This window comes from Pteronotus mesoamericanus, unplaced genomic scaffold, assembly GCF_021234165.1.
Source record: "Pteronotus mesoamericanus isolate MK-2021 breed Mesoamerican mustached bat unplaced genomic scaffold, CSHL_Meso_final contig_246, whole genome shotgun sequence".
Taxonomy (NCBI): Eukaryota; Metazoa; Chordata; class Mammalia; order Chiroptera; family Mormoopidae; genus Pteronotus; species Pteronotus mesoamericanus.
Window position 1 is genome coordinate 3,549,005 of NW_026555104.1, and position 144,179 is coordinate 3,693,183.

The following is a 144,179-nucleotide window of genomic DNA, read 5'->3' on the forward strand; positions in this document are numbered from 1 at the left end:
TCTGGGTGCCAAGGTGCAGTTCTTGAATCACCCTGTAAAATGAAAACCAGCAATGAATTAAATGTGGAATTAGGACTATTACAAAGGAGTTCCAAATTTAAGTGTAACTTGAACTTCACATACAGAACACAGACTTTTATTTGGCTTTCTGTAGAGTTCTGACTTCTTCAGACTTTCAATAGCCAAAGAGGGCAGGACCAGAGCAGAAAATGAGTGGGTGTTATATGAGAGAAAGAAATATCTGCACCATTTCCACATGCGTGTGTGTGTGTGTGCGCGCGCGCGCATGCAATAAAGAGATGGCTTGATTTGGTTAGGGTGGAAGGAAGAGGAAAAGTATATGCATGTTGATTCAGAGTAGTTTACTACTTGCCAGTGGCTTAACATACTACACAGATGATAAACTAGCATCCTTACGGGGGTAACACAAGGCTGGAATAATTTTCATTCTTATTTTCCTAGAACCTACATCTTTTGTCAGTCAGCACATGCTAATATATCTGGCCGAGATTCAATTTGGTTTTGGGGTAAACTTGAAACAGTTTCACATTTGAGCTCTACATGGCTCCATGATTAATTCTTATTTCTGAACATTCATATTACACTTTTCTTTTTTTAATTCAATGAAAATGTAACTTAATGAGGGCTCTGGATGGTTGGTTGGCACCTCCATAAGACAGAGCAGACACTGTTAATTTGAAAAGTCAATCGGAATGTAATTTGAAAATCTAGAATCTTAATAGGAGTCTTAACAAAATATTAGCCGAATTTTTTTAGATAATTAGGTATCATAATTAAATTATTCTTCCTAGCAAATATATATGCTGCTATATCTTTAACTTTTAGCAAAGAACGCTAAGGTATGCTATCAACCTGTTTTAGATGAATTTATTGAGCATGTAATAAATCCATCAGATCAAGAAGTATTGACTGAGCATATATTATGTGTATGACATATGTTAGGCCTTGGCTACATGATAAAGATGAAACTGTCTCTGTCCAAGTTTAGACTCAAGGGACAAATCCAGACAAGCAAGCAGGTCTGCCCAAGACAACAGGTTAGGAATAGGCCAGAAATTAAGCCATTAAATTTGTCCTCAAATAATATTACTGCAAGGTAATATTAGGTATATGGGCCATAATGGCTAACAAATGCCATCACAATTTAAAGCAAAGGATGCTCTTTTATAAAAGAGAGGGATATGATCAAAGATAACTTCATGGGAGAGATTAGAAAAACGAAGACTTAGGTGGGGGCCAGAGAAGATGAAGACATAGAATAGCATCAGTTAACACACAGCAGTGGTGGCTTGCAAATTCGTGTTTCAGGGAAGATAAGTAATCCTGTTTTGACCAGATTGCTTAAATAAAGGAAACTCAGAGTAGGTGATGAGAGGTAAGGCTGAAGAGGTACAGTTGTCGCATATCAGGGAGGGTCCTGAAAGCTAAGCTGAATCTAATATTTTGGGATTTAAAAAGTTCCTGCCAACAATTATGCTTCATTGTGATGTGTTTTAATGCAGTAAAAAGAAAATCTGTACTTAAAGATATTGTACAACTGCAACTCATCCTTTGGTCCCTTAAACCAATCTCCCACATGCCCCTCCCGAATACACTTTGCTATTATAACATGCCTATTCATACCATAATTTTCTAGAATCAAAAAAGTAGATATTCAGACTTGAACTTTAGCTTTAACTTTGGCACCTTCTTTTCCCATGTTCCTGACATCTAGTAGACACTGTTGTAAAACATAAATGTCATGTGCAGGTGAGTATTGCTACGTGGGAGGCAATATTGCAAACTGTAATATAAATATTCCTTGCTTCATCTCTTAAGTGATATTGTCATGAAGGTCATTGTTTTCTTTTTAACCAGAACCTGGGATCAGGAACCCTTCTAATTCCTAAACAGAAAAATATTCAGGCAATGTAGAAAATAGAATGTGTGATCAACTTTCTCCCTCTCTTTAAATCATTGGTGGTTTTAAGCAGATAGTGAGCTGTGCTTAGAGCTGCGGAATGTTAGAACTGGAAGAGACCTTGGTCTGACCCTCCTTATTTTATCAAATAAGTGGATCAAAAACAGTTCCAGAAAGGTGAAGTGACTTGTCTAAGGAGACACAGCCAACTTTTTTACAGCTGGGACTAGAAGACCCATCTCCTAGATTCTAGTGTTTTTCTCACATCAAAAGTTACATCTTACCAAATCTCATGTGCCTTAAATTAACATAAAAATTGAGCATTTGTAACTTCTCAGGGTATCACTATTACCCTGATACCTTGTAACAAGCAGGGTTTCTCAAGGTGAGCACTATTGACTTTGAACCAGGTATTTCTTTGTTGTGGCAGCTTCACATACGTTGTAACATAATTGCCGCATAGCTGATCTCTACCCACTAGATGTCAGCATCACCACCCCACCCCCTTGGTTGTGACAACCAAAATGTCTCCAGACATTGCCAAATGAACTCTGGGAGGAGGGGAGTACAAAATCATACCTGGTTGTGATGCCACACCCTCAACAGCTTCCCCATTCCACATATACCTCTAGAATAATTCCTTCATAGCCAGTCTGACCTAACCTAAGGGCCTCATTCCAGGAATCTCATACCTCTCATCTGACAGCACAGGGCCTTCCCCAGGTGTTCTAGTTTCTCCTGCAGTTGGAATCTAGTTTTTCTAGGTTAGTCATGGTCATAGGTCCTGTCCTCCTCTGTTCTATTCATTATTTCAGCATGCATTTGAGTGCATATTATAAGCTAGCTCCTGGGCACTGGGCACACAAGTCTCTGATCTTTATTAGTTCAGTCTTCTGCGGGAGACAAATATGTAAATGAACACCTATTAACCTTATGATAAGTGTTAGGAGAAAGGGTACTACACAATTAGGAAATATATTTCATTCACACTGAAGGTGGTCATAGGGTAATGTATCAAAGAAGGTGGCCAAAAGAAAGTGCCAACTAAGTCATATCTTCAAGGACAAGTCAGGATGAGCTAGGGAGAGAAAGGAAGAGGTTTGCCAGGCAGAGGGAGTAGCGTATCACAAAGCAAGAAGGGAGAAAACCCAGCTTCTGGCTGTCGCATCAACATAGGGTAAGAAATGAAGCAGAAGAGTAAGCAGGGGCCAGGGCTTGAGGAGCCAATTATACCAGGCCAAGGAGTTTGGAACTGATCTGCAATGTAACTAGAAGCCAGGGCAGAGTGCATAAAACTTGCATTTGAGAAAGATCTGAAATAGAGTAAATTACAAATGCGGAGGATTTGAAGTAGCAGTACAGGCCACCTCAAGATAAACATCTGATGTATTGTCCAGCAAAAGAACAGTCACGCCAGATTTCACTCTTGCAAATCCCAGCATGGGAGGGATTCTTGTCCTAGGAGCATTGCCACAAACTGGCAAAAAGCGGAAAGACCCACAAATCCACAACTGTACAGAGGGACAGCCTCTTCCTCTAGCCAGGAATGTGGGCAGGAGAAAACTTTTACCACCAAGGCAAGAAGAAAAACCTTTTCCTCTGGAATCTAAGACTTCACAGAGAGGTTGATTTCCAGATGGAAATTCAAAATACAGGGGTGGGCCAAAGTAGGTTTACAGTTGTGATATCAACCAGAGTTTATTATATTATTTCTTAATTATTGTATTATTTTCCATATGAACGACTTGTAAACCTACTTTGGCCCACCCTTGTATATTTCCCAGAAAGAAAAGTAATAAATCTTGTTATTTTAAATATATGGTTCAGCTAATTTATGGGTCAAAGGTGCTTGGCATGCATGTGTATACTTGTGTATTGGCTATTGAACATACTGCTTCTATGGGAATACAAATTTCTGATTGACTTTCAGAACACAATCCATTTGCCAGCTATGAACTGTGCATGCCTATGCAGAGAATGTACAAGCACAAATGGCAGTAGTAAAATACACCAGACAAGTTGTGATTAGAACTCTTCCACAAAGAAGGGAATCTGGAGCAATTTAAGAGCAATGCTGCTAACCGCGTAAAAATGCAAATTAAAGTGCGCTCTAGGCGGCTCTTTGGGCCCTGCCTGGTCTAAACAATTCTACTTGCTCTCCTAGGGCCCTGCCACATAGCAGGTGCTCCACCAGTGTTTGGAAAAGTGAAGTAGATGCAGTGTAATGGATTTCCATACACACATGCCTCCTGGTTAAATGAAACAGAAAAAAAAAAAAGCTGGTTCCATGTGGAGCGGAGATAGAGCTTGCAAGAAAGCAAGGAAGAGACAGGCAGCATGCATTTATCCAGGGCAGTGAGGGGAGCTAGTAAGTCCTTGCATCTGTGTTCAGGGGACAGAAACCCCTCCCTCTTAGGAGCAGGAGGGGTAATGAGGAACATGAGGTGCCTTTGATTAATTCACAATCATGTCAACTAATTCACAATCATGTCAATAGAGGGGATCAACTTAAGTTAATGTTAGTTCCATGACCTGCCTCATATTTTTTTTAAGAGCTGATTTGTGGCTGAACCATGGTGGCCTTCCTCCCTCTAACTCATCCATCACTCAGGAGGCCCTAGCTTCCTAAAATTCTTCATAAAATTCCAATAGTTTTCATTGGCCATCATCAAATCTAGGTAAACCTTCTTTCAAAGGGCCTCATTTTGCATTTCACTACTCCCTGACCTCTCTCTTACCTCTCTGGATTTCAACCCACCACAGTCGCAGAGGGCAAATTTACCTTGTTAAAACAATGCTTTGATTAAGCTACACCTCTTTTCAAAAACCCTCTCGCCACCTCTCAGATAAACGCAAAATAAAGTCTAAACCTCTAGCCAGCCTTTAAGGTCCTGTAGAGTCCTCACCTGTAAATTCGACCCACCCTGATCACGTCTTTATACCAGGCAATAAGATATCTTTAATGTTCCCTGAATAGGCTGTCCCCATGCCTCTGCTGTGCTTGGCTCATACAGCACAAGAGTGAAATCCTCAATTCTTCCCTCTCTGCCTTACAAGCAATTTCTGAGTCTGGTCCTGCTCAGTGAAGTAGAAGTCTGAGCTCATTTCAGCCTGGGTCCTCATGCGTCTCCATTCCAGTTCCACGCACCGCTGTCCTCCACCATGTTGCTACCTATACCCCAGCCATGACCAATAGTGACAAATGGATGAATGATTCAAGGCTCTAGGAAGGTTCCTGGCACATCTTAGGAGCACAACAGTCTGTTAATTTTGTTGAAGAAATTCAATGTATCAAATATTTGCCATTGTTAATTTAAGATTACTACCCACTGTTCTCCTTAGGCCAGGGACTTTTCTCCCCTCAGGTAAGAAAAATCATCTAAATATCTTAACTTTGATAAAGTTAGCTTTGATATATAAAAAGCAGAACTTCCTCTTTAGTCCTTCAAGAAATGAGAACTCTCTAACCCACTCCCTAACCCGCCCACTATTGAATTTCAGGTTACTTTAAAACAACCGGCTTGGATCATCTCTTACTAATTAAAACGTTGCATCTTCTCTGCAGTTGCAAAAGTAACCTTACCTCTAGCCGGCCAAGTCATCAACACATTCTCCGCGCGAGAAAAATGAGTTTTTAAAATGGAGGTGTGAGCGTAAAACACCTACAGGCAGGAAGAGAACAACAGGTGCTCCCTGCAAACACTAAATACCCAAACGGACCTTCTGAGCGAGCCAAAAGCGTTTAGCCTACATTGTGTTCTTCAGCTGTCGTTTCAGGGATTTTTTGATAACAAAAATGCCCCCTCCCCTTGGCCTTGCCGTTTTCCGTCCACCACTTACTACCGAGCGCATGTCAGACTTATCTGGGCGCAATCTTTGTCGCACCCAGTCATCTCACTCAGCGACCCGCGCAACCACGTTTCCTTAAATCAGAGCTCCGTGGACTCTGCTTGTGAACTACACTACCCAGCGGCCCCCGCGCCCTTCGCAGGAAGGACGTCTGCGCACAAGATACTCAGTTCCAAGTTTGGAGCTTTTAGCTGCCAGCCCTGGCCCATCATGTAGCTGCAGCACAGCCTTCCCTAACGTTGCAACTGGGGGAAAAATCACTTTCCAGTCTGTTTTGCAAGGTGTGCATTTCCATCTGGATTCCCTGAAAGTCCATCTGCTGCATCGGTCAAGAGAAACTCCACTTGCATGAAGATTGCACGCCTGCAGCTTGCATCTTTGTTGCAAAACTAGCTACAGAAGAGAAGCAAGGCAAAGTCTTTTGTGCTCCCCTCCCCCATCAAAGGAAAGGGGAAAATGTCTCAGTCGAAAGGTAAGAGCCTATTTGCATTAATTGCAAAAATGCAAAGGGTTGTGCATGCATTTATGAATGCATGGATGCAATTTTCGCCTAGCGATTGCATGTTTAAGTTTGAGGTTTTCCACAGCTCAGTTGCATTTCCTGTTTAGTGTGTGTCTTTTTTTTTGCAGACACAGAGAGTTCCTGTAAGGCAGGGCTTGCAGTTCAGCTGTGCATTGACGTTATTTGCATTCTTCTGCTAGGATTACTGAGCTCTTTTTGCCTTTTGCACAGTCAGGAGAGATAGAGCAGGTTGGTAGCGTCTAAATGTGCAATGCTTTATATAATTGTAAAATTCTTTAGTATGCACGCATATTGTAAGTAATTTTCTGTGCAACAGAAATACAAACTTCTAAAAAGTCCGTGGGTGAAGATGAAAGGTAAAACTTGAGTTAAACTAGTAGGAAATTAATGTAATCTTATATTCCTTTTGGGAATAAGCCGTTGCTGTGCCAGTATTTAGCTAAATTTCCATTGATACGCTTTGAACATTAAGCAACTTTTGATTTTTAAAGGAAGTAAAGGTGAAGTATGCATAATAGCATATTACAAAAAAAGCATACAAGAAGTCGTTCTCTTCCGAAATTTTGCACTTTACACCAATTGCTTATTGGCTCACAGTATTAGAAGCAGCAGCGAGGATATTGATGTTTTATGTCTTCCCATTTGCGAGATGCGTTGCATCTTGGGGGGCGCGCAGGAATATTGGGAGAAAAACTGTCCTTTGAAGCATTACACCAACATCGAGGGACTGTCCTGTTTCATTAACAACCATAATGAAATCTTTTACGTGTAATCATATATATTTAGTCAGCTATAATAGGTCGGAAGTTCAGGATTATGGTTTTCTTTATGTTTTTTCTTTTTCTAATTTTTTTTTTTACACAGTTGTATTTTGGAAGCTTAATGCCATGCTGGGGAGGGGGCTAAAAAAATAAAATTCAGGACATGGCATCAGAGAGCTGAGGGGGCGCTTGCTGTCAGGTGTTGTAAGACCGACCCTAAGTCACTTGTTTCAGAACAAGTCCTTTATAGAGAAAGCATATGCCATATGAGATTGTATACATTGAAGAGGTGAGTTAGGCTACCTGGGGCACTAAGTAAGTATGCAGTGTAACTATGTAGGTTAAGACCTGGTGAATTAAAGTGTCTTATAAGCATTCTGCCACTCTTTTTGAGTTGTTGCACCACTTTTTAAATTCTACTGGATGAAAATAATACAACTCAGCCCCAAAAGAAAGTGATATATATTCTAAAGAAAGTGACATATATTCTAAAGAAAGTGATATACATAGTTTGAGGTGGGCCTCTGCTTTTCTCTGAGTGTTAGGGGAGCATGAAAATCTAAAAAGCTGAGCGTTGAAGAACCTACAAATTGGGATTATGAGGTGCAGAGGTTCCTTAATATGGGGGAAGCCTGCAGTCTCCTAACTGAGCAGAGAAGTAACAATTTAGAATGGAATACAGCTTTGATGTATTAAAGAGATGGCATCCCCCCATCTGCATGGTTGTTGCAAATACAAATTAATTTGTAGTTGGTATATATTCATTCAGTTCAGTTTAATATATTGTATATATATATAATGACATATATGGATGTGTGTGTGTATGTATACGTGTGTACATATACACACACACACATCCCCAGGATTTGGGTGCATACAAAAATATTTAAAATGTATTCATATGCGTCAGGGAACTTACCGTGTGGTTGGTAAAAGAAAGCAAGTCATTATAATACAGGATAATTGCATAGGTTGAGAAGAGAAATGGCAAAGTTGGAGTTTAAAGATAAAAGTGATTTTCTCTCTGATAGGAAAGTTCCACGAGGAAGGTAGTGTTATAGCGATCTTATCTTTGTACTGTAGGGTCTAAACTAAATCGGATTCCTATTTGCATTTTTTTTGGATATACTCCTGAGGTGGCTCCCTCCTAGCAGAGCAAGTTTTTGAGTTGGAAAGCTAACAGAAATATTAGCATGGTATGCTTGCATTATGGACATTCCCATAATAAATCAGTAAGTTTTCTTAATTGGGTCCCCTTTGGAAGGTGCATCTGGTGTGAACATGGGGTTCCTGGCCAAAAGGAAAATTATTGATAGAAATTGTTGATCATTTCAGAAATGGCAAAGGAGACTTGGCCTGGACTTTAAATGTGGAACTGGCCTAATTCAGCTATGGTATTCTCAAATGGCCAAGACATTTTTTTGCAGTACCAAAACTTCTTTGTAATGCTAGAACCAAATGAAATGGGAGGAAAAGTGAAAGGTGGATACAACCTCTTAGCACTGAAGAATTTAACAACATGTTCAATTCAAGGACCTTTACGAACTTTCTAGATCACTATAATTCGGTTTTACAGACCTCTAATTTAAGGCACAGCACAGGCAAAGGAATTACAGACTCCCTGGGAGCTGGAAGGACCGGCTTACTTCTTTCCAGCCTTACCAACGAGAGATTCCGAGAAAGAATTTCTTAAAAAGAAATTTTGTTTTCCACTGTTGTAACTTTAGGTGGTATGCTTTTCAGCTTGTTTATATTAGCTGTCTGGGGTTGAGCTGACATTTTTCAAATATTAAAGCAGTAGAATGCCTTTTGAGGAAATCTGAAATGTAAGTTAACAGGAAGGGCACCCAGAAAGTGCAGGAATTCCTGCACTTTACAGGAAGACAGGCTACAGGAAAAATGTGTCATCTACATTACCAGGCAGAGAAAAACTATTGTTATCAGCCATAATGATCAGAGGGAGGGAGGGAGAGGGGAGGGTAGGGAGGTGGAGTGGTCTGGCATCTCCCAGTTCACCTGAAAATATACAAAAAAGTTTGACTCTGTTAAAAAGCACTCTTCCTCACCTCACTCTCCATTTACCTTTTTAAAATAATAGTTTATCTTAGTTTAAGATAGTACACTTTAGATACTGACCTTTTAAAATGATTTTAAAACAAAAAAAATCACCTTTAAAAATGTATAGTAATATAATAGGTCAAACATGACGTGAGCAATGCGTGTGGGGCGTAACTCAGAAGCCTGTGGGACAGTGATAGGCAAGGGCTTAACCCTGTGATGGGCCTTTGCTTTTGTAGTTGATTCCACCCTGGGAAAAGAGATGTGTTAATTTCTCATTCTGTGTAAATTCCTTTGTTAGGTTGTACCAGACGGACTTGTCATGCTTAGCCGGTAACCTGAGCCAGTATGTTTTATAACCTCGTCCATCTCAGGACACAAAATCAGAATAGGTGCCTTGAGTTCCCTGGCCTGCTTTGTCCTGGTACGGCACCCAGCGCCTCCCACGGTGGGCTGTGCCTGCACTGCAGGAGCTTGCAGGGGTCTCTGGGGGTAAATTTAATGCTGGAAGAAATGGTTGAGATTCTCACCTCTTTGTTTTTCTCAGATTAGAATTCTTGTAAGCATTTTAAGCATTTTAAAATCTGAAAGATCTAATAGGAATATTTTTAAAACTTCAAAAATATATAAATGATACTTGTTCATTATAGAAATATTCAAAAATATAGGAAAGGAAAATAAGAATCACCAGTTATTGCAATGTACATTTGGTCATATATCCTTCTGGACTTTCTTCCATATATATCTCTCCAAAATATGTATAAAACTAATGCATATTTAGTTAGCTTTTGTTTTACTTACCAATACACTGTGAAATATTTTCAAGTTAATCTGTTTTGACATACTATCCAATTATATTGTATTTATTTAAATAGAACCTTAGTGTTTATTAACTTTTTAAAAACTGAGGTTTAATTAGCATACAAAATTCTATTAGATTCAGGGTGTACAACATGATTCAATAGTTGTATCATTCTGAGATGATCATAAGTCTAGTTAATAGCCATCACTGTGTATTAAGAGATTGTGTGTGTGTATGTGTGATGAGGACCTCTAAGATCAACTGTTTAAGCAACTTTCAGATATGTAATACAGTATTATTAACTATAATCACCTTGGTGTACATTACATCCCCATGACTTATTCATGTTATAATTGGAAGTTTGTATCTTTTGACTACTTTCACCCATTTTGCCCACCCCTGTCTATGGCAACCACCAACTGTTCTGCATATGTATGAGCTTGTTTTTTTGATTTTTGTTCTTTTAGATTTCACATATGAAATCATATGGTATTTGCCTTTCTCTGACTTATTCCACCTAACATAATACCCTCAAGTTCTATCCATTGTTGTTGCAAATGGTAAGATTTCATTTGTTTTTTTATGGCTGAATAATATTCCATACATATATATGGAATATATATGTATACACACGTGCATGCATGCACACACACACACACACACACAATTTATTATCCATTCATTTGTCAGGGGATACTTGGGTTGTTTCTCTGTCTTGACTATTGTAAATAATGCCACAGTAAACATGCAGGTGCTGTTAACCTTCAGTATTATGAGTAGTACCATGAAGATCCTCCCAGTTTATGTGTTATTGTGCATACTAGGGCTTTAGACTAAATTGCTATGGTTATCCAATTCTTCCCCAAATCTCCATTTTCTTTTTCATTGTTTAAAAATAGTTTTTCAAGTTCTTGTAAAATGAAATATACTTGCTGACAAAAAGTTCAAACCAAAAAGAAATTCATAATAAGAAAATGAGAAGCACTGTCACCCTACCCAGAGCTAATTACTATCAACATTTTGGTCACTATCTCTGCATTTGCACATATATGCATATATAAATATGTATGCATGCTATTTTACAATACAAACACATCCATATCTACATTAGATATGACACTTTGCGACTTGCTTTCTACTCTAGTGTATACCTTGTATACTTTTACATATTTGTACATATATAGTTACCTCATTTTTTTAAACAGTTGCTTATTTTAATTTGTAAAAATGTAGCCATTTAATCAATCTTTAATTGGCCTTTCACATAGTTTCTTTTTTTTTTTACAGCTGTAAACAAAGTTGCAAAGCATACCTTGAACATACATCTTTGCACATTGCCCTATTATCTTTTTAGGATGAATTCCTAGAAGTGGAAGTGCTCAGTTGAAGGGCATGCATGGCTCTCTAGGGAGCTAATAATACTAATTCTTATTCTCTCCATAATATTTGGAAGTGCCCATTCTGTCATTTTAAATATCATAGTAGATATTGCCAAATAAATTGCTCTCCACAAATGTTATGTCTATTTTTCTTCACCCTGGGTAGAATAATGAAAAAAACACCTCTACCACCCTGGCCGGTGTGACCTGAATCGGAATGTTGTGCTGTAAACCGAAAGGTTGTGGGTTCAATTCTTAGTCAGGGCACATCATGTGTAGGTTGTAGGTTTAGTTTGCTGGTGCAGTCCGAGGTCGGGGCTTGTATGAAGTCCCTGGTCATGGTGCATATGAGAGGCAACCGACTAATGTTTCTCTCACATTGATGTTTCTCTCCCTCTCTCTCCTCCTCCTGTCCCCTTACTCCAAAATCAGTAAACATGTCTTCAGGTGAGGTTTAAAAAACAGAACAAAACAAAAACTTGTGCCAATTCAATAACAGGTATTAACACTTAATTTCATTTGCATTTTTTAGTAAAAAAGAAATTGAATTTCCCCCCTTTTTGACATTTGTGTTTCATATGTTTGAATTTTTTTTCCTCATAAAATGTATCTCTAAAATTTTAAATTGGGGATCAAATCATTTTCAGAGTTAGGCCAGAACATTCCAAAATAACAAAGCTTAAGTAATGGATTGAAAGATGGGTTCTATGCACTTAAACTATTTAAATCCCTTGTGAGTTCTAATTTTAATTTTAACTAAAATGTCTTATATAAACATCACATTTTATAAACTCATTTTGTTATCAGGACCTGTATGACAATAATAAGAAAAGTGTAATGATCTGATTAAAATTCCAGTATGGGAAATAACTTACTTCTGGACATTTCTGCATTTTTCCGTTATCTTTACAGGCAAAAGTAGTTTTTCCTTAATTTTGTAAATAATTGTTACATAGCACATGGTTGTGTTACATGCATTGTTGCAGAATAATTCTTTTTTTTTTTTTTAGCTTCATGTGCATTGTCTAATCATAAAGGGTGATTTACTTGAGTTTACTAGATTTGTTCGAAGAATTAAGGCTCTATCAGCTTTGATGACCTCACAAGTTAAACAAGTCTGTCACACTTAACATATTAGTATAGCCATCCTTAGTAAATGTGCCTACTTAAGCATCCTGATATAAGTGATAAAATTTAGAGCTATGAAAGAAGTGTTACCATCCAACCATATCTTTTAACAAGTGACTGAACTGATGCCTTGGAAGTAAGTGCTTTGCTGGAGGTAGAACTCGGGTCTCTTGATTCTCTGTCCCAAAATTCATTTCACTAAGCCACACACAAACACTAGTAATCCACATTTGCAAAAACATTATTTTCCCATAATCTTTAGTATATTTCACATTTTTTGTCTTGTTTGCTTTTGTGGGGAGCAGATTGGCAAGGGGGCTGATGATACAATCAGTAGGGGTTCTTTTACTGTGCCCAAGAAATGGTGATATATGAATCATGGGGGTGGAGTTTCTTACTAGTTCTCTGTCAGAGGATATTTTGCAAATGCTCTCATTGTAATTCCCATTACCTACATTATACAGCTGCAAGTTTTAACCACTGTAATTGTTTGCCTTTTTGGGACAATCTCTGAAAGCCCTTGCTGCATAGCTAACACTTATTCTTACACATCTTTGCCTTTCCACCTCCTTTAGCACCGTGCTTATAAATAATAGGTGCTCAATAAATGTCTGACAAAGTATTTTCCATTAATAGAAATCTCGTTTTCCTTCACCTTTCATAAAGGGTTTAGGGTAACTAAATTATAATGTAGTTTTCTTCCTGTGCTCCTTGTATACATTAGTATTCCTATTATATCTTTGCTTCATTACTTGCAAGTTGCATAAAAACCAACTTCTGATGGCCGAAGAGATGACATTTCTCCTTTAACCAGATTTAAAGATCGCAGGATCCTTGGCTAACTAACCTTCCTTTTTAAAAATTTGTGGAACTAAGATGAGTTGCCCAAAGAATCTAATGGGGTGGGATTGAAGTGAACCCCTTCCTCCTCTGCTGGTCTCTGGAGCTGGTTTGCACGTTACCTCAGAACCTGAGCCTCTGAAGGGTTATCAGAAATAATCTGAAAGCTTTTCACAGCCGGCTTGCCCTATGGCAAAAGGGGGAACTTTGCGCGGATAACCCCCAAGTGAAATGATTCCCCACCTTTTCCTTGACCACTGCCACTGTCACTTGCGCCCCCTCCCACTCTGTTTTGTTTCCCACTCTGTCTCCTTAGAGGGTCTTCTTTCCCTGCACTGCTCCATGCCGTTCGCTATGCCGTCCTCGAAACCCCCTCTTTCTGCAGAGAGAGGGTGTTCAGGTTGTAACCCGCGCGCGGGGAGTCTGCCACAAATCATCGGACCGCAGTCAGCGCGGCGCTGAGGGGGAGCATTCAGGGGGCGCTGGCTGGAACTCTCCAGATCTCTTTTATTTTCTCTTCTGTGCATCTCTCCCGAATTTGGGTTAAGATCAGCCTGTTTAGAAAGACGATTGTCTGCTGATTTCGATGCTGACCGCAACCCATGCCCCCATGCCCAATGCTACCATTATCACCATCATCGTCACCATCGTCATCAGAACTTCTTTTACCTGTCACTTTTCATGTATTATGCTTTTGAACTTCACACCGATCCTATGGGGACAGATACTGTTATCATTCGTTTGGAGATGAAGAAACTGAGGCTCAGGTGGAGGAACCACCCTGCTCACGGCGGGGCAGCCCGTAAGCAGCAGGCGCACGGTGCGGAGCCAGGCCTGCCTGACCCCTGGCTCCGGGCTCAGAACCAGGGGTCGGCCACCTGCAGCCTGTGGGCCAAATGCAGCCCCGCTTATTTTTAATTTCAGCTTTTGAGCTAAGATGGGGGGGGGGGGGAATCTACAGAATAACATTTTATGACACATGACAATTATATAAAATTCAAAGTCAGTGTCTACAAATAAAGTTTTATTGGAACACAGCTCTGCTCATGCATTTCTATGTTGTTCATGGCTGCTTTTCACCACCCAATGGTTGAGTTGAATAGTTGTGTCGGAGAGTATGCCACAAAGCCAAAATATTTATTGTCTGGCCCTTTTCAAACAAAGTTTGATGACCTTGTCCTTTATAACTAGACTTTGTCACCCCCTGGAGTCTTTTCATGATGGGGCCCCCATACTGCATTCCTCTTTGGCTTTAATTGGAAGCTGTTAACCTGGATAACTACTCACTTGCTACTCAGCCAGCGACCTCTGGGACCACCCACAGGAAATGTCTGAGAGATGTTTCTCCTGGTTATGAGATTTGTAGGCTGTTGCTCATTTCCGCTGAACAGAGCTACTGGTCTCCTTTAGCCCATCCTGGGGTCCTTTCCCCTCAGCTGCACCCTTCCTGTTTGCTTTATATTTCTTTTCTCCCCCTGCCCCCGCCTCCTTCTCATTGAGAAGCTGCTCATTTGTTCTTTCCTTTGTCCCTTCGTTCTCCCCTTCTTGATCTCATATTTTGTTTAAATAGCAAATAAACTAAAAGCGACTCTCATGCTACCACCATTGCCTGGCTTTGTTGATTATTATCATGACCCAGGTCGGAGGTTCCATGCTTTCTTTTGTGCTGTGTAAAGATGGAAACCTCTCTCCGTGGCAAGACAGCCTCCCCTTTTCCCAGAGTGGTTTCCAGCTGTCATCTCTCCTGTGCAGGTTAGAGCCATTTTCTCCCGTTAACAAACCCCCTCCTCCCAATCCTGGGTGGACATATTTTTGAGGAAGTATAAGAATCCTTTTGCCTTCAGAACCACTTCATTTGTGGGAATTGTGTGTACTTAGGAGGGAAGGTCATGGCAAAGTTTCTGAAAATGAAGAGAGAGAGAGAGAGGTGAGGTGGGCGCTACATAAAGACAGTAGCTTTGGTGGGATTAGCCTAGATTTGTTCTCTGTATCCGGAATGAGGTAAGTTTAAGTCATATACAAGAAAGTGCTAATTGATATCATCTCAGATGGTAGTGCCACCATGGATTCTTTCTATATTCCAGATGCTGTGCTTAGTGATGCACAGGAAAGATCTCATTCTCTCCTCACTAAGGCCTGGCCAGGTGATGCTGCATTTTGTACATGAGCAACCTGAGGCCAGAGAGGTCAAGGAACTTGCCTTTGATGGCAGGGCTGATAGTTGCCAAGCAGAGGCTTAATCAATGTCAGTCTGACCCCAGAACCTGAGCTTCTGGCTACTCTGCTGGTTTTGTCACTACATAATAAATTGATGAACCTATTACCCAAAAGACATGGTTGGAGATAGATCACATGAATGAATTCCATGGGAATTTGGGCATAGCGGGGGCAGGGATGGTAATTAGAGGGGCTGACCTCTGTCTGTGTTCCCTTTGACGTGTTCTTTTAAGTCTCCATTGATTGCAGAATAATGATTCTGACTCCTTCTGACTATTAAGATTGAATTCCAAGTATAAATTGCCCACTGGATGAAGGAAGCCAGTTACAGTTGGTTTACTCATAGATAGTAGTCTATACAGACTGGAAGTTTATGTTAAATATCAGCAATGAATATTGATTTCTATTAGCTGTCTTGCAGGCTGTAACTAAGGAGATCTAAACTTTGTGTTTTCCCGAACATCTAAGTTAAATTGTTTGTAAGCAGTAAAAAGAAATGGCCAGTTTGCTACCATACCTAACTAGAGGAATTCTGTGGCCCCTTTTTGGCTTTGAGATTTTTTTTCTTCCTGGTTATTTCTATGTAAATGTAGCAAGTGCAGTTTCCTTGAAATTGTGAATGAACCTATGTCTCCACTGTTTTTTTCTTGTACTGGATGGTATAGAAGGAACTAGAATTACCTCTTGGTGTGGTAGGGGGGTTTGGGAATGAATTTTCCTTTAAACTAATGGATTCTCTCGTAGCTTTCTCTCCAGCCAAAGCAGAACAGTCATACCTATGCTTCAGTTGTTTCCTATGATCCATGCTGAAGCCATGGAAATAGCTGGTGTGGATGTTGAGTGACAAGTTATTTACTCCCTTTCTTGCTTCTCCTTTCTCCAGTCCCACATGAGAAGGATGAATTAGAGGAAAGGGTAAGGCTGCAACCTGAAGAACAAGGGGGTACAGAATAGCAAGGAGTATGGGAATCACTTCGCAGTGAATGTTTGGAGACAGCCTTTCTGTGAGTTTGAAAACTTTAGAATCATATTCTCCCCACCTTATTTACTCCTTTCTGTAGGCCAAACTCCTTTGCCATTTGAAAAAAAAAAAAATCCCAAAGGCTCTGAATATACCTAAAGTGAGAACTTGGGTAAGGGATTTGTTTGTTCAGAGTTATTTAACAAATAATTTCTGGCCTATTGTTAAAACATTTAAGACACAGCGGTAGGTAGAATGAGACAGAAATGCATTCTACTTTACTCTTCCCCTTAACTAGCTATGAGCCTAAAAAATCTACTTAACCTCAGCTTCGGCTTCCTCACCTGCTATATTGAGAGGCTGACCCTCATTTACCGGATTGTTATGAAACTTAAGCAAGGTCATGCATGTAATGTGCTTTGGCCAGTCCTTGGTATTCATTTACTCAATAATTATTTATTGGGTGCACTTTTGTGTTTGAGACATTGTGCTGTAGTAAATTCACCATAATCGTAGATTTGCTTCATTCTTCTGTTTCTTAAGCCTTTGAAGAGCTTATAAGTCTAGTAGGAGGTAATAAAAAGCACAGAAATGTGCAGAATACAAGCTAGAATCCTAGATATGCTTAGAAGAGGTACTATGAGTTGGGAGGTCCTGTGGATCAGGAGGAGATCAGGAAAGTTTTCACGATGGGCATGGAAGTATTAATGTTACCTTCAGAGTTTATGAAGAAATTGTGTTGTAGATCCAAAGTAGATATGGAGAAGGAATCTTGACCTCAAGTATCTAAGGGTACCAATAAAATGTTAATACAGGCAGAGTAATCCTTTAGAACATAAAAAAAAAAAAAAAGAAGATGCCCTAGCAAATATCTGGAGCTTAAAAGACCCGACTTGTGTTTCCCAACAACTTCCTTTACTTAGGAAGTAGTTATTGCTTATAATCAAAACAGGTCAATAAATGGAATATATCATGTTGCGTACTTTTAGGTGTTTTTAGATTGTGGAAACTCCAGGAAATCTAGCAGTTAATAGTTAAACAAGTATATCATCATATCAACTGGGTTTATAGGCACACTGTAATTATAAAAGCAAGCTGTTGGTTCAATAATCAATGTCTAGCTAGGTCAGGGAATATTTTCCAGAGCATGACCATAGCTGTAATTTTCATTTTTCATAACTTGCCAACCTGCCTTTTCCATTTCTTAGTGCTTTTCCCTTTTCTAGAATCATCTGAAGTCAGTTAAGGAGAAAGAAAACTGTTTAATGCACTTCTGAATTCTCATTTTACTAGTGGAGCTCCAGATGGCTCTTTGTTTTACCAAACCTACTTTCTCAAGCAGGATATTGGATACTGGCAAGGGAGTTTATACATTTTTTTGTGTGTGTATTTTTAATTTCAGAAAACTTTCATTGTAAAGATAAATATATTTAATACAATTGATAGATTGAATTAATTTTCTTACATTATCTTCATTTCAAAGACAGAGCGACCTAAGCTCTGGACCTTATAATACATTGTTTCTCAGTCTGACCATGGCTTAGGAACCTTGTTTCTCCTCAGCGACTTTATTCAGCTCAGGGTCAGCAGAGTGGATGAGGTGGGTGGGCTGAATCACCTGGTCAGAGTCCAGCACATCACAGGGCAGTTTTTGCCTCACCTTTGCTGTACAGTTAAATAGGCCATATGACCCAGCCAGGTAGGTAGGACCTGCCAGCTATATCATCATATTCAAGAGGCTTGCCAAGTCCTCTCGCTCGGGACTTTGTTCCTGAATGAGCTTCTATTTTTATAGGGAAATTAGGGGAAAAATGCAGACTTAATACTGGAATTGACTTAAAAATGAGATAGAGAAATTTTGATACATTATGGTTAGAATGACTTTTTCCAAATTTAATTTTTTTTTCTATGTGACCGATGTAAGAACAAGAGAGTCAGGACTAGCCAGGTAGGGGATGGATGGAGGGGTGGGTGGGGGGTGGGGGCAGAGGGCCAGGGATTAGTATTTCTTAGTTGAAATTAACAAACATTCTTAACAAAATTAAATAAATAATCTGTACCTAACACTGTGCTAGGCGAATACAAAGATGAACAGAATTCTATCTCTGCCCTCAAGAAGGTCCCATTCTAGTAGGATGTATTCGTTTGCTAGAGCCAACATAACAAAGTGGGTGGCTTCCACAACAGAAATGTGCTGTCTCACAGCTCTGGAGGCTTGAAGTCTGAGATCCATATGGCAGTGGGATTGGTTGCTTTTGAGGGCTGTGAGGGAAAAGTCTGTCCCATGATTTTAATGGTTTGCTGAAAAATCTGCTCCATGATTTTAATGGTTTGCTGACAATCTTTGGCATTGCTTACCATGTAGATGAATCTTCAAGATCTCTGCCTTCATGTTTCACGCGACATTCTCCCTGTGCGTGTTCCTGTGTCAAATTTCCTCTTTTTATGAGGACACCAGTCGTATTGCATTAAGGGCTGACCCTCATCCAGTATGATCTCATCTTAATTAATAATATATTCAACAATCCTATTTCCAAATACGGTCATATTCTAAAGTACTAAGAGTTAAGACTTTAACATAAGATTGGGGGGAACACTTTGTAAAGTATATGATTGCCTAACTACTATGATATATATATTTAAAACTAATGCAAAATAATACTGAATATAAACTGTAATTGAAAAATTTTAAATTAAAAAAAAGACTTTAATATGGGAATTTGGGGGGGGGGTGGTTCACAGTTGAGCCCATACCATGTGAAGATAAACATGTCAGCACACTAATGCTACTCTGTGTGATGTGCATATAAAAATTTGGTACAAGATGCAGTGGGATACTAAGGAAGGTGAAGAATATAACAACTTGAGAAGATTGTGAAAGCCTGCTGGTAGATGGAGGATATTAACTTGGTACAATGGAACTTAAGTAAAATAAGATACTTGCCATCAGTCCTTGAATGGACTACCTACCCTTTTTTCTGATTTTCTATCTTAATGACGGCTTGGATGCTTCTTAATGGGGGGGTGGTGTTAAATTAGAAAGTACATGCACACATGTGCTGTTGCTTAGTTGATTCCTGAAACTTATTAGTGTTTGGTGGTAATGAGACACGCAAACCACTCAGTTGTCACAAGCAGCTTTCATGTATGCAGAGGTGGCACTTGAAGTGGGGAAAGGGCACATCCTTCCCCTTTGTAACAAATGGTTCTAATCCTAATGGAACAAAGCTTAAGAGGGAATGAGAGCAAGAACCAAGGACTTGTAGCCAGGGAAAGCTTATTTTTAGAAAAGGCCGGTAAGCCTTTAAAAAAAAACAAAAACAAAAAACTACAAGCCTTACCAAGCTCTTACAATATTGATTATTAACAGAAAGTCTTTTCAACTGTATGCATACTTAATACAGTTAATAGGCAGCTTTATTTTCTTAACGTGGTCTGAGTATGTTTAGCATGAAATAATGTACACCACCAGGATCAGCTTCAGTAAGAGGGGCCAGTAAGGGATGAAAGTGTCAGGACATGTTGTGTGAGGTAGTGGGGCGGGGAGGGAAGGTCAGAGGGAAGCAACTTTCCCAGCTTAAAACAGACTCCCATCACCTGTCAGGTTGTCCTGCCAGGGTGCTGATGGTGGCCTGCCTCAAGTGCAGGGACCAGGCGGGCACCCCAGAAAGAGCCACGGGAAGGTTAAGAATCCTTCAGAGCTCAGCAATAGGTAGTTCTGGGAGTGGTGATCCAGCAGACATGAGGCAGAAAGTCAAGTATGAGATGAGTCAACATGGAGGGAAGAGAAAGAAATTATAATCGGGTAGGTCAGTGGGAAAACAGGGATCAGAGCGTGAAGGGGTCCAAGATACCAGTGTGCAGGATACCAGCGTGCAGAATACTGGCGTGAATATATGCTTTTTATTCCCCACGAGCCCTGCGTGTAAAAAAAATGAGTATCTGCCTCACCTGTTTCTTTCAGCTTCAGAAGCAATCTTTGTTCCTCTGGCTATTGTGTGATGATGCATCATAAGAAGCCTGGGGAGGTTGGGTGTAGAAGGATACACAGAAAAGAAGCAACAGAAACTAGTTCGGGGCTTGTTTATAACAAGCCCAGGCCTATCTGTACACTGAGAACCTGCACACAGCTCTCTGAGTGGGACCAGCAGAGTCAGAGGAAAGCAGGAAATGGCGATCGCTTGGTTTAAGACTGAAACCAGCTCCAGGTTTTGCTCTCTCAGGTTAGGAGGCGAAGAAGCAGCCCTGGCTCCTAGACATCCAAATTCCAAGTCAAAGCGGGGAAGAAAAAATTGTTCTTCAAGTGTATCAGGGGATGTAGACTCAGTCTTTGCCAAAGCAGCTGGGAAGTATCAGGACTCTACAATTTTCAGTCCCTTTGATCCAACATTTTTATTGAGGAGAATCTATCCTGTGATAGCTAGTGATTTTTTTTTTGAGGGCCTACTGTGTGTAAGGCTTTGTGATAATCACTTTACTTAGTAGCTCTAACTTTCATAAAAACCTCAAGGTAGGTAAAATTATCCCCATTTTAAAAGGAAGAGATTAGAGCTCAGATCAGTAACTTGCCCCAGATCATACAGGTAGTGGTTGCAGAGCTGAGATTTGAATCTAGTTCATGTAAATTCCAAAGTTCATGTTTTTCACTATGTAACTGCCATGTCAAAATAGTGAAAAATAAAAACACCCTATTGCATAATAATAAGGAAATTGCTTAAGTTACACATACCTACCTGATGCAATAGGTTATGAAGAGGGAGCCATAACATTGATGGAATGATGCTTATGGCCCAGGAAGAATGGAGAAATACATACCTATATAAAAATTTTTGTGTATGGTTTGTATTTTCTTTTACCTCAATTCAGAGCCTTTACTGGGGAGAATTTCATTGAATCCAATTGCAGCTGAGCCTGTATTTTCTGACTCCCTCTTTTTCCCTCTCTCCTTCCCAGAGAGGGTCCTCTTTCTGCTTTTCAGAGTCTTTTCTGCTTTCCCCTGCAGATCAGGCTTTTGCTAGCTCATCAATGTGCACATGGTTTGAAAGAGCTCTAAGCTCTGCATCTATATGACTTTGTAGTTTTAGTACACGCCGTACTTTGACTAGGTATACGGTCTGAGATGAAATTCTCTCTCTCTGATTATGAGTGGCCGCTGGACTGGCCAGACCTGTGTCAGGAGTTCATCCCTGTGCGCACGAGGGGTAAGTAAGCCCATGGCCCACGGCCCACTTAGAGGTGCTGTAGAAACAGGTTATCCGAGTAAGGGGCACAATTGCAACAGATGAATAGATTGATGTAATAAGGCAGGCGGGAAGGAAATACATTTAAGAAATGAAAACAAAGATGGCTGCTTAAATTTGAATGAACCTTTGACAGTATTGTGACCTGTGGTGTTTTGTATCATATTTAAATTTGCATACTGTTAATAATAAAGAACTTGGTTATTAAAGAAGGCAATGCATCTCCTCAGATTCTCTCATTTTCTCTGTGAGTGAAAGAGGCCCAGACCATACATGTTATCATTTGTTTTGTTGCTCATTGCCTTTATAAGGAGGCCACTTGAGCAGTAGAAAAAGCAATAAGAGAAGAACATAGAAAAGGCACACTGGTGCTCTCTAATGGTTGATAAATGCAAGATTAGTTTTTTGATGCTGTGACAGTTGCCCAAGTGCATGTGATACCAAGAGTCTGGGCAACAGATACCTGGCAAGATGTAAAGAGTTTAGAACCATGAAATGTTCCGGCTAGCAGGGACCTTGGAAATCATCTTGGCTGATTAACTCATTTTATAGATGAAGCAATTGTGATCAAGAGAGATTGAGTAACAAAACCAAGGTGATGGTGAACTAGATCTGAGAGGCAGATCTCCTGACACTCACTTCTGGGCTGTTGTTAGCATCCCAGGGGCATCTAGATGCTAAGTCAACCTTTGACTCTCTGGGGAGCCCTTATATTCTTTTTATCAGACAGAAACTAACTCCTGAGGCTTAAAGATAAAAAATAAAGCAGGTACAGTGGAAACCAGGACCCCTTTTTACTCCATCTGCCATCAGATGATTGAATGGTTCTGTTCAATCACGCAGGCAGCCTTTCATCCATTTATTCATTCCCTGTACACTGATCAGAGTCTTCTCAGCATGATTCGCAGTGAGGTACCAGGGAGTATGCAGAGAGACGATTCCTACTTGCAAGAAGCTCACGTCTAATGGGGACAGATGGGTGTATCAACATTTATGATGTAGGGATAGCCCAAAGGAAGAATGATGAATTGCTTGGATCTTGGGAAATGAATGGGAGAGTCAGAGATTGGAGGCAGGGTGTCAAAGGAGACCCAGCGCTGGTCTAGGGAGCACAGTGAAATAGCACGAGTATCCAGAAAATCCTAAAACTGGTTGGAATGTAGAGGTCATCTAGTAGGGCAGTGAGAGATAAGGTAAGAAAAACAGGCCAAGGTATGGAATGCTTTGCCTTTCCCGAGGCGTTTGTTGCCTGACTCTAGTATACAGTATGAAGTACTACTGAGAGAGGCTTACTTCCAGCAGCTATATTTAAAATAATTTTGCATTTTAGACTCAACCATGCATCTATGTCCCTTAGCAACAGGTTTTGTTAATATTCTGAGCTCAGTATGAAATGGAGAGCCAAATTGGCATTGAAGAGCTTTCCACTGGCAAGTCTACAACTAGCTCTCTTTATCAGTTGAGGGGGAAAAAGCTATCAACCTTTATAGGGAAGAGTTTGTACAAGTTGATTAGTATCGAATGCAGTTTTCTTTAACTTACCATTTGATGACTCAACACATAATGACATTTTATTGGTGTTTCACCAACTTGCACTCGTCACTGCTTTACAGGGCATGCTGTGAGTTCTGATTATACAGTTTTCATTCATATGGGCCTGTCTCCCACCCTGCTTTGTTGTTGTTGTTGTTTTTTAGCTAACTAACTTGACATTCCGGCCTGCCAAGAGATTGTCTGCTCACCCCACTTGCTTTCTTGGTGAGGTCACAGCCGAGTGCCTGCCATTCTGGAGGTTTCACAGTATGGAAACCCCAGCCTCTGTGTTCTAGAGCCAGAGATCCTGCCGGTCTGGACCTTTGGAAGTCAGTCCTGTTCTCTGCAAGAGGAGACTGCTCCATGGTTCTAGAGCCTTCCAGAAATGCAGGAGGGAGTGCCTCGGTGTTGATGAAATGCAAAACCAAACTTAAGTGGTTTCTTCCCAATTATAAAGCTGCTAAAATTATTTTTCAGCTTTTTTCTTTTTAACTAATAATTTCCAAAATCTATATCCAAAGTCTTGCATAGGCATAGTTCCTACTTAGTGAACTTAGGGACAAGTCAGAGAAAAAAGATTAATGTCTTATCGGTATTTTAAATTAGACTTTTGATCTGATCTCCCTCATCTAACCTTCTTGAGCCTCAGTTTCCACTTCTTGTAACAGGATGGGCACTACATGGTTTTAAAGAAATGCCTAACATGATTGGGAAGATATATAAGGCTACAACATGTGGTGAATACAGAGATATATGTGGCACAAATAAAGAAGCATAAAATTAAGAAGGGTGAATGCCAGCAGGTGAAGTATTTCAAGCATTTCACCTTTCCCCAGCTCCATTTGGGCTCAAGAAAATCATCCATGCTTTTATTATTTTGGGTAGATGTTTGGAAGAAATTAACTACTTAAACCATACTCTCATAGTAACCTGAATTTATGTTTAACTGGACTCTTGTTTGTTTTCCAAAACACATTTATCCATGTTCATTCTGCTAAGAATAGAAGGTAAACAATGGAGCTTGAGGAAGATCTTAGTTCTTTGCAGACGTGTTGCAAATGCTAGGATATATGACTAAGAAGGGTAATAAAGTCTACAAGAAAAGGACAGAAATCAGCTTTTTGGCTTAGTTGAGAGCTGATGATCCTAAAATATTAAAAAAAAAAATCTAAAATATATTCCAATCATTTGGAATTGATTTAAAAGAAAAAAATGAACTGTCCTGCCAGCCATGTTAGATTGTTAGGCTGCAGACAAGGCTTTCAAAGAAGTGAACAGCTGTCACACTTCTGTGTCCTCTGGAGAGATTTAGCTTTGGGAAGATAACAGGTTTGCTAATTAACAGATCTCATCTAAATTCCATCCTTCTCCCCTGGAGCTCTGGCCATCCCAACTCCCCTTCCCAGAGCGCAGTCATTCGGCTGGACTGCTCCAGACAGCATTTGCTTCCTTTTCCTCATTGTTGGGTGTGCTGGTTATCAGGCAGTCTCAAAATGAGGGTCAATGAAGAAATGCTGTCTTTTCTTTATTTTTTTAGTTTTATAATAATAATAATAATAATAATCCTACAATAAATATTCTACCTGTACTTTTATGAAAATGGCTAGATGGGGGCCTTTGCTATGCTTAATTATGAGTTGGAAAGACTTTTAAGAAATACCCTGTTTACTCTTTTATCCTCAGAGCCAGGCTCAGTGCCTGGCACATAGTAGGTACTCAACAAGCACTGTCTGCATAAATGATTTATTAATGGTATACAGGATTAGCCTTATGCAGACTTGCAAAGTAGGCTATGATGACTTTTCTTTCCTCCCGCTTCCCAAATGAGAACTTCTTACCACACCTGCAGAAGCCTCATGCGTCTTCTATATTTTTTATTGGGGTGAAATACACACCACGTAAAATTCACAATTTAAATAATTTTAAAACATACTAATCTGTGGTTTTTAGTGTATTCACAAGGTTGTACAGCTATCACCACTCTAGTTCCAGAACATTTTTATCACCCCAGATGGAAAGCAGCCGTTCCCCATTGCACCACCTCCCAGCCCCTGGCAACTGCTAATCTACTTTCTGTCTATGGATTTGCCTGTTCTAGATATTTCCTATGAATGGAAGCAGGCAGTGTGTGGCCATTTGCGTATGGCTTCCGTCACTGAGCATACTGTTTTCAAGGCGCATCCCTGTTATATAGCAGGTGTCAGTGCATCGTTCCTATTTTATGGCCGAAGAGCATTCCATTGTATGGATATATCACGTTTTTTCCTCTTTATAGTTTCTATCAAAATCTCACATTTAAAGAACTGATTAAAAAGTAGCTAATAAATTACATGTAAGTGTAGTGAATAGAACTTAAATTAAAAATTCATCCAGGGCAATTTGCACCATGAAGTAGAAAACAGCTTAAAAATAAAGTCATGCATTTTGAATGGTGAGATCTCAGGGATGGGGAAACATTTACAAGGGGATAGGGGACTTTTTTAGTGCCAATGAATTAACTATTCATTAATATCTGACTTCTTGTAAATCCAAGTCTAACGGCTTTGGGACTGGAAGAGGTATGGAATTGAGTGAGTGGGCACAAACTTTAGTTTTTAGTTAACTGTGTCATCTGCGTTTTCCTGAGCCTACTGTTTTGTTTGTTGTTTTGGTTTGATTTTGAACCGCGGCCTCTGCTAAGCTCCCTTACATGCATTATTTCATGTAATTCCCATAAAATTTTATGGGATATTTTCATTTTTATCCACGTTTTATAAATGAGGAGTCCATAAATGAGATGTTGGAAGACTTAATACCTGACTGAAAATTCATTACTGAAATTTAACACCTAGTAAATTGTTGGGGCAAAACTCAAACTCCTGTCTGCCTGTCGTTAGCCTGAGCTTATAACCATTACACGGCCGGGGTTGGCAATTCAATGGCCACCGTGTGTTTTTGTACAGCCTGTGAGCTAAAGTGGTTTATACATTTTTAAGTGGTTAAAAAAAATCAAAAGAAGAATATTTCATGCCATGTGAAAATTATATGGAGTTCAAGTTTCTGTGTCTGAGTAAATTTTATTGGAACATAGCCACATGTTTGTTTACATATTATCTCTGCTTTCATGCTACAATGACAGAATTGAGTTATTGAGACCGAAACCGCGGGCTACCAACCAACCCTATCTGGTCCTTTGTGGAACAAATTCACTTGTTTCCTCACCTGTAAAATGGAAGCAGGACAAGGATTCAATTACAGTGGAATCTCTGTTCTTGAACTTCATTCATTCTGGAGGGCTGTTCGAGGAGCGACTTGTTCAAAAACCAAATTATTTTTCCCATCAGAAACAGGTATCAGTATGAAAGGGTTGTCAGGTCAACAACCAATGTTTTGTTCAACAACCAAGACATTCTTTTCTCCTGTGAACACCTTGGTCAAGAACCAAATTCTTCGAGATGGGAGATATTTGAGAACCAGGGTTTGACGGTCAATTATTCTTCAGGCCCCTTTCAGCTTTAGTGTTCTGAGAATTGTAGAGAAAGTCATCTAATCTTCTGCTTTGTGATGTCTCCACTTTCTCTGCCTTTCTTCAGATGAGTGTGCCTCTTGGAGGGAAAAGATAGAGCCTGTCTAAAATAGAAATACACCCATGCCCCCCCGCCCCCCCGCCATACATCTATGGCCTGACCTCCCATCTCTCTTTGCATGTGTCCTCTTATTGATTCATCTAGTCTGAGTCATAAGAAGGCTACCATTTCTTAGAGGCCTGTGATTCTCAGGCACTCACTGGGATTGTGAAGAAGGTTCAGAGATGATATATATAAAGTCAGGTTAATTATTTCTATTTTAGGGATATGAGAATTGAAGCTCGTGGAGGTCAGTTTGCTTCCCTAGGACACGTCAGTTAAGAAGCCATGGTGCCAGATTTTGAAACCCCGTCTCTCTGACCCCAAGGCCATTACTTCTCTTGAGTAATGTTACCTCTGCTTTCTGAGTACCTAAAGCCACTTCCCTACCCCACTCCTCACCTCATTCCTCTAATATGTCCCCCCTGCCCCTGCTCCCCCTGCTGCTTAATGGTCTTCTCTTTGGTGTATTAAGCTTGCACCCTGGGAACAACATTCCCTTGGATACCTTCTTCTGACCATGCTGCCAACCCTATCCCAGGCACCACCCTGGATGAGATCCCTCTCCTCCTGGATCTGTTTAGGGCAAAAAACCATGAATTAAATCTGGTTCTTGTACTTGGAGCGGTCAAAAGCACTAAATCTGAGTGTCCACATCCATAAAATGGGATGATTACAGCAATCACAGAGGCTTGATTTGGCAACTAAATGAGATCACTTCCATGGTACACCTAAGTATGCCTGGCATGTAATAGATACTAAGAATTGCAGCTCTTGGTCTCCTGTTGTTATGAAACAGTATTTTCTATCCTATTGCTTAGTCCCAAGCCCCAGAATTACTCTGCTTGGTTTTGTAGGGTGTTGCATTGCCTGTTTCCACGCAAACTTTCTAATTTACATTCAGCTTATTTTTACCCCCTAACATGCACTCTCTCCTCTGGTCAGCCTCTTATCTTTCTTTCCCTTTCACATAGCTTACCCCCTCCATACTTGGTACCTGTTCTTAGGTTGACTATTCTCCCCTCCTTCCCTTCAAGTCCTGCACACATGTCAGGCCTCAGCTCAAGTGTTAGCATCTCCTGTGACCAATCCCTCCTGTCCTGATCCCTTCCTTTATGAACTTCCTTTGAACTTGGAGTTGCAGAGCCACAGACTATGGCAATGAAAGTCATCCTGTTGTTCTTCCACGTGGCCAGGTTAAGTGTTCAGTAAGGTTATTCAATCTGTTTGTCTAACAGTGCCTTCTCTATATCATGTACATATTCTTCTCTGAATCATATACACTTTCCTTGTAGTATTCACCATTCAGCGGGCAAGAGTCTGAATGCTTATTCTATGATAGGCTCTGAATTAAGAAACAAAGATAGTAAGGACCAGTTTTACGCACTTGTACTTGAGAGTGAATGCCTTTTTAAGTACTTCCCTTGCTTTAAACTGATCCCAGCCCTGGTAAGGACCTTCACTTGCCCTAGATGCTCACTGGTGGGGGTGGGGCTTAGGGGGAATGATAGACACTCTAAAAAAAAGGCAGTATAATGTCTACGGTAGAGGTTCTAACAACACAGGTGGTAATGATTAACTTAGGGGTCATTAGGTAAGCTTCACAATGGAAATGACATTTGAGCTGGGTTTTGCAGGATGACTAAGAGTTTACCAGCGAGGAGAAAACATTTTAATCAGTAAAGGGTATAGGAACCGCAAAGGAGGCATGAACATGCATGTCCTGTGTGGTGTGTAAGCTTTTGGTACAACTGGGGTGTGTCTGGGGTGCATTGTCCGTAGGGCATTGAAGGAGAGGAGGTGATGGAGTAACCAAAATTCAGATTTTCTTTTTGACTAATAAGTTCTTGCTCCTCTTTAGTATCTTACTCTATTGCATATGAAAGATCTGAATAGACTTGGCCCTAAAACATTTTTAAGTAATCTAACCTTGAATTAGATTATTTAAGTCTAATTTGTCTCTCTGTACTATTGAACTACAATTTGGTTACTTTCAAGCTTTTTTTCCTTTTCTATCCCTGTGCTTGCTATGTGATGCACACTGTGAATGGATTGGTTGATTAGGGTCACGAGGTTTAGTGGCTCCTCATTTGGAAGTTTCTGGATGGACCAGAGTGCCCTGCTATTCTTGGTTGGTTTCCTAGCCTTGAGGGTGATTTCTACATCGATGAGAATTTGTTGTCAAATTGATTCATGTTGATCTTGGCAGGGAGGGAATCCAACTGAAAGAATTTGGGGTAGCTCATGAAAGCTGCCAGAGGGCCAGAGAACTGGAATCAGAGACAACAGAGCTGCAACAAAGACCCCAAAGACTCCAAAAAAGTGGGCTCGGGCAGACACGACTGCTCCAGCCAACACTGTTGGAAGTGCTGCCAGTAAAGCTCCCCAAACTGGATGGAGGTGCCACTGCCATTGTCAAGTACTGAAATGGCTCCTATGCTATCCCTGCCTGTTTACATCGCTAGGGACTACTCCCAAGTCTACACTGGTTGCCTTGGGCCCATTACTCTAGTGCAGAGGATGCTGGCAAAGTGAGTATTCAGCACTTTCAGCTTCTAATAATGGCTGGCTGACGCTGCCTCATGAGGTGGAGGACTGTCCAAACATAGGAAAGCGACTCAGAGGCCAAATGCATGACAGATGTCCACTGCCACCTCTAAGCTGCCCATTGTATGCATGCCACCAACTTTCTTTAGCTGGAGACATAGGAAATCCGAAGTGCATTTACATCAAGAAAAGATTTTACCAACTCTATGAGATAGAGGAAGGAAACTCGACTCGGGGAAGTTAAGCAGTGGAGAGAAAACTCTTGAGTCTTAGATTACTTACTGACCTCAAAAGCAAAAGGGCTGTCTCAGCCTTAGCTAGGTTTGTCAGAAGCTAATTCTAGTTCACTTAACAAAAGTAAAATTTTACATGGGGATGCATTGCCCTGATTTGTGAACAGTTTTCAGAAATCATAGGTAAAATCATAGGTAAAAGTTTATTTTATCCTTGTAAAGAACTTGATGTAGTAAAACAGTTATTTTTCCTTTTCCACAGAAGGGAAAGTTGCTGCATGTTTAAACGAAGTAGATTGGCCCTGGCAGGGTTGCTCAGCTGATTGGAGTGTTGTCCCAACACTCCAAGGTTGCAGGTTCCATCCTGGGGGGGGCACATGTAAGAATCGACCAATGAGTGCGTAAGTGAGTGGAACCAACAAATTGATGTCTTCTCTCTCTCTTTCCCCTCTTTTCCCTCTCTCTAAAAAACAATAAAGTGAAAAAAAAAAAGATGAAGTAGCCTATTTGAGGTTTCTCTAAGTACCAGGTGGCAGACCCCAGCCTAAGACCTGGGTTTTCAATTTCTCTTTCACTATTCTCACTCATACCATGGGTATTTCCCTATAGAATTCCCTGATCTTTGCGTAACAAATGAATTGCCTATAAATAGCTGAGTACCATAAGGAGTATTAAAAGAACTTTTGATTTGATGCATAACGATTGGTTTGGTAGGACATAAACAATAGCTTTATTACTTATGGGTGGTTATTTGGACGAGGGATTATGTTGCATTTCTATATTCTGGCTTGAACAAGTAAACCCCGTGAAGGTCTCTCTTCCTTATTTTGAGATATTTATACTGTCAAGTTTAGTTTCAAATGTATCAATCTCAAATGTATTTCAATTCATTAAAATACATATGGTGCATTGCACAGGAAATCAAATGGGTACACACACACCTAAGGAGTTAAGAGTTTAAGCAAGAAAAAAAACATTTATTTCTTACCCTGCAACAAAGGTATTTTGGGTATATAGCATGTTGTCTTACCAGCTGCTGCTTCCTTTAGTGTTAGATTAGCTTTCTTTGCCTTAGTCTCTTCTGATGATTAATGGAAACTGGGGTGTTTCCATTAATATCAAGTTTATATAATCAAGCCAGTAATTGACAGTTTAGTGTTAGGCAACAGAACCTTGCATTCTCCCAGGGAATGAGAACAGAGTACAAGGGTACAGACAACTTAGATTTACGTTAGTCAACAAGTGTTTTGAGTGACGCACAGGAAGCCTAAACTACACTAAGTGCTTAGAGATTGAATTGCTGGATCAAGAATCATGTTACATGGGCTAAATCAGTAGTAGCAGGATGAGCTGAGCCAAGTTACGTTCTGTACCTCAGTTTCTCCACCAGTGTTTAATCTGCTACGTGCCAGACCTCCACCTGTATGTTAGTTCATTGCTTCACTAATAACCTGCTAGGTAGGTGCTGTTTTTCTGCCTTTTGTAGGTGAGGAAACCAAAGCTCAGGGAGGTTGAGTAATTTTCTTTGAGGTCATGGAGCTTGTTAATAGCAGGGTGGGGAATACAAACTTAGATCAGGGGCTCTCCAGAGCCACTAAGCCTCCTTGCCTCTTCTCATCCTCTGCCTGGAGGGCACTTTCACTTCTGCCCACAGACACTGAAACACAAGTGTCTCTGCCACCATTTTTTATTGTCCAACGGCTGTGTTTTGAGTTTATTGGGGAATGGGTACTTGAAACCACAATGGCTGGACTTCATAATGATTTTTTTTTTAAAGATACTGAATTGTGCAATTCTGTAAAGTAGCTGAATTTGATCCTTTTGGCAGGTTTGAGGATGTGCATGATTTCTGTAAGTTCACATTTTATTGTAATTTTTGTTTCCTACCTACAGGGAGTTGTAGGTAAAGGTAAGTGTGGGAAGTGGAATTTGATGATTGCCAGGAGGCAGTGTAAGAAACAGGGGTTGGGACGGGGGGAAATGGAGAGAGGAAGGATTAGAGCAATGATTTCACGTGGGCTCTCTGGGGTGAGCATTGGCGGACCAGAGAAGGGTCAGTTAAGACAGGCATAACAGCAGCGAGCAGCAAGTAAGGCACAGGGATCGCCAGCAGGGAGGCAGGCTGAAGAAGAAACAGGGCTGCGTCCAGGGAAATGCAGACCTGCCAGACGATTGAGGTCAGTTGGCAGACAGGGCCCTTTCAACCCGAAACTGAGAGACTGCCTCTGGAACGCGGCAGAACCGGGACCCTGTGACTCAGGCGGAGGGTGAAGGAAATCAGCCCGTCAGCCTAGGACTGAAACAGGGACACAGCTCTCCTCAAGACTCCTGCAGCGCACCCCCAGTCTGTCTTGCTGTTGCTAATTCACATGCCCAGGGGTGCCTACCCCACTATAAAATCAAGCAATTGGCTCAGTTACCTGGCTCTGTAGGGAAATATTCTCAGGGCATTTTTTTTTTTCCAAACTCAAAATTTAGTCCTCTAAGCACTGAGGCCTCATTCAACCTTGTTTTTCTGGAGACTCGAAAAGGCACTCTCTTTTTTTCTTGTCACTTAAATGTAATCTAGCTTTTTATTGAAGAAACATGACCATCTTCATGGTCTGCAGTGCACAGAGAGCTCATGAGAGGTGGCTAAGGTGCGTGCCTTCCTGTGCCGGCCATGCTGGGTGCTTCTGGGGCCCCCTGTTGCAGCGGTCAGTGCTGCTGCCCTGGGCCCACTTGCAGTGGCAGCCACCGCCAGGCAAAGCCCTTTCTGGTCGCCGTTGCGCTTTTCCCCGGCTCTCTTCCCCAGCCACATCTCTGACTCTCTTGGGCCCAGCGGCTTCCTTCTCCAGCCATCCCCATGGAACCAGAGGCTCCTTCCTTCCAGCCAGTGAACGGACAGTGTGCAGGGCTGCACGCTGGTGTTCTGCCCCATCTTGGCTCTTCGCAGCCTTGCCCAGAGTATTTGTTTTCATTGCCGGCAGTGGGGTGCTTCCCCCCTCATTTTCATTTTTTGCTTCTCATTTCTTCTGTCCTGGGGATTTGCAGCTTTTTCACGTGGTGAGTGTGCTACAAGAAAGGCTCCCTTGACAATGGAGGTGCCAGTAGGTGCTGCAGGGCTGCCTGTGTATAGCTGTTGCAGGCGATGGGCTGCGTGTGCTGTGCCAAGGCCCAGGGCAAAGGTCGGCACTCCCAGCTTACTGGCTTTGAAAGGGACTTCACCTACCCTTTGATGACAGTGGTGAGTTATAAAGGAGCTGGTTTTTCTCCTTTTAGTTTAATTAAGAGCATGGGTTTCGGAGCCAGGCTGCCTGAGTTCAAATTCTGACTCTTCCCTAAATTAGCATTAGGTAAAGTCCTTAACATCTTTGCTTCTTAATCTGTAAAATAGGGATAATACTAGTACCTAGGACATAAGGCCAATATGAAGATTCTGGTACATATTTTATTTATATATAAAGACATCAAATATGAAATCATACTAAATGTATATACATATGTATATATGTATATTATATTTTTATATTAAATCACATTATATTTATAATATAGTCTATATATTTTATTATATATTATTATAATACATGATATTATATGTTATTATATAATGACATACATAGGACACAGTATATAAACTGTGCATATATATTTAATATATGTATGTCTTTTAGGACAGAGCTAGTATACAGCAAGCAGGTGATATATAAGAGTTTACTCATTATTTTTTTGGTTTTGTGGAGGTTTTTATTTTTATTTTTGGAGGGGGGAGTACATTTTTTGTTTTTGACTTATAAGCAAGGCTGATTATTGTTCCTCAGACTCGCCTGAGTGGTCGGTTGTCATTTCTGTCCTTATGTTAAAGATACAGTAGTTTGCAAGTAGCAGGCACTGAGTGAGTATGTGTAGCTTGATTTAAATGTGAAGCACGATAAACACACCTGGCTGACCCTGAGCCAGAGGCAGTGGTAGCATTTGGAAAGGTTGGTCTCCAGGTTGCCTGGCCAGGAGGTAACCAGTTGGTCCACCTGCCCAAACCCTTGGACCTGAAGATAGCACGCTTGTTCCCACCGTTTTTCTGCTCTGTCTCAACTGTTGGGTTTGGGATGAACGTTTAGAGGCCAGGCTCCGGCCCAGCCTTCATCCGTGCTTTGCCTCTCTGCAACGTGCCGGGGTTGGGGTGCCGGGGACCAAATCTGGTGTTCCCATTTGGGGTAACGGGAGTAATTTTCCCCTTGAGACATTTTTCTTTTTAAGAGTTGCTTTTCATGATAAAGTTGAGCTAGGAAGTAAGCCCAAGTTTTTAATTAAAAAATACATTCTTGTGATCATCTTCTATGCCAGAAAAATTTAAATAAGACCCAAAATCCTCAGAGTAGTTACAGTCTAGAAGGACATTTTTTGTAAACACACACATAGAGGCTAAAATATACTAGGAACACTAGGATAGGAAAGTATGTTTGGTACTTGGAGACACAAAAGCAGGAGGGTTCTATTTAACCTTTACGTGAAATGGGATGAGCAGGGGTGAATCTTGAAAATGTTTATGGAAGAGATTTTATTTGAGCTGAATCCAGAATGTTGAGTAGGTTTGCATGAGTCAGACGGGAAAGGAAGCATATTCGAGACAGAAAACAACATGAGTAAGGTCACAGAACCTCAAAGCATCCTGGTGGTATGAGAATTACAAGAATCCGGCATGGCTGAAATGAAGTAAGCATTAAGGAGAGCAATGAGAATTCACAATAGCAAATGGTCAGGGGTTATCAGCAGCACGCTGGAGCTGGCTCGTGTCTGGCTCATGAGAGAGAGCCATTTATTAAATAGCCAGTAGTTCTGCAAGCTCCTTGTTAAACTGTTGATTACTTGAAATTGACAGTGGTGAGGATATTTACACCCAGCAAACGCTAAATGTCAGGGCTTTTTTTCCTTCCTCAGCGTGGCCTTACCAGTGCTCTACCGGCTGTGATGCCCTTGTATGCCTGACAATTATTCTTTAGGGTCCCTCTGTGGAGGCCTGACAGAGCCAATGCAGGCTGATTGGCAGGGGAGCAATATGATCAGGTTTGTAACTTAGAAAGATAACACTTTGTGTTGGTCCTGGCCCGGAGGAAACAGACCCAGAAAAGGAGATATTGGGGAGGGTTCTTGGCTCTAGCATTTGAGGGGGAGCAAAGGAAACGGTATTGGACAGAAGGAAGAGCTGAATGATGAAACCACTGTAAGACTGGTTCTCCAGGGACGCTTTGGAATGGGAATGGTGCATTGGAGCGGTCCCACCCGGAGGCATAGGGGCCAGGCCTTCGCACACCTGCAGTCACTGGGGGAAGGCTGCCCCCGTAGAGGGGTACGTGACCATGGTGAAGTGGCTCTCTTCAACTGAGGGCACCCCCCAGAGAAGGCCTAGCAAGCAGGGGAAGGAGTGCCTCAGGCCTGGAGGCCATTCTGGGTGTTGCACCCCATTATCCACGTCACTCAGGTGGCAGTTTGGGGGGGGTATAGGAACCTAGGAGGGAGGCAAGGAGAATGGTTGGGAGGGCGTTGCAGAAGTCCAGATTAAAGATGATGAAGGCGTTCAGTGAAGCAGCATCCACGGGGATGGAGGAGGCAGGGATGGGCAAGTGAGAAAGTGGGGTCTATGGCACTGGTTCTTCTAACACAGTGGTTCTTAATGCAGGGCAGGGGCTGCCCCCCCAAAGTCGGGAAACATTTTTGATTGTCATAAGTGGGTGGGGGTCGTGTGTCTGTGTGTATGCTACCGGCATCTCATGGTATGAGACGCTGCCAAACATCTTGTAATGCCCGGGACCCTGCCCTATCCCTCACAAATAAAGAACTTTTCAGCCCCCAATGCCAGTAGTGTCAAAGTCAACCTGGTATTCTGAGTAAAGGAAATGTGCCAAGCCGCCTTTCTCTGTGCTTGCCCTGGGAATCTGGGAATTGAGTCCACGATTCAGTACCAGATGGTTAAAGTGGAGCCAGTACTTGACCGATGGGCAGAGGTGAGAAGAACTTTTATAAGCAAATATATGTTGCATTGTCTCCAATGCCCTGCCTGGCTCCTGTGAAAATTTTAATTCTATGGAGCAATAGAGTCTCTTGTCTTTCCCTTCTGTCTCCCTTCCAATAGATTAAAGTAAATTAGACCTTCATCCTGTATTTAAAACCACAGAGGTGAAAGCAAAAAATAATAAGGAGGGCTCTTACAATAGACTTTGTTTTTCTTGCTACCATAGTAAAAGTTTTACAGAGAAATGAACTTCAGGGATACTTGTAAAATGCACGGCCTAGGTTTTAGCCAAGTAGTAAAGCAAAGAAGATTAAATGAACAAAATTAAATTTAATTCTGCAAAACCAGAAGTTGATCAGAGAAGTTCTAACTTAGGCAGTGGACAAGCCCTATATAAAATACCTTAGTTTGCTTCTTAACATGAGCGTATTCAATTATAGCAGTTGGTAAGGTCTGGGTTTTTTTTTTTTTTTTTTTTTTTTTAATTTTTTGGCTGAAGGCTGTTTATTGCAGAGTGATAGCCTCAGCCCGGGGCTCTGAGGTGTCCTGGTCAGAGGTGAGGAATGACACCCAGCAGGTTGGAGCAGAGCGAGTCCTGCAGACGCCACAGGTTTGCCAGGAGCACAAGTTTAGAGTGATTGCTAGGATGGCGCTAGTGGGAGAGGAGTACAAGGGCGGTATATTAATTCCGGGGACTAGAGTGCTAGATTACAGACCAGAGCAGGGGTCTGAACACGTTCTGTACAGGGCCAGATAGTAAAAATGTGAGCTTTTGTGGACCATATGGCCTCTTTCGCACGTCTGCTGCCACAGTGTGAAAACAGGCAGATACCCCACAGATGAGTGAGGGTGCTGCATGCCAATGAAATGTGCCTTACCAAAACAGGGGGCGGGCCCAACCTGGCCCAAAGGCAGGCGTTTGCTGACCCCTGGGCTAGGGTCTTGAGAAGCTGGGTGCACTTAAAATTTCTTTTGTGCTGTTTAAGGAAATGTTGGTTATGGAGGCATAGGTATGACTAAGATTTATGCCTAAGGGAGCCAAACACATTCATTTTCTTTCCTTTATTTTGGTCTCTTTCTTCTGGTCATCTCTCCCCTAAATATTACATCTCCTTAAGTATATAAATATAAATATATAAATGTATAAACATATAAATATAAATATATAAACATATAAACATAAATATATAAATATATAAACACATAAACATATAAACACATAAACATATAAACACATAAACATATAAACACATAAACATATAAATATATAAATATCTGTGTTTATATATGATTGATAACTGATTTCCTGTTATTTTTAGAAGTGTTAAATATATAGGGGGAGGAACCTTTTCTATTCCTTTTTCATAAACATCTGTAAATGCAAATTGGTGATTTTTCTCTTGAGTGTAGCCTTTCTTTTCTTCTATTTGTCATTGACCTTGGGTCAGTGGTTCTCAACCCTGAGTATCTATTAGGACTACCTGGGGAACTTTTAGACACCCCAGTGCCCAGGCTGCATTTGGAGCAATTAATCAGAACTTCAGGGATAGGACCAGGCATCGTTCTGTTTCAAAGCTCCCTGGGGACTCCAATATGCAGCTGACGTTAAGAACCATTACCTTGAATTTAAAGGACAAAAAAAAAATGTTCTGGAATAAAGAGGGAAATTTAACCTGTGTAGGTAACTGCTTATGGCTCACAGGTTATAACTAAGAAAAGAAGATTTCTTCAGATTTTATGGGCTGTATTCAGACGAACTTACTTTCCAGTGACATATTTGCAACTCTTTGTTGTGGTTTGGTAGAGGCAATAAAAAAACTATCAGGAAGCTATTGTGACTTGGCTGATGTCTGTATTTCTAGCCAGAAGGGCTTTTTCCATCAGCAAGTTCGGTGACAGCCTTTGAGCATGGTGAAAGCTTCCAGGTTCCAGCGATTAAGTCATTATCCACAGAAGCCAGTCTTACCAGAGTAAGTGATCAGGACAGATGTTCTGACTGTGTCCAGAGGGAATAACCTTCAAACATCGTCATGGGCGTATACATATTTGATGATATTTCTTAAAGAGAACCTAATTGAGCTCAGGATGATTTTCTTGTTTGTTTAGTGTAGGAAGACATGAGGCAGTTCAAAGGGAAAAATTCAAGGAACTTTTATAAAGATATGTTGAAATATTTTGAAACTGTAGATATGGGGATAGTGATGTTTCATGGGTAGGGACATTTTTAAGGGATCCAACAGCATTTTGTTCGCAAACAATGTTTTCCTCGTTTTACAAATGAAAGATTCTAACCTTGTGACACTGGGATTGCTCAAGCATTTAATGTTCAAGGCTAAGTCTGGAAGATTTAGTGCTTTCTTTCCTAAGCAAGAGGTAGGAGAATCCGGATTTTTGGGAGAAGAGTTTTCTGGCCAGGAGGAAAGGGTCTAATGACTACGGCAGCTTCTCAGGTTCCCTTCTCCTAGAGATGTGAGTTGTTTTGTTTACTGAGGGGTCATGGAAAGTCAACAGGATTTTGTCCACTGTTAGTAACCAAAGACCCAACAAAGGTAGTTGCAACAACAGTGGTTTGTTACCCACTCTGTGAAGATACCTGGAGATGCCTCACTGCTCCAGGGCTGGCTTATTCAATAACTGAGCCGTGCCCTGGCTTTGGATGGTACCTGATTGGATTTCTGACTCCCTTGACTTTTTCTCCCTGACCATATGACAACATCAAAAGGCAGAAAGAGAAGGGGGCATTTCCCCCCTGGGTCTTATTTTAATCAGGAAGGGAAAGCTTCCAGGAGCTCCTAGCGGACTTCCTCTCAGGTTTCAGCCCTGGAGCCAAATGCTGCGTAACTTGTTCATCCTTAAACCCAAAAAGGGGTTTCTGTAGTTGGCATAAACTAAGGGTTAACAAACTTCTGTAAAAATCTGAGTGTGAATATTTTGGGTTTTTTGGGCCACATGTGTTCTCTTGTCCATATTCTTCCTTTTCTTTTCTTAACTCTGTGAAAAAGTGAAAACCACTGTTAGGGCCAGGGGTGTGTGCCAGGCATTAGCTAATCAATTATGTTTCGTTTCCTGAGGTTCGTGGAGGGGTCCACCATTGCCACCTACTTTCTGAACAAATACTGTGATTTTGTTGGCACATGGAGTGGGCAGCCAGCTGTGTTTGCCTCGATATCTAATTTGTAAAATTGTTGTAATGATTATTAAATGAGATAACTAAATAAAGCAAATAATTTAGTTCTGGGCACATCAAAGGCCCTCCACAAATAGTAGTTACTTATGTTATTATTGTTGTTTTGTTCTTTCTTGGTATTCCTGTGTCATCGCTGGGGAATTCTGTCATCTGACCTCCCCTTTCGGGTATGCATGGAATTCTGATTAGATCACAATACAACATTATTTCATGATTTTTAGTTGGTTCAGTTTTCCTCTGTTGTGGAGGAGTAGGGCTTCTAAATTCCAAATCTTGTCCATTTATACAAATTTTAAAGTAACTTGGTAATGGACAATTGGATGAAGAAAAATTGGGTTATGCATTCTGCAGACTTTAGTAGTCCTTTCATTGGAGTGGGGTTAATAGTCTCACTGCATTAGACTAGGTAACACCCCTGCCCTCCAAATCTCAGCATCATAACATAGGAAAATGGTATTCCTTGCTTATGATACATGTCCCAAATGACTCAGCAGGGAACCCTACCCCACTGAATGACTCAGTGACCTGGCCTAATAAAGGCTCCGCCGTCACGGAGTTGCAACTTTGGGATCGCGTGACCTAGGAAAGAGGGAGATTGGAGAACAGCTCTTGAGCTTCTGGCTGCCTCAGCCTGCAAGTGACATATTTCACTGACCAGCGCTGATCATGTGGATTAGTCCAACTGCAAGGAGGGTTAGGAAATATGGGGGAACAAAGGGAACATTGAGTATTACTATCACTTCCACAATCCCACTGTTTTATTCATACTTTTCAGGAGAGAATTGATGAAGTTACACCATTATAAAACCAATAGCTTCTAGTCCTTTACCTTCTATCTTCTTACACTCTTTTTTCCCCATCTTCTTTATTTTTACATTTTTTTAGATTATACTCTTCTCCCTTCCCATGCTTTTTCCTTTTCTTATACACTTTAGAATCTTATCAATAGTTTCTAGAAGTCTGAATGAATGAATGAATTAGGAAATGATAGAAGTGAAAGGTATGTCATCATTGGGTTACAACAATATGAAAATTCAATAGGGCTGATCATTGCAATGTCAAAAGCCCTTTTTTTGTCCTTTTAATTCTCCTCTAACTTAGTGAGTTTCAACTGGGAGAGTCAATACTCCTTGGAGTATATCAAGCAATGTCTAAGGACGTATTTTGTTTGTCACAAAAGGGTGGGGGTTGCTACCAGCATGTAGTGTGGGGAGAGGTCAGATATGCTACCAAACATTATGCAATGCATATGACAGCCACTGACCACAGAAAATTATTAAGCCCCAGAAGAATTGTATGCAAATTAAAGTTTGAAAAGTACTGCTCAAGACTGGTCTCAAATTATGGTCACATTACTACAGATAACACGCTTACCCAGGAACACCAGGGCTCCTTCTAAAAAAAATTCCTTCCTTCCTTCCTTCCTTCCTTCCTTCCTTCCTTCCTTCCTTCCTTCCTTCCTTCCTTCCTTCCGTCCTTCCTTCCTCTCTTACTGCCCCCCCCCACCGTTTTTTCCTTCTTCTAAAAAGTTCATATGTACAGGACCTGCCCTAATCCCAGGGGTTAGCGCTACAGCCTTTTATACAAATATCCCTGGACATTTATATGACCCTGAAGTCTAAGAACCACATCCCAGGGCAAATCTTAACTCTACACTTGTTTCTGATTTCCTCCAGATCCTTGGACTTTGGGGTCCTATCCTCACAATTAGTGTCAACTCTGTTGAGTTTTTTGTTGAACTGATAGTGCTGTCATTATCTTGCTGTCTCCGGAACTCCACCTAGCTTTCATCCTGTACTTGGAACACACTTTTATGCAGCATTTAAAAAATGCACAGTGTCACCAAGATTCAGAAAAAGAAAAAGCGCTTTCTGTTTACAGCCGTTGCCTTTCTAGTAACAGCCCCACGTTCTCTGCATGCACCCCTCAGTCCCCAGTGCTGCCGCTGTGTCTGCCTTTTGCATTTTCTCGGTGCCCACTCATGTCTTGGTGTCTGCTGTCTGGCTTCTCTCCCGACTTTGCCACCAAATCTCTTCTTGCAAAAGTCACCAGGGACTTCTTTATTTTCATTTCCAGTGACCTTTTTGAGTATTTTAAAGCAAACCTCTTAGAGGTTGGCAATCTTATAAAAAATGTGTTGCCGTTCTAACCTGCTTTGCTGGTGCGCACAGTTGAGCACGACTGTCAGCCTCGAAGCCAGAAGAAATTGGACCTTGCTCCCCCTTTCCTTGCCAACCCCCAGGGTAGGAAAGTAGTCAGTCACTGAAGGTTTTCATACTTAAAAACATGTTTTACAAATTTAGATATACTGTATTTTTTTTTTTTTAGAATTAAGGTAGTTATTTTAATTCCTAATTCATTTAATTAACAAATTTGTTCTGATAATTAATTGCCTCTAGGACTCTTGTGAGGTGTGTTCTTTTGTGGCTGATTCGGGCTAGACTCTTCCCTTGTTTTATAGAATGCACCCACATTCAGAGTAGGCTAAGTCATTATCTTCCCTTTGAGAACCTGTAAACTAAGTCTTTAAAACCTAGTGAAAGGGGAAGTACTCAAACTGAAAGTAAATAGAATAAGAATGCACTGAATACAGGGCATCCTTGCTCCCTCCCAAGCTTCCTTCCTTCCTTCCTTCCTGCCTTCCTGCCTTCCTTCCTTCCTTCCTGCCTTCCTTCCTTCCTTCTACCTTTCATTCCTTCTGCCTTTCTTTCCCTGTCCTCTTTCTTTCTCTTTTTTACATACTCAGCAAACACATTCCAGACAGTACATTAGGCTCTGGGGATAGAACAATGGAACAAACTTGGTCCCCTGCCTTTAAGATGCTAAGGGTGTAGCACAGGACAGTATTGTCATCAAATGAAACAATTTGCTAAACATACAGGGGAGGTGAGGGTCCAGGGGGCCTGGGAGGGAGCGATGGAGATGGGGTGCATGGAAAGCAGGTGGTGGGAGACTCAGTCTTGAAAGGTGAGTAGGTGTCCTGCTGCAGCATTAGGAGGGCAGAGGCAGAGGTCTTGCAGGCAGTGCAGTGGCCCGAGCAGGCCCGGGAAGGATGGGAGGTATGAGTTTACCTGGTGCAGCTGCGGTGTCCTAAGGGGATATTGACTGAGGAGGCTGGGGATGGAGTGGGCACAAGTCTGGACATTAATGTAGACAGCAGCCTGACTATGCATTGGTGACAGCTCAGAGGACCATGGTTTCGAGAAGTGCGCAGCTGTGAAAGACAGGAGGCCAGCAAGAAGACCGGTGCAAAGGCTAGCTAAGATGGGGCAGGCCAAGGTTTGGTGTTGAGAAGTTGCTTGGGTCATAGAAGCCTTGACAACACGAAGGTGAGAGGCAAACAGAGAGAAAGAGCCAAAAGACAGAATCTGAGGTCATGATGACTTTTGACGGGGAGGGTGAAGGAAGAGTTGCTTAGAAAGTAGGAGGAAAACCTGTGTGGTGCAGATTTAAAACGCTCACTACCCTTTCCAACTAGTGGTAGGAAAGTCCTTTTTATGGTGAAGCAACTCATGTCCCCTTATTCCTTCATCTCTGGGAGTAACTCAAAACAAATCTGCTTCCCTTGCCACGCGACAGCTCTCGAAGTGATTGGAAGATAGTTCCTGTGATTTCCCTTTATCTTTTCCTCTCTGGGGCACATACCCTCTGGGCCCACCCCCACCCCCTGCAGTCTGTATGGTTTCTGACCCACTTACCTGCACTGCTGGCTTGGCCGGCAGCACGTGGTTGCCATGGAATGGAAAGAATAAGAGAAATGCCCTCCCGTTGTTTTCATTCCTTCCTCCTCCTGCAGACATTTCTTTCTTCCAAATTTTATAGCCCGACTCTGCGTGAATTGTTGGGTCAGTGAACCCGAGGGGTGGAAGAGACAGCTTGCGGACCACTGAATAGCCTTGCTTTGTCTAGAGGCATGTTTTTCTGACTGTTTATGGTGCCTGACAGGCTCGTTTTTGTTCTAGGGAGAGCTGGTTTGAGAACGCAGGCTGCTGAGAAAGCTGTGGGGCTCCACTTTGCTCTGGGGCGACCTCCAAGGCCCTCCCAGAGAGCTGCCATTCAGCATCCCGAAGGTGCCCCTTGCCCAGTGGAGGTCGTCTGAGGTCTCTGCATCCTCATCCCAAGTCTAACACTGATAGTGAGGGGAAGAGAAACTATCACCAACTTCATCAGCTTAATAGTAGCCAGGAAGGAGCCGCAGGCAGCAAGATTCCATTTTAATCATCAATCACATTACAAAAAAACAAAAAAATCCAACAACAGCTGTGTACCACTTTTCATAACTTTTCCTCCATGGTTGGCAGTGAGATTGCTTTCTTTTGCAGAAAACACGATGTCAGTTTTAGTCAGAATTTATGTGTAAAAACTTGAAAGGAGGCAATTTGGAAAGGAAAGTGAAATTAGTGAGGTTTTCAGTTTGCATTTGGAATGAATCACACACATTTGGGATTGTAATGTGCAAACATAATGCCGAATTTTCCTTCTCGGGCCTTCCTGCCTTCTCTCATTCCCCTGGGCCCATGGAATCCTTTCCAGGCAGGCTCTGACTGCAGCAAGGGACCCTGGCAAGAGAGAACCTGAGGACCTAGGCCTCAGGCAGCAGGGAACAGGTTAGCGTCTCCTCTAACCTGGGTAAGAAGGCTGCTGTGGCAAGTACATTCTAGCAAGGAAGAAATGCTTGGCTGGTCTCGATGGGTTCCAGAACATGCAGCCCTTCTGTCAAATGACCAGAGAACATCGTGTGCTATTGAGGGCTGCTGGATTAATATGGAGCTTTCCACTTTTCTCCCTCGAGGGATATGGCAAAGGTGGCTTCTTCGAGTGAATTCTAGACCAGCAGTTGAAAGAACTTTAGGTTCAAGTCCAAGTTCTACCTGTTATTGGTCTGATGGTCTTGGGTAAAATGCTTGTCTATGTAAAGGTCATAATCATCCAGAGCTACAGCTTTGCCTTCTTTCTATCTGTATGCCAGGGATGTTTTTGCCCTGCATTTGCCCAAAGAAACAGGTAATACTTGGTGCATGGATTTAAGGGATTACTCACAGGACCAATAGGACTTGCAACAGTTTCAGTTTCCTCATCTGTGAAGGGTAAGATGACTTCTACTTGCTGAATGCCTCATTCCACCTTCAAAGATGTATGATTTGCTTATGATATGAGTTAAATTGGTGTTTGGTGGGCAGGTATAGGAGATTCCTTATTGGAATATTGTGTATCCATATAATTATATTCAGAGTTTTTTTTTTTAAAGATTTTATTTATTTAATTTTAGAGAGAGGAGAAGGGAGGGAAAAAGAGAGGAAGAGAAACATCAGTGTGTGGTTGCATCTCATGTGCCCCCTATTGGGGATTTGGCCTGCAACCCAGACAGGTGCCCTGACTGGGAATCGAACAGGTGACCCTTTGGTTCGAAGGCCAGCACTCAATCCACTGAGCCATACCAGCTGGAGCTTATAGTCAGTTTTAAGTAATCAGATTAACAAGTAAACTTTTGATACACTGTATGTTTGTAGAGTTCAATTCTGTCATGGAATATGTTAAAGGTAATGCTAACAAAGCAGAAAAGTATATCCTAATATTTACATGGATTACAATACGAGTTAGTGATGACTCATGAGCTGGTAATCTTACTGGATCCCTTTCTATGCATCTGGTCAGTGCTTTACTTGAAGCTGCCTATTACTTCGCCAATTCATGTGTTTCTACCAAAATACTAGCAGGGATAAAGAGATCTCAATAAGGCAAAGAATATGGGATTAAGTTAAGGAAGGGTTACCGTATATGATGAACAGATATAGGAAGAGACTAGAAAAGGTTGGAATTTGTGTTTTAATGCTTCTCAGGGAGAAATCCTGAGTTGGTGTTGTATCTAATACTTAAGAACATCTGATTGGTCTGCCTGTGAGCATTGCAGCTGATTGGTGTTCATGGGCTGGTGTTTGTTAGGAAGTGGGCCACCTGCAGCCAGGAATGTTTAAGATGACCAAGGGGGAAGAGGTGGGAGGAAGGGGGGTTGTACTGAGCTCTGAAGTGCCATTGTGGTGAGTTTCCTTTCGTTGTGTATTGATTGATTCTTCTAGAGGAAGGCTCTGGACTGAGTCCCTTTACATTTTCACTACTGCCAGGTTGATGATTAAATAGTGGTTTTAGAGTTGGATGGTTTTTGATGAGACAATAGGGAACATCCTGAAAATACTATACAATAAAAATGTTGATATGCACAAATCTGTAGGAAACCATAACTCTCAAATCTTGATTGCCTGTCTATTTCTTTACCTGATGATTGTTCAGTTTCACTCTACTCAACCCGAATTCATCCCTTCCCATCTGCCCTATCTGCTTCTCTTGTGTTTTTCTTCTCAGTAGGAACCTGCGATTCCTCCTAGGATATGATTCAGTTCTCCTCCTCTCCATCTCTATTATTACTGATCAAGTCCAGGCTTCTCTCTTCTCTCATTTGGAACTTTGCAGTAATCTCTCACTCAGTTTTCCCGCCTCCAATTTTGTTCCCCATCTTGATGGGTTCCCACTCTCTATCTGCCATCAGAATGATTAAAGAAGTAAGTAATTCAGCAACCATTTATGGGTCAATCCACTCTCTTTTCAGGGCTGAGTGTAACACAGTGAATTAATCACTGTTTCTGCTCTCACTTTTTTCCTAGTGATGAAGACCAACAAAGCCAGGTACACAAGCAAATGACTAACATGTTCATAAACTGTGTCAAGAGGAGACAAACAAGGATTAGAGGTGGAGGATAAAAGGGTGGACATCTTTGCATAGTGTAGATGAGTAAGGCTCTCCTTGATGATGACATTTAAGCTTGAGATCCAAAAGATGAGAAGGAACTAGAATGGAAAGAAGTGGGGACATAAATGTTCCAGGCAGAAAAGACAGTATGTGCAGACTCTAAGATGTGTAAGAGCTTGGTGGGCTCAGAGAACTGAAAACTAGGTGAGAACAACTAATGCACAGAGTCATTGGAGGAGAGTGATTTAAGATGGGATCAAAGAAATAAGCAGGATCATATCACACAGGGCCTTGCAGGCCATGCTAAGGAGCACATTTCACTCCAAGTTCAGTGGGAAGCCATTAAGCAATTCTAAGCACAGGAGCAATTTTATCCAATTTATCTTTCACTAACACTCTTGTTTTGTAGAGCATGGGTCAGAGGAGAGTGAAATTTCGAGCAAGTGTGGAGACCAGGGAAGACGTTGTTGTGGAAGTCCAAGTAAGAGATGACAATGCTATGAACTAAGGCATTAGCAAGAGAGAAGGAGAAAGTTGGGCAGATTTAGAGTAAATTTTGGAGATAAAATCAATGGGATCTCCTGTTAGATTAGACATGGGGACAAAAAAATGGGAAGAAATTAAGGATGGCTATTTTGAACAACTGGGTGGAGGGGGTCATCTACTGAAAGGAAGAAGATATTGACCCTCTATCTTCCTCTTCCAATTTTGAGGGCTCACATGATTAGACTGCCCCCCACCCCAAACAATCCACGCAATCTCTTCCTCTCAAAGTTTTAACCTTAAACACATCTGCGAAGTTCCTTTTGTCAGGTAAGGCAACACATTCACAAGTTCTGTGGATCAGGGTGTGACATTATTCTGCCTGCCACAGAGCTAAACGAGAAGAGTATTCACCGGGTGGTTGGTGACCTTTTCAACAGGAACTTCTGAAAGTTCAGCATGAACTTTTTCAAGAGCATAAGGGCAAAGGAAAGCTGTCTCTTGGTGGGTTGGGCAATGAAAGGAGAAGTCAGGATGTAGGTACAACATTGTGCAGACAGCTCTTTAAAGAGCTGGGATTGAAACTGGAGGAGGATGTGGAGTGAAGTATATTTTATGGCAGATACAAGAGCATAGTAGTTTAATGGCAGGAACAGATCATGCAGGAGTAACATGATGGTGCTGTGGGGAGTCAGGGAGGGGATACCAGAAGCCTTGGAGTCCTTACCAAGACAGGAGTGGCTGGATCCAGATGGGCGAGTCATGCCTACCTTCCCAGAGAAGGGAAGAAGGAGAAGATGGCTGCTTTGTGACCTGTGATGGAAGACAAGTAAGCTTCTATCTCATGCCTTCCATTTCTTCAATGAAGTGTGAAGGAGGGTCATTGCCTAAAACAAAACTGTGACCATACCAGTTTGTTGCTTCAAACTCTTCAATGGCTCTTCCTGCTTACCTCCGTTTTTCTTTTCTGGTACTTTCTGCCTAAGATTTTGCACTGTAGTCTCCCATGTTCCTTATAACCTTCTGGAGGTACCACACCTCTCTGCTTTTGACTGTGTTTGCCCATTACCTTCACTGGAAAGCCTGGCCTCTTCTAAGTTTGTTTCTAATCCCCTCCCACGCCCGCCTCCAGTGCACCCTTTTCCTGGAACTACCCTTGAGATACAGCCTCACCCAGGTTGGTTAACTGCTCAAGTTCTCTCAGACTCCCTGTTTGCACTTCTATTAGTCCTGATATAATTATTTGTTGTGTAGTACCTGTAATTTCTACTAAAATGTGACTTCATTGAGAATAGAGGCATTTCTCATCTTTGTAGCCACAGCACCCAGCACAGTGCCCACACATAATAAAAGCTCAATAAGTGTTTGTTGAATTTAATAGGATAGCAGGTAAATTGATTGAATATATATATATATATATATATATATATGTGTGTGTGTGTGTGTATATATATATATTCAAACAATATCAAACAATATCAAAGTAGGATAGGAAAAAACCTATTTAGTGTACGTGAACTGTTATTATACTTTTCACTGCCTTGTTATAACTTCACTTTGCCCACTCTCCACAGCTGGATCTCAGCAGGCTCAAGCATACCAAATGTGGGCTTTGAATTTGTATCACCCTGCAGGCTGTAAAATCCTCAGAGGAAAGATTAGAGCTTTGTCATCTTTGTATTACCATTGCTCAGCACAATGCAAAGCCCATAGAAAGCATAAAAAATGTTTAAATGTTTTTATGTGAGTTTAAAATTATTTCTCTAGAAGTTGTAGTATCTAGCAAATTTTCCCCTCCAGAGCACGTCCTTCTGTCTCTGATCAGCCTCTGGTCTGATATAACCCTGCTTTTGATCTCTTTATCCATTTCAGCGGTCTTGGGTTGTTCTAAGTGGATTGATTCCAAGTTCTGTAAAGCTGAGTGACTTGGCATATTGTTCTTCAACTTGTTCTTTTTAAGGAGGCAGGCAGATTTCACACATGCTACTAAAAAGCATGCTAGCTATGCAAGTGGTCACTTAACAATTAACATCTTTACAGCCAGTATTTGTGGTGCTTTCAATGGAATATTTTGCACCTGAAAATGTGTACAAAGGTATGATTGATGCAAGCAGATTATATTTGCAATAAAATGCTAAGGGATGAAAGCATTTTAAAAATTGTACATATAGTATGGTCTTAATTTTATGAGAATTTTCTCTATCCATGTAAGTATATATAGTTATAGATATGTGTACAAAAATGATGGCCAAGTAGTGCACCAGAATATTAACAAAGGGTTTTGCCTAGTGGTGGGAATTTGGGTAATTTCAATGTTCTTTTTTATAACTTCTTTTTGTTTTCTAAATTTTATAATAAATATTTTCTACTTTTGAATTCAGGAAATCTGTAGTATTTGTTTTTAAGAGTAATTTATTATTACTGGCAAAAATTATTATTAATATTGGCAAAAATTTAAGAGCCACACCCAAAAGCACATGATTTTTAATGCCCCTCCCCCTCCCAAACCAGCATAATGGCTGCAGTAGATGCCTTTGTATTTTTAAAGCATCAGCGGTAAAATAGCTTTTAAATTTTCTTTCTTTTCTTTTTTTTTATTTTAGCCAGTGATAAAGGGAGCAAGAAACCAGGGGTCCTAGGTTTGAAATGCTTCTTCTGGCCAAGAGGACCCGAGAAGCATGGAGGTTAATATACCTGAATGATTATTGACCTGGGGGAGAATTGGGAGATGACTTAAAATGTGAAAATATCATTGGAGTTCAAGAGATTTTCAAAGTGTACCTGCTCAGATCTGTTTGACTCCCCAGTCTCAGGTAGATGTTCCAGAGGTTTCTTAGGAAAGCTTCTGTCTGCCCTGGTACGTGAGAGTGCAGCAAGACTTTCTGAATGCAGCTTAATTCCCAAGACCAAAATAGTCCAGTGAGTCACTTGGATATATTCTGAATCAAAGATTTAAAAACCAAAGCATGCAAAAGGTCCTAATGCCTTAGCTCAGAGTAGACGTCAGTTAATTTTGATTTCAAGGCTACCAAAAGGAGTGTTGCTCAAGGTAGCCAGGGTAACGGTGGAGCAAAGAGAGAGCGCTCTGTATGGGCAAGGATTCCATGGTGTGGTGTGTTATGGTATACCATTGCATTCTAATTATTTTTTTCATATTCTCTGTGATGCTTAACAAAATGTAAGGCACATGCCAAGTGTTGGACAAGTGACAGAGATCAAAGCACAGGAGAGTATTATGAAGTACTGACTGAGTTGGGTGCCAGCCACCTAGGTTTGCGGAGACTGCACCTCGTCACAGCTCTTGTCTTGGTTTAATCGTGAACAGTGTCCCCTTTCACTCTCAAAAGTGTCCCATTTAGGATGATCACTTTATAGAGTCACCCTGTGACCGAGCTGGCTAAGAACAGTCTAGGTTCCATGATTTTATCTCTGTCTGCACAGCAGTTGTCTGCCTGGCAAAAATTTAAGAGCCACACCCAAGGGCACATGCTTTTTAATGCCCCATCCCCCACCCGACCCGGCATAAATAATGCCTGCAGTAGCCGCCTTTGTACTCAGCCTTTTCAGATAGATAAATAGCACTGTTGAAGGAGCCCTAGCAGATTAAAGCCCTGGACATGTTGATCTCTTTCTATTACCACAGCTGTCCCAGATGGTGGTAATATTTCTGGGACTCTGAACTCTGCATTTGGGGCCACTGGGATAAAATGCCGAGAACACATTGAAACTGACAAGCTGCCTTGACATTTGCTCTTTGGCTCCTAAGCCAGGGATTTTCTTCTTCTTTATGACAGTTTGCACTTCTGTTTCCTTTATTCCTTCGGGACTCCTCCTCGATCCCCTTTTTCTTTAGAAGAATAAGAGTTTAAAGGCGGCATGTCTAATTCGCAGAGGATTTAGTGCCCCTTAATTGCCCTAGAAGCCTGAAAAGTCAGTCTCTAGGAACAAGCTCAAGAGGGACTCAAATTGAGACAAACGTTTGTCTCTTGAGGAAGGCCATGTAGGTTTCTAATTCCTGCCCTGGGAGCAGATGTGTATTAAACGAAACTGGGGAGATGCTTGCATTTTCTGAACTGGGGTTTAAGTTCCTAGAAACCTCTCGTGCTCTGTAAATGAAGAATAAGGGCTGTGCTAGTTTAAAAATGAAGAAAATGGTTCTAAGCTTTTCCTGAGTCTCTGAGCCCTCTGAGAAATGATGATGACTGAGAGTCCTCTTCCCAGAAAATGATGCATGTGCACACACCAAGAAAACTTTACATGCATTTCAGAGGATTTATGTTCCCCAGTCTACTCTGTGGGTTACAGATTAACGTAGCAGGTACAGCTAGTTGACACCCTAATGTGCATGCTCTGTGCTCCCCTCTTTCTCCCTATTAGAAACCCTATTCTCTTCCTGTATCTCACCCTCTTGTGATCATGCATTTGAGGGGAGGCTCTGTCCCCACCCCAGGGACGGAGGTGGTGGGGTGGATGAGTGGCGTAAGCCAGTCGTGATGGTCCCTTGCCCGAGGTGATAGGTTTGTGCTACTTTGTTGGCCGAAAAAACAGAAGTGTAATTCTGTGGGGGGAGCTTTAAGACAAAATTTCATCCCTCTTAAAAATGAGACATATAGCAATATGGAGCAAACAACTTTATATTAGAGGATTGAACACATGAGAGAAGGCAAAAAGAACCCAGTGGGGATGGGTCAGTAGTGGCTGTCTTGGTGTGAATTAATGACTTCTAAAATAGGCACATGAAAGTGTATATGTATGTTCATGTGCAGAAGTATACCTATGTTTATTTTTATGTGTGAGTATATGTATATTTATATGTATGTATAGGTATATTGTATGCACATTCATTTATTTCCTACCTCTGATTGGTGAAAGGGCCAAGGAAAAATGATACGCTAGTAACAATGAGCACAGCTCGTACCCAGATCTTGACACCACTGGCCAGTGAAAGGAAATGAGTTTCCTTGCAGAAATGTCAGGGGTGGGGCATGAATCAAGGTGAGACTGGAAGGAAAGGTTTTTCAGGCTAGTGCCCTAACTGATCCTTTCGCAGGCCAGTCCATCATTTAGTTAAACTGACAGTTTTAAAACAATTAAGTGTGTGATCAGACTGGTGGATTCCTGGTCATACACTCATTGTCACACCTCTTTTGATATTAATCAGCTCCTTGGTCTGCAACAGCGTTCTGTGGAAAGCCATGCTGGTGGGTCAGGCATTCTTATATCCTTGAATAGTGTGCTTGCCGAGGGCTTGCATGCAGAGACAGCAAGGCTTCTTACCTTACTTTTGGAGCAGGTAAGCATGAATTGCAGTAAGAATGGATTGCAATCTCCTACTCCCATCCAGGGTGGAAGGGGTCTGCTATAATCAACCTTCCACCAAGGGGCTGGCCCATGCCTTAAAGGTGCTGCATGGATTGGCATTTGTCTCTGCTACTGATTGGTTGGACATTCATCAGTGGCGATGAGTTGTAAGAGGGAGCGCATACTGCTGGACCCATGCACAGCCTCCATTCCTGCCACCTGAGCCATTCCATTCATGGGTCCATTGTGCCAACATTGGAACGGCTGAGAAGAGGAGGCTTGCTAACATCTACAGGTGGGTCATTAATTCTCCCGACAAAACCTCAAGCACCATTGGATGTGCTGATTCATATGGCTTGAGGGACAGGACAGATTGCACCGCAGCCTGCCCTGCCCTCATCTGTTTGACCCACATTTCTGCTACCTACTCATTGAATGCAGAACATGAAATAGAGAGTTATGTGCAAGAGTCTTATTTGTCAGTGTGATCTCAATAAGTAGGAGGGACAAGGTGGATGGAATAGGGAAGGAGTGAAAGCCAGTGCAGTGGTCACCGCTATGGATAGCTGATGTATGGGATCTTCTATGAGCCTCATGAAATATGTTCAGAACTATGTGTCCAGGGGACCAATCATCGCCTCCTGTCCATGATCGTTCACGGATCCCAGGTGGCCCCCATGCTTTAATCCCCTAGGTTCTGCTTGTCAGCGGGCCCAGCAGGTTCCATCAAGTGTCAGAGAAAACAGAGCAGGAATCCAGAGGTGGAAGAAGGCATCCATCTGGTGCAAAGATGAGACACTGTCATGCTGCATCTGTTTGGAAGCTGGTCAAAACCTGTGCTGAACTGGAAAGCCACATCAGGGTCTGCAGTAGGAAGTGGGTGGAGAGACATTGGGAGTGGTGCACACGCACTGTCCTTTGCACACACAACACTCCAAATGGTCGAGTGAGGAAAAATAGAGCATTTGAGCAAGGCACGTCTGGCTCCACTCTTATCCACTGTGATAGCTTGGTGTATTTACCTGACTCTTCTGAAGTTCAGTTTCTCATCTGCGTAATGAAGATAAGAACTCGTGCAACTGGGAGGCTTAGCAAAGGTGACATCTGTTCAGTTCCTTGCATTGTGCCTGGAATAAACATTACTGACTCACCACCTGGCCATGCAAAGCAGTAGATGCACAGTTACCTTTCTAGTCTTGTAGGTCGGTGGGAAGGGCAGGACATAGGAGGCGAGGGATGAATTCATAAAAAACAAAACAAAACCAAAAACCATTGGCCCACAATGCAGGAAGAAGAACTCTTGGGCAGAGGACTCTGTGTGTGATTGCACAGGTTGGGGACAAATCCAGTATCCAGGTGGCAGGAGCAGCATGGCCAGAAGAATGAATGAAAACCAAGGTCAGGTGAATTCAAGGAAATAGAAAGGACTTGTGTCTGGCTGTCTCTTAGTTACTTCTTAGAGAGGGAAGTAGATTGTCCAACTGTGGTAGGCTCTTGAATGCCAGTTTACGTAGGGTAAATTATATTCAGCTGACAGGAAGGAGGTCTAGGCAAACTTCTTCAAAGCCTGGGAATCCAGTCAAAGGGGGCCGCCTTGCTTTGTCCACCCCTAGCTCATTTAAGTAACCATTGCCCTTGACCTTCCTGGAGCTTCTGGGAGTATCCCAGTCAGTGTAGCTTAATCATTCCAGAAGCAACATTCTGGGGGAGTCTAGAGGGAGGTGGGAAATATGGAGGAATAGAGGCTGGTTCTAATTCATTTATTACTTTTAGGGCATAACTGAATGCTGATGCATAATAGGTACAGAACGAAAGCACTGTGTCTTTCTTCAGTCCCTTCCTCGGTGGCACTGTTAGCCATATGCCCTCTTAGGTAAGACACTCACCCTCCTTTTCCCAGCACCGGCTGTGGGGGATCAGTCAGCCTGCTTCCTAGCTATCACAGAGGCGAGTTCTTCTAAGCCCTGAGGACAAAGACTCTCGGAGGGGTTTCGAGCTCAGATACACGTTGAATGTATGTCTCCATTTTTCTTCCTAGGTCAGAGCAAGCTGTGTTTCACCTTGTGCTTGCACAGGCATTCAGTTCACTGAAAAATAATGTGATCACATAAATACTCAGAAGGCAGCATGGTGTGGCCAGTGATTACAGTCGCTGCCAGCATATCTAGAACAGGTTGCATTCTGCAAAAGAAAGAGGCACTACAATAGCCATAGCCATTAATTTTCTATTAAAAAAAAAAAGGTCTTAGCCCCAGTTAATGGCCTACTTATTCAAAGCAGTATTAAATATGTAACATATTTTTGATTCACCATGAGGATATTTGGGGAGTTAAGCCTAGGAAATGTGCTTTTATTTTTTGTAATGTCTCTTTTGGCTGTAGGATTACTTGGCCGTTTGCTTTTCTCCAGTACAGAAGGATTTGGAGAGCTAGCCTGATATTCCTGGGTTGAATGTTTTCTTATTTGTATATACAGTTTGAGAGAAAATGGATAGTTTTTCAAAATAGTTTTCAACCATTTGCGGGACTTATATTCTTGAGAGCAAAGTATTCTGAAGAATTTAGCATCATTTCCTGGAATTTTGCATCTCTCCCCTCAGCCCCTTTATGTTCTTTCACTTTCGTTCCACACACGGTGAAACACTGTGGCAGCTCCTCTTGTTGCTTGTGGCTACCTCTGGGCCCCTCCTCTTTGTCATAGGACATTCCGTTCTTCCCACCAGCCCCAACCTGTTTGCAGCTCAGCACACAGGACGAACAGGACTCCGCACAGTCTTACCCCCTGGGACAATAATAGTTTCAGCTAATAATAATAGCTTTACAGAGACCAAACTTCTGGCCCAACAGCTTTCGAATACTGAGGCAATTGGGAAAGGTAGTGATTGATACATCTTACTTTAGAGAACATAGTCGGCATAGAAGGAGGAAGATATCTTGGCACCCATTACTATAGCCCCTGGGTATTTTGGAAAAACTCCATTCTTCCTCTTGTTTTGGATCCTGAAATAAGAGGCCATAGTACAAGCATCAGGAATATAGAGATTGGTGGGTGAGACTAGGTAAGGGAACAACTCAAGGAGACTTCCAAGAAAACATCCCTCCAAAGGAGCTAAACAGACAACACGCTTTTTGGGAAAGCAAAATCATCTGAAAACTATTGGAGTTCAGAAGTAATAGGAAAAAAAAACCCCAAGAATAATAAATAGTGTTTCTTCTTGATTTAAAACTAAAAAAAGCAAGGTAGTGCTAGGATGGAAAATTGTATATCGAGCTTGGTGTTTGGATTCAGGCCTGGATGGGAATACTGACTGTTGGAACTTGTTAATTTCTGGAGGTTAGTTTCACACAGAAAACATGTTAGTTTCTGCACCTGTAAAGTGAGAATAATATTTTATTTTTTTTTTACTTAAATTATTTTCCTGTATTTTTAATCGTGGTAAAAGGTATATAACGCGGAGCTTACCCTCTTAGCCATTTTCAAGCGCACCGTTCTGTGGCGTTAAGTGCATTCACATGGCTCTGCTACCACCACCATCACTCATCTCCAGAATATCTTGCAAAACTGAGTCTCTGTAGGCACTAGAAAACAACTCTCATTTCTCTCCCTTTCTCTCCACCCCTAGTGAGTATTCTCCTTTCTGTCTCCATGAATTCAACTACTCTAGGTACTTCCTGTAAGTGGAACCATACAGTATTTGTTGTGTGTGTGTGTGTATGTGTGTGCCTGGATTATTTCACGTCGCACAATGTCTTCAAGGTTCATCCATATTGTTATATGTGTCAGAATTTCCGTCCTTTTTAAGGCTAAGTAATAGTCCATTGTATTTTATAGGTCACATTTTATGTATTCACTTACCTATCAATGGACATTTGGGTTGCTTCCCCCTTTTGGCTATTGTGAATGAAGCTGCTATGAACGTGGATGTGCAAATGACTCTTTGAGGCCTGTGTATTAGTTTGTGAGGGCTGCCATAACAAAGTACTCTAGGCTGAGTGGTTTAAACGACAGAACGTTGTTTCCTCGCGTTTCTGGAGGTTAGAAGTCTGAAATAAAGATCTTGGTTTCTTCTGAAGCCTCTCTCCTTAGCGTGTAGATGGCTGTCTTCTTGTATCTTCATGTGGTCTTTCCTCTGAATAGGTAATATATTTACATGATTGAAATTGAAAATTGCCAAATTTTCTCTTCTTGTAAGGACTCTGATCATGTTGGATTAGGACTGACCATAATGACCATATTTTAACTTCATTACCTCTTTAAAGACCCTGTCTCCCAACCAGTCTGAGGTACTAGGGGTGAGGGCTTCAACAGGTGATTCCGGTGAGGATGCTGTTCAGCCGTAATGCCCTGCTTTCAGTGTTTCTGGGTATACACCCAGAAGAAGAATTGCTGGATCATATCATAATTGTATTTCTAATTTTTTGAGAAAGTAGTTTATTTTTATAGAGTGGTTATGAGATTCAAATGCATGTGAAGAACTTAGCATATGGTTGGTGGGCCCCAGAAAATTTTGACTCTAATTAGTTGTATAGACTATAAACTGTCTGATTCCAGAATTTTCAGGCAAAGGCACCGAGTCCAGAAAAGTCAAGCAATCTATGTCTCCACGTCCCTAGATAGCAGCAGACCCAGGAAGAGGACCTGAGTCCTAACAGTGTCAGGGCTCTTGAATCGCCAGGTGCCACTCCTTTGCAGTCCCTCGTGCAGACTGTTACATTACTTGCTATTAAGTACTTTCTGGCTGTCATGGCATTTGAGTCTATTCTTCAGTTTTTAGACTTGGTTTTCTGACTGGGTAATATATTTACATGGTTTATATTGAAAAGTTGTACAAAAATTTACTCTAGAATATCTTTTTCCTAATTTTGTCCTTCAGTATCCTGGCTGCCTTCCCTACAGACAACCAATATTGTTACTTTCTAATGTATTCTTACAAAGATTTTATGCATGTACGAACAAATCCATTTACAAATGTCATTTTTTAAATTCAGTGTAGCATATAGCTTTCTGCACCTTGATTTCTTTCACTTAATGTATTTTGGAGATATTTCTATATTGGTATAGGAAAAACTTCCACATTTTTTTTTCAGCTGCATAGAATTTCATTGTTTGAATGCCCTATACTTCATGTAGCCCGTCCCCCTGTGAGTGGAAGATATATCTTTAGAGACATAATGTAGTCTAGTTGTTGCCTAGGACCAGAGAGAAGGAGAGTATTGGTGGAAGATGGAGAGTGACTAATGGTATGATGTTTCTTTTGTGGGTAATTAAAATGTTATAAAATTGATTGTGGTGATGGTTGCACAACTCCGTGGATGTGCTAAAAACTATTGAATTGTACAATTTAAATAGGTAAATTGTGTGTTATGTGAATTATGTCTCAATCAAACTATTATAATAAAAATTAGAGGGCAAATGTAACATCATGGATCTATTGTTGACCTTGGGGTTTGCCACCTTGAAAATTAAGAATTCGAACTCTTTAGTAGCAAACTTTCTAATATTTTTCAAAGAGTGAAATGTATCACATACGCACATGTGATCTTTGAGACTCATAGGTCATTCTTGAGCTGCTAACCACTTGTGACTCATTTGTTTCCATGTTTTACTATGAGCAGTTTTGGAATGGAGGAGGTTCTTAGAAGAAATAAGGAAGTTTTAGATCCCACCTACTTCCCAGCCTTACATAGTTGAGCTGCCTATTGGAATTTTCTCTTACATTTTTTACAGAGCATTAGCTACTTCATAAGGAGCTCATACACGGCAAGAGTACATGGTACAATTTCATATGAAACTACAGGAACTCCTTTGCTGACCTATTCTGGCTGTTTCTAATGTGTCTTGGCTTCATGTTTCCTTGGACCCATGGGAAATCTTGGCAGAACACCCTGTTATATGTCAATATGAGTGCCTCTCTTAACTTCCCTGCACATTGAATTTTCTCTGGGTTGTCACCCTTTAAGCCCTTTTTCCTTCTTGTCTTAAGAGAGATCCTTCTCTTGTTTCTCTGAGTTTAACCTCTCTCCACTGTGTTATAAATCTCATGATGTCCACAGGGACCTTGCCCATCATTTCTGTTCACTTCTCTGGTCTCTTCGTCCCTTTCTCTCACTTGCTGCTTTTCTCAGCTAGACTGTTGCTCAAATTTCCCATCATTTTTTAGAAAGCAGTTACAAATGTACAAAAAAAAAACCACCAAAAATTTCCGTAGATCTTTAGTTTCTTCTCAATATGCTATGTTCTGTATGTTTTTTCACAGTTACCTTTTGGGAAAAGTTTGTGTATTTTTCTGTTTTCATTGATGTGTACGTTTGATGAAGAGACTGAAGTTGGGAAGTTAAGAGTCCTGTGCTAAAATTAAGTCTAGAACATATCATACCTAGAAAAATTCTGGATGTGAAAGTGAAATGAGGTTGCAACAGGAGGCGAGCAAAGTTTCAAAAAATGTTTTCCCAGGCATTATGCTAGAAACCAACAACCACAAGCGGACTTGTGTTCTGGTTACATGGCCAGATGCAGTGAGAGTGCTATTTGGTGTAAAGCCTAGTTTTATTTATTTTTTAGGCATTGGAAAATGGAGCCATTTCCCAGAGAGAAAATACCATCTTTAGTAAAAGACAGGGGTTCTTCCTTCACAGAAAATGCCCCTCCCCATATGGTTGCTGAGATGCATTTGGTTTTGTGCTTTTATTTTATTTTGAATGTTAAGGTTTCTGGTATTTAGCCAGATTTGAGAGTCTCAGTGACCGTGAGTGTTTAGTCTAGTCGGGGACTGGTTAATCCTCTAGTAGGAAGGGAGAAGCATCAGGTAGAGATTACCATCAGGATGAGGTGACCAAGGAATCCATTAATGGACCGAAAGCCCCTTTCTTTATTGTGGGGCAGGGGTGCGGGGGTGGGGCATTAACACGCACAGCGCTTGTGTCACCAGGGCACAGCATTGTGCAAACAGGAGCCACAGTCACAACTTTCAGTCACTTGCCCATGAACCTCCTGCTAAAGCAATTTATGTCACATAGGGCATAGGCTTATCAGTTTCAGCAGAACCCCCTTAGGGCAGGGGTGTTAGTTTTTAAACACATCACAGTAGGAAACATCGTGACATTATCTACAAAGCTGGAATGGTGCTCCTCTCAAATACCAGAGCACCATTTAATGAGAAAATTAGCTAGTTTATTGATGGAATGTTTTCCGTTTTATTAGCATCAGGGGAACAGAAGTCCAGCAACGTTAAAATATCTTGGGCAAAGTTTATGACAATATAGCTTTACGATTGAGTCTGGATCTCCCGATAGACCTAGCTCATGTCACCATGGTTCCTGGTAAACATCTAAACCTGCATTTAAGTCTGGACTTCGGAGTAGAAAGCCTGTACTAGGGATTTAATCCAGGCCTTTTTTTTTTTTTTTTTTTTTTTTGCTCCCAGATTTTATATATAGCCCCGACACAGTTCAGCAGTAATCCTTCTACAAGCTAGTGGAAATAGACTTGTGAAGAAGAGTGATTGCAGTGGTAGGACTAAATACAATTATATGGGAAAGCTACCTGTTCACATCTGTGCCAGCTGTGCACAGGACAAGGCCCTTTAAATGGAGGAAGAGATATGTACCCCATGCAGTGGTCGTGACCATTACATTAAGGATTAATGCAAAAAGCTGAGCACTGTGCCTTGCATCTAATGAATTCTCAATAAATATTCATTGCCTTTATTATTCTTATGAGTTGCTACTTGTTAATATGAAAGCAGCTGCCAAAAATAGCAGTGTAGCTGACTTAGCAACTTTCACTTATCCAGTGGACTGCATATATTGCTTAGTTCCTTTAATTCCACCAAGGTCGATAATAGTGTTTCCACTGTAAGGATGAGGCTTAGATTAATAACTTCCCAAGGTTTTACAGCTAAGAGTGCTGCAGCTTTCTTCCCTTCCCACCAGGCCTCATTTTTATTTTCCAAGTTAACTGTGATATAACTTTGATGGATACTTTCAAATGATCAGATTGTATCTACAGGTGTACGAGCACTTCCCTCAGTCATTCCTGCTGTGTTCCAATAAAAAAGACTTAGGAGAATAGCCATCGATGGTATTCAACTAAAATCCAACTAATAAAATCTTGCCACTTAAAATCTTATAAAATCAGTATATCCAGAGATCATTATACATATCTTAACTCCTTGTATTTTTGGTTAGCCATTCAAACCAGTTTGGAGAAATTGTAGGTAGCTGTGTATGAGACACCGTGGAGCCTATTGAAGGTCATACCTTTGGCTCACATTTCTGATCAGAGAGGTGGGTGGGGCATTCTCCTGGTGCAGTAGCAAATTTATATACTTTTATTTGTGCTCAGTCTTGGAGGGTAACTGATTTACGTGTTTCAAGGTGACTGCCTGGAACAAATTCTAGACTTACTACCTAAGACTGGAGAACCCCACTCCTTCGGAGGCCGGAGTTGTGACGCCTCCTGAAGCAATGTGTGTTAACCACGGTGACTTCGGTTGCTCAGGGCCTAAGGGCCTAAGTCTTTCAATTGTTTCTTAAGGGTTCCGTGAGGGCCTGAAATCATATTGAAATATGAGTAAACTTGCATAAAGAAAACTGTTTTGAACGTAAGTTATTTGCTGTTTGCTTTTGTAAATGGCTGTTCTCTTTTTGGAAAATCTTGCACTTAAATTTTGTGTTTTTCTCGAAGCTCTTCCTTCATCTTTGATTTTTAATCGACCCTTATGAACCTCTGCCTCTGACCAGCAGTGTCACCTGGGGAGATGCACGAAGCCAGGAGGGTATGTGGCAGAAGAAAAGGCAAAGGTCACTGCATTTTTTCCAGGCTGTGGTTTGCAAAATATGACTCTCAAAAAAGTCCATCCCTCATGGAGAAAAAGGTGATGAGATGCTGCACAAACAACCATGGTGCAAAGGATATTACTCCATTTTCTCAGGTTGGAGGATTTGGGTTTCACGGTGAAGAACCCTGCTGTATTTTTGATACTGCATTGGCTGTGGTTTCTCTTCTTGTGTTTTTTTGGCAGAGGACATGAGGAATATCACAATGTGCTACAGGCCTGGGGGAAGGGCCACATTTCTTCCATATGATTTTTTTCCTCTGAGATGGTATCAAGTTAGAAGGAACTGGGAGGCCAGCTTCTCCTCCCCCTCTGTTCCAGCGAAGGGCATCCTTTGAGAAGCCAGACGGACCTATCTACCAATATCTGTTCCTCCTAGTTAATTTCTCTTCGTTACTTGTTTTGCCCTTTATGGTCAAGTTGAAGACTTTCTAGACATTTCTGGAATCCCGGAATTAGCAAACTCTTTAAGTTTTAGTCACCAGTGGTAATGCAGGATCACAGGATGCTCTGGAAGACCAATGACAGAGCAATTGAGACAGAAATATAAGGAAAATTAGGTGGTGAGGGAAAGCAAAGAGAAAGGGAAAAGTGAGAGATACATTTGTTGGAGAGGGTGGCAGCTTGGGTATGGTAGGAAGGAGCCTGGATTATTTTAATAAATGTTGAAAGAAAATTTGGGAAAATTCCATGTCCATTTTTAACAGCTCAGTGTATTAGTTTCTTGTCACTGCTATAACATATGATCACAACTTGGTGGCTTGAAATGGCAGAAATTTATTACCTCACATTTTTGGAGGCCAAAAGTCTGAAATCAAGGTGTTGCGGTAGTGTCCCTCCAGAGGCTGTGGGAGACGATTCCATCCCTTGCCATTCCAGCTCCTGGGAGCGGCCGGCTCTCCTTGGCATTTCTGGATTTGTGACTGCATCCCCCCAGTCTCTGCCTTCAGTCACAGGGCTTTCTCTGTGTGCGCCTAATCCCCCTCTGCCTCTGTTATAAAGACACTGTGATGGCCTTTAGGGCCCAACTGGATAATCCAGGATAATCTCCTCATCTCAAAATCCTTTCTATCCTTTATTTAATCACATCTGCAAAAACTTTATGATGGTAACATTCACAAGTTCCAAGGATTAGGATATGGGCATATTTTTGAGAGCGACTATCAGCCTACTTACTGAAATATGAATAGCTATGTGCTTCTACCAAATTGAATCCAAAACCAGCATAAACTCTTATGGTGAAAAGCTAGAAAGAGTTCTCTCAAAGTCAGGATCAAGTGAAGACATCTGCAATGACCTTGAATATTTAATAAATTTTGGACATGGCAGTCAATGAACTCATATAGGAGTACTACATAAGAGAAATAAATATTTAAAAAATTAATGCTGAAACAAGTGGACAGATTAACAGGTGGTATTGGGACAACATTTGGGGAAGAGGAAAGAATATTCCTGTCTTATAAAAATGCAGTGGCGATAGCCCTGACTGGGTGGTTCAAATGGTTGGAGTGTCACCTTGTGCACCAAAAGGTTGTGGGTTCGATCCCTGGTCAGGGCACATATCTAGGTTGCAGGTTTGATCCCTGTTCTGGGTGTGTGTGGGAGGCAACCGATTGATGTCCTCTCCCCAATTCCTTTCTCTCTAAAACAAATAAATATGTCCTCAAGTGAGGATTTTTAAAAAATGCAGCAGCTATAAAGGAATGCAAAAATTTTAAAGTTTGTATAATCAAAAAGGGGGAGAAACCCAAGTGTGTGAACATACTTGTGCATGTGTGTATATGTGTGTATCTTGCAACATAAGCTACAAAAGGGACACTGTCTTCTCTTAAGAACAAAACAACAATAACAATAACCTAATGTAAAAATGAGCAAAATGGCTTCAATTTATAGAAAAACAGATGTCAGTAGACATACAAAAATACTCAGCTTTATTAAATATTTTAAAATGTGATTAAAAACAATGAGTGACCCATATTTATTTATCAAATTGACTAAGATTAAAAAGTTTGTTGAATACCAAACTTTGTTCACTTATTCATTCACGTATTATTCATTTATTTATTCATTTTTTTCTTTTTTTCATTTAAAGTTTAAGATAGCTTAATAGGTTGTGTAAAATTCAGCAATTTAACATAAATTTAAAACAGGTGAGACCACCTGTGAAGTAGTTGTGCTGAACAAAAAAGTTGAGTTTGACTCTGATCAAACTCTAACAGGAACATGTGAATCAACAACAAGGCAGAGGATCGGCAGCATCCATTGGGAAAATTTCTAGGACAAATGGCCAGATTTCTTCAGCAATACAGTTGCAGGGAGGGGAAGGTTGGGCAGCAAGAAATGGAAAGAGAGCTTGTAGGTTAAAAGAGACCTAAGAAACGTTATCAACTAAAGAAACATGGAACTAATTTTGATCCTGATTCATACACACTGCAAGTTAAAAATGTGTGAGATATTTGAGACAATTAGAATTTTGAATACTGAGTTCAATTAAGAAATTATTTCTTATCTGTGATAATGGTATTGTGGTATTTTTTTAAAGAGTCAGTTTCTTTCAGAGAAAGAATGGTAAGGTAGTTACAAATGAAATGACTTGGTGTCCTAGATCAGTAATTTTTCAACCTTTTTCATCTCATGGCACACATAAACTAATTACTGAAACTCTGCTGCACACCAAAATGTATATTTTTTGCAGGTCTGACAAAAAATAGGTATAATTTTGATTGATTTATAAAAAAATAATAGAAATTATCTACCCTTTTTGCTCCAAAATGACTTTTTAAAAAAAATCAGGTGCCTATAGTTGTATATAAGTATTTCTCATACCAAGAATTAACAAATCAGATGTAACCTTATTGTGTGACATGACCAATAAGCTGCAACTCTATTATGTGACCTATATATTTATGGTTCAAGACAGAACATTCACACTGAACAGCTATTGTTGTGTTGGCTGTTGTCATTTTGTTATTTGATTATCTAGGGGAAAAGAGGTCAGTGCTCCTGACTAAACAGTCAGGTATTGCATGTTTTAAAAATTCTTGTGGCACACTGGTTTGAGAATTGCTGTCCTTGAAAGTAGGTGGGGTGTAGATGAAGCAAAATTGGCCATGAGCTGATATTTGTTGAAGCTGGGGAATGAGTATATAGGAGTTGATTATAACCATTTTGTTTACTTTCTCATATATTTAATAAAATGTTATTAAAAGGATAAGTAAAAAGAAACAAAAAATACTGGCTCAGAAATACAGGTAAATATGAGTTCCAGTCAAATCCTTAGCTTTTAGCCAACCCATGCAAGGAAGCATAAACATAAAGAGACATTCACATTATCCATCGACAGGGATTGATCAAATTATACAGGTGAAGCCTACTCTTCTTGCTATTGATAACATACTTTTTTTCCTTATAAAAGGTAGTGAAAGGTGTTATCAATGGTAATGAAAAACACCTTTTCAGAGATGAATTTCAGAGCCTGTTTTTAAGGTATTCCGCAGCATGGGGCAGTAGTGTTATGCTAGAATGCAGCACAATGAAAGAAATTGGATGAAGCTGGGAGAGGCACAGTAGACTCTATGCTGGTAACACTCTAAGAAAGGATGTAAATGAACAACTTTTCTCGGTATTTTCTTGTAATCTTCTACTCTTCAATCAGCTGGTGGAATCAAAGTTACGACCCTGTAGTTTTCCTTAGAAGAGAGGAGGTTATAAATACAATTAAAATTGGGACCTGGGACCAAAGGGAAAAAAAGAGTCCACTTTTCCCAAGGAAAAAAAAAATTCAAATGTTTACTCATGATCCCTCTTTTTTAACTTTTGGAAGAGAGTTTTCTGATTCAGTAGCTATTTAAAAAAAATCTTTATATTTTGGGAAATTTCAAACATGCTCAAAAGAAGGCTGTAATGAACTGCCATGTATCCATTGCTTGGCATTGATGATTACCAACTCATGGCAAATCCTATTTCATCATATCCCCATTTCTCCCACCCCACCACGTTATTTTGAAGGACGTTCTAGAATCATGTTATTTCATCTGAAGACATTTCAGTATTTATCTCTAAAACATGAATGCTGTTTTTAAACCTAACCAAAACTCAGTGGTGCATTTTGCAAAGCTCAAATGCATCACTAAATTTTTTTTGCAAAGAGTTGCTGTGCTTTTTATTTTAAAGTGGTATTTTTATCACTCTTACGACGACATTTCCTTTTGATAAAGACTCATGAATGAAGCAGCGCATAAATGAGGAAGGAGATGAGCACAGACACAGGGGGATTTCCCGTCTAACCGCCGCCTGCCTCCTACCTTTGCTCTGGGCTCAGACCACAACTCCGAGGGCATTGGCAGTGATTTGCTTTTAGGTTCTTTCAAGAGCACTTAGCATCAGATTGTTAACGTGACAAAACAAACTTCAGTGCTACTTGGTCTAAAAAAAAGAGCTTCAATCACGTGGAACTGTAGGAAGACCCTAGGAGGGAGTGTTTTCAGCATTTAAAGATGACCGTGGGGAATGAGCTGCTTCCTACCGCTGGCTCGTTTATTCTCCTCTGACACACCGAGAGGCCCTTTGTGTCCCTCACCAATTCTTTATCCGCGTCTCATTATCTCCAAATGTTCCGCCCCTATTCTCATGTGTTCTCCTTGTTTCCCTGCCTCTCTTACTAATTTTCTATTTCTCTGATTGTCACTCCTTGATCTCCACATTCCACACCCCCCCCCCCCCTTAGGCTCCGTTTGTCTGCTTGAAATCTGCCACGTCCCTCTGGCATCTCATACGTAACCGTAACACATTGAAATTGCAGTTCCTCATCTGCCTTCTCCCACCACCACCCCAGCTGGCCGGCCTCTCTTTTTTCACTTAATTCTATCTGGGTATGGAAAAGCCAGACTATGACTACTACTAACTACTATCACTACTACTACCTACTATCACCTACAAAGTATTACTGCTAACTACAACATCTACTATGACTACTAGTAACTACTATTTCTTACTATTACTACTATGCTTCTGATCTTTTATACCTCTTACCCAGCAAATTATCAGAATCTATAGATTTTGCCTCTGAAAAGTGTAAGTAGCTTATTTATGAGCCGATTGCTGTGGTCTCTGCCTCTTATTTCTTGGGTTTAATGCTTACTCTGTACATGGGCAAGGCATAGGATATGGCTTTGAAGAGCTTGTATTCTAGTGGAAGAGATGGGTGACTAGATAGGTTCATTCAGTGCAGGAAGGGAGACTTAAAGCTCTGTCACATGAAATGTGACCACATAGATGAGGGGTGTTCAGTGCATTTTTTGTGTGTGTGTGCAAGCCTTCCTAAGGAGAACATGTCTGAGCTGAGTGTTGAAGTCTATCAGTGCAGCAAGGTGATAAGAGCATTCCAGGGAAAATATTAACAAAGACCTGGAAGCTTAAAACACTGAAGTGTCAGCCCTGGCTGGTGTGGCTCAGTGGACTGAGTGCTGGCCTGTGAACCAAAGGGTCACTGGTTCTATTCCCAATCAGGGCACATTCCTGGGTTGCGGGCCAGGCCCCCAGCAGGGGGCACAGGAGAGCAACCACACATGATGTTTCTCTCCCTTTCTTTGTTCCTCCCTTTCCCTCTCTGTAAAAATAAATAAATAAAATCTTTTAAAAAATTAAAAAATAAAAAAACACTAAGGTATGTATACGTGGGCTTGTGTGTGTATATGTGTGTGTGTGTACCACAGTTTCAAAACATCCTGCAGATAGTAGATGAATCTTGTTATATATATAGTTTTTAAACATACAGGACATGACATGACACTCCTCTACTTGAAAAGCATAGATAACTTCTCTTATACCTGAAATTTAAAAATTATCAATTGCAACCTTTCAGTCTCTGGGCAAAATTGCTGTCACAATGGAATTTATGTGGGGAAGTTAGATAATAAATAAGCAATAAATAAATACATAAATGCAAAAATAAAGTACTTCGAGACTGGGAGAAAAGGTAAGAGGAATAGAAATGGAAGATGGTCATGGAGATCTATTTTAGACACAGTGGGCATTTTAAACTAAAATGGCAGAGATTTAGCCCTGGCCAGGTTCAGCTCGGTGGAGGAGCATCATCCCATACACCAAAAGGCTGTGGTTCAATCCCCAGCTGGAGTGCAAACAGGAGGTGAGCTGATGGATGTTTCTCTCTCACATCAGTGTTTCTCTTTCTCTCTCCCCTCTCCCAACCCACCTGCCCCTGCTCGACCCCCAACTCCTTCCTCTCTAAAATCAGTGAACATGTCCTTGGATGAGAATTGAAAAAAACAAATAAATGAAGTGAGATGTTGGAGATTCCGTAAAATTGCACTAAGTTCATTTTTTGTGCAAGATGCCAGAATGTAAAAGCTGGCACATGTGGACAGTGACCCTTAATGAGCGTTCAGGGAGATCTGGGAAGGTTTTGCGGGGTGTGCGGCAAGTGAGGTGAATTGGGAAGGTTCAGTTCCCATCCACAGGGAACCCAAAGGTAAAGTCAAGACTCATCGGCCTCCTTGAAATCAAAATGGCCACACACTTAAAAGTGAGCTTTGCAGCTTTCCTTCTCTAAATGTTATGTAACCCCAAAGAGATCTGGCATGCTGGTCGGAGGCTCAGTGGTCGGTGGGGTCCAGTGTTTGGGTCCCGGGAGCGTGAGTGCCCACGTTCGTGTCCCTGTGGCGGAGCCGGCGGTCTCCCTGCACTCCCTTCCCTCTGCGCTGCTTCATTTGTTGCTTTGCATCCGATCATTGCCACTGAATAACATAGAATGTCACTTCTCTGCTGATTTTTGTGCCAGCATCCCTTGGAACTTAAGCCTAGATGCAAGGATTAAGTAGAGGGCAGCCAAGGCCTCCAGGTTGCCAGTCAAGTAACTGGCAACCCCATTCACATTGGGAAACAGATTTTTAAAATAAATTTGGCACTGGAAGCAATGCCATCCTTTTGTAAGGCTGTGTCAATAATCATAAACCCTCATAATTATACCCCCCAAAACGTCAGCCAAGCTGACAAATATTTGGGTGTCAGCATATCCTCACGATGCCACCTTCTGTTGACCCTGTGGGATTCTCTTGCTGTTTGGGTTGGCATGGGAGCACGACCTTCTGTTTTATGTAATAAGGCACATGAGAGAAGCCCTTTGTGCTTGGCCTCTCTGAGTGGGTGCTGAGCAAGAGGTCTGTGTACCCCATCATTTTCGGTACAGGCAAAGCTCGCGAACATTTCTGTGGCCTGGTAATGTTTTCTAACGATGGGCACGGTTTGTTGTTGTTTTTTTTTTCTTTTTCCCTAGTGCCATTTTGCTCCAGGCCAAGATCATGATGACCTAACTTTGGTTTAAGATGAATTTTACAAAAATGTGTGTGTGTGTGTGTGTGTGTGTGTGTGTGAGAGAGAGAGAGAGAGAGAGAGACAGAGAGACAGAGAGAGAGAGAGAGAGAGAGAGAGAGAGGTGTGGTGTAGGGGGGAACTGCAGTGTTTTCAGAGAAAACAGGCATGGGTGGGACTTGGGCACATGTCATATAGCTGTGCATGTGCTCAGTGAGGCCCAGAAGGCTTACCCTTCTCAGATCGCACCAATACAAGGGCAAAGCTTGTCGAGAGCTCCAGAAATCAACAGAATTTTGTCTTTCTGAGGAGGCTTGTGGCTAGCAGGAAACATAATATAGAGCCTGTGTTCTGATATGTTTTTCAATTTTTGCTTTAGAAGATCAAGGGAAAAGGCCATTTAACACTATCGGCCACTTAGCCTTATTATTCATATTGCTCCCTCATTAATTTTTTATAACACAGTATTAAATGTTAGCGTCAGGGGTTGGCGGCCTTGCTAGGGAGAACAGATTGCTTTGAAATCAACACAGCTGGAAACTGACCGCATATTGTTTTTCTTTCTTTTAAGAAATGAAAGAGGCATTTATAGAAGGGCCGGAGAATGCTGTACTGTGCAGAATTACTTTATAGATTTATTCTGCCAAGTCTGGTTAATGATTAATGTCACGCCTCGCTGTCCAAATGGGCCCACTTCCCTTCCCTCTTCCTGAAGTGGCAGCTTCCCGGGAACAATAAACTCCCGGAGGTTGCTGTGATCCTCACTTGAGGAGGGGGAGGAGTCTGTTCAGAGCCGCTTTCCCGTGCTAAGGAAAGAATGCCTTCCGTGGGGTTCTCACAGGCTAGCCCTCCTTGCAGCCTTGAAAATCTCATGAGAGCCACTCCTGCTGGCTTCTCACTAGGCTGCGTTTTCTGCGGTGGGCTCGTAAGTGATGGAATGTTGGTGTGTGGGCCTGTGATTTTTGTTTCATGTGATCTACTTTTAAAAATGAAGGCAGGGTATTTTCTAACCATGTAATTCAACTAGGTTTCGTGTCTCCTGGAACTTTTCTTCTTGCCGTCGGAAGAGAACTAGGGGCCTTCTCTTCTCACACCTCGAAGACATTATTGCTGCTTTGGTAACTTGTTCCATTGGTCTCTGTGCCAAAAGGCTTCTCTCTCTTTCTCTTATTTACTGTTTCTTTGTATAGATGTGTTAGTGGTTCGTTGAGTTATAGTGTAATAATTGATTGCTATTAATGAATAGCTAATAAGTCATTGCTGTGGTATAATAAGTCATTGCTATGTTAAAGTTTTGTGAAGGAGGTTTTCTCCATAAATAGCTATTTCTTTTGACATCTATCTTGTAGGAGATGAGTTAGAAATGAAGAAGAGAGAGATGTAGGAATTGAAGGGTAATTCCTCCTTTTGGTTCACTGAAATGGCAACTGGAGAGCCTTATTACAAGTAAAATAGTTTTTACTTTAATTTTGTTTTGTCTTGTTTTGTTTTGTTTTATCTTTAGAATGTCAAGGGAATTATGGGTTTGTATCTGTTGGGATTACCTGAATTACCTGTCAGCTGTATGGGCATATGTACCTAGCTGTCTGGACAAATTGAATTTGTTATTCACTGCTACTGGAATATCTCATTTAAAATAGCATTTCCCATCTATTTGACTGAGGCCCATAGATGGGAATTAGGTCATATATCTGGTTTTTGGACTCTTACAATCAGATCTCACACTTAGTATTTTTCCTGGTACACGGTACAGCTTGGTGTGCTGTCAACAGCTGACACTAACTTGGTAACATGTGCTAAGTGGCCACCTGAGCTCCAGGAGTAAGAAAGTAAATGGTGAGTTTTGAATCTTATAAAATGTATAGATAAACCCAAATGAGGAGGGAGCGGAGGAAACTGTGATCGCGAAGGTGGTCCTAAAAGGCTTTTTTTCCTCTGGCTTTATATAACTTGGCAGAACTGAACATGATTTTGGATTTTGAATGCATGGGGGGAAAAGACTCAAGTATGCCTTACACTGAGTTTTAATAATATGGCCAATTTTGTTCTTAAGTTTCTTACATGACTTATTCATTAATATGACTGTACAAATTCTTTCTCTGAATGATTATAATTAACGGCTACTTAAGGTGTCTCAGTACTTTTTCCTATATTATCTCATTTGGTTCTCATATCAGTCTAATAAGGCAGGTATTGATGTGACTCCCCCACTTTACAGCTGAGGATATGGAGAGTCAAAGTGGCTCTGAGGTCACTGGGTGAGGCGAAGAACACAACGTCAGCTTTTTTTTTTTTTTTTAACTCAAAATGCCACACTCCCTTCACTGCCACCGCCCACCCCCCCCCGCCCCCCCGCCCCCGCCAGGTCATCTCTAAACTCCTTCCGTTGTGAAACAGTGAAAAGAGCTTTGACCTCGGGTCCAGAGACCCAGATTCTGATTCTGACTGGGTCGTAGCTGGCTCTGTGATGATGAGCAGTCCCTGGAGTCTTTGGAAGTCATTTTCCGGCCAGCAGGTTACAATATTTGATTTCTTAACCTCCTCTGCAGCCTCGGAATCTCTGCCCAGGACCTTGTCCGGGGCCGGTGTCAGCACTGCACGCCACCGGCAGCGCGCAGGGGAGGCAAGGAGCAAAGTGCGACCCCGGGCGTTCCATCCAGCTCGCTTTGGCACGAAGAGACACACGGGATCTCTTTAGAGGAGGAAAATCCCGAGCCCTTACATGCCTCTTTTCTCTGATCTGCTTCCTGAGCTGGCATTTCTCAGTCTGTTCTTTTTTACTCATCAACAAAAGTATTTGAGCCAAGCTGTCTTGTGGTTTCAGCCCAGGGATGAACACATCAGTTACGTGCCCATCTGGCTCCCAGAGCAGCGATAACCTCCTTGCATGAGCCCATCTGTTACCTTAATCCTTTTTGGAACAGGGCACATGTAAATAAATATTATTCTGTTCCTCCCTTAGGTGTCTCAGCTTCTGGCAGGTGGTTGAGAATGGGCAGGGCAGATGGTGGGAAAGTATTTTTAATTTTACCTCCATAGTTAACTCCGTCAGTTGTTCAAAGATCAGTTTAGAAAATTGTGAGATACTGGGATCAGGGTGACTACATTTGACAGACGTTAAAAAGAAAAAAGGAACTATAACCCACACCGTCTACCATTACCATCGCTGTGCACAAGAGAGAACAGAGACAATGGAATGACAGAATCTCATCAGGGAGAAGGGCCAGGTCTTCCGAGGTAAAGAGAGTTGGCATTCTTATACTGGCATTTTTACCTGCGACTGGTGAAAACCTCACCCATGACCACGGTCTGCCTTTGGGAAGCTCTGTTCAGCCTGGTGCTTGGGTGCTTGTCCCTCGCAGACGTGGGTGGCAAGTGCCATTCTGAACAGGGTGATGAGAGCTCCGTTTCCAGGTCAGCCCTTTCCTTCTGCTGCCATCTCTGTCCCTTCACTAGTGCTGTGATGCAGACCTTAACTTTACCTTTGTGTCTTTCCTTACAGGCAAGAAGCGAAACCCTGGCCTTAAAATTCCAAAAGAAGCATTTGAACAACCTCAGACCAGTTCCACGTAAGTTGGCAAGATCATCTTCTTCATCCCAACACTTGTTCCTCATAGATGTCTGGGCAATGGGGTTCATTTGAGGGCTGCTGAGCAGTACCTTGACTGTGGAGATAGCCGTTAGAAGGAAGAGCCCTTTGAAGGGGAAGCCATGTGCTTACTGTTCTGAGAGCTGAAATAATCACACTCTGTCAGTCAGTCTATCCTGAATGGGTAGCTTTGAACTCAGTGTCTCATGTTACTGGTTGGCTGACAATCGATTGTCACAAATGCGTCTGGCAGATGGGGCCCTCTGTAAATCCAGAAAGGTCCCTGGATGTGGACTTTTTACCTTTGCCATATAGATTGGAGCAAACAAGTAAATCACTGTGAAAGCTACCCCTATAAAACTTAGGTTGAGATGGAAAATGGTATTCGGTGAGGACTCAGCATGCTGCCACCTAGATCCTATCCCACATAAACAGAAGGCAAAATGAGGTAAAGGAACACTTTTTAATTAGCTGAGGCTTTGGCCCATGCCCCAAGTGAGCTGAAGTTCTGGTGAAGCAGGACACCCTCTCCCTGAGGTTTACCTTGAGTGCTACTTTTTCACCAACAGACTTGCAGTTGCCCCAGCACTATTTGTTGAAACGGCTGTTCCTCCTCCATTTACTTGCTTTTGCTCCTGTGTTAAATATTAATTGTGCATGTTGTGTGGCTCTATTTCTGGGTTCTCTAGTCTGTTCCACTGATCTGCATATCTGTCCCCCTGTGACTATCACACTGTATTGATGACTACAGCTATATAGTAACCTTAACATTGAGAAAAGTGATTCCTTCCACTTGGGTCATCTTTTAAAAAGTTATTTTGGCTTTTTAGGGATTTTTTCTTTTCATGTAAGTTTTAGAATAAGGTTGTCTATGTCTTCAAATAAACTCACTGAGATTTTGATAGGAATTGTGTTTAATCTATAGGTCAATCTAGGGAAAATGATCTTTTACGACATTGATTCTTCCAATCCATGAACATGGTAAATTTCTCTAAGTATTTAGATTATTTTTTAATTTTCTTCATTATTTTATGGTTTTCATCATAAAGATTCTCTATGTTAGGTTTTATACTTAAGGATTTTATTTTTTTGGGGGGGGGAGCAATTATAAATGGTATTCTATTTTTGATTTTGGTTTCCACTTGTTCATTGTCAGTATAGAGAAATGCAGCTGTTTTTTCTGTGTTGATCTTGTCCTGTGATCTTATTAAACTCACTTATTAATTCTAGGAACTTTTTGTAGATTTCTTAGAATTTTGTATATAGACAGCCATGCCTTCTACAAAAAGAGATAGTTCCATTTCTTCCTTTTCAAACAGTATTTGTTTTAACCTTAATTTTCTTACCTTGTTTCAGTGGCAAGAATGTCCTGTACTGTGTTAAATAAGATTAGTGGGAGCGGGCAAGCTTGCTTTGTTCTTCATTTTAGAGGGAAAGCATTTAATCTTTTACTGTAAAGCATGATATTAGGTTTTTGTAGATACTGTTTATGAGGTTGAAGTGTACTGAGAGTTTTTATAATGAATGTTTGTGAATTTTATTGTATGATTTTTTTTGTGCATCAGCTGATACAACCATAGATTTTTCTTCTTTATCCTGTTGATATGGATTAAATTGATGGATATTTAAAATATTGAACTAGACTTGCATACCCAAAATAACTCCCCCTCAGTTTTAGCATATTGCTATATTATATATTGTTGTATTTGATCTGCTAAAATTTTGTTGAGGATTTTGTCTAAGTTTATGAGAGATGTTGGTCTGTAGTGAGTTTTTCTTTTTGATGTGCACTATTATTTTCTGGCTTTGGTAATAAGGGAATATTGGCCTAATAGAATGAGTTGGTGAAAGTTCCCTCTTTTTTCTGGCAGATACTCTGTAAAATAAGTGTTAACATCTTTGAAAGCATTTTGAGATAAAATTGACATATAACATTATCTTAATTTCAGGTATACAGCATAGTATATAAATATATGCAATTCTTTTTAAAAATGTTTTCTAAAATTCTCCAGTAAAACAAAATGGGCTTGCATATTTCTTTTTCTGGAGTTTTTAGCTGCAAATTCAATTTCTTTAATAGTTATAGGAATAGTCAGCTGATCATTTTCATCATGGATAAGTTTTGGTAGTTTGAAGTTTTCAAGAAATTGATCCATTTCGTTTAAGTTGTTGAATTAATTAGAATAAAACTCCTCGTAATATTTCCTAAATATCCTTTTAATGGCTATAAGATATGTTGTGCTATCCCATTTCCCCCCCTGATATTGGTGATCTGTGTTTTCTCACTTTTCTTTGTCAGTCTTGCTAGAGATTTATTAATTTCATTGATTTTTTTTTTAAACCCAATTTGACCCTGGCCAGTGTGGCTCAGTCAGTTGGAATGTTGTTCTGTAACCAAAAAGTTGCAGGTTTGATTCCCGGTCAGAGCACATGCCTAGGTTGTGGGTTTGGTTCCCCATTTGGGTGCGTATGATCCCCAGTCTGGACTCGTGTGGGAGGCCACCAATCAATGCTTCTATCTCTCATCAGTGTTTCTCTTTCTCCCTTCCTCTCTTTCTAGAAGCAATGAAAAAATGTCCTCAGGTGAGGATAAAGAGAGAACCAACTTTGTTTTCTTTCTTCCTATTTTCATTTTTATTGATTTCTGCTCTGTATGTTTTTCTTTGGGAAAACCTTTCAACTCTTCCCAAAGTTCAACCTTTCAACTGTCTTATATTACTTCCCTTTAAAATTTTTATTCTTCGCCTTCTAATTTATATTAATACTCTATATTTTATAAATTTTTGAAAACCACTATAAATCCTTCCTTCCTATAAACAAATGAATAAAAACCTATGCAAGGATAAAAGTAGTTTCTCTATGTTGCCTTTCTCTCATGTGTAGAATAAACTTTGAATATCTTTACTATTTCACTATGTAAAGCCAAGAGTACCACTTTGTTATTGCAGACTATACCACTTTAGCTCATGTAGAGCCTTGTTATTATAATTGTTCTTTTAATACTTAGGCTTAAATTTTTACTCCTAAAGAAATAGCTTCCACATTGTGACTTATTCTTGGCAATTTTTTGAGGTTGTCTTGGTGACTCTTAGCAGTTATACCCTGCCTCATTCTGCTGTACTACACAAAAATAAATAGCTTGGGACAGAGCTCCATTCTCTTTAGTTCCACATGTGTGGTCCCTCTGCTTGAGCTTTTCCTTTGAGTAACTGATGCCAATGTGTCTTTGACTCAGATTTCTGAGCTGTCCTCGCACTTGATTGGCAGTAACTGATTCTAAATTGATTCTGTGCCAGTCAGTCTCCTTTCATTTAACCCTCACAGGAAACTCAGGAGGCAGTTACTATTACTTTCACCTTATAAGTCAGAAAACAGATTGTAAAAGGGTCAGGTATCTTGCTCAAAGCAGTTGAGCATAGGCTTGTGGGTAAGACTTCAGGCTCTGGTGCTAGAATGCCAAGCTTTGTATTTGGGATCTAAACTTCACTAGTTGAAGAGCTGAAGCAAATTACTTAACCCTGCTAAGACTTATTTTCCCCTTTGGAAAAACAGGAATAAACCACAATGTAGTTGCTATGAAGATTAGATATCATAATCCATATAAAGTGTCCTAGAGCCTGTTCTACTGTAATTTCCCAATGAAAATAGCTCCAAGTGTTGCTGGTATTATTATTACTCCACCATTATTAAGTGGAAGAGCTGGCATACAAATTCAAGGGCTCTCTGATTCTCAAGTGTGTCCTTTTAGCCACATATTAGACCGGTAGAGGCTGTGGCCAAACAGTTCCTGGCTGTGAAGTGAGTGGCAGGATCTCCCACTTCTGCAGTTGAGAAGACTTTATGGCGCAGCTCTGGGTTCTAATCTCACCATCTCTTTGAATGACCTTAAATTATTTTGTCTGTTTCAATGTCAATTCTTCCCATTAAAATAGAAATAATAATACCGCTAAGGACTGTGAAAATTAAAGATGATATTTTATATCAAGGGTCTAGCCCAATCTCTGGCCCAGGTAGATGCTTAATAAATATTATTGAATAGAAGAACAATTGTAACAATAACCAGTGAACTGATCATTCATGCAGTATTATAAATAAATAATTCAAATATGCCAAAGCTGGTTGTTCAAAGAAAACAATAATACTCGGTGCCCTTTGGAATACCTCCCAGGGAAGAAATTTTGTAATAAGCTTTGTTCTTTCCCCAGTGGACTAAAATACTGAATAAGTGACAGAGGACATCCACCCACAGTATAAACCTCCTACAGAGACTCAGTGCCCTAGGCAAACTTATGTGCCCAGCCTTGAACAGAAAACAGCCTCAACTAATCCAGTACGTTCTGTCAGGCGTGGCTCCATCATCTGATGCTATTGGCAGACCTGATGAGCCCTATGGCCTGAAGCTTGGGTGGACTGATCACTTTCATTAGAGAAAGACTGGGTGTTGAGAGCAGGTTCCTTGAATTCGGTCAGACTTGGATTGGAATAATGGGTTTACTACTTGGGAGCAGGTTAGCCAAACTCATTTGGAACAAGGGAATAATGGTAGTCACAGGTAGGGGGGTGTGTGTGTGTGTATGTTAAATAGTTCACAAGATGCAGGTAAAGCACTTAACCTTGTTTTCAGCATATGTCCTTTCCTCCTTAGATCAAGACTGAGAGTCAGGTGATGTGAGTTATATTTTCAGCTCTGTTGAGGACTGTGACTTCAGCAAATCACTGAGTTTTTCTGTGCTTCATTTTTCTCAGCCTGGGAAATGGCACAAAACCCTCCTATTAGGTAGAGGTATGATACAAAATTTGTACAAAGCTGAAGTCAGCAAACTTTTTTGCAAAAGGCCAGAGAGTAAATATTTTAGGCTACCTGGGCCACAGGGGCCTCTGTTGGATAGTCTTTGTTGTTTGGTTTTTTATAACCCTTTAAACTTGTAAAAATTCTTAGCTGGGCCACAGGCTGTACTTTGCAGAGCCCTGGTATGAATACTAGACGATCAGACCTGGAAGAGGTCTTAGCCAGCACCCTCATTGGGTGACAAGAAAACAGAGGTAGCCCCAGATACTAGTGACCTTTCTGTTGCTTCTGTTGCTTTTAAAAGGAAGAATGCTGAACAGTTGCAAAGGATTTTTTTACTGTTTATATTAGTCACATGTTTCAAGTAATATTTATCTTTATTTCAAAGTTCCACTGCAATTAGTATGAAAAAATAGTGACAACTGAAGAAAAATAGCTTTGGAGATGTTAGGAATGAGAAATCAGATTTTTACTTATTTTAATTGCCCTGGAAAGTGTTTTTGAAGGAAGAGTCCCTGCTCTTTCTTCAAGATATATAAAAACATGGCTGCCACATATATGTGTACATTGTGTGGATGTTGTGTGCGTGCTTTCTACTCTCTCCCTACCCCCCCCCCCCCAGGCCCTGGTTTTAAGTTTGTATAGAAAAGCTTATTTTATGTATTCTGTGTATTTCAAAAGGATTTTGAGGTGAGAGAAGGCTCATCATTAAAGCCTGAGATTCATGTTTATATCTGTGTTTATATTTCTACGTTTCCCTCATGGTTTTCTTCATTTATTTAGTTTCGGCAGAAGAGGTAGAATTATAATACATTAGGATTGGGAAAAGTTGTTATTGGCAAGGGATTCTTTTCTCTCTTCCTTTCATCTTCCTTCCCTTCCTTTTCCCCTTGTATTTTTCTAGAGACAGTTCTGGCACAGAATGTCCCTCAGTTGCTTTATTATTTGGCCGTATTAACAGTATGTTTTTTGGCATATACTACTTGTGTCATGATGCTTTTGGTGCATTTATTTCAGGAAAAATGCTTTTCTAGGCTCCTCATTAGGTGCACAGCCAAAATCAAACATCTTTCTGTTGAGTGGCTTAATATCAACCCAGGCAGCACTGAAGCAGTAGAAATAAATACACAGGAGGCGACTGTGCTCTCTCTTACAGAGACAAAATGAGCAGACCTCTGGCTGCCGAGATGACCTTGGATAGGATGCACACAATGTAGAGAAGAAGTGCCACACCTGAATTTGACAGCCTGATAGAACAGAGAGTATTCTGACCTGAAAATCAGGAGATCTAGCTTAGGTGTGACCTTGGATGTCAGTTCACCTCTCTGGGCCTGTTTTCTCCCTTTCTGTAAAGGCAGGGACTGGATGGATATCAAATTCTATGGTCTGTGAATTTTGTGGATTTAGATAACCATTCGTAAGTTATTGGGTTTTTTTAAACAGCTGTGGAAAAGGTGGGAGGTTAATTGGGCACATTGGTGTTCATGGATGAAAAAAGGCTTGAGGCTTACTGGAATAATGTATCTATATAATATATGCATATGGCTTATATTTTTTGGGTATTTACTGTACATCAGGCATTCTGCTAAGCTCTTTACTTGGAATAGTTTATTGAATACTCCATGAGGTAGGTATGTTAATATCCTCACAATAAAGAAAAAATAGATCTCCGGCTGGGTAGCTCAGTGGGTTAGAGCATTGTCCTGATACACCAAGGTTGTGGGTTCAATCTCTGGTCAGGAAACATACAAGAATCAACCAGTGAGTGCACAAATAAATAGAACAACAAATCGATGTTTCTCTCTCCCTTAAATTAAAAAAAAAAAAAAGCAGAAGAAATGGAAGCTCAAAGAGGTTAAATAATTTAAAGCCAAATGTATTTTATTCCAAATATTACACTGTTTACACTTTGCTGCTGCTTTATTTTATTCAAAAACCCCCTTTCCATTTATGAGGAAAAATCCAGTTGCATATGATTTGGGAAGGACATTTTTGACAAAAATCTCATGTTTTTTTGTTTTCCCCCTTTTCCCCTTAGGCCACCTCGAGATTTAGACTCCAAAGCATGCATTTCTATTGGAAACCAGGTGAGGAAAGTCACATTGGCCAGTTCATATCTTAACCATTTCATGTGTATGCGTTCTGACTGCCCACTGAAAAATCTGAAAAATTTCTTTTCTGTAACATGCTGTGAGGGGGTGGGTCAGAAAGTTAGAATTTAAATAGAAGTAGTATATGGAACTCTTGATATTTTTGAATGTGGAATTGAAATCAGGCTGCTGTGGTCTTGACGAAAGGCATTTGAGGAGAGGAGATGCTTCTCTTTGGGGACAGGCAGTATTTCTCAAAGCCCAAGTATGGATCTAGTCACCGTAAGTCAGTACATGAGTTACACATATATTGGAGGAGGCATGGCTGATGAACTGCAGTGTAGACACCTTCAACTGAGCACTGTGAAAGCTCAGTTAGAGTTGTGTCTCTGTATTGGCTGTGACAAGCAAGTGGCAGGCTGTGGGCCTCTAAACATCTCCTGACACTTTGCTTTCAGTGGCTGCTTGGAAAAGCTCTGAGACCAGCAGCTCCGAAATAACCCTTGGAACATTGAGAGAAACCAGAGAGAGAACAACATAGCCTATGTTGAGTTTATTTTCCTTTTTCCTATTGCATTGTTTTTCTCTCCTGCAGAATTTCGAGGTGAAAGCAGATGACCTGGAGCCTATAGTGGAACTGGGACGAGGTGCATATGGGGTGGTGGAGAAGATGAGGCACGTGCCCAGCGGGCAGATCATGGCAGTGAAGGTAGAGTTGACGTTCTCCAAATGTCTTCTATCTGTGGTGTTTACATTTGTCCGCCCCAGTTGCAAATCAGTTCTCTTCATAGAAACAAAACAATATCCAATGGGGTGACACAGAGGAGATTATTTGTAGGGAACAGATTGCCCTCCCAATGTGTGGAAAAATACCATGTTTTGCTGTGTATAATGCACACCCATGTTTTTAGCCCCAACTTTCAGGGAAAAACATAGATAATGAATTAGTATTATCAATGTATAATGTGTATCCTTATTTTTCCCTCAAAAGTTTGAGCAAAATGTGAGCATTACACACAGCAAAATATGTACTTCCTTACTGTCATCTAATCCTGGGTCACATTAAAATTACCTTGATTGTCTCGAAGTTCTTGTTGTTGTTGTTCCTATTGGTTGTTTAAATTAGAATCCAAACAAATGTTCACATTTTGCAGCTGGTTATTGTGTCTGAAAAGCCTCTTTTATTCTATATTTTATTTCTTTTAAAGAATTGTCCCTGAAAATCAGGAAACAAGAATAGAGAGAACGATTGCCTGTTTGTGGAAAAAACAGAGGGTAAAATACATCTTGAGTGCATTTGCATAGTTTCTGCACTATAAAAAGAAATGTGTAATCATTGCATATTTCTTAAGTAGATGCTGGAAGGACCTTGGAGACTTGCCATCTCTAAATGAATTAATAGATTTGGGCCATTGTTGGGAATGTGGATGGTCAGATGACTTGGATCCCTTTGTTTTTAGAGAATGAAGATATTTTACCCTTAGTTTGTAGATTTTTCAGCTCTCCTGCAGACTCTTTGCCAAACAGACAAAAATATGAAAGCCCGGTATATACCATTCCTGTGATTTAATGAAATAATCCTATTTCTATAAGGCTACATTTGCTGATGTGAGAGGTTTCTCTTCTCTCAGAATCACGGAGATAGGAATGAAAGATTTCTCCATTTCTGTTAGATGCCTTCTATTTCCCACAGCTGTATCAATTCTTGCACAGTTGCTGTTTAATTCAAATATTCTTACTTGTTCCCAAAGAGGGGCTTTTGGCTTTTATTGTAGGACTCCAGATCAGCCACAGAGTAATTCATAACTGTGGCCTCTTTGCACTGAACAGATATAATAAATCAGATTGTTTTTGTAATTTAGAAATATATTACCAAATGCCTGCACATTTTCCAAAATATATTATCAGTTTCCTTTTAAACCAAGGATTATTTGGGAAATCAAATGCATAACTATCTTTCTTTTCTTTTGTCACAAATAGCTAATCACTTAAGGTGGATGTTCAAAAGGTTGTTGCTAGAAGTTGTGCCGTGGATTTTTCAGGATAGGTCCCTGCATTATACTCCGCTTCATGCTCAAAGCTGTAACCATTCATTTTTCCATGCATTCCTATTCAGCGGATCCGGGCCACAGTAAACAGCCAGGAGCAGAAAAGGCTACTGATGGATCTGGATATTTCCATGAGGACAGTGGACTGTCCTTTTACGGTCACCTTTTATGGTGCACTCTTCCGGGAGGTAGGTGATCCTTCGGTTCAAAGTCAAGGAGAACAAGAGCTTAAAAAGAAGCATCTCTAATCACATAGATGCTGTGCATGGTCATGGTGCTCTTTCTTGTTCGACGTGCCTCCTGTGGAGAGTTTTATGCTTTGCATTGATAACATGATGCCCTGGTTCAAAGTTGGCTGGAAATCATGGTATTTTCAAGCCCTTTTAAAGACAATGTGGCTCTCTTTCCCGCTTCTGTTTTGTTTTCTCTTTTAGCAGAACTGCCTGTATCAATTGTCTATAGACTGGTTGGGATAGAATCCTTAAAATCAGAAATATTCTGTCCCTTTGGCTATTTGCCGTACTTTATATAGCCTGTTTTCGTATCATACTGGCTTCTGTTTATCCGTTTGCTCTACCTCCACTTCTCACTTCGCTGCGCTACGATTATGATGCTTCCCCTTATTCTTAACCCAGCCTTTTGATGAACTCTGGCCAGTGCTCCATGTGGGAGGTCAGACGTGGAACAGGCTTGTACATCTAGCTTCTAGGGGGCAGTCACAGTTAGAGGTGTGGATTTCTGGGATTCTCTTGCTTGTCTTCATTAGTATTTTGATGTGGTCAGATGCCAGTTCTGCTTGGCTGTATGCTAGTATGCTCTTTGGAGATGATTTTGCTTGTTTATGAATTCCTTTGAGATCTTGAAGAGAAACTGTACATTTCCTCCAAAAACTCAAGAAAGAAGTAGTTCTTCCTGGTAGGTGTTCACTGTTTCCCCTTTTTCCCTTTTTCATCTCCTCTAACAACCTCTTACCCACTTGTTCTCCAGGGTGATGTTTGGATCTGCATGGAGCTCATGGATACATCACTAGATAAATTCTACAAACAAGTGATTGATAAGGGCCAAACTATTCCAGAGGACATCTTAGGGAAAATAGCAGTTTCTGTGAGTACATCATGAACCCTACAAGGACAACATGAGACATCCAGGCCCCTTGTGTCTCTGTGTCCCCAATATGAGGAAACATCCAGAACATGTTGAATGCAGTATGGGTAAACAAATGCTTTTCTCTCTGAGCACTGTAGAACAGTCCACCACTGACTCAGTGTGGTAAACTCTCAGTTCAAGAGCTTCTCAGCCATGTATTCATCTACTATGACTACACTCCTGGTGTCTGAATTCTGATTCTAGTTTAATTTTCATCTGAAGAATTTTTTTACACATTTGCTTACGACTAATAGGCATAGCAGAAAAAAAAATGAAATGGAATGAAGGTGTTTGCCATTAAAAGCTATTGAGGTTCAGGAGGATGGAGAGAAAAAATGCTACAGGCTAATGAAAAACAAGATGTGTGAGTGAGGAATATTCTGGTGGGTGGAGTTCAATTTGTGTGTCTTTCTGGAAAGGGCCACCACTATTTGAGAAAATAATTCAACTCGTGATCTTAAGTCACGGATGATAAACCTGGATATACTTATCATTCAGTTTCTCTCCAGTGAGAGGGGACATAAATCTGTCTTGTGTTTCTCTTGCAGATTGTAAAAGCATTAGAACATTTACACAGTAAGCTCTCCGTCATTCATCGAGGTAAGCATTCACAGAGCTTCCCTGGCTGTTCCTTTTTTAAAGTGTATTCCTTTTACTTGAGTTCTGTCCCGCAATGGATGGAAATAGAATTGAGTCAGGCAAGAGAACTAAGGGGTTTTCCCTTGGGACTGGATAGCAAATCAGATAATTAGCTGTTCTTAATTTTGTCCAAGGACATTAGAAGACCTGGACTTTATATTACACCTAAGTTGAATATAAAAAACCCGTTCCCAACCAGAGCTGTGTGATTACCACCCATGCACCATTTTAGCGAACAGAGCAAAAATTCATCCAGTGTTGGCTATCACCTGGGAGCTTGTAGAAAGCAGAACCATTGGTTGCAAGACCAGTTGACTATGCACGTTAACAAGATGGCTAGGTAATTCTTGTGCACATTAAAGTATGAAAAGTTCTGGTATAAAATGCAACATTTTCAGACAGCAGGAAACAGGATAAAATGAAAGAATTGGTAGATTTTTCCCTTCTATCTTTTCCTCCTTTCGTTTTTCCTTCCTGTGGATCTGTTATCCATCCACCCGTATATCCATTCTTCCATCTTTCATCAATCCATGTATCCACCCACTTACTCTGAAAATCATTTTCCCAGCATTATATAACACTATACTTTTACAGCACTGTAATAGATGCCCCGAGATTATCTGAGAAGAAAACATATTTTTATTAAAATTCTACAAAGGAATTCTTGATAGGGAAATAAGCAAATATATAGCAAACCCATGAACACACATCAGGGGAAGCACCAAATATGGAAGTAGCACAGGTAGGATATAGAACAAGGAAGTGATGCCCGCTGGTGATGGTCGTCCATGGGAGGTTCTTGAAAGGAAGCCGTTCAACCAGGCTTGCGGGAAAGTTAATGGAAAATATTGATAGCTAATAGGGCATTGTAATTGGGTAATTTCTGTATGCTCTGAGCATGAAATACTGTAAAATGCTTCCAAAGTGTGCCTATTGTTATTGTTATTATTAAAAATTGGAAAAATAGGAAAGAGGAAGAGAAGGAGAAGAAAGGGAAACAATCCAAATAGAAAGAAAAATGTAGATTATGAACAAAAGCGAACTGATTGTTAGGGGTTTATTTCAAAATTATGAAATATTTCATTCGTGTGAGAGAATGTATGTAAAATTAAAAAATAATGAAATGAAATTTGTATCCTTGCCATTCCACTGAAAGGGAAAATTATAAGACATAATTGTAAAAGTTTTTAGAATAACATTTTTTTCCTGATTACATATACTTTGAGAAAAGTGTCACAGAGAAACAGTTAACTATAATTTCTCTTTCTATCACCTGGACATACCAGCAGTTCATCTTTGTGGGGGTGGGCAGGTATATCTTTCCAGGCTAAAGGAGTCAGTAACACCCCTTCATCCACATGGATGTTCTGTGACCTGCCCCGTGGTCTGGAATGTCTGATTTTATGATGGGTTATGCTCTGTGACCTCTGGCCCACCTTTGGGAGGGGCTTCAATCTAAATTGGTTGATTTCATTTGGGTATATTGTTATGTCAGAGTATGACTTTTCATCCCGTGATCTATTATTCCTACACTAAATGTGCAATAGATCATTACAAACTGGGCTTTTAAAAATGACATTATTGTCATAACACAATATGAGATCTACTGTCATAACAAAATTTTAAGTGTAGTGTATAGTATTGTTCATTATAGGGACAATGTTGTATGAAGGGGGACCTGAAAAACCTGGAATTTATTTATAGAAAATTGTGTATTTATTCTTACATGTTTAAACTTTAGTCACCCTCAGGTACTCTCCATTTGATGTAATACACCTATCAAGACTTTATTTCCACTGCCCAAAACAGTTTTTGAACTCGTCAATTTTGAGGCCTTTTAGTGCTTTCGCTGTTTTTGTTTTACCTCTTCCACATCAGCAAAATGTTTCCCTTTGAAGACGTTTTTTCACCTGCGGAAACAAATACAAGTCGCTCTGGGCGAGACTGGGTGAACAGGGAGGGTCGGGCACAGGGGTCAGGCCACTGTTGGTCGAAAACCGCTGAACACTCAGCGTGGTGTGGGCGGGTGCGCTTGTAAATCAGCATCACGAAATGGGCAAATGTGTTGAAAGAGTCTTCAAAAAAAAAATCACTAAAGCTGAATGTAGCCTCTCACAACAACGCCAGCTGGTGCACTGATGCAGATGGGTTCCTAGAACACTCACCTGTACGACAAGGGACCCGCCCCCTAGAACATACTTCTGGGTTCTTTTGGGTCCCCTCCCTTGTACAGCGTATCTCTAGAACTTAACTCATTTTGCATGATTTAGAGTATGTATAATTTAGAGGGGCGTTAGATTCGGTAATAATTTTTTCAAGAATAAGAAGTATGTAACTGAATCAGGGATGGCATTTACTTTTATGCTGCGTGTGGGGAAAGCTGAGGGAGAAATGGAGATTTCAGGCCCTCTGGTGGTAGAGGAACGAATCTTCCAAGCAGGCTGGGACAATGGGCTCCTGGTTGTTCTCCCTTTCAGACGTCAAGCCCTCCAATGTGCTGATCAATACCTTGGGCCAAGTGAAGATGTGCGATTTTGGAATCAGTGGCTACCTTGTAGACTCCGTTGCAAAAACTATTGACGCAGGGTGCAAGCCGTACATGGCTGTAAGTACGTGGCTGGGGCGGCGTCTGCGAAGGCAAACCCTGCCAGGAGATAGGAGTTGGATGGCTACCGAGAGAAAATGGAAATGTGGCTAAGATGCAAAAGATATTCTGTATCACCTTTATTCTTAAATATTTCCTGTCTGAAATCTTTAGTTACTTGCTTCATCTATATTATTTTTTTTTTTAGATCAAGCAAAAAGGTATGTTGTTTGAAAAAAAAAGATGTAAATAATACAGCCCACACGGTTTCCCACACTGAGTTGCAGGAGAGTATTACCTTGTTTTTTGAGGACAGAACAATAAATAGAGTTTAAATTGCCCACATAAGTCATTAGGTCAGTTCTGAGAGAAGCTCATAGCTGTGAAGAGTCATTGCCATTAGCAGAGACCTTGGGACCCCTTTTCACTTAAAGGACTTCTCCTGTAGTCTATGTTGAAATGGACTTTTGCTGGAATTAAAAAACTTCTTGTCCCTGTTTCACTAAAAGTGTTTTAGTCTATTAACACCAGGAGGTAGCCCACTGACTTGCTGATTTTTTTTTTAACTGAGTTCTGGGCTATTGGTGTTTTTAACAAGGAATATTCTAGACTGGCAAAGTAGCTTTGTATCCTGTTTCTTCTGGAGGAAAATTGAAATTAGTTTTGAATTGGGAGGGGTCTTTGGTTTATTATAGTTTCCAAGACATTGATATTTATTGTAGTTAGTGAATCTTTTGGGAGGCAGTGTTTTAACAGCCTCAGACAACTCACTTGGTAGGCAGTGCTGTCCCTCACCCCCAGAGACTTTCTTGAGCTAAGAATGTCATCTCAGTTGTCTTTTTCTGTGTCCTTTCCAGCCTGAAAGAATAAATCCAGAGCTCAACCAGAAGGGATACAGCGTGAAGTCTGACATTTGGAGTCTGGGCATCACAATGGTAGCGTACGCTCACCATCACGGACCAGGAGGTTCTGGGCATGCACGGGAGTGGGGCGACCTTTGAGACCGAGAGGCAAATTCCCTAAATGCTGGCCTCAGGCATCTTTTCTGTGTGACATAGCAGGAGATTCTGAGTGACAGTCATTTGCAGGGTGGTATAGAAGAAACTGTGAACTGGGATTGGGCAAACCCAGTTTGTCTTTATTCCACCTCTAAGTAGTTGTATGCCCTTGAGGATGGATGCACATGGGCTGTCTCACTGTCCTCCTCTGTAAAACGAGAGGGTCTGACTGTAGTTCTTAATAGTTTTCTTAAAATTAAATTATTTTAATCAAGGTACAAGGACCCTGATAGAGCTGTTACCCACAGATGAGGCTTCTCGGAATTTGGTTATGATAGAAGTCTTGGCTGTGTAGGTCAGGTATAGCTAAAAGACATGACACAATAGAAAAATTTCCATAGGTACAGCCCTAAAGTTACATGATCAGTGCTTAGTTACTAACTTAGGCCATCATCGTTGTTCAGTGTGTCACCAAGGCCGGGAGCGCTCCATTGTGGTCCTGACTCTTTCCCAGGCTCGGCAGCTGATTAAGTCCTGTGAGCTGCTTCATGTTTCTGTCCAGAAAACATGGGGTCTTGTAACAGCAAAGTGGCCTTTACATCAAGTCCAAAGAAAGACCAGTCCTTTGGTCGTAGGTTGTTTTTAATTCATTCCAGCGGGAGACCTGCAGGTGGCAGCAGACGTACATAGCTCAGAAAAAGTCTTAGGATGGGAATCATTTTTCAGACTCAGCAATTGAAAAAACATGGTTGCTTTTCCATCCTCAAGTTCAAGACCGCTGGCTTGTAATTTTAAAGTGCTATAGTGGGTTTTGGTGAGGACCCAGTTTTAAATAGGCTTAGTCTTTGAAAGTCTCTAGCGCTAGAAACTGGGGAAAATTTGCTAGAGCACATATTCTTAGTTTATTTCCCCCTGAAGTTTTACTTGAACTTCACCATCGTTTTTTCCCACTGGTTCTCCTGGGAGAAAACCCAGCAGTTTCCATAAAGGACCCATGTGTAAGCTGCTGTCTTCCTGTTTCCTTCTCCCCTCTAGATTGAGTTGGCCATCCTTCGGTTTCCCTATGACTCGTGGGGGACTCCTTTCCAGCAGCTCAAACAGGTGGTAGAGGAGCCGTCACCGCAGCTCCCAGCAGACAAGTTCTCTGAAGAGTTTGTGGACTTTACCTCACAGTGGTAAGAGAGCCTCGCCTCCCAGGTGCCAGTGTTCAAGGAAGAGGAGTTCTCGTGAATATCCTCCATCGGGTGTAATCCATTATGCATACATTCATTCCAAAAGCATTTATGGAGTGCTTTGGGGAAACTCAGAGAAAAGGCATCAGGATAGGGTTTCTGATGGAGATATATCCTGAGCAGAGGCCCTGTGAGATAGTCTCTGAGTGAAAGGCAAGTAAGGGAAGGAAGGTATCTGAAGCAGAAGAAACATCCTGCATCCTGTCATAAAATGAGAGACTCCATTATGAGAGCTTGAAGCAACTGGATGTTGGTTAGAGCATAAATGAAAGACGGTGGGACCCACTGGAGGTTTCGAGGTAGGAAGTAGATAAGATGCAAAGAATGAGCCTGGATGAGAAGGGGGTGGCTAACTTCAGGGTGTTCCTTAGGTATCTAGAAGTCCTACGATAGTCCTAGTGGTTCGTAGGCTGTCTCCTACAGTGTTCTTGCTGACTGTGGATCTACGTGCTCATGATCATTTGATGGACAGCATCAGGGATCAGAGACAGGAATCTCAAGATGGTTGGAGAGGAAAGATAGAAGGAGCCATACTGATGCTGTAAACTACGGTCGTATCAAAATTGCCAGTAGAATCAAGGGAAGTAGGAGAGGGGATAGTTTTCTCCAGGAAATCTAGTGATTTCTGTCTGCACTGGGACCATGTTGCCTAATGTAACTTGATGCTCATGATCATTGCAAGTGATGCCGACAACAGGAAAGCACAAAATGGAACTGAGTCCGTTCATTGGGGCATCCTGCAGAGCGGGCCAGAATGGGGAGGAAGGGGAACTGGGCGGTGACGGGCCCAGCTGGGGCTCCCAGCACTGGAGCGCTGGGCTCTAGTACGTAAGGGCCCCTTACATTATGGGCTCTAGGATCCCTTCCAGTATGATGCTGGTTTCATCTTAATATGCACACCCTCCGGGCTGCCAATGTGTGTCCTCCTGTCTGCTTTCTTGGGCATGTGCCAGATATGGGGGCACACCTGTCAGGTTGAGATGGGCTCATGATTTTGCCTTCTGGAATCAAGAATTTTTTCTTTTCTTATCCAGAGGTCATGTAGGAAAAGGGATGAGTCATCTTGGAAAGTTCAGACCAGTCGTTCCCAAGAAGGGTGGTGAGGGTCTTAACTAGACAGGTCTTTTCATGCTACCCTCCTTATAACCCTTGTCCCCCCTGCCCCCTTTCCCCAAGATTCTGGGTACTTCAGAAAACTTTGTGAGAACAAAGCTGCTGTGAAAAGTTCTAGAAAGCTGACCTGCCTGTGGTGAATAAACAGTTTCATTCAATGGTTCTCAATTCTGGCTGCTCATGCACAAACCACGAGAAAGCTTTCCAGTGGACTGTGGTCTTCACCTGGGCTGCACCCTCAGAGACCCCGATTTCACTGGTCTGAATAGTAGTATTTTCCAAATGTCCTCAGGTCATTCCACTGCGTGGCTGGGATCAGGACCCCCATTTTAGAGCCATTAACCCAATGCTTTGTGTCTAGAAGCTGTTTTTCTTATACAATTTATTTTTTTAAAAAATCAGTTACATTTTTAGCAAAGTATTTCTTTCTCTTACTTAGAATTTCCCTTAAAGAATCAGAGTGTTAAAGCTATTCACAGAGATTTTAAAAATGAAAACCTTGAAAAATAAATGCTCTCCAATTTTAATGTGTGCACACGACCATGGAAATTCCCGATACTTGTATTATTGTTCTTTATATAGTGATCACCCTGTGCCGCCCCCCCAAGCCCCCACCCCGAACTCTCATTGTGTTTTCACTACTGCCCCTCCGAGGTCTCTGTTTCTCTTTTTTTTTCTCTCAATATTAGTCCAAGCTACTATATAGTTCATAAATTTCAAAATTATGAGCCATAGACATTTTCCAGCTTTCCTGGAACTGTCAGTTCTGCTAATATTGTTAATTCTGTTTCATTTTATTCACACTCAAGTCAGCTAGTCTTGCTTCCTTATGGGATTTACTAAAAGTCAGGGAGAGAGAGAGAGAGAGAAAACTTGAAATCACAGCATTGAAATTGTCAGAGAATGTTTTTCTTCAGACTGTTGGTGCTATAGAACCGGTACTGAAGAGTATCAGTGTGTAAAATGGAGTCATTTTGCTGGTATGGGAATTGGAAAGTAGAGGAGGAGCATGAATGTTCTGAATTTTAGGCACATTCTTACCTGTGCTTGGTCAGGTTTTTTAAGAGTACAGGCCCTCCTATTTCACATGCCGGGTCAGCAGCTTTTTGCCTATCATAAACCAATATAGTTTCTTGGATACACCCTTAGTATGACCAGTGTTTTGGAGCCAAGTTGGAAAAATAATCAGATACATGCTTCCAAAAATGGTGTTTTGTTTTTTTTTAAAGGTTTTATGAATGGCTCAGAATATCTGTAAGGAAGCGTTTTTGTTTTTTTCATACGTATTAGTGCACAGATGCATATCTCCCCCAGTGGCAGTCTAATTATTTGACTTGTTTCATTTCTGGTAGTTTTAAGTTTGATCTGGAGCCAGGTGGAAAGAATGGAAAAATGAGAACCACCTGAGAGCAGCTCTTCTGTTTCCTGATGAAGAGAAGGACATAGCCCCTAAGTGTAACTCCCTTTTATCGCTGTTTCTCCACTTTTCTATGTCGAAAACTGTATTTTTGAGACACAGCTTCATGGAAGAACCCCTTTTTTGAGTGATCTCCATGCATTTTTTATACTTTTATGACCGAGTGAGATTATGATCCTTCCAGACATCTCAAAAAGCCCCAACTCTTTGTCGCAAGTGGGGGGTGAAAGACTTAATTTCAAATTTCAAGATAAATATATCTATGTTTTTATCTTGTACATCTGTCTCTGGGCTAAATGTTGAACTAGAAGGGAAAGGGTGCATTACTCATGGCCTAGGCAAGCCATCCGAGTGTCTGTGGGCTTTGCTGTGTCCCCTGAGCTTTTGATGGCATCACAGTCGTGCTAAATACCCTGCATCAGCAGTCCCCAATCTTTCTGGCACCAAGGACTTCTTTCATGGAAGGCAATTTTTCCATGGACTGGAGTTGGGGGGCAGGTTTCTGGATGATTTCTAACAGGCCCGGACCACTACCCGTCCAGGGCCTGGAGGCTGGGGTGCCTGCTCTCCACCTTCATCCAGAGGATCAGCCTGGTAGCAGCTGTCCTCTGGCCGCTGCCTGCGGTTTGTGGGGCAGAGGAGAGAGCACTCACAGGCTATCCCTGCCACATCCTAAGTTCGAGCTAGAGCCCAGACATCCAGCTGATACCAATTTCTTTTGTAATAACATCAGAGAAACATTATCTTGAGGGGAGGGGTGGAGAAAAGAAAAAGTCCAGGCATTTATTCCTTATGAGCTTGAAGGACAAAAACACAGGGATATCTTACAAAGCCTTCTTTTGTGTACTTATTTTGAAATAGGAACTACTGAATGGTATTTTCTTCCTCCTTTTTCCCCCACACAAAGCTTTCTTATCGTAGAGGCTTTAAAGAGTTCCTGGGATAAGCCAGGCTGACCGTGTACACCAAGTTTGGGGTTTCATCACAGAAAAGTCTGATAGAAAAGCTATATATTCTAGTTTTGCAGGAGGCTTAACAAATGAGTTTGTCAAGACAGAGGAATCTTTGCAGGCCTAAGTTTTTTTTTACCATAACCTCTTCCTATAGGTTCACAGGCTTGGGGACGGAAGGAAGTCACTGGAAACCAACTCCTGAACACCAGGATAGCTGGATTTCCTTTTCGCATTCCCTTGAGGCCGATTGAAGAGGCTCGGTGCCCAGCTGACCAGCCCGCGTGGCCAGCCCAGCATGGCGGCCTGCGCTGGGGCCCACCCAGACATCAACCCCATCTCACTCAGAGGAACTAGTATACAACAGACACAATCCAATATAGTTCCCAACTTGTTCAGGAAGGACAGTAAAAAGAGGCACTGGATATGTATTTAGCTTATGACATAGGTATGGCTTGAGAGGCGTAGTGTGTTTTTATTTTGTGGATATACCACATAGCCTTCTTGGAAACGAGGGGAGGGGGGTGGGGAATTCAAATAGGCAGAAACCCTCTGGTCAGCACAAACTTCAAGCTAGCAATTCTCAAGACAGCACGAAGCTGTGTTTTAGTGTCGGCCACGGTCAGGAGCGTGTGTTGTGGCATTTGGAAGAGGAATTAGGGCTGTTAGCTAATTGCACGCTTGAAAATGACAAGCCACTTGAAAATTCAAAAGTCTGACTCCACTCCAAAAAGAAATCAGTGTAGCTTTGAACTCCATAGTTGTTATTTTATACTGAATTTCAAGCACTTCCTATTAAACATGGAAAATTTGCCTTTCCCCCAACCTTATACTGAATATTTAGCTATTCTTAGGCCATGTTTTGAAGTGTTCTCAATTTAAAATATAGAGAGAATTGGTTCTATCTGTTATGTTAATTTAATAAACTGCCTTGGTTTGCTGTGTAAGTATTTTTTTCCATCCACACAGCCATGGTAAATTTTGAGCTTTCTAATCAGGGACCATGAATCAAGAAAGAACCTACTGGTCAGCAATCTCTGAGATTTCAGGAATCCTTATCATGTTATGATGGATAAGCTTGGGGTACTTTCCCCACATTTTCTTCATACAGATTTAAAAAAATACTGGAGAAATTTTCTTAAACTCTCCCAGAATTGGAAAGACATCCTGACTTAAAATTGCCGCTCCTTAAAGAAATGTAAGTTTTAAGTTCTTCTACCTGAAGAGGAAAGAGATTATAATTTTATTGTCTACTAAATAGAAGCTCAGAATTTAGCAGCCTCACAAAGATCTCTGGGTGACAAAAGAGGCCATTGTTTTTAACATCTGAGAAACAAGCCCTTCCTCCTGCCTGCCATTCCAGGGGGCCGTGGTCTTCAAGGAGGGTGTTTCAGGGTCAGTGTGGAGTTCAGCGCTGGTCGCCTGACTCCCTGTTCCATCCGCTGAACCACTTCAATATCGAGTGTGGCTATAATGTTGAACTCGCGTTTCTCATTCTTGATTTTAGCAAGTTAAAGCATTCAGATTACAGAGAAGATGTTCTGGTTTTTCATTTGCTTTTCAACAACAGCTGAAAATGTAGGGCTTTTGTATGTCAGCCTGTTTGTTCTTTTTTTACTAGGGTCTCTGTGCGAGTCAGCAACACCCCTGAGATCGCATTTCAGCTTCTATGCTTTCTTGGTGAAGTAGCTCTTGGATTTAGAAAGAAGAACTTTTGCTTTTTGGGGTGGGGTGTACGGAGGGGTGGTTGTGGTGAGAACATGCCCGAATGACAGACAAACCAGCTGGAGATGCTTCTAAGTCAGCGATTTTCAACCTTTGTGCCGTGAGAATTTTTAACACATTTAATACCTACTTAGTCAGGGGCATTGACATCTTTTCCCTTAGATTGGCAAATAAAATGACAACAGCCAACACAGCAATAGCTCTCTGGTGTGAATGAATCACAATTATAATTATTTTTTTGGTGTGCCGTAGAACTTCAGTAGTTAGTTGAAGTGTGCCATGAGATGGAAAAGGTTGAAAATCGCTGTTCTAAGTGAATTTCATTCCAGAGAAGGGGATAGAAGGTAGCAATGAGGACATATGCCCAGTGCACATGGCCCAGGGTTTCTCAAGATAGGCACTAATGAATGCATTTGGGGCTGGATCATTCTTTGCCATGAGAAACTGGCCTATGCATTATAGGATGCCTAGCAACATCCCTGGCCTCTGCCTACAGATGCCAGTACCATCCCCCTCCCCCACCAGCTGTGCAAACCTAAAACCCTTGCAGACTCCCTGGAGGGCAAAGCCCCCTACAGTTGAGAACCACCAGGAGGACCCTCTGGAATCTCAGGATACGGACACATGCAGAGCCGTAGGGGGAGTGACGAGGTATCATTCATTCATTTCACTCAGGCACACCTTCCCATGTCAAACCGCTTTGACAGTTGATAATTCCTCTTTCTAATTCCCTCCTATTTTTATCCTCAGTTGAGATGAAACTTTCTCTCATAGGTTGTCTGGTCACTGAGGTCACTAGATCCTAGATCTGCCCTCAGTTCCAGATTGAAACTTCTCTTCTCACATCTACCTGTACCCTGTCTCAGGTTCCCTGGCTTCTACCCACAGAATTGCCTGGAATAAACTGGTAGGCTGCTTTAAGTTGTTTTGGTTCAAAAGCTTCCTCTTTTCTTCATTCTGATTTGTTTTAAACCACAGTTTCTCAAAGTGTCTCGACTACTTCACTCTTTTGTGGTTCTGTTCCTTGCTCCCACTGCCCTCGTTGTTGGGCTATGTCACACATACTAGGTCTCATCTGCTCAAAATGATCCATTCACACAGATCCCAGCAACCTGATAAGCAGTCACATTTTGCTTCTTTCGACACCAGGCAAGTGCCTTTCCATTCATGTCTGACTTGTGACCCAACGGGCAGGGGAGTCTGTAGGTTGCCTCCCTACATAGTTTTCAAAATCATCCTTTTCTTCATTCCCTAACCTGGGATTCCAACTCCAAATAAATCACTTCTTTTGTTGTTCCATGTTAAGACTGGGGATGGATACTGGGTGGGTGGAGGGATGGGTTTCTTGATATTTCAATTTTACTACTGTTGTCTGCAATATCAAATGCTATTAAAGTGTCTGTGTATATAGACAGGTGAATACACAGGAGCCACTTGACAAGAGTGCAGGACCACAAAGTAATTCTAAGAAGCATACTCGCTGGGTCCGTGGCTGAGTGTGCCCTCTCTTGCAGAGAGCACAAAGAGGTCCGAAACAAGGAGCGTCACCTTAGACACGTTATTGTGTGTGTTGCTTCTATCTCAGGCAGGTTTGGCTAAGAGTATGTAAAAGCAAATTATATGTCCAGGAGATTCAGAAGCAAGGAAAACAATGTATTGAAGATAGTGAAGAGATAACAAATGTAATATTAAGAAACACTGGCCAATTTCTTTGCCAGTGGGCGTGGAGTAAAAATTATTTTGAAGGAAAGTAGATATGTATTTTGAGATATAATGGCTATAGATTGGAAAAGCTAGTTATATATATGGCATTGGTAAAGTAGCAAAAGAAAGTGAACACATGCACACAAAGACACAAATACCTATTTTTTCCCTAAGATACACCTAAAGAGATTTAAAATGCAATTTGTAAGTATAACAGAAGAAGTCAAGATAGAAGATCTATGTTTCCAGTATACTTTTAAAGCTGGCTATGTTTAGTTTTCTACAAGTTCTGAAATCCTAGTGTAGTGATAATACAGATGGTTTCTAGATTTAATGTGATTATTTTTTTTTCTTTAAGCTTGAAGAAGAATTCCAAAGAACGGCCAACATATCCAGAGCTTATGGTGAGTATTGTCAGCAGTGTAAACAGGTCCAAACTAACAGCTAGTAAAGATAAAGTGACTAAGACCTAAATTATAATCGAACTACCGTATTGGAAGAGCTGATTCATTGAGACGTTGGTAATTGGAAGTGAACTCAAGAAAAAAAGAGTCGAGTCCTTTATTCATCCCAAATCCTTCTTTCCTCACATCTACCTGTACCCTGTCTCAGGTTCCCTGGCTTCTACCCACAGAATTGCCTGGAATAAACTGGTAGGCTGCTTTAAATTGTTTTGGTTCAAAAGCTTCCTCTTTTCTTCATTCTGATTTGTTTTAAACCACAGTTTCTCAAAGTGTCTCGACTACCTTACTCTTTTGTGGTTCCGTTCCTTGCTCCCACTGCCCTCGTGGGATATATAATTCCAAATCCTTCTTTACTATAAACAGGGGCTCTTACCAGTCATAGCAAATTTTCCATGCTTATAAACAACATCATATAGGCCAAATTATGTCTATAAAATGTATAGTTTCAAATTTTAAAGATACAAATAATCACAAATTCCTAATATATAATGAAGGAAAGCATGATTCAATGGATTTTAATAATGAGAGAAATTTAAGTGCTATGTAAGTGATCAGTTTTTGATAAAATATTTAGGATTACTTAGACGAACTTCTTTTTGGTGGGTGTTTAAAAAAGAATCTCTTTGTTTTTTTCCTTCTGGTGTTTACTTTAGTGGAAAAAAGACAAAGCCTTAATAATTTGAATATACAACTTCAGCATTCATGGTTTACCATTTGAATGACCTATGAAAAAAGAGTGAAAATAAGACTTCAAATTTGTTGTTTTAAGTTTTTTTTAAGTTGTGGTACCTACATTTCTAAGCTAATTTGTGATATAAATGATAAATTTTTTTTTTTAATCCTCACCTGAGGACATTTTTCCATTGCATTTTAGTGAGAGAGAAAGGGGTGGTGTGAGGTAGGGGCGTAGAAAGAGGGAGAGAAAGAAACATCAGCTGGTTGCCTCTCATATGTGCCCTGACTGAGGGTGGAACCCACAACCTGGGTATGTGCCCTGACCCGGAATTGAACCCACAATATTTTGGTTTATGGGACAATGCTCCAACCAAACGAGCCACACTGGCCAAGGCCAAATGATTCTTTCAGAGACCTAAACTTTGACAATTCTTATCTCAGTATATGTTGAATGTGAGAGAAACACCTTTTTAAAAAATATTGTAAAATTTAGATTATTTACTAATTAGTGTTAATTCCAACATTTGTTACAATTACCAAGGTTTTAATTTTAGCAGGGGATGAAAGGGTTCTGTTCATGCACAATTTCAGAAGAGATAAGAAATAGCGTTGACAGTATTTCTTACTGGAGCACAGTTATTCAGCAGGCCTTGAATGCTTGCTCCTCTCCCCCCAACCCACAAGCCATGCTCGGCTTCAAGACCAACTCAGGGCATGCAATAGAGGTACAGGGTCCTGATATCTCTTCACAATGGTGTGGTGAGGTGGCTCTGCCTTGGAAAAAGTATAACTTGTTGGCCATTTGTATGTCTTCTTTGGGAAAAAAGTCTCTTCAATTCCTTTGCCTATTTTTAAATCAGACTTTTTTTTTTCCTTTTGGCTATATAGTTGTATCAGTTCTTATATATCTTTGGATATTAACCCCTTATCTAATATATGGTTTGCAAATATTTTCTCCCATTCTGTAGATTGCCATGTCATTTTGTGGTTGTTTCTTTTGCTGTATAGAAGCTTTTTAGTTTGATGTAATCCCATTAGTTGATTTTTGTCAATAAGTACATGAAAAGATCCTCACCATTACTAATCATCAATGAAATACAAATGAAAACCACCATGAGATATTATCTCATACCTGTTAGAATAGCTTTCATCAAAAAGGCAAGAGATAGCAAGTGTTAGCAGGAATGTGGAGAAGAGGGAACCCTTGTGTACTGTTGTTGAAAAGGTAAATTGGTACAGCCACTGTGGAAAAGAGTATGTAGATTCTTAAAAAAAATTAAAGTTAGAACTATCATTTGATCTAGCAATTCCACTTCTGGGTGTATATTTGAAGGAAATGAAATCCCTATCTCAACCCCATGTTCACTGCAGCATCGTTTACAATGGCCAACGCACAGAAATAATCTAAGTGTCTTTTGGTGGATAAACAGATGAAGAAATTGTGACAGACACACGCGTGCATGCACACACTCACACACGGGAATCTTACGTAGCCTCAAAAGAAAGTAATTCTGCTTTTTGTAAAAATATGAATGAACCTTGGGGGCATTATGCTAAATGAAATAAGTAAGCCAGACAGGAAAAAAAAACAAAAAACAAGATCTGTATGATCTCACTTATGTAGAATCTAAAAAAGTAGAACTCATGGAAGTAAACAGTAGCTTGGTGGCTGACGGGTGGAGGGTGGCGGAAATAGGTGGTGGTGGTCAAAGGGTACCACCTTCCTGGTATAAGATGAAGAAGTTCAGGGATGTGATATACAACATGCTGACTGTAGTTAACAAAACTGTGTTGTATACTTGAAAGCTGATAAAAGAATAGGTCTTAAATGTTCTCACCACACACACACACACACACACAAATGGTAACTGTGTGAGGTGATGGATGTGCCCACTAACCTAATTGTGATAATTACTTTGCATATATAGATGTATCAAATCATCACATTGTACACCTTAAACTGACACACTGTTAATTGTCAATTATATCTCAGTAAAGCTGGGAAAAAGGAGAAAAAGTATAGTTTGGAGATGTCAAGATAGGAAAAGTTGTAGAGAGCCTATTCAGTGACAGGTGATAGTCACAGCCAAACTCATGGATTTGTAGTTCTGTGGGTTAAGCTTTGATTTAAGTCTGGACCATTCTCCAGTTGTGTGACTGAAAAGGAACTCTGGGAAGAGTTTGAAAAGGGACAGGTAGCTCTTTGGGCCCCCACTGTCCCTTTGGAAGAGGCAGCCCCTGGACTCAGCATTCCACCATGTTTATTAAACTAAGACCCACAGTTGAGGGAGAAACGGTGAAAAATGCTTGAGAAAGTCTTACAATACTACATGTTTTGTTTGAATAGTTCCCCCAAATTGAGTTTTTAATAGCCAGCTGGAGAGGGGTCTTTTCAGTCCTGGAGTCCCTTTTTGGTATGCTTACGCAACCCCCAGGGCATTTAAAAATTAATTTCACATAAAGTACAATAGACGTGAATGATCCCTGTGGGGTCCTATGGAACATTTCCTGTATATTTCTGACTTTTTAAAGTGCAAACCTTTAGTTTTTCCTTCCAAGTGACTTCTTATCAGAGATTTCAGTGGAACACACTCGAGACAAAGTGCTGAGTTCTAGTTTCATATACATCGGCAGCCAATGTTGAATTCTACCTTTCCAGTGTATCTAATGCTGTGGTCCTTTGCGGCCTGCATATTAATGTGGTACAGTCGTGTGGGCAGCCCTTTCCTTTTAGGGCATTAGTCTTTGTGGTACTGGAACTGGACTTGCCTTTTAAGGCTATAACTGCTCCCTGCTTTTCTTTGGAATTGAGGTTTTTCAGTGGAAAATCTGAGTCTAAACTCTTTGACTTTAGCACTGGGAAAACACATGCTGAGAGGCCATTGTTTAGATTGTAGGAGTTGGTGAAGAGGTAGAAAAGAAAACAGAAATCCTTTTCTCAGGTGAGGACACTATAATTAAGGCCCCAAACCAGACATGTACCTCTTATAGAAATCTCAAATGTTTTTCTTTCTAACTTGGATTGAGTGGGCGTATTTGCTTTCATATCATCTCATTTGCTTGTTCTCTCAAACTCCCCTTGGAGAATTTGCTGTTCTAGACTATGGACCAACTTTTTCTGTAAAAGGTTAGGTAATAAGTGTTTTAGGCTTTGTGGACTGTCATTATTGCTTCCTTGTGTTGTTTGACTGTAAGAGTAGCCATATTCAGTATGTAAACAAATGGGTGTGGCCATGTGCCAATAAAACTTTATTTGGAAAATAAGAAGTGGGCTAGAGTTGGCCCCTGGACCATCAATTGTTGACCCCTGTCCCAGATGATAATCACCAGACATGATAACCAGGCAATGCAAGTGATTGCCTGGTGATTATCTTCTCCAAATATCCTGGGATGTTCTAGATTGAATCACAGTGTAAAGGATGATGACTGAACCCACAGAAAACCATTGTCTTGAGAGATGAGCTATTATACATAGGATACGCTGGTAACTGTCTCTTGCCTGATGCCCCTGGCAGTACGTTCATGGATCTCCCTGTTTTCTCCAGGCATAACCAGTGATAAAACCCTTCCTTCCTGTACCTGTGCTCCTTTTTTGAGAAACTCAGCCTGGAGATGATTTCATGGTGCCTAATTTGCTCATCTCTTGGTTGCTGTCCTTGCTATTCTTAGTGCACTGCTTATAGAAGGGACTGGGTTCCCCCTAACCTTTTACAGCCTCCAAACCCACAAAGAAGGCGAGTCACTTTCCATTTTGACATGCCTGCCGCTTCCCCTCTCTCTGCCCCCTGGCTCTCACAGCATTTTCCCAGCCTGAGAATAAACTGAAAGACGTCTGAGAAATTTTTTTTTAAGATGTCAGGTCAGGTTATTGAATTCATTCACAGACTTGGGCTGCATCCACGGAGCTCAAAGCCACCAGCAGAACCAGAGGCAAGATGGGGCTGGCGGGCCTGGCAGGCAGTCCTTGAGGTAATCTGAGGTTTAACATGTCCTGTTTTGATAGTAAAAGGCTTTTAAGTACATTAAAAGATCGCCAAATGTCAAGAGGATGTGGGAAAGCTAATAAGCATGATGGTAAAGCACTTGGTAAGTGTGCTGTGTAAGTGGTTAGTAATCAAAAGTAGTGCTGTATTTATTTATCTGGAGAGCTCGGGACGAAGGACCCGACATCAAGGGCTTCAGCTGATACAGTGGGTGTGAGGCCCTGAGCCAGTACCCAACATTTACCTTCAGAGAGGCAGAAGCAGAAAACCTCTTTCCATTTTCTGTGTCCTGATACTAAACAGTGACCTTCTACCTTCTTTGGGGTTTTATTGTTTTGTTCCTTTCCCATTCGCATTGTTTCCTAAAACTTGCATGGGTGGGCATTCAGTTCCCCACAGAGCTGACTCATCCAGCCCTCCACTGTCAGGTTTAAAACAAATATAATTAGAAAACCTACAGCTAGGCAACATGAAGGTTATAAACTAAAATCTCCAGTCAGGGAAACAGAGTGAGTCATCGACATACTGGTCTTCATGCAAAAATGCTCATATTTAGCTGCTCAACTAGTCATTGAAAATGATACCACCAGACAATGAGGAAGAGGGCCGTGGTGGGTGGTGGGGGCCGTGGGGAGTGATTGTGGCACTGGGTCTGTCTCAAGCAATCGTCCTTTTTGATTTGGGTGGTTGGTTCTGTTTCCCCTCTGAAACTGTAGATCATGAGTGATGTATCTCCTTCTAATTAGCAGCGGAAGGTTCCAATGTGACACCTGGGCACCTACTGTAATGAAATTGAGTCGTTCAGGGAGGATGGTTCTGGTACAGAGAAGATGGCTCTGTTTCTTTCAAAATTATTTTGAAATGTGTGGCCTCTTGGATCATGCCATCCGCATTCCCCCAGCAAAGTGCTGGCCTTGATGTTTTTGTGAAGTTTACCTAATTTGACCTGTGTGAACAGAGACCATTTCTTTTGTTTTTTAATCTTTAATCTCCAAGTTGAATCTTCTCCACATAGACCTAGAGTTCGGCAGTCTACGTTACTTTTCAGAAGCACCAACTTTTCCTCAAGAGAGATGTAAGAATAGCTCATGGCTGTAGATGCGGCTTAGAAAGTGGCTTTGTCCGCTCTTTCAGTCCAGACCAGCCTCAATGTCAAAGGCAGGCATTGCCTTGCCCATGTACTGTTCCACAAAATTGGTTTTTTATTCTACTACCCATTTCCCAAAAAATGACTTTGCGTAAACATATGAAATTTAAAATTACTTTGTAGGGAACAGGGTTTTGTGTAAATCAGCGTTTGGACTGTCTTTGCTAATCCTTGTATTTTATCATAGATGGGATCATATGTAGCCTAATTACATCTATACTTTTAAGCTGTAGATACTCTGTAGTGAGAACATATCAAAATGGGGCAGTGACAGCTAAAGGGAGATGCCGTTCAAATGTTTGCGTCACCAGATGTGTACTTGATTTGGGACGGGGTAGGAAGAGTCCAGTTAAGCTCTGAGAGAGGTCCTTACTGTGTTTATCAAACAGACCTGTTAATTAGCTAATTTCATACATTGTCAGCAACAAATACTAATACCATGTATTTTTCTTTTCTTTCCCAGCAACATCCATTTTTCACCCTACACGAATCCAAAGCAACAGATGTGGCATCTTTTGTAAAACAGATTATTGGAGACTAAAAACAATGGACTCAATCGGTTGACCCTCCTGTGGATTGGTGGGTTTACGGGGTGAAGCAAGTTCACTAAAACGCCAATAGAAACTCATCTTTGAGATAATTTAACCCTGCCTCTCAGAAGGCTTTTTTCTCCCCATTTTCTTTTTATCCCCTCCAAAAGGGGCCTTGGAATCTATAGTATAGAATGAACTTCTGGATGGATGAAATATGATAAAGGCTTAGGACTTAAAAAGGTGATTAAATATTTAATGATGTGTCATATGAGTCCTTAAGCTTCTCAGACTTCTCTTGTTCTTTACAAAATGAGTGCATTGGCCCTGGAAAAAAGGTGCTACAGTAGTGATGAAATTGTAAGTAGATCTGTAGTCTGTCCAACTTATTATTTTAATATTTATGTTTAAGCGCTTGGTTGAAAAGATCCCATTTTACGCAGGGAGAGAGATACAAAAGACAAAGTTGGTTTAGCAATATTTATAGGGCTTTTATTTTTTAAGATCAATTGTGTCTGTGGTCCAGAAGAAATTATTTAATATGCATCTTTAAGAGTATTATAAAAATATCAACAAGCAGCTCTTCTTGTGAAATATCTGTTTCAGCTGTTGTGGCTGCCGCATGTTCTCAAATTTCTGCTCAGTCTGGGGTCATAACCACATATTCTAGGTGAAGTGGCAAGGTATCCTGGTCAGACTCTTTTCCCAACTTTGGAAAACATAAATCACTTTTATCACAGTTCAAAGAGTCACACATTTGGTTGTCTTGACATTTGTGGTATAGTATTAATGGAATGTGATTCATGATGTGATTTTTCTATCACCGTTCTGTCTGTATGTGTGTGTATGTGCGTGTATTTGATAAGTCACGCGTTCTGCCAAGTGGCTTCTGTGAACATCCGTATATAGTAAGGAGAACATTCGTCAGTCCCAACGGGGGGGTATCACATCAAACCACACATAGAATTGGTTCCTTCTGCTGTTGCCCCTCCTACAAGGTACAAACTCCAAGGATTACCTTGTAGGTAAGAAACTTTTCTGCTTTGTTTGTTTGTTTGTTTTCTTGTTCAATGAAGAAGCCTTACTATTAATGGGAGGGCTGCCACAGAAGAAAATTAAAGGCAGTTAGTTGTCCTTTGATAAGATGAGGAGATACTGGGGAGGGGTGAATGAATTCCTAGGAATAGATTGCCAGATTTCCATGAGTTGTGTTGAGGCCACGTCCTTCCTCAGTAGCATGCAGTAGCTTGCTCCACAGAAGGAGGCCAGCTCCACCGTGCATTCCTGGCAGGCTGAGTAAGCAAGGAACAAGAACTCTTCCTTGTGGCCAAACACACCAATGGGTTCTCCGATTTGGGGCTTTAGGTTCCTCGAAGATCAAGGGGTGAAGTGATCCCAGGGGAAATACTACCAATACTAACCCGGAAACATTGCTTTTGGAAAATCAAGGCTACTCTTGGCAGTACAAGGGCAGAAGATTTTGTTAAATGAAGGAAGAAGAGGACACACTCTGTTTCCTTGCCTCAAGTTCACAAATATGGAGAGAGGATTGCTTCCCTAGTCCTCCCATTCTTCCCCTTTTAGATTTTGAAGTGCATTCATATATCTTTCAGTTTGCATTTTCTCTTTGTTCTTGACCTCTAGCTCATAGCAGTTGCCTAGAGTGGGTATGGCACTTCCATACACATCTTTGTATTCGGTTGCAGGAGATACCTGTTTGATTCAACAGCTGTTTCATCTGCTCTGAAGCTACCTCTGTTCTCATTTTTTCTAGCCAGAAAAGGGGTATTATCCTAGTGCTCATGACCATTCATTTTCCGACCCACCTTCCTACCTCTGCAGGTTTCTTTCCAAGTCAGAGAGAGGAAAAATATGACAACTGTATTTTTTGCTTTATTTATCCATCTTATGAAAAAAGAAAGTAGTAGAAACAAATCTGAGGTCATTCCATTACAGCTCTGTGAAGTATGTAAAGCAAAACATCTTTCTGGTCTGGGTCAGATTACTCTTAACTGTTATTCAGTGTGGTTTCTTCTTGGAAACATTCTTAACCAAGTGTGTTTCTCATGTGTGCCCATCTCCATTCAGAGAGCCCAGGGCCTGAACTTCCAGAACAATCATACTGGGGTAGAGAAGGAGTCAGTCAATGGTTCTCAACCCTGGTGACCATTGGGGCTGCTGGGAGCTTGGAAACACTGTCAGTGTCAGCGTCCCTGAGATGGGGATTTCACTGTCCTGGGTGGGGCCTGGGGTTGGTCGTCTTTATAAGCCGCTCATGAAATTCCGATGTGCACCAGGTTTGAGAACACTGGTCTCGCACCTTGTAAAGACAGAGCTGACTTAAAATTTGTCTTGAACATTTGCAGAGAGTAATGAGTGATGATTGCAGAGAGGAAGTGGGGTGGGGGAGCCCCCACTTCTTTCCCTGTCCTCACCAGTGGGGACATCTTTGCCACTGCCAGAGGAGGCACGCTCCTGAAATACTGATTTGAAGTTTGGGATGTCTTTTCTCCAGGGAAATGATGTACTACAGGGTGATTATCTTATGTACCAAAGTAGAATGGCTCCATAGCCTTTCAAGTCTAAATTTTAGAATGTTTTCTTTTGAGAACTGTGTTATAAGTTATAAACAACTAATTTAAAAAAAATATAGAGATGCATGAACTATATCTACATTGATATAAGTTGGGAGTCTGTACATACATATATACATATATATGTACATAAGTGTATATTTACAGTTGTAAATATACACATATATGCATACTTATAAATATATACATATATATGGATGTGTATATACATATATGTACATATATACGTGTGTGTGTGTGTGTGTGTGTGTGTGTGTGGAGAGAGAGAGAGAGACAAAGAGAGAGAAAGAGAATGAGAGAAGTGTGGACCATCTGATTATTAGCCCTGTCAGTGTATCTCTGCAAAAGAGATCATGCCCTTTTTTCCAAATATATTTGACTTGGTATCATATAATTGTTCATATTATAAATTGGCTTTATGTTTATAAAAATGCCCGCCTATACATATAGTGTTGATTTCCCAGGTGTGCCAAAAAGGATTTTGTGAATGACTTTAAGACTATTGCCTTCTATGTGTTTGCCTCAATGAGTATTGTCCTTCAGAGTAGCCATTTGGAAAGACTGTATATTTATAGAAATAGTGCTGCTAAAACATTTTTGCCCCTTCTCCTTCAGGAAGGGCTTCAGAATTCATTTCTTCTCCCACATGTAACATGCAAAATCATTTTATAATTACTCCTTAGTTGTTTGTTTGCTTTACAAAAATCCTTACCAGGTGTCTTCTTCTTTGCTTTACTTGACTTTTATTATGTTTGGCAATTTCTAGAATTCAGATCTGACCTCACAGCTGAAGTTTTACCATTACTGCATCTTTTTAAAAGACCATGTCATGGGCTCTGAAGATAATTTCAAATGTTTATTTCCCCAAAAAGTCTGTGTTTGCCTTTTAAGTAATGTCAACCTTCCTGGAATAAGTGTAGAACCTCCCAGATTGACAACTTTGAAGGAAAAAGAAACCCACCTAATGTACATATTTATGATAAAATACAGTTAGGTTGCTCCTTATTTCATTCCCTTCTCTTAGCCATGATATGGAGGGACAGTTCCATTGTTCTAAAGCCTGTTCAGTCACACTGCTGTAGTCAGAAAGAAGTGGTTAAATAGCAGCTTCTGTCTTCATTAAGCCATCTGAAATGGAAAATGAGTATGTGTAGATAGAGCTCAATATTGTTTGTATTTTACTGTTCTTGTCTATTCTCTGAGCCTCACCAAAAACAAGAAAAAATGTATATGCCAGTGATTCCCAAACTTTCTCTTCATGGTACCCCAATGGTAGTCAGCAATTTTTCTCCTGGTGCCCTAGGCCAAAATAACAGCTCCACCTATTAGGTAACTAGAGTCAAACAACTTAATAGTGGCAGCTTGCACAATGTCCTAGAGATGTTGCTGTGTTTCCTTCAAAAATGTACACTCTCTGGTGGTGCCCCTGTGAGCTCACTGCCTTGCCTCAGTATGTCCCAGTAAACAGTTTGGGGACCTTCAAGATCTGTTATACTGATATTCGCACTGTCCACAGTTGGTGGCAAAATGGAGTTCTCGGCCACTCGATCTTCTGTACCATTTCACTCTTTGCGCTTCACCATCATTATTGTCCTGCTTGCTGCTGGTTGACGAGCTTGATCACTGAGGTCCCGCCCTCCTTTGCGTTTCATCGCCCCTGCCGCACCGTGTGTCACAGTCTAGAAAATGGAATATTTGTCACCCCCAGCATGAGAGGAGACAGGCACTGAAACCAAAGCAGCCCCGGGTGTCTCCAAGTGCAACTGATTTCGTATGTTGGGAATAGAATCACAAAGGAGGCAAGGAGGGACCGACATGTTCACAGTTGAATAGTGAAAATGCTTTTGTTGACCAAGGGGCTTCGTCAGCTCTGCTCAGAAACTACTCTGTTTCTTCCAAAAGTGTCTAACAAACACTTTATCTCCTGCATGAAAGTACAGTGGGTTCCCACCCAGTTCTGATTACTTACCCAAATGTGTGTGTGTGGTTTTGTGTGTGTGTGTGTGTGTGTGTGTGTGTGTGTGTGTGTGTGTGTGTGTTTTGGCGACCTTGAAGATGGGAATCACATAGTCGTAAAATTTGTTGGAACTGGTGGTCAGATCTAGTCAAATGAATTAAACCTCTATTGTGCTGAGGGTGTTGCCTTCTTAGTGTCTATCTGTGACTTAAAGAGAGATTTGCTGACTTAAAGGAATCTTTAATTATTATTGAATTAGCAAGTAGAAGGGAAGAGTTTTCCTTAGGACTCGTAACAATTTACATGTTTAGATGGAAAAATGTCAGAGTAAATCTAGAAAGAGGGAGCTGCCAAACCTGAGAGAAGAGAAAAAAAGATAGTGTATTCTGAACGTCCACGTTCCCCTCATCGGGGTGTGTGTGTGTGTGTGTGTGTGTGTGTGTGTGTTTGCACGTGCATGCGCACTGTCGAATGTGCTGGCAGGTAAAGACACTGTTTTGTTCTCTTTGGCTTTCGTTGGGGTCCTCTGGATTCCTCTTGGAACCTGGTAATTGCTAGGACCTTTTCCCTAGGAAAATGCACATTGTACATGAAACTTTTGCAACCATTCTTTGTTGAGGGGGAGGGGAATGGATGGAGTACAGTGTAAAGACCTCATAGGATCAGTAGCCTCTGCTCTGTCAAATGTGGGCTGTGACATCCTAGACCAGGGGCTGGCACACATTTTCTGTAAAGGAACAGATAGTAAATATTTTCAGCTTTGTGTCCCATACAGCCTCTGTTGCAGCTAGTAGGTGTGAAAGCATCCATAAAAATGTCAGTGAATGAGCTCGGGGCCGTGTTCCAGTAAAACTTTATTTAGAGAATCAGGCAATGGGCTAGATTTGGCCCCCAGGCCATGGTTTGCCAGCACCTGTCCTGGACCCCCAAATACAAAACTCTTAATTGACCTAGTATGTGTGCAGAGTCCTTCCATTTAGTGCATAGCTCAGGAGCTGCTGAGGCAAATTAGGAAGACGGACATAGGAAAAAATGCAGAAAGGATGGAGACTGTTCAGTCCCAAGACAATTGCCTCTTGATTTCCTCAGGTAAGTATTCCTTGCTGTGGAAGCCAATAGGACAATTTTCTTTAAGTTACTTACTTTTTCCTTTACCCAACATAACATTTCATCTTGGAAATGAAGGACGCACCTCTCTTAGACATTAAGAGCTTTCTTGTCTCTTAACTTTGCCTCATGTTTCCCTCTTTGGTGTGATTCACATGCAAGGAGAATGGGGCCCTGGATGGTGATGGTTTGGTTTTCCTTCTCCCTGAACTGAATCAGGACTTGAGTCTTTGTGAGGCCATGCTTACATCAGAGGCGGAGGCAGGTAAAATTCTCAAACTCTTTCTATTCATCCACCTCATCTATTTTGCCATCTTTTAAAAAAGTAAGAAAAAATGGTTTGGGAGAACAAATCTTTGTTCTCCGTGGACTTAGAGCTCCAAGCTCTCACTGTGACAGCCGACCTCAGCCTGATCCTTGAGTATCATCTCTGGACTTGAAGAGATGAGTCTGCTTTGCCTTAATCCTTTTTTAAATCATCCGTAAATTTCTATTTTAAGAGGTCTATGCAAAATGCCTCCTTTCTGATGTGATTATCTTGGGTGGCCATCCCTGGTTGAATTTTGGGGCCCTGTGGCCTCTTGTGAGAGCTCTGTCTTCCAGGTGAGACCACAGCCACTGTTATAATTGGCTTTGCCTTCTGTCTATACAATTCTGTGAATAGACCGCCTTTCTGTACAGGACGCCCTGCATATGACAGTCTGCCAGTCACCTAAGCTATATCCGTTTTCTTCCAGAACAGAACGACACATCTCACTTACAGCTGGAGTCTCTTTCATATTCAGAAACATTTTTTCCCCTGCTGCATCATCAGACAAACATAAATTACACTCAGAAATGCCTTAAGAAAGCACATTTAAGTATTTGATCTGGCACTTTACCTAAAGGAATGTTTTCTCCTCACCTTGGGAAACAAAATTTGCCTTCCAGAGTCTTCAAACTGAGGTTATTCTTGGGGGAGGAGGGGTACGCTGCCACCAAAGACATCATTCCTTACCTGTTCCTGGTGTCTGCAAAGATGTGTCATTTTTCTGACGTGTAGAGAGTCACCGTTTACAGCTATGCAAATATAATCTGCCATTGCAGGTTTTCTGATGGAGTCATTTGGAATCAAGACTTATGCTGGGGTTTAGTTTTTTAGTTTCTGACCCAAACTCCTTTTACAAGCAAAATTTCTTGAAAAGCCTCTTTCCTATGTGAAGTGAAGAGGTCTTGGGCCTAAGCAGAAATGCAAAGCAAGGTCAAGGACTTTGTGGTAGGGATATTTTTGTTAAAAAGAAACCATTTTCTCCTTGTAACACAAACTTACATTAATAGAATATAAAAACATCCCGCCTACATCCCTGGGACTGTCAAATTAACATTTGTAGTGTCACTTGAGCTAGGACACTGAACCCTTTATTCTGGGGCAATAATAGACTTCAGGAGATTCGCATTGCATTTCTTTCTTACAGTGTCGGTCCAGACAGTTACCGACAGTGGGCAGCGGACCTTGGCATGCCCGGTTTTCCCCAGGTTATACTTTTGCATTTCTGGAATTCAGGGTCTCTTTCAAGTAAGGAGGCTGATTGCTCTTCTGTCTTGGAAACTGACTTCAGGGAAAGCACAGGGAAGTCTAGGCTCTCACTTGTGACTGAATATAGGAAACAGAACTTCCTAAGTAATCCCCAGAGTCTGTGGCTTCAACCAGGCCATCACGATCTTTTATGTTTTCCCTGATTGCTTTTTCTTGTTATTCCTCTGCTCATCACCTATGCCCTGGGCTGACTTAACACTTCTGTGGAAAGGAACCAACCCAGCTATTTTCATTTATTGAGACTCAGAATCAACAATTTTGCATGGTGTGCCTACATGGATTTTCCTGTCCCCAAATCTCGAAAATGTAAAGGATATCTAAGAGAACTTTTAGCCAAACCCTCATTCAAAATATTAGACCTTATAATAAAACTTCCCTTTGGTCTTTAAAGAAGAGCAGCTGGGTTGGGTACTTTTTCTCTTAAGTCATATTCTATTGTGGCCAGAAATGAGCAGTTAACATCATTTTGGACACTACCAGTGTTTGTATTGGAGCCTGCAAGCTCTTTCAACAAAAAAAAGTCAGGCCACTGCCTTAGGGATTATCATTGGGCTTTGGAGTTTAAAGCCAAACTGTGATGTGAAGTCATGGTTTGGGGCTGGGAGAAAAGACAAATGCAGAGAACAATGTTAAACTAGGAAACCTGTGAACAAGCAAACTGATCAAAGTTGGAAGGCAGGTATATGTTTCTTAACTTCCTGTCAGTATTGCTACAGAGACAATCTCCTTTGGCGGGGGTAGTGGGGGACATCAGAAAGCCAAACCTTTATTATTTCCTCTAAAAATAAGGAACTTTAAGAAGATTCAGAGAGTCGCATTTGGATATCAGAAAATTTTCTTGTGTTTCCCTGGTGGTATTGATTCTACAGAGTCACCCTTTTAACATACAGCACTCAGAAAAATGATAAATGATTAGAGGGCTGATACCATGCTTTGAGAGTATACAACCCATCCAGCAGCTACCTTCTGGCTAAAGAAAGACAAATACAGAACAGAGCCGCTCAGCCTTTAGTTCTGGTGGCTTTAAGAAAGAGGGACACCCAAGGTGGCCTCATGAGCCTACTTTTCCCACAATGCAGAGACCTATGAATGTTCATGGAAATACATTACGGGTCCTTAGTGGAAGAGCTAGAGAGTATAGTTTAAAACAACACTCAAAGATGGCTGGGACTTTCAGAAGCAGTGAATTATGTGCAGAAGTCATTGTGTTCTTATTTTATTCTGATCTCAGGTTGTCTGTCTGCGTGAATGTTCAGGACTTGGGGATTTAAGAGTCAAAAGAACGGAAGTGGTTTCCAGGCTCTATTCAGCGGTGCCCCTGGGGGTCACCTTGTTGTGAAGGGACAGGGAAAAGAGTGTGATGAAGGTCAGCCTTGCCCACCTGAAACTCCCATCAACCTCCATGCAGAATATTCTAAGTAGAAACACAAAGCAAGGTCAAGGACTTTGTGGCTACCGATATTTCCTCTTTTAACTGGAAGTCTCTGTGACTATTCAAGTCTCGGGAACATTGGATGAAGTGACAACTTGAGGAACCTAAACAGCCCAAGAATCTGGGAAATTTCATGTCCAACAATGTCTGTGAGTCCTTGGCTTTTGCTGCATGGGGTATGCTGAGAGAGTTGGGAGAAGGAAGGACAAGAAGAGAAGGCCATTTGTTTTAAATTTTAAGCCCACATCATTTGAAATAAAATGCAAAAATCAGTACGAGATGGCCATGCTTATAGAACCTTAAATTGGTTATTTTTCTAAAGTGAGTGAGAATAACCCGATTTCAGCGACAAGGATGGTGTGACTGGGCTCCATTTCTACACCTCTGTTTGCAGAGGCAGGAATTGGTCATTTTTGTTCATGGACGCATAGGAAAAAAAGCGCTATGGACAATTGTGGCACCGAGCAGGGTACGATCTGAGACTCCAGCTAACAGAACTACTGTTGCTGGGATTTACAAAGGTTACGGGCCATGGAGCCTGGAGCAGCCTTTGGAATCTGAGAACTGCAAGTGGGTACCTGCCTTAAATTGAACATGGGGGGGTGTCTGGACTTCAGCAGATTCATGTCCAGTGCCTTCTACACACATATCAAGAGTCTGTGGTGAATTCTGACAGTTGCCTGTTTGCCACTCGGCCACCTTTCACAGTTAGGGGTTCACACCAGCCATCTCAGGACACTATATGTGTCAGAAAGTCACATTTGGCAACAATTTGTAGCATTCCCGGCCAATCTCTGTGTACAAGCCACCCAAGGAGGTTCGATTAAGAAAATTCAGACAATTTATCTGTCATAATACTCTGGTGTTTTGACTTATTTTTTAGTCTCAAATTTATTTTTTGAGTGATTTTCTACATGAACTGAAAGGATGTTTTAAAAAAATAACAGGTAGTTTTAGAGGAAAAATGTTTTCTGTGTATAATTAACTTCTACAACTGGAGCCTACTCCTCAGTATACACAATCATCACATTGGGTCAATTAAAGCTGACAGAGGTGTTAAGGATGTAGTTCAAATTTTTAATTTCAGTACATGGACATTTTTCTATATAGTTTTTGAAAATCTCGATGAGATGCTTGGTATAATTTCTTTATGGAATTGAACTTTACATGAATTTTAGTGAAATAGGTGGGTTTCCCTAGCTTCCCTTGTGTTTCAATTTTATCTCTGAAAATGTTGCTTCCATTTATTAATCGGATCTTTGTAAGGAAGAAAAAAACGTTACCTTTTTTTTTTCCTTACATTTTTTTTCGTTACATTGTGTGAATTTCATGATAGACCTTTCTTGTATTTGTATATATGGCTGATTGTTTTCCTATGTTGCACTGCAAGTTTGCTTTGAAGTCATGTTGATTGTAAAGACAGCTGTTGGGCAGGTGGAAACACGCCTGGTGTTTAAATCCCTTGATGCTAGAATGAAGTAATTCCATATGCTAGTAAGGAGGCTCTGCTATCTTATCCTGGTACCTGAGATATTCTGGAAGGGGAAGCAAGGGTTGTGCACCCCTGTCCTCCAAAACCCAGCTCCAACACTGTGTCTCTGGAGAGTTTGGAAGTGACAGAATGGCCACTGTGTGGATTCCATCATCGACCTGGATCCCTCCTCTCTCCTGCCGGGTATAGCACGCTGCTCTCTTTCCCTGGAGGAATTCGTCTCTTTTTTGTGGACTGCAATATCATTTCTTTATGAGTGAACTGTAGAGCCTGGGATTCATTAGAAGTTCATCAAGTAAAGACCTCTGAAGGATGTGGGTAGAATGTGTCCATGCCTTTGAGGTGACTGTTAAATTTCTGCGTTGGCCCTGGGACCTTGTTGCTTGGGAGCTGCAGAAGCAAAGAAGGAGTTGGTGGGGGTGGGGGAGGAGGGATTTACTTAACTATGTGCTTTCCTATATGGAGATATGTGGGGCAACTTTCTTAAGGAGAAAACATTGTTTGACATTGTATGGGGAAAGGGAACTTACAAATATCAATTGATAACTTCAGTTGAACTGCAGGGTTGTATTTAAAAATACTTTTTTTTCCTTGTGGGCAAGTGTGCCTTTATTGTCCTTGCTGTATTGGCTTTCGGGGTCCCCATGCATTTTCATGTTAGCCTAGCTTCCCTGTTATCAAGGTTGTGTACATTTTTGTTGTTCTTTTTTCTTTTGAACTACTGCTTATTATAATTGTTGATGTTATCTCAAAATTTTGAAACCAATGAAATAGCTGATGCATGGGACTTGGGGTAGATGCAAGCTTTTGTATCTGATGTAGGTTAAGTTTTTATAGAGTTACCTGAAATATACTGAATTGAGGGATCATGTGGCTTTAAAGAAACCATGTCAGTTTTTAACATTTGGAGAGGCCACCTACATCCTTATTCTTGAGAAATTCATCTGTTCATAAACAAATAATTAGCAGTCAATAACCAAGGAATTATAATAATTGCCAAAGGTGGGGGTGATTTTGCCTTTTATAGATTACTCTGTGGTGAAATTTCCAATCAAAGTAACTTGTACAAAGCATCACTTTATAATTTCCTTCCTTTTTTTCCTGATCTAAGAGCATAGGAGAAATCAAAGACATGCTGCGTAATAGTTCTTTGAATCTGTATTTTTGACAAAGGAAATGACTGAGATGTTTGTCAAACTAAGTGACTGTTACATGGCTCCTATGGGGACCACTCTGGCTCCGCTCTCACCACCTCGAAAGGAAAATGAAATTGAGAGATTAAGTCAAACTTAATCTCTTAGACTCCTTGGTTGAGGGGGAGCTTACGCTTTGATCTCCCATCTCAGGATAGTCTTCAGGTTCACACTGCTGCTGAGGAGGGAGGAAGAGCCCCAGAAACTATAGCTGGTCTCCGGGTGTGTGTATGTGTGTATGTAGAACTTCGCCCTACGTGTGTTGTGTTCAGTGTTGTGTTAATCTATGAATGGACTCGAACAACAATTTGAAGATTGAGAAGACAGTGACAATGGCAAAAGACACCCAACCACCTCTTTCGGTCAAAGTGCTAGCTGTGACTTTCACAGCTAGGACAGATAACATAATTATTCAGGAGCAAGGTGTCCTTCAAAGAAATGGGGTGTTTGTCTCATTAAAAAAAAATGTACAACAAATAAAAGACATTTAAAAAGTGCAGTGAGTCTGTATATTTATTGAGTTGCTCATGGAAATCCTTTGTTCCAGAAATGCTGCCTTTAAGTAGAACAATCCTATAGGTAAAAGCATTGCCTGAACTGCGTATTCTTTTTTTCCTCCTATCTCTATTGCTGCACTTCCAAAACAGAATGGAAGAAAACATGAAGAAAACAACAGTATTGCAGTCTTGAAGACTCATTAGAAAGCCATTTCATCTGCAATGAACTTCAGACTAATCGTGTAGTCAGTATTCCTAGCTTACAAGTGAAGGCCAATATTTCATTATCAAAATCAGATGGCTTGTGGTGGCGATAGCCCACGTGGTCAAACTCTAGCTTTAGCTTAAGACTAAAGTCTTAAGACCAAGACTTTTTGGACTTCATGTGTTTCTGACCCTGAACTATTAGACCAACTAGTCTTTCATTTTTTTTCTTGATCCTACGCATGATCTACGTAATATTAGGAAATTTGCTTTATATTGTCAGGCAGTGGCACAATGCAAATATTCTGGGAAAGAAAGAAAGAAAATCTTAGTATAAGTAAATATGTTTGGGTCTGCTAAGTTCTTTGATTTCTCCTGTAGTCGGAGTGACTAGACCATTTTGACGTGTATCTGCACTGATCCAGTTTAGAGAAGAATGACTAGACTTTAATACTGACAGTTTGAGTGGATTACCAATTCTACCTGGAGGCATACATTCAGCTCTCTCTGGCTTATGGCCTAAACAGGTGATGTGGCTGAATCAGAAGTTGACCCCTTTAAAAGTCCCTAGTATTTCACCTCAGATAGATGTCATTTCAGGGGTTAGACTACAAAGAGAAGGGCTCCCCTTACTTCTGTACACATCACTCATGTGACTTTCCAACAACCACGGTCTCTATTATATTGATTTTGCATTGTATCCTGCAATCGGTCCTGCATTGTATGAAGATTGCTGCAATCTTTCGTCTTTCTTAAGGTCTTCCTTAAGTCTTCCTTGCCATTAAGAATTTTGTTTTAAATTTCTGTAAGGGGTTGAGGTATGTGGAAGGGGAGACATAATTAAACAAGATTCTCAGGCCATTCCTTACTTTCATTTTTATAATATCAGATAATTTAAGTATTTTTCTTTTGATGGGTATAATGGCTTCTTCCTTTGTAAGCCATCAGAATGATTCCTGGCTGACTCATGATTTAGGAAACCATGAAAGTAGAATTTGGAGAGACAAGTGGACTCATAAAAGCTTTTCGTGGTTGTTTTTTCTTGGTGTTTTGGTCTTCTGAAGTGTAGCAAACCCCAGATCCTAGTAGCTTCAAACAACAGTTCATTCCCATTTCTCCCAGGCTTGTGAGTTGACTGGACTCAGCAGGGGGCATCCCTGCTCGTCCCGCATCACACAGTTGCAGTCTGGTCATTGGAGCAAGAGTCACCCAGAGCTTCCTCACGGGTCTGGTGCTTGGGTTGCGGAGGCCGGACGGGGATGGATCTGGGGACAAAAAAGGCATTTGTTTCTTCAGAGGGCCTGTGTCTGTGGTCAGCTTGGGCTCCTCACAGCCTGAGGGCCTCAGAGTAGTCCGAATCCTCCAGAGTGCTTGGGTTTTCCCAGAGTCCGTGATCCAAAAGCCCCAGGCAGAAGGGGCAAGGAGATCACATAGTGTCATCTGCACTGTGAGTCCTAGCACATGCATATCCAGGTCGGGGACGGGGCGCCGGGGGGGGGGGGGGGGCGGTACCTCACTGAAGACCAGCCACTGTGCTTAGTCAGACCAGGCCATTTAAAACGTGTCATTTTAAAAACAGGTCTGTTCCTTCTTTCCTAAATTGGTGATCAAGAGGCTATAGGCAAAATGTATTCAAATTAATGATGAAATGAGTGTGCGTTTATTTATCATCCACAGTTTTGTCAAGGAAAGCACTTTGGTCAAAATGACATAGAGGGTGAGTTAGCCCTCTCTAGCTGGAAGTCTTGAGCCAGAGTTGGAATTAAAACGATGGGGGAGGGAATTAAAACGATGGGGGAGAGAATTAAACATTGACACTAACGACTTACAAAATTCCTGCTCTTCCCCACCACTCCAGATGGTCATGGTTCATAAATACTTGCTGAGTAGGCATTTTCCTTGAAGTGGAAAGAGTGTTTTTCTGTTATTATTTTTAAAATACTACACATTTTGAGAAAACAGAGAGATTACATGCAGGAAAATAAAACTTATCCACAATTCTGAGTTAATTGTTCATGTGTTCTTTAAAATATATTGTTCTATGCTTTTTTTATGCTCTCTCTCTCTCACACACACACACACACACACACACACACACACACACCCCACACAGAACCTTAATGGGGTTATACCATTGTAACCTGCCTTGCTTTCCAAATTATATCATGAGCAGCTTATCATGTCAATTAATGTAGGTGACATCATTTTTAATGGCTGCCTAATAATCCAACATGTACACTTAGGTATATTTAACTGCTTCTCCTGTCAGTGCAATTTTTGACTATTTACTTTTGATTGCTTTGGTAAGTATCCGCATTCCTACATCTTTACGTGTAAGTCTTACTGTCTTGGAGAAGTGTTAAAGAGCCGACTGTCTTCAAGCATCTTCCCCGGGCTTGAACTTCAGCAGCAGTCTCGCTTGCTGAGCCCAGCTCTCTCCTTTCATTACTGTGGGGCCCAGCCCTCTCCAGGCCAGCCATAAACTGAGAGGCCAGATTTGTCTGGCAATAAACCAAAATTAGGAATTTGCGACCCTGGGACCTGCCCACACAATGGTGTCCTGAGGACTGTAAGCACCTATTTCTTGAGCAAATCGTAGCATAAGGGATGTCTTTCAGGACTATCCACAGAGGAAGACATCATCAGAAGGAAGCACATGAAGGAAAACTACGATGCATAGGAACAGGGAAAGAATCTGCCTCTAAGAAGCAAAAGGTTGCTGTTTTTTCTTTTTAACTTCTTGCAGTTGGTAATAATGATTATGTGATGCCAATAATAGGCAAGAGCAGAGATTCCAGTTTGTCTGGTAGGACCCCACCCATTTAAGACCCGGTAAGTCTTAATGAAGCTAGAGTTTGAACTCTGCGAACATGACTGATCACCACTCACCCGATGGGCATTAGCCCGGGACACCCTTTTCAGATGTAACATAGCTATATTAGGTTGGAGAAGCTCTGCACTGCCCTGGAGTTTGCTTTCTGTGCCCTTGTCTTCAGAGCCGTAGCATCACTACCATCCATCCAGAGCTTGGTAGCAATGCAGACCAGACCCTGGAGCAACACTGTATGTGGGTGACTCACATATGGCAACACTATATGTGGGTGACTCATAGTCACGTTACAGTTTGAGAAGCAGTGGTCCGTCCATCTCTTCCGACGTTCACGTTTCAATTGTCGAAACTCAAATGCTGTTGTAATTCTCTTCACATTTACCCCATGTTACTGATAAACAATGACTCTGCAAGTGCTATTCAGGTGTATAGAGTATCCTAAATTGGATGGAGGAATAAATGCATTGAACCATATTTAAATATATTTGCACTGATGTTTGGTTAAGTGCAGTTTCCTTTCTTTCCCCCTATTGCAAGATTATTGAAAAGAATTATCATGAAGGGAAAAAAAAAATAACCCTGTACTGGAATACCTTTATACCAGTTACAGATAAAAGTGTTTTTTAAGATTCCAAGTGGAATGTTGCTTCAGGAGTGCAGAGCACTGGGTAAGGTTCATAGTCAAAGAGCTCTAGGAGATGGTGACCTGGAAGCGTAGAGAATAGCCTAAAAGAATGCTGCTCCCTGCTCTGGCTGGGTAGGTCAGTTGGTTGGAGCATTGTCCCAATGCGCCAAGTTTGCAGGTTTGATTCCCAGTCAGGGCACATACAAGAAGCAACCAATGAATGCATAAATAGGTGGAACAACAAATCAATGTTTCTCTTTTTCTCTCTCAAATCAATAATAAAAAAGAAAAGAATGATTCTTCTACTGTATCCACATCCAGTGACTTCCTGTTATTATCTGGGCCTTTGGGCAACTCGCCTTGGGTTTCCCTGCCCTTCCAGTCTCATCAGAAATTTCCTGGGCAAAGGGTGGTTCTCTGCCCCCCAAAGAAGGGCGAGAGGCAGGCTCAGAACTGCATGCAACTTGCCTAAGAATAGTGTGCTCAGCCCGGAGCAGCCAGTTTTCCTCTGATCTTATGTGACCCTGTGGACTGGGAGGCAAAGAGTTGTTTTTAGACAAGAACTTGCTAAACCACTCGACATTTTCAACAGCTGCAGAACTGTTTATGGAGAGCATGCCATCTCCCTTGGCTCCTCCAACTTGGCAGCCAGGAAAGTCAAGCCAGTGACATTGTGTGCTTTAGAAAACTCCTGAACAATTCACAACTTCCACCATTAAGTGGCTAAATTGGTCTCACTCATCCGATAATGATCTTTGGATGGGCCGTTTTCTCCTCGAGCTGGTCGGCTTTTGGGACATGTTTGCTGGAATCAAATGAGTCACCGCTGAAGATAAACATAAATACCGACTTGCCAGAGCCTCCAATTCCCTAAACCGTAGCTCATAAAGAGGACTAGATTTAATCTGTTTCAAGCCACAAACCTAGGGCAAGTGGCCGTGTCTCTTTGCCAAGAGCAAAGAACATGAATCCTGTTTACTTAATTTTTTTTTTCAGAAATTAAGGAGCCAGTGAGTGTTCATTTAGCTTACATGAAAATTATGTTTGTGTGCAAAAAATCCATGATTCATGACGTCCTTTTACAGGAGAACGTGAGTTGAACTATGACTTGGTAATGGTAATAAAATGGGTGAAGAATTATTTCAAAATAGTGAAAGTGGTTGTAAAGGAACCGAGCAAGAGGTGGCGCTTGAGGTGGTATTGAAACAAGGAGGGAGCTTTCAGTCTAGGGCCGCATAGGCTGTTTCAAATCCTGGCTCCCCTAGTTACTAGCTGTTGTCACCCTGGACACATGTCTTAACTCCCCATCTCTCAACTTACTCCTTCTTAAAGTGGAAATAGTAATAGAACCTACTTTAGGGAGTGCTTGTGAGAATTAAATGTTGTCTGTAAAGCACTTAGCCCAGTGTCTGCCACATTCTTATCATTTCAGTTAAGTTTTTCTTAATATGGTCCTCTGTTAAGTCCTTTTTCAAAAAGTATAATTAAACAAAAAATGTATAAATGAAAGATCAGGATGCAATTTCAAGTGTGAAGGTATTTGAGATCATAGCCCAGCACATCACAGTAACACTTGGCTTTTGCTGGCTGAACATGCAGGCGTGTATATGCTGGAGCCCAAACAGTGTCACCAGTGAATGTTCCTATTTTTCAGTTGGTATATCAGACTAAAAACTTTGTTCACCTACTTGCTTAAGTGATAAAACCAACATTTTTATTCCTGCAAGCCCTGCTTTGCGAGATGAAAATTGTGATATAATCCCCATTTGAAGTGGCAGATCCAACATATATTAGAAGAAACGTTCAGGGCATTCAATGAAGATGGAAATAATGTACATCAGAAAAAAGGCAGATTCAATACTTCCTGATTTTTTTGTGTGTGCGCGCGCAAACATTAGGTCACAGATAATAAAATAATATGGACTGCTGGAATATACTTTAAATATTGAAAACAAAAACAATTTTAAATAAAAATTTCTTTGCAATTTATCAGATTGAGAAAGTATTCCTTGTGGATTGACAACTTAAAAAGAACATACATGGTTTGTTGTTCTACTTGATTCTCAGAGGTGGCACCGAGCATGTGCGGAAGGCAGACGTGGTTTCTGATGCCCTCTAGACCTGGGTCTGAATCTCAGCTCTGCTGACTGCTAACTTCGGGGTCTAGGGAAAATTTCTTAAACAGTCTAGGACTCAGTTTCCTACCTAAAAAAGAGAACACAATAAGAACTGTATGCGGGGAGTGGGAATTGTAAGAATAAGAAAAACAGAGTCTAGTACGGTGCCTGGCGCACACAGGCAGCCTTGCTTGGCGTGGGGTGATCTCAGAGATCATGGAACCAAGCCAAGTGAGGACATGGTTCCCACGGGCATGCATTTCAGTCAGCATGGTAACATGCCCCATGAGGACTGTCTTTAGTAAGTTTTCAAAATGACATTTCTGTGTAATTTTGAATATATTAAAAATGTCAATAAGGAGGCTTAATATTTCTCTTTAAAAGAAAACATCTGAAACAATGATAATGTTAATGATGTAGCATACATCTCATTCGGTCCTTATGAAATGTTAAGCAGGTATACACCATTGTTGCTTCCTTTTTATAGTTGGAGAAATGATGTTGGAGGAGGTCACCAAGAGGACGTGACCACCAGGTGACCCAAGGTTGACTCAAGAGCTGGATCCAGGCAATCAGAGGCTCCTCCTCCCTCCGCTGTCCTTGGAATATGGGTTCCACCTGTCTTTCCCACAAATGGGAGCCATTTTCAAGGACACAGCCTTGAGAGAGCAATGTGACATTGGGACCATCCGGATGGTTTGTGACTGAATCCTGTTAAGGCCTCCACATAAAATTTTGAGATTCTAGCTGTGGGCGCAGAGATCTATGTGCCTCGTGGTGCCCAGGATGAGCCTCCTAACCTTTGCTGACTAAGCTGGACCGCCTGGAGTGGTCTCCATATTTCTTCCGTCTGTCCTTGCCCTCTGTGGGGGTGAGGGGGGGCGGGGTTCAGTTTCAGATTTCACCTGTGAAGTTCCTGAGGTCTCCAGACAACAAACAGAGATCTGGGAGTTCAGTAACATGACCGAGTTTACACGGTCAAGCGCAGGCACTAGCTGTCCAACTCCCTACAAAGGGGCTAGTCTCTAGTGTGTATCTTTTCAATTTGCATGAAGTAAAATGTTTTCTAACTTTCTTGACCCTGAGAATAATTTTGAAGCCTTGCCCTTTTGCTAAGGAGACCAATGTTTTCAATGGGCCAATTTGGGGAGCTGGGCAAATGGGCACCTTGGTGTCCTGTGTCGTACCAAGAGGGAAGAAGAAAGTTGGGGAAATAACTCCAGGTGGTCCAGGATCCACCCAGCCAGTCACACTGCAGAGGCTCTTGAAGGGGCAGGAGGAGGGGAGTCCGTGGATGGGCAAGTGTTATCCCAGTGGGGATGGGGACAGATCACCAGGACTTTAGCAGCTGGGCTGGCTTTCGGGTGGTGCCTTGTTTTGCTACAGTGGAGTCCTGGTCAGGGTGGAGGAAAGGGAATGTCAGCAGGAACCTGGACTGGTGGGTTGATCTGAAAGACAGAGGAGAGCAGTAGTCAGCCCAGGTGAACTGAACTGGTCCCTGAGTGCTTGATCTCACGAAAGGATTGCAGCGAGGGAGACCATGGAGCCAAGGCTCAGGGAGGGGCAACCCAGTCACTCAGCAGCCTTGATGGCAGGACAACCAGGTCCCAGTGTGAGGGGATGCAGGGGGACCAGACACAGCAGGAGCTACCCACGCGGCCATTCTGCTTTTATAATTGGCGGGCTTGAGGTAACAGGGATTGGTGGATCCAGCTAAGAAGAAACAGGAGAATAAGGGGCTAAGAACCAAACTTGTAGTCTCGGGCTTGCTGCAACAGCGATGGCAAAATTTCTATTTCCCAGCTGGAGGGTATCGGTGACCCCACAACCATCACCGGCAACGTGTAGTCAAGGTGCCTGGCAGGACAAACCTCAGGTCATTTGTGCTTCGCTTTCCTTAAGCGAAGGAAGTCCTTAAGATATGGCCAAGATCGAGGCCATGACTTTGAAAGGTGGCTTTACCCTTTGGAACTTAGGGTTTGTTTGTTGGCAACCCTGTCCAGGTTATGCAGTGAGTTAAAAACCAGGCCTACTTGTCTAAACCAGTGGCTACAGAGAACGGGGACTATTTACTTTCATTTCTGGATTCAAAGGAGAAAGAGTAAGATATTCAGTCTTTAAGATCCACGTCAAAGACAAAGTCTGCCATTATTCAGAGACGCAATCATGCTTCAAGACTGAAAACACAGCCCTTGAGCTCCTTTAAACTGTTAGAGTGATTGTCATGAAATGGTAACATTTTCTAACATCAGATTGGGAGAAGGGAGACAGGAGAGGGTGTGGGTGGGGCTCAGGCTCCCCCAGTCCTCAGCCCTGTCCCGATGAAAACTCTTCTGGTCATATGAAGCCTGACATTTAGTGAATGAATGTCTCTCGTGGTCACAGTAAGTTATGGAAAATGTAAAGTTAATATCTTTTGCATGTGAATGGAGAGCTCACTGGGAGCTAAATGGTACCAAACATTTACGAGGTGTGTGCTGGGTGGCAGGCGGGGAGGGGTGGGAAGGTGTGTTTGGGAAAAGCTCCACTGAAACTCTCCATTGACCCTCTTGTAAATCTGTAAAAGACGTTTTGGCATTGTCTTATGGAAACTCCAGAAGCAAATGGAAATATGCTGAGATGTATAATACACATGGGCCTGTAACATGAATTTCCATTCTCCTCACAGTAGTGAACACAGGGGAGTTCTGCATTAGCCTTTGGAAGTTAGCAAAGTTGTAGAGAGGAAGTAAGTCTTTTATGCTATAGCTTCAAGGCAGTTTAGAAACAACAGTCTAGTTTGCAAACAGTGAACAGCACGAAGGCAGTGTTTCAATTCTCCCCAGATTATTATAGAGGTCAGTGGTCAGCATTATATCAGGTAGTTGCTAATCTTAACCTTTGACAATAATTCATCAAATTTAGCCAATTTTTGTTTCCTCCAAAGAATTAGATCTTTGGAGGCAAGAAATTATCAAGCAAGTAGGATATGGAATAGCCATGTCAGTTATTTTGTTTTTTAGTCAGAGAACTGCATCCATTTCAAATTGTAAAAGTATCTTTGGAAAGATCCTGATTTCAATAATTTAATGAGCGTTTAGTGCATTTTTTTAAAAAATGAGTTTGTAATGTGTATCAGCAGCATTGCCAACAACAATATCTATATAATAAAAGCTCTGTGCAGTATTTTCATGGACCTATGAATAGGAAAGTAAGACTGTCTTAACACCAAAAAATGCTGAATGAAATTTAAATACGTCATCCAATGAATCGCATGTCTCAGCTTTGTTCATAGTCTCTCTCACCACTTAACAGTAACTGAAATCTGTTCTTCCTCAGCCTGGGTGGGCTTCTGTGTTTTCCATCAATGCGAGGGTCTCATTGGTGCTGAATGGACAGCTCTGGGTACGTCAGATCAAGCTGTCATGGGTGCTTTGGTACCCCAGGGCGTTTTCAAAGGGGGTGTGAACTTCATAAAATTAAATGCAAAATTGTACATATGAATGTGTGCACATTTTTCTGAGAGGATCCATACCTGTGAAACTTTGCACTGAAAAAAAAAAAGAAAGAAAAAAGAAGGGAGGGATACAATTTCTTTATTCCTATCAAAAGAAATGCTATTTTTATAGAAAATACAATATTTATCATAAACTTCATAAACTTCAGTAATCTGACCAGTCTCACACCCAGACCAGGTAATTAAATGATTTTAACCCATTAACACCCAAATATCCACATCAACTTTTCCACAGAGTAAAACAAGCTCTCCCTGTGTACTATATATAGAGTTTATATTAAATATACCTTATGATATTTTTGCAGATCCAGAGGCAATTTATTCCAAAACTTAAGAAGTTTACCAGCTTTTAATATAAACAAGATTGGAAGAGAGTGAATTTAGACATAAAGAGATCAACCAAAGAGAAAACAACCCCAAACATTTTCCATGTTTGATTATTGATATTTCATAGCACATCAGATCCTTGGATAACCTAGTTCTGTTATAATATTGATGAGATGCCATAGGAACTTAACTTTTTTTTATACCAAATAGCCTATGGTAAAGTTGGTTTCATTGTACAGTGAATTAAAGTTGCAGAACCTAGTAGATGACATTAAGTGAGCACTTGGACCGCACAATTGTAGTTCTTAAAATACTTGTTTTTAATGTCCTTAGTTTTTCTGGGAAAAAACCTGTTAATGTTAGGGCACGTTGTGGGGATGGTGTGAACCTGAATAAGTGGTAAAAAGTTGTATGGAAGAGATTGATAAAGCTTTAAATTAACTAACTTGATTTTATACTAGTTAATAAAGAATTTCCAAGAATATTTCGATCAGGTCACTTATTTAGTAGTATTTTATTGTTCCTTTTTATTTTTTCTTGTCTCTATCAATCTCTCAGCCATGCTTGAGGTCCCTTGAGTTCTATAGCATTGATGAACAAACTGTATTAAAATCACTCACCGTTTCTCTTTGGTGCCTTCTGTCTTTCAATTTAAAATATTGAAATTGTTTAGCATTTTTATAAACGGCAGATAACACAATGATAAATTGTATTTTTCCTTTTGTTCTTTTCAATATGAAGTTCTATTTATGTCAATAATTTGGTGAATGATCATGCTCCAATACTAAATTCTGGACAAAAAGAAATAATTTTACATTGTGGAAATTTCCATCTAAACATCCCTTCCAAATGCCATTGAGAATTCGATAATCACTGTATCAGTCGTAGCTCAATTAAAATTCAGTGTGCTAGTGTATTCACTTTTTTTTTACATGGAACATAATGGTGCAAAGAATACATACTTAGTCCTCTGAAGCGAGTTGTAGTTGGAAAATTTTAATCCACTCAAAAGCGAGAAATTTAATATGGCCACAAGGGGGCAGCAAAATACACTGGATTTCCTTAAGCGGTGAAGCAACGGCTTTCTGCTCCGGGGCTCCAGCGGTATGATGAAGGCAAATACTAATGGAAGTACCAGGGACCCTAGCCATCCTCAAGCACAGGCATTCCTAGTACAAGTACGTGAGACTGTAGTTTCTAGGATCACTGAATAGATGATACACCAGCTTTCGAAGTGTTTCTCATGAAGGATCCTTGGTAATGGCACCTGAGTTGTTCATGGTACTTTCCAGTGGAATAGGGTGTGAATTCTCTCCCTCGCTTCCCTATTAAGATTTTTTTTTGGATTTAAGGGGAGAATAACAATAACGTAAAGTTTTAGTAAGGCTTAATTTTTTTTTAATTGGGAAATAGGCACACTTCAGAAGAAGTGGTAAATAACTTAAGAATTACTAATTGTCAGGCACCGTTCAGCAGGGAGCCTCATAAAATGCAGTTAAGAGTTCAGGATACCAGGAAAACCTGGACTCTGTCGTCAGAATTCCTGTGTGTTGTTAACCTGGGCATATTTTTTAACCTTTAGGTGTCTTAGTTTATTCACTTGTAAAATGAGGGTAATACAAGAACTTATTTCAAAGAAAGTTAAAAAAAAAAAAAAAAAAAAAAAAAAAAAAGGCATGCTACCCCCAGCTCAGTGACCGGCATATGGTAAGAATTCGATTAACTTAGAAGTTATAAAATTATTATAATAGATGACTGGCACGTGGGAGAGCTCAGTAATTATTTCTTGATAACTCTCATAATTAGTGTGAGAGCTAGGTTTTAGCCTTAATTTTTATAGATGAGATAGTTGAGGTTCCATCATAAATTAAATAGAAGAGCTGGAATTTGATTAAACCTTTGACTTTCTGATTCCAAGCCTATGTACTTTCTACCACACTTGGGTAGATCGGCTACCACATCCCCCTCCCGCTGCTCCCCCCGCCCCCTCTTGGTACTTCCTACAGTCACCTGACAGGTCCTGGCGGTGACTCAGTGGTCGGGCTAGGCCCGCACAAGGCAATATGGTGTTTTCCGTGCACTGATTAGACCGATAGTGATTCGGGGAAGGAGGGGAGAGGAGGGCGGCCTTGCAATCAGGGAGGAAGGAGTTGCTATTCCAAGGTCTTAAACCCAGAACGGTCTCAACTAGGAAATCAGTCTAAGGCCACATTCCTTAAACTCGTGAACACACACATGCCTTTGGACATCTCCCACCTTCTCCAGTGAGACCTCTGTCTGTAAGAACAAGTTGAAATGAGTGGACTCATCTACGGTGAAAAGATACACAGACGCCTGACATCAGATAGGTTCCTGAGATCTTTAAGTCTTTGTAAGAAGTAACACCTTAATTCATAGGATTTGGTCCACCTAGTCCCTCTCTTCTCATTAATGGAGGCAAGACCCCTCTTTCCAGTGTTTCGTTGGAGATGCCGCCCTCACAGAAGCAGGTCCCTCACCATATGCATTGGAGAACCACACTGACGGTACATTTTAAATTAAAAAAAAAACCCAAAACAAAACCCACAAACAACCAAAAAAACCCCCAAATATACTCAGGTTAATGCAGCTCGGTAATCTACAAATTCTTTATTTTAGACCAGAACTTTCTTCCCACAAAATGAACAGCACAAAGCTACAAACCAAAAGACCACTAACCTACAAAACAGTTACTGAGAAAATTATGTACACGATATAAGGTATTTCCTTTAGTACCTATTTATGTTCCAAAAAGTGATTTGACCAAAACTCTGGTGTTTCCCACATGAACAAAATTGGTCCTGAGAGCCGGACTTCTTCACGTGACCACAGGAGCGTCTGCCTGAACAAGTCACGCGAGAACTGTGAGCAGCGAGCGCAGGTTGACCTGGGAGCTAGCTCCACTCCTTCCGGTGCTTGGAATGTGTCTTCAGGCCACCGTCTGGCGCTGTGTTTTCAAGAACGCAACCTTGGGGGCGCACTGCACTTTTAAGGCCGCTGGGACTGTGTATTGTGACTGAAGCCCCGTAGGACTTCTATGTAAACTTTTGTCTGGAGGGCAGGTGCGGATATCTACTCGGCTTGTGGCGTCCAAGACAAACCTCGTAAGTTCTCTTGTTTCTTAAAACCCGTCACCTACCAATTGCGGTCTGATTTCACCGGGCAGCCCTCGAGGTTTGGAACCGTCAGTGTCACCCACGCAAGAGCGCGCAAAGGGCATCAGGCTACCGTTATGACATCTGTCTGAAAAATTTAGGGCTAACTGGACAATGCCTTTAAAATAGCTTCTGAAGTTTTAATCCTTTGACGTTAAACATCATATTTAAAATTAGTATTTATTTCTATCGTAAGTGTAAATGACTGTATTTTACTCTTCCTGGCTTGCTGTGGTTTGGGGAGAATTCTCTGTGGATGCGCGTTTGTGTCCCTTCAGAGAGACGGGTCCTAGTGACCATGTCAGAATGTGTTGGGCCGCGGGGGGGGGGGGGGGGCGGGGGGACGGGGCTTAACAGCAGCTGCTTTCTCTTCCCTCCCTTTTTTAGCTCATTCTAGAGCCAGGCATATCCTCTGACAAGTACTATGCATGTGCTCTGAACAATAGCTTTGTAGTTTCTGTTCATCTCAAATACCTGCGAATGAAACTACTGTGAAACAGCATGTGTTTGGTAGATTTTATACCACCTGTAATTATTGAAGCATATAGCAAGTTCTGCACATATGCACATGGGAAGATACATAAGTTACACTTTGATAAAGGTTTTTCTACTCAATTCTTTTTAATTCTACTTTATTATTTTCTGTATTTAAAAAAGTTATATTGAATTTATTGGGTTGACAATGGGTAATAAAATTATACAGGTTTCAGGGATACCATTCTATAATACATCCGCTGTATATTGTATTTTGTTCACCACCCCAAGTCATGTCTCCTTCCATCACCATTTGTGCCCCATTTACCTGCTTCCACTTCCCCATGACTCCCCTTTCCCTTTGCTAATCATCATACTGTTGTCTGTGTCTATGAGTTTCTTGTTTTTGTTTGTTTGTTGCTTAATCCCTTAACCTTTATAATCCAGCTGCCTAACCCTCATCCCTTTTGACAGCTGCCAGTCTCTTCTCTTCTCTGTATCTATGAGTCTGTTTCTATTTTGTTTATTTTTGTTCATTAGATTCCACATATAAGTGAAATCATACGGTATTTGTCGTTCACCGACTGGCTTATTTCATTCAGCATAATCGTCTCCAGGTCCATCCATGGTCTCTGTTGCAAAGGGTAAAATTTCCTTCTTTTTTGCATCTGAGTAGTGTTTCTTTTTGTAAATTAAATGTGCCACAGCTTTTTTATCCATTCATCTACTTGTGGACATTTGGGTGGCTTTGAAATGTTGGCTATTGTCAATATCACTACAATGAATATAGGGATGCATATATTTTTTTGAATTAGTGCTTTGGTTTTCTTTGGATATATATCCAGAAGTAGGATTTCATAAGGCAGTTCCATTTTTAATTTTTTGAGGAAACTCCATACTGTTTTCTACGGTGACTGCACCAGTCTGCATTCCCACCACCTATGTATGAGGGTTCCCTTTTCTCCATATCCTTGGCCAATACATGTTATTTGTTCATTTATTCATGGTAATCATTCTGGCAAGTATGAGGTGATACCTCATTGTTATTTTAATTTTCATTTCCCTAATGGTTAGTGACGTTGAGCTCACGTGTCTATTGCCCATCCGTATGCCCACTTTGGAGAAGTGTCTATTCAAGTCCTTTGCCCATTTTTTTCATTGGATTTTTTTGGTGGTGAGTTATTTGTGTTCTTTATAAATTTTGGATATTACCCCTTATCAAAATGTATTATTGGTGAATATGTTCTCTCATTCAGTGGGTTGCCTTTTCATTTTGTTGATGGTTTCCTTTGCTGTGCACAAACTTGTTAGCTTGATGTAGCCCCATTTGTTTGTTTTTTCCCTTGTTTCCCTTCCCTGAGGAGATATATCAGAATAAAATATTGCTAAGTGAAATGTCAGAGATTTTATTGCCTACATTTTCTTCAGGTATTTTTATGGTTTCTAATCTTACATTTAAGTCTTTAATCCATTTTGAGTTTATTCTTGTATATGCTGTAAGAAGGTAGTCTAGTTTCCTTTTTTTTTTTTTGCATGTAGCTGTTCAATTTTCCCAATACCATTTATTGATTAGACTATCTTTACCCCATTGCATGTTCTTGCCTCCTTTGTCAAATATTAATTGACCATAAAGGTGTGGGGGTTTATTTCTGGCTCTTGATTCTGTTCCATTGAGCTCTGTGATTGTTTTTATGCCAGCATCGTGCTGTTTTGATTATTATGGCCTTGTAGTATAGTTTGATAGCAGGTATTGTGATTCCTCCAACTTCATTCTTCTCTCTCAAGATTGCTGTGCCTATTTGGGGTCATTTTCGTTCCATATAAATTTTTGGAATATTTGTTCTAGTTCTGTGAAATACGCCATTGGTATCTTGATAGGAATTGCATTGAATGTATAGATTGCTTTGGGTAGTATGGGCATTGTAATGATGTTAATTTTTTTCTGTTCATGAATTTCTTTATCATCCTATAATTTTCTGAGACCAGGTCTTTTACGTCCTTGGTTAAAATTATTCCTGAGTATTTTATTTTTTGATGCAGTTGTAAATGGGATTATTTTCTTAGTTTCCCTTTGTGATAGTTCATTATTGGTGTATAAAAATTGCTGGATATTTATTTTGTATCCTGGCACTCTACTGAATTCATTTATCAGTGCTAGTAGTTTTTTGTGAAATATTTAGGGTTCTTTATGTACAGTATCATGTCATCTGCAAATAATGACAGTTTCACTTCTTCCTTTCCATCAGTTCTTGATAAACTGTGGAATACCACTTCTTTTCTCCACTGGGCCTTTAATTTTAAGCATGCAATGATATACTTTCTAAATTTTTATAAAGGAGATTTTGAGGCAGCCTTCAACCTGGGGGCACGTTTTTGCTAAAGGAGTAAATCAAAGTGGACAGTGTTATTTTACTGAAGCGCAGATGTGTCCGCACAGCTCTTCTGCAAACTGCCAGATTGCTTAGTAGTCTGTCCACACCAAGGAGGTGCCTTCACAGGTGGAATTTCTGTAGAAAAGGAGCCAGAAAGATAATCACTGAGGTTCTTTGTCTTTTCCTTTTCTTTCCTCTCCTGTCCCCCTCCTTTCCTTTCATTTCTTCCTCCTCCTCCTCCTCCTTCTTCTTTAAGAAATGACATAATTTAAGATGCCACCACAGGTGATTTAGAACATATATTTACCTTCCTATTTTGGAAATGACCTAAAAGGAAAAAATGATGTAAAGGAAGAAAACGACAGGTTAGAATAGTTCATCCTTCTCTTTGTGAGAATGAATTTTTTTGAGTAGAAAGATTGGCCTCTAGTAGCACAATATGGTGGTAGCTGGAGATGATCTGAGTGTTGTCAGGGGGATGCTTGTGCTTATTTGGAAAATGAAAAGATGATTTAATTGTGGACATGTGATAGTGTATGTAGTGTGAACAAAATTGCCCCTCAAGACCCCACGGGGGTAGCAGAGTAAGGATCTCACCCTAATGGTATAAGGAAGTACAGTTATGGAACCTCAGAGATGTGTAGTGACCACCCGTCAGTCCGGAACAGTAGTTGTGTTCACAGTGGTCCCTGCCACACCCTGATCCTTGCCCAGGTTGTAGAGCTCAGCTGTGCTTTTTTGACTCTCCAACCTGACGTTTTCCTTCCCTAATGCAGGGGAGAACTGTTTCAACAGGTCAGCAAAAAACATGCAAGATGGAAGAATCTGGAAATTGACTCGGGGGAAATCCATTGTCTATAAATTTATATGTGTCTTAATAACCTGACCTGTAAAACAAGCAGCAATAAAAAAATAAACAAAAACCAGAAACAAAAAAAAATTAGTAACAACAATAACCAAACCAAATCAAAACAAAAATTGTTCTCTGCTTCTCTGGGTTTCCTAATTTTTAACACAATTTTAAAAATGTCTCATAAAAATAAGACAGTTTCCTGTAGGAAATACAGATACACAAGAAGAAGAAAATTAAAATCACCTATAATCCCAGCATTCAGAGATAACTTATATTGTTAACATTTTGGGGCATAGACTTTCAATTTGTGTGTGTTTGTCTTTCTCTCCTATATATATTCAATACACACAATATATATTTACATAATATATAAAACTTACAAAATATAAACATTTATAAAATTAGAAACATTTTTGCTTTATTCCTGTTAATAAGCATACCCACCCTTTAATAACTGCAAAATTTAAGATTTTGCATCTTAAAGGGTATGAATATATTCTAGTTAATGTATCTGGACATTCTGGGGTCTGTAAGGTGTTTTTTTCAATTTTTCCTTCTTCTTACTTTATAAAAATTATCCTTGTAGCCGAATCTTTGTGACATTACAAAGGCTTATTAGGATAAATTCCTAGAAGTAGGATTGCCATGTTAAAGGGCAAGAACATTTTAAATAGTATTTAAATATTTAGTATTGATTGTTAAATAACACCATGCTACTTTTCAGGAAGGTCTTACCAACATATTTTCTCATCAGCAGTGTATGAGGCTGCCCAAGTTCTCACAATTCCTGAGTGTAATCGTTAAAAAATATTTAAAATGGATTTTTTTAAAAGGAGAATTACTGGACAGCTTAATGCCACTGTTTTGAATATTCAGACTTTACTGCGGAACCACGGTCTTTTTCAGGACTTCACTTGTTACCAAGTGACTTAGGAGTCATATTGAAGGCAAAAGCCAACAACAGTGGTTGTGCCAATGGTATTGTATGTTCATTTATAAGAAAGGTCATGTCTTTCTTGCTTTAATTCAAAGGAGCGGAAGCTGGCTTGCTTCCAGGTGGGATATCCTGATTGGAAGTCACCTCTGACTCTCAGCTTTGCTCCTTCCTTACGGTGTTTTTGGTGCAGGTTCCTTAAAGTAGAGGGTGATGGCAACACGTGCTGGTTTGTGCGTGTGCGCACACACGCACACACATGGTGTGACAGACATGTGATCCACTTAGTCATCCTGTTTCGCTTTGGGGCCCAAGGGGAGGGGGAGAGGAAACAGGCTGAGAAAATTGGAGGTTCTTCCTGGTAAGTCCGTAGCAAACATTAGTGTTTGGCCCACAAACAGCTGTTACATGAATTGTTCGTATTGATAACAATGAGTAATAATTTTAAAAAATTGTGCGTGCTTGCCAACACTACATTTACTGCTCTACAGTATGCTGAGGTCAAAGTCCTTGTTAGACCTTTTATAATAGCCTTGAAAATAATGTCTTACACTTGCAAAGCTCTTTCAACTTGATGGAACATTTTTGTGTTAAGCTTATGTCTAGTGAGTTGTCAGATCTGATGGGACTTAATGCTTTTACCTGTCTTTGATTAGCACTCAATTTCAGGCCTTTTGTAGATTCCTTTTGTCAGATTTATAATTTAAATCATTACTTAAAAAAAAACAATGATGAGCTCAAATCTTCTATCCTATTTCTTAACTGGATGCAGGCAAATAGCAAATGTGGTTTACTGTTATGAAACCCTTAAATAAATAAAAAGACATAAAAGTCAAACTGTGGCAAATAGGCTTTCACTCATTGCCTTGTCCTCTGGAAGTCAACATGAAAAAGGCCTGTGGGTCTTGGATTAGAAAAATCCCAACACATCTTTCATGCATGGCTGGAAGTATAAAACTTGGTGTCCTGGCTCTCATCCAGTGCAAAGGGGAATTTCAAGAGCTGGTTCACATATTTGTAATTTTCCAGTTTGAGGCACACACTTCCTATCCTGGCCACTTGAGCTTTCTGGGAGTGGCCAACAAATTGGTTGTGAAGAGGGCAAAGGCTTCTTGATTATCTTAAAACCGTAAAGTGCTGTGGGATGTTTTTGGATGAAGAGTTTAGGGAGATCATTAATTTTGTAACCACTCCGCGGTCATTAGCGCTGTTCTAGACTTACAGTGTTTTATTAGTGTGGTTTACGTTATTAGTTTATTTGGAGGTTCATTATGAATTATTGATGGTGTCATTCCACTCTGGGGAAACCTGGTAAACTGGAGGAAATAAAAAAGGCATAGATGTTGTTGTTTTTAATCCTGGTTTATGAGCAGCACTGCTCTAAGTGCGTGGGAAATCTGCAAAAATAGTTGTTCCTACAGAAAAGAGATGCTGATGCAGAGGACTAGCAGGGGAAGCTTCAGGGAGCAGAAAAGTCCTGAAGGGTGTGTGAGCAACAGAACAGTTATGTGGGCAACAGAATGACTGAAATGGAGGATTTTCACATAAGTTGGGAGGCAGTGGGTTAGAAAAATAACACTGAATGCTGCTGGTCTCTGCAGGTTACTAATAGCTTTGAAAAAGCCAGAGCTAAGAGAAGTCTCCCAAGAAGGTAAACACACGTGTATGTCCCATATGGGCTGCTTGCCTCTCATGGGTGCTTGGTGGGTGTCATCATGAGAGGTTGCTCTGTTTCTAATGAAAGGTGGCTCCTGAGAGTGGGCAGAAACCCCTTTTAGTGGAAGGGGAGGGGAGCAGAGGGCACTCCACATACACACCAGTACTTTCTCATGGTAAAGACTTACAGATAAGCCCAAAGCCACCCCAAGTCCCAGCATCCCTGCCTCATCTGCTGCTCCTTCCACAGGATCTGCGTCCTCCTTTGTGATTCTGGCTCCCTGTGAATATTAGCTTCCTGTGCAGATGACTCAAAACTTGCTCGTGGCTTGTCAGCTGTCTTTTGAAACTCTTTCCATGTCAGTATACATAGAACTACTTTTTGTTTTAAACTGCCAGGTTGCATTCCATGATGTGTTCTACACAGCAGGTCCTTGAATAATGTCATTTTGTTCAGAGCCGTTTTGTTATCATGTTGATGAGGAAAAAAAAAATCGATTCCTGGCTTGGGCCACTGTGTGAAGTTTTCTCCATGGCCTCCAATTTCCTCCCACACCCTAAAGGTATGCATGTTAGGTGAATTGGCCTGTCTACACTCTCCCGGTCTGAGAGGGCGTGGGTATGAGTGGCCCTTCTGTGGAACCAGTCCAGTCCAGAGGGGGTCCTGCCTTGCCCCCTTAGCTGCTGAGACAGGCTTAGCCACTCACTACCCTGAATTGGAGTAAGCAGGTTGGAAAATAACGATCTTGTTTGGATTAATCTTTCTTAAATGTACATATAGCTTAAATTTATTTCAGTGTTTACTATTAGAAGTGTTGGTGTTTTTATTTAGAAGTTTGGTGATGTTTTTGTAACCAGAAATATGGGATAGGAAGTAAACTCTTGTTTATATCCGTTAGCCTATGGAAAATTGGTTTTGTTGTATGTCATTTTGCTTATATTCACAATGGAAGAACTTATTGATGATGTTAAGTGAGCACCAATGGGGGGACAAAAAATCTGGAATTGATTGATAAAAGATTGTGTATTTATTCTTACATATATTCTGAAGTTTAAACTTCAGTCACTTTCAAAGTACTTTCCATTTGATGAAATATGTCTATCGAGACATTTTTTCCCACTGCTCAAAATGGTTTTTGAACTCATTGATGATTTTGATGCCTTTTAATGCTTCTGTCATTTTTGTTTCACTTCTTCCACATTGGCAGAATGTTTCCCTTTGAAGACTTTTTTCATCTGGGAAACAGACAAACAAAAAACCCCACTGAGTATGAGATCAGGTGAATAGGGAGAGTGGGGCCATGGGGGTCATGCCGTTTTTGGTCAAAACGGGTAGAACACTCAGTGTGGTGTGGGCAGGTGCACTCGTAAATCACCCACCACGAAATGGGCAAATGCGTTGAAAGTTTAGCAACTCTTCAAAATAGTCACTAAAGCTGAACACAGCCTCTCACAACAATGCAAGCTGGTACACTGAAACAGATGGGTTCCTAGAACACTCACCTAGCAGGGGAATTATATTCTGGGCCTTCAGAAAATAATTCTGGTTTGTATTGGGTCTCTCCTCGTATATGCAATTCCTGTCTAAACGGATAGTAAGGTTTTCTGAGGCTGCCTGTCTGATAAGAACAACGTTGTAGAGTTTACGTGTTTGTTGCCAGTTATATTCCACCCAGGAAGTGAGAGGAGATATTCTAGGAATGTCTAAGATTGGATGGCTGGACAGCAGAGTTAGGGCTGTCAGAAACATTTTTTAGATGTGCATTGCTTGAATAGACCCACATTATTCCTTTTCCTTATCCTGAGAGGCCCGTGTCTGCTCTAGGTCATTGAAGGGTACCTGTGACCACTCAGGGGGCAGTTGTATTCATACAGTAACAGAGGTGTCTGATCTCTGGCCTGGGGGCCTCATGCAGCCCGGGATGGCTGTGGGTGCGGCCCGACACAAAGTCTCTACTTAAAACCCTTGTTTTCCGTCACTTTTCATTAGCATTTGTAATTTAATCGGTGGCCCAAGACAACTCTTCTTCTTCCACTGTGGCTCAGAAATGCCAAAAGGATGGACACCTTAGACCTTAGTTAGAACCTACTCTTAAACCCACCCCTTCAATATTCTGAGTTTTCAGTTGATTAATAGAAACAACTATGCAAACTTAACTTTTTGGCATTAGTTTCTGGCAAAGCTTAGATCACATTCTTTATGGCTAAAGGCATTGGTATTAATTTCTGATTTTAATGAGTATATTGCCTTCTTATTCTGTGGCTGATACTTGACTGATATCTGGTCACAACATCTGTGACAAACAGAGGACTAATTAAAATGACCTAGTTGAAAAGTGCTTATTTTGTTCATGAGTTTTAACCACGGATATTCTTGTTTAGCAGAAAGGGAACATTTATCTAACGCCGAGTGGGAAGTGTTACGGGCAGTGCCATTTCACAGTGACCCACGCAGGGGGATATTTCATTTAAGGTTCTAAGCCTTCAATGTCATAAAATAAATATTGGGTGTTTTCAAAAATAATGAAAAATCAGTTTCGCCCCGATGACTTTGGTTTCTGGCCGCCTTGTGAAACAGAGGTGCGACTTCAGTGCCGGGCGTGTAAGAGCACAGACTCGGGGTGGAGGGGGCGACCTCCTGAGGTCTCCATGGGCACAGCGTATCTCGTCTGACCTGCTGTGTTTGGGAATTTCAGATATCGGAAAGGGCCCTGATTGGAGTGAAGAACTGGCTTTGAATTTTGACATAACAGAGATAACTTGGAGTTTTTTGGGGAATTTGATGATGACACATGATGACTTCTCTTATCTGGCAAAGAAGATGTGTTTTTGAAGTATTGTTATGGAATGGGGTGAATCTTTCAGGAAACATGTAGTTTTTTGTGTTTTTTTTTTAATCTACACCCAAGGACATTTTTTTATTGATTGTAGAAAGGGAGGAACAGAGAGAGAAAAACATCGATGCAAAAGAGAAGCAGAAGAGAAACATCGATACAACATTGATTGGTTGCCTCCCTTATATGTCTGGTTCTGAGATCAAACTCACACTCCAGGTATATGCCCTAACTGGGAATTGAACCTGCAACCCTTCGACTATGGAGCAATGCTGCAGTGAACTAAGCCGCACTAATCGGGGTGGAAATACCTGGTTTGGATTGCAATCATGCTAGTTTCCTGACTGTTGGAGAATTCTTGTGTTGCTCCTAAAATAGGCAGGAATCTTTACTTACTCCTGGCAAAGAGGTATGACATTTCCAGTTACCCAGGCTTAGGAAACAGAGTGCTCTTCCTCCCTCGGGGATCAGCTCTGCTCTAGGCAAAGGAATCATCCCTTTTCAAGGACTTTTTGATTTGTTGTGCCAATTTAAGCAAGGGGCATATGAATAGGCTTAATTTATTTTTGTTCATAAGAGGAAAACAAACAGCTCTCTGTCATTTGTTAGGTAATCAACAAATGCTTATAGAATATTTACTGTATACTTTCATTAGTGCCACGTGCTTTTGGGAACATGAAAATAAATTAGCAGAAGTTTCTGAATGACCTCCCCTCCCAGTGTCCTCCTCTCCAGTCAGGATCTTCCACTTATATCTGCCTAAAAATCCCCAAGTCCGAGAACACTGGGTATTGCATCCTGCCTTTTCAGAAACATCGAACTCATCAAGAGGGAAAATAAACACTGGCATGTTCTGGAACTCTGGCCTTGAGGCTGCTGGAACTAGACTCCATACCCATTCTTCTTGCCCATGTTCTGGACCCTGTGCTGCCCAGCTTTTTGTTCCTGAGCCTACTCCTGGTCTCTCCAGATTCGGTGCCTGTCCATGTGTCGGTTTCTGCATGTTCCAAGTCAGACTCCCAACTTCACTGTCTACTGAATTAAGTTCCTGTCACCTCCTGAATCTGCCCCTATGTTGACCTCACTTTGGTGACTCCACATCTAGTTTTGTGCTCTAAATTCGGTCTTCCTTTCAGCCTACAGCCGGATCCTAAGCCACAGTTTCTACCTGTCCTGGCATAATCCACCTGTTTGCAACGGGAGGCTGGGCAAGAAGACAGGAATGTCTTGGTGAAAAATGACTGCCGCTTTAGGGAAACTGGTTGTGCTCTCCAGGGTAGCTGGGAAAACACATCAGTAATGTCCGCTGTGACGATGGTATGGCAGTAAAGACAACACTGTGGAAATTGATAGCCCTCAGTCTGTCCTTGCTTCCCATCTGTTTAGGTTTGAAGAGGTTATTGATCCTCAGTTTTGTATATGTAAAATTTGAATGTGACAAATAAATCTCACAGGATTGTTGTGAGCTAGCAAATTTATACAGTATCCTTGGCAATAAATACTCAGTAAATGATTGCTGTCACTTTCATCATCATCTTGGAAATTATGAAAGGCTAGGTATTGTTATTTCAAGCTTTAATGACTCAGAAGTTATGACACAAACTTCAGTTGATCCTATTCCTTACAACTAATATTTATTAGCTATCTTCTTTGAGCAAAAGCTTATGTTAAACAGTCTCCAGGATATAAAGATCAATAGGATATGATTTCTTCTAAAGGAGCTTATTATGACCTATTAATAAACACACAAAACAATGTTATTAGATGGCCAAATGTGATAAATGATGCAAGGGAACTGCTATGTCCAGTGGAGTGGGAGGGGAAGGGAAAATGGTCTGTTTAATGGCTCAAAGAGTTTGGGAAGGCTTCATTAAGTTATACGCATCTGAACTGAGCACTGAAGGTGCTGGTATTTCTGTAGACAATGAAGGGAGATGTAGGAATTTGAGCATAGTCATTGAGTTAAGAAAACATATATAGGGTCTGTGTTATGTAACTTTGGGATCTTCTTAAATATACAGTTGGAGACCATGGATGGCCTCAAGTGTCAGGAGTTACTAGTTTAAATTTTATTTTGTGGCAAGTGAAGGATGTTGAACAGGGTGGTTTTATAATCAGTTCACATTTACGGGAAGATTGGCTGGAACAGTGCATGAGACAGATGGGAAATGGGATAGACGTGCAGGGAGTGAGAAGAAGGAAGAAATTATTGCATTTGTCTGGAGGGTACATACAAGAGTCATTTCAGTGGTTGAAGTATGAGGTTTGATTCAATGTGGAAGACAAGGAAGATGGAGAAATGACAAACTCATTTGTTTCTGAGAGTCTGGGAAAATGGTGATATTGTTAACATAGAAAGGGAAGGGAGGAGGAGGAGGGAGTGTGGGGGACAAAGAAAAATGATCAGGCCCATTTTGTACGTGTGGGCATGATGTGTGGTACCAGTGGGACATCCTGGTGGAGATACCGAGCACACAGTTGGAAAGATCTAGTAAGGTAGTGCTGCTCAGATCCCTCCCTATGGGATCTAGTTTGTTACTAAATCTACATAGGCTAGATTTTTTCCTCATACTTCTTGTATGCAGTATTACTTTTTGCATTACACTCCTTAACATCTCATATAGGCTTTCCCATTTGGAGGTCTGTCCGGTGTTACAGTTAGAGACATAATGATCCTGACCAGCTTCTCTGTGTGTGTGTGTGTGTGTGTGTGTGTGTGTGTGTGTGTGTGTGTGTGTGTTCATTATAATTTAGTCTGTCAGGACACATACAATCCTTTAATTCATCTGACCTCCTAACCTGTAAAATATGGTTAATAATATAACCAGCTATGTATCTCCCAGGATGGTTGTATGTCTAAATTAGAATGTTGCTAAAATCACAAAGTGCTATGTAAATAAAACAGATCATCCTTGTACTCATCATCAGAAGTCCTTAATGGATGTCTTTAGTGTGATTTTTAAACCGATTCCTCTATTGCTTCCTATAAAATAGAAATCACCAAATGAGAACTTTTTTTTTGTCATTAGTCTGTGAATCATAGATTTATTTCTTCTAAAGTGACAATTAAAAAACAAAGAGAAAGAAAGCCCAACTGCATAAACACATCCATTTCTATTTTAAACTCAAAGTGCATCACCCAAACCACAAAACCCCAAATCAAATTTAGCTCCTTCCTAGCCCAGGCCCAACCTTTGGGCTCTCCCAGAGGTAAACTGCTGGGAAAGTGTCTGGGCTCCCAGCCCAGGCTTGTTTAAAGGGCTTTTTCCTCTCCCTCCCCGCACTCCCCACCAGCACACCTGTTTGCCGAGCCCCTTCCTCTCTTGTCCAGGCATTTTGATTCTGTCTCGACCACCTGTTAAGGATGACGCACGTTTAGCCCTACGCACATCCTTGCCTTGTTGCTGTCTTTAGGGCCCCAAACTGTGTTGATTCACCCCACAGGACGTTATATTTAGCCTTTATCTCTCGGTGGTTTTGTTTTCTTTCCGCCACCTTTTGACCTGAGAGCTGGAAATAAAGTCCGCCTTCCTTAAGGACGAGAAAGTTGTCAGCCATTTCCTTCCTGTGCACATGAAAGGCCTGCCCAGCAGAGCCTGGAAGATGCTGAAAATGTCAAAGCCCTGGGGCCTGAAAACACCCGCGCTTCAGGGCCACGTCTCACCTCTCCCCTGCCCACTCAGCAGAGTGGCTGCCTGCATTAGGCAGCTGTCCTCTCAGAGCGTCTTGAAGATGCTCGAGGGGAGTAAATAAAAGCAAACCACACTTCTCTCCTTTTGATCTCTGGGCAAATTTGAGTAGCCTGTGTACTTTTTTTTTTGAAGTAACGAACAGAAACTCACAGGCAAAGAGAGAAATGACTGCTTTAGGAATCAGCCCATATGAAACTCTAGTTCATTGGATTGGAGATGTAGTTTTTATGAAATAAGACATGGAAAGGTGCTTTGTAAATTGTAGAATACGAGGTGTATTAAGGGCTTGAAAATTACAGTTTGTTATCTCTGATTTTGAAGTGAATATATATGTATAGATAGTTCAAATAGGATGGAAAAATAAAAATGAGAGTGAAAAATTCAGGAGCTCCCAGCATCTTTTTTGATACTAGAATCCATTTTAGGGCTATTTTAATTCAAATAATTGCTTTTTGATGAACTTTTCTTAGGGGACTCTTATCAATATTACTGTAATTTATTTCTTTGTACATTTATTTTAGTGAACTTTTCTATCATTATCTTTCAGATTAAATTCTAAATGTGAAATTACAAGACTGAAAGGTATACATATGTAAAGTTTTGATACACATTTTCAGGCCATCCCTTAGAAAACTGTACCCCCTTACAGTTTCTCAGAAACTACATGAAAATTCCCATTTCCTCAACTCATTTGAACACAGAGTTTTATTTGTCTTTTTAATCTTTGTTACTCTGACTTTTTTTGCTATTAGGTAGCCTAAATATCTTTACAGATATTAGCTATTTATATTTTGTTTTTAGAGAACGCATTTTTTATCTTCTTCTATCTTTTCCCCTATGAGGTTACCTTTTACTAATTGGTACATAAGAATCATTTTTATTGGATATTAATTTTTTTCTCTTATGTATTCATGTATCATCCCAGTTTGTTATTTGTAGTTCAACTTTATGCTGTTTTTTTGTGTCACCATACATAGAATATGTGCCACATATTTTTCTACATAGCTAAAGAAACCATCATCAAAATTAAAAGGAAACCCACTGTATGAGGGAACATATTTGCCAGAGATAAATCTGGCAAGGGTTTAATTTCCAAAATATATAAAGAACTTATAATACTCAACACCAGAAAGACAAACAATCCAATTAAAAATGGGCAAAGGACCTGAATAGATACTTCTCGAAGGAGGACATACAGATGGCCCATAGATGTGAAAAAATGTTCAACATCACTGATCATCAGAATGCAAATTAAAACCACAATGACATAGCATTTCACACCTGTCAGAATCGCTATTTATCATTAATAAATCAGTGAACAACAGTGCTGGCGAGGATATAGAGAAAAGGGAACCCTTATGCACTGTTGGTGGGAATGCAGACTGGTGCAGCCACTATGGAAAACAGTATGCAGTTTCCTCAAATTAAAAATGGAACTGCCTTTTGACTCAGCAATTCCACTTCTGGGAATATATCCTAATAATCCTGAAACACGAATTCAAAGGAAGATATACTCCCCTATGTTCATTGCAGCATTATTTACAGTCACCAAGATCTGGCAACAGCCTAAGTGCCCATAACTAGATGAGTGGATAAAAAAGATGTGGTATATTTACACAATGGAATACTATGCAGCAGTAAAACTGAGGGAACTCTTACTTTTTGTGACAGCATGGATGAAACTGGAGAGCATTATACTAAGTGAAATAGGACAGTCAGTGAAAGACAAATACCGTATGATCTTGCTTATATATGGAATCTAATGAAAATGAACTAATGAGCAAAATAGAATCAGAGGCATAGTAACATGGAACAGATCGAAAACTAAGAAAAGGGGGCAGGGTGGACTGATTGAAAGGAGGTGAAGGGCTTAGCCAAAGAACATATGTGCATGACCCATGGACACGGACAACCGTGTGGGGACGGCCTGAGGGAGTGGGGAGGTGGTTGCATGGAGAGGGGGAAAGGGGGACAAATTGGGACAACCATAATAATATAACCAATAAAATATAATTTAAATTTAAAAAAACCCCAAAGTAGCTGTACCTATCAGTTTTATGATTTTGTTTTTGGTTTTTCTTTTTTATTATTATATTTTTAATTATATTTTATTGATTGTGGTATTACAGTTGTCCCAATTTTTCCCCCTTTGCCTTCCCTCCACCCAGTGCTCCCCCACTTCCTCAGGCAAGTCCCACACCATTGTTCATGTACATGGGTCATATGTTTAACTTCTTTGGCTGTTCCATTTCCTATACTGTATTTAACATCCCAATAGCTATTCTGTAACTTCCTATTTGTGCTTCTTAATCCCCTCACCTCTTCACCCACTCCCCCACATGCCTTCCCATCTGGCAACCATCAAAACGCTCTCTGTGTCCATGATTCTGTCTCAGTTCTTCTTGTTTGCTTAGTTTGTTTTATAGATTCAATTGTTAATAGATATGTACTTATTGCCATTCTGTTGTTCATAGTTCTGATCTTCTTTCTCTTAAATAAGTCCGTTTAACATTTCATATAATAATGGTTTGGTGATGATGAAGTCCTTTAGTTTTTTCTTGTTTGAAAAGCTCTGAATCTTCCCTTCGATTCTAAATGATAGCTTTGCTGGGTAGAGTGATCTTGACTGTAGGTCCCTGCTTCTCATGACTTTGAATGTTTCTTGCCAGTCCCTTCGAGCCTGCAAAGTTTCTTTTGAGAAATCAGCTGATGGGAGCTCCCCTATAGGTAACTAACTGCTTTTCTCTTGCAGCTTTTAAGAATTTCTCTTTATCTTTAATCTCTGGCATTTTAATTATGTTGTGCCTTGGAGTGGGTCTCTTTGCATTCATCTTGTTTGGGACTCTCTGTGCTTCCTCGACTTGCATGTCTATTTCCTTCACCAAATTGGGGAAGTTTTCTTTCATTTTTTTTTCAAATAGATTTCCCATTTTGTGCTACTTCACGTCTCCTTCTGGCCACCCCATCATGTGAATGTTGAAATGCGCAAAGTTGTCCCAGAGGCTGCTTATACTATTCTCACGTTTTTGGATTTTTTCTTCTTCTTGTTCTCATGGGTTGTTTTTTGCTTCCTTATGCATTGATTTGATTCTTGGCTTCATCCACTGTACTGTTTTTCCCCTGTAAATTTTTCTTTATTTCGATTAGTGTATCCTTCATTTCTGTCTGGGTCTTTTTTATGCTGCTGAGGTCCTCACTAAGTTCTTAAACATCCTTATACCCATGGTTTTGAACTCTGCATCTGATAGATTGCTTGTCTTCATTTTGTTTAATTCTTTTTCTAGAGTTTTGATCTGTTCTTCACTTGGGCCATGTTTTCAGGTATCCTCATTTTGGCAGCTTCCCTGTGTTTTTTTCAGTGTATTAAGTAGAGCTGCTGTGACTCCCTGTATTTGTAGTGTGGCCTCAGGTAGTAGGTATCCTGTAGGGTCAAGTGGCACAGCCTCCCCTATCACCCAACCTGGGTACTTGAGGTGCACCCTCTGTGTGGACTGAGTATACTCTTCTCTTGTAGTTAAGCCTTGATTGCTGTTGGCAGGTCAATGGGAGGGATTTACCCAGGCCAGTCAGCTTCAAGGACTGGCTGTGACCACTGACCACCAACCTCTGCCCTCTGTGTAAGATCAGCTGTGCAGCATCATGGTAGTGGTGCTCTGCCTGGTCTGTAGCTGTCCACTGGATGTGCCAGCTCTGGGGGGTTCCAGGGTGGTGCAGGCCAAGGTCAGCCCCCGCCTGTGTTCTTTCTGGGGCCATCCTGCCTGAGCTGTAAAGCAATCTGAGATGGCTGCCACTTGTGCTGGGCTTGGAGTTTCCCAGGTGAAGCCAAGCTGTGAATCTAGGCTGGCTGCTGCTAGTGCCAGGCCTGGGGCCACTTAGCAAGAGGCATGGGGGCTGGGGGCTCACCGAGGCCAGCTGTTGCTTGTTCAGTAGGATTTAGAAAGTTGTGAAGCATGAGCCATGACCATCATTCATATGCAAAAGTCATCGTTAACAGCTTGGGTGGGCTCATAAGTTGGGTGATATGGAGCCTCAGGGGACCTCAGAGGTGGGGCACGTGGCAAGTGTTAGCCGTTGATGGAGTCTCAGATATGGCACCTGCCTGCTGGCTCTGTGGCTCTGTGGGGAGAGGGTTCGGAAAAGGGACAGTGGCCTCTGCCTGCCTTTCTTTCTCAGAGAAAGCTGACCCTCAGCTCTTGCTTTGATGCCAGACACTTCAGTTCCTCCCTTCACGCCCCTGGTGCCTTTCAAGCTGCTTCCCTGGTGCTGGAGCTCAGAGGGAGTGAGTCTGAGTAAGGCTGTGTATGGGTCCTTTAAGAGGAACTGCTTGGGACTCCAGAAATTTCTTCCACTGACTCAATATCCACTGATTTTTGCATCCAGAAGTGGTAGGGACCTATCTTCCTGGCATTGGCAGCCTTGCTGAGGGGCCTGGTGTGGGGCTGGCACTCCTCATTCCCCAGATATCCCTTCTGAATTGTTACCCACCACATGTGAGTGTGGGACCAGACCATTTTGCATCTCCATCCCTTCTACCAGTCTGGATGGGTGTGGTTTCTTTAATTCCATAGTTGTCAGACTTCCATTCAACTTGATTTCTGACAGTTCTGAGTGATGGTTGTTGTATAGTTTAGTTGTAATTTTGGTGTGGTTGCGCGAGGAGGCTAGCCATGTTTACTTATGCTGCCATCTTAACTGGAAGTCCTTTTTCTGCTTTTTGTTTTTTATTAGATGGGTTTTCCAGTTGCTGAGTGCAAAACTAGCTTCTAGGCAGGTTTGGAGCTAGAAAGAACAAATTTAATCCTTTCTGTCTCATATTGGCTGAGATGCAAAGAGGTTAAGTCAGTTGCCAAAGTTCGTAAATGAGAATGATTAATATCTATTGCATGGCATCATTCAATGAGACAAAGCGGACTTAGGAGTTCAGGGCTCAGCAGTGGGCTTGCCAAGAATGAGGGAAAAGGTCCTGGTTTACATTCTCGCTTCCATCTCCAAAACGAGCAGGGCACTGAGTTGGTTTAGTTCCTCTAGAGAGGAGAATGCCTGGGCAGAGAAAGTCTCTTTCACAGGTCTTGCTTCTAATTAAAATTGCTAATCTGTTCTCTGCTTTAAAATCTTTTTTTTTTTTCTGGAAAATAAAGAGATCATTCCATTCCTGTGTCTTCATAAATTATAAACTTTTGAAAGAATAATTAATCTATGGCAAAACGAAACTCTCCTCATTAACTATGAACTAAAATAATTGAATATATCATGTGAAGATTTCAGGCTAAACAGAGAGAAAGGAGGAATTCTGAGAATCTAAGAAGATTCTTGGGAAAAGGGGCCTCATTGGAACTCCCTGTAGAAGGAAGCTCAGACAGTTTTCTACCAGTTTATCACATCCAGGATTGCTTTATTCTATTGAACACTAGTTTTAGTCATTCTTTAGACAGCAGAATGGTCTCTGAAGCAACATCCATATTCATTAACATGTCTAAAGTTTTAGGTTGCATATTGTGTAGATGGAATAAAATATGAAAAGATAGTTCATTAGCATGTTTATTTAATTTCATCATCCTGTATCTACCTTCATGTTTTTATTCTCCCCAATAAATAGTAAAGTTAGAACTTTCATTTCTTTACAAAGAAACAGAATATCCAAAGAGGTTAATTTTCTCTGCCAAGTGTAAATTTTGAAGTACTCTTCAGTTATGTCTGTATGCGCAACACAGTGGAAGGAACAGAGCCCATTAACAAGGTAATCTAACATATAGGAGCCCACCTTTGCTTTGCTTATCAGAGTATCTAAAATTGACATGGTTTTTTCAGCCTGAATTATACAAGGCTGTTGAATCATTTCTAACTAATTTTGTGTGTGTAGGAATAGTCTATTTTAGGGGTCTATTCTTAATATCCATAATTAGATAAGCTAATGTATAAAATATTAATCTTTGCAAGATAACTCTAGTTTCCAATTTTTTAATAATCCTTTTCTGCTCCTCATATAATAGAATTTAAATTTCACAAGCTTATTTGAAACCATCATGTAGGTAGGATTAAAGATAAATTCAGTATCTTTCATTAAAAACTAATCCAGAGGCAGTATGGACATGGTTTTAAAAGACTAGAGAACAAATGATCATCATAATAAAACAAATTAATTATTAATAAGTAATCAGATATTACATGAGTGTCTAGCCTTGGTCAGTTGATTGATTCATTCAGTCAGTGCTCAGTCTTCATTTAGTACCTACTATGTATTAGATACGATTCTAGATACTGAGGATAGAGTGCTGAGCAGGTAAGATCCCTATGTACATAGAGTCAGAGCTGAAAGGAAAAAGAGCTAACGCACAGGAGATTGCATAGACAAAAGATTTTAGATACTGGTGAATGTATGAATAAAACAAATGGGAGAGGTTAAGAGATTGTGACTGGGGTAAGGAAAGTAGTAGAGGAGCTGCAATATAGG

The 144,179-nt window shown here is 41.0% G+C and overlaps 1 protein-coding gene across 5 annotated transcripts; it reads left to right on the top strand.

Moving 5' to 3' along the window:
* The first annotated feature begins 5,950 nt into the window (after positions 1–5,950).
* On the top strand, positions 5,951–100,535 carry MAP2K6 (mitogen-activated protein kinase kinase 6). Of its 5 annotated transcripts, none has more exons than XM_054573105.1 (12): positions 5,951–6,242; positions 70,973–71,039; positions 77,887–77,935; positions 78,534–78,647; positions 80,055–80,174; positions 80,974–81,090; positions 81,681–81,732; positions 84,249–84,376; positions 85,213–85,290; positions 86,389–86,528; positions 93,853–93,898; positions 100,227–100,535. In XM_054573105.1, exons 1-12 carry the CDS (start codon positions 6,227–6,229, stop codon positions 100,302–100,304), a joined length of 1,005 nt encoding a protein of 334 aa, XP_054429080.1. In that variant the 5' UTR covers positions 5,951–6,226; the 3' UTR covers positions 100,305–100,535. The 5 variants fall into 5 exon arrangements, with proteins under 5 accessions (XP_054429080.1, XP_054429081.1, XP_054429078.1 ...); XM_054573103.1 differs by lacking the exon at positions 5,951–6,242 and adding an exon at positions 30,948–31,055; XM_054573107.1 differs by lacking the exon at positions 5,951–6,242 and adding an exon at positions 70,727–70,862 and having other exon boundaries at positions 70,940–71,039.
* The last annotated feature ends 43,644 nt before the right edge of the window (positions 100,536–144,179 follow it).

What these genes read in the sequence shown, in the direction of transcription:
- MAP2K6 (XM_054573107.1), top strand. Translation starts at nt 70,769, where the DNA reads ATGACCACGGTCTGCCTTTGGGAAGCTCTGTTCAGCCTGGTGCTTGGG. An exon ending in CAAGTGCCATTCTGAACAGG is followed by an intron (nt 70,863 to 70,939) that starts GTGATGAGAGCT and finishes GCTGTGATGCAG; the next exon opens with ACCTTAACTTTACCTTTGTG. An exon ending in GGTGCAAGCCGTACATGGCT is followed by an intron (nt 84,377 to 85,212) that starts GTAAGTACGTGG and finishes TGTCCTTTCCAG; the next exon opens with CCTGAAAGAATAAATCCAGA.